The sequence below is a fragment of the Phacochoerus africanus genome, chromosome 10 (assembly GCF_016906955.1).
Source record: "Phacochoerus africanus isolate WHEZ1 chromosome 10, ROS_Pafr_v1, whole genome shotgun sequence".
Lineage (NCBI taxonomy): Eukaryota > Metazoa > Chordata > Mammalia > Artiodactyla > Suidae > Phacochoerus > Phacochoerus africanus.
This window is the reverse complement of record NC_062553.1, coordinates 118,032,012-118,176,190: the sequence shown is the minus strand read 5'-3', so window position 1 is coordinate 118,176,190 and position 144,179 is coordinate 118,032,012. Positions and strand designations below refer to the sequence as shown.

The following is a 144,179-nucleotide window of genomic DNA, read 5'->3' as shown; positions in this document are numbered from 1 at the left end:
GATTAAGTGATAATGTGAATGGGCCTTATCATATATACCCAGTAAGAAAAGTATGATACAGATTCCCCAGCTTACAAAAAGACCCATATAGGAGTTCCCATCAAGGCTCAGCAGAAACAAATCTGACTAGCATCCATGAGGACGTGGGTTCAATCCCTGGCCTCGCTCAGTGGTTTAAGGATCTGGCGTTGAGGTGAGCTGTTGTGTAAGTTATAGATGTGACTTGGATCTGGTTGCTGTGGCTGTGGCGTAGGCTGGCGGCTACAGCTCCAATTCAACCCCTAGTCTGGGAACCTCCATGTGCCAAGGGTGTAGCCCCCCCCCAAAAAAAAGAAAGACCCATACAAAAAAGAATCCTGGGTGCTACAATGCCTACCCCTACCCCTGGCTTGGATAGGGCTCTAATTAGGAACAAAAGGCACTGGAGACTAGATGGAGACATGTGCAGAGAGAAGCGGGAAGGAACATGTGAAAGGTAGACTGTCCTTGGGGTAACTGGAAGTGAAGAGAAAACCTTTTTTTTTTCCTTCCTCTTTACTCGAGGCACTACAAGGTCTTCTACTCTAAAGAACAGAATTCAGGCCACCACTATTATGGTGGTTGAGTTTTATAGAACTTAATTGCCCTTTTTGTACTTGCTAGCTTGAGACCTAGTCACTAACATTGATCATATATAATAGTGCATTTTGCCCTTTGAAAAACTTGTTTACAAACATTTTTTAAAAATACAGACTTATAATATGGGACTGCTTTTGATGTAAGAAGACACCGAGAGAGTGTTAAACAGTGTATCAGTCAACAGTATTTAGGTCTGACTAGGCTAAGCGTGGTCTTCAGGTTTAGGCCGAAGAATGTAACATAATAGAGATCTGTTGATAGAATCACTTCCACCTTCCTAAGTGTTCATTTTCTAAAAATACTGAATGCCTGTTACGTGCTAGGCCTTGAGCTAGATGCTGAAGATACATAAATGAAAGCCAAATGTCACCTTTAGGAAAAATTTGTAACTGGGGAGACCATTAAGTATCAGACCATCACCATACAGTGTGTTCAATGACAGAAATGCATGCACAGAGTAATATTAATGTACCCTAAGCTGGGGGCTGTCAGGGAAAGTTTCTCTGCAGAAGAGAAACAAATGAGGGAAAAAAAGGCAGCATATGAGGAAAAAAGGAGGAATGCTCTTAGGCATAAGGAACAGTGTGCAAAGTCTTTGCGTACTTGACCAGGTAAGTTTTAGAAATTATAAGGTTCCAAACCTTACTTTGGAAAGGAAGTTTCCAAGGTACTTTGGTACTTCAGGAAATACTTTGGCTGCAGTAGTGTGTGTGTGTGTGTGTGTGTGTAGTAGGGGGGATGAATGACAAAAGATGAAAAGAGCCAAATTGTGTGTGTGTGTGTGTGTGTGTGTGTGTAGTAGGGGGAATGAATGAGAAAAGATGAAAAGAGCCAAACATTGAAAGTCAAGGCTGGATATCTAAAAAGCCTTAATATACCATGTTAATGAGTTCAGATTTTATTCTGAAGGGTAAGGGATGTGGGAATTGAATTTTAAGCATGAAAATGTCATCAGATTTTAATCATGAGAGATAGCAATGTGGAAGATGTAACAAAAGTGTATGTTATGGTAAAGATTAGAGGTAAAAAGACCACTTGAGATGCTATTGAAATCTAGAGGAGTTGGGATTATGAGAAAGACCTAAAATAGTTGCAGAAATTGCATGAAGGACCCTAAATTGCATGAAATTGCAAGAAATTGCATGTACAGGAGGTAAATTTAGTGTATTTATTGAGTAGAGCTGACCTTAAGAAAAAATTTTTTGAGGTTCCTCCTCCAGTTATTTCTTATTAGAATTTTATAATAAAATCATACACATATACATATTCCAGTATGACATGACAATAAAGTATAACATTGTAATAAAAGTAACTTAAAACATAATATTTGGTATAAACTCCTTCTGATTTTAACTCTTGAAGAACTATAAAATGCAAGTTTATATATTGGATGTAGAAAAATATAAATAAAATTAATATCGATGTGCTACTTGATTTTTATTTTTTACAAATTAAATTGCCCCTTAAAACATACAGAACAGACTGCTACAGTTTAGGTTCTTCTAACTCTGGCATGTCTACACTAACTGCTATGTTCCACATATAATGACCGGTTTTCTCTACTAGAACTTTGAGGAGACCTTTGTTCATTCTTTCACTGGTATCATTTGGCTTTCACATGGCCAAAAATGAGCAATTATTATCTATTTCTGTTGTCATTTGCCTAAGACAGGGTTCTGTATTACATGGTGCCAACAAGATCATAAACCTAAACACAGCAGAGGCTTTGGAATCACATGGCAGTATATAGAATCAGGACTATACTTATATTGATTATATAGATTAATGAAATAAATCACAACATGAGGAAAAAACCTGGTGAAGGATTAAAAGATTCTAGTTTGAGAAAGACTGATGTAGAGGTTATAAAAATCCTTTTGTCACATACCTGAAGTTGAATTTGTTGAGCCTGACCTTCTGTTTCCTCCATTGATTCCCACTTTATTCAAACAAAAAAATTTTGACCACCTACTCAAAATATCAACTGTTAAATGATATAGAAAGTTCAAATATATTAGGGATTAGAAATTTGTCAACTAAGTTTTATCACTGAGTCATCTGTCACTGAGTGAAGTGGTCTTGGCATGGTTTAAATAGGTTTGGGAGTGAATGGAAAGAGAAAAGACAGAGCTTGGCTATGATAAGAAGCTAGAAGATAGGGTATTATCTTAGAAGACCTTGGGTCAAAGGAGGATTTTTTTTTTTTTTCACAATGGGAGATTTGAGAATGTTTATAATCTAACAGAAGCCATGAGAGAAATGAGATACAGAATAGAGGGCTTAATGGATGGAGCCAGTTTCTTCACAAGATGTGACTGTTGGTCAAAAAAACACTGAATTTTAGGAGTTCCATCGTGGCCTAGCAGGTTAAGGATCTGACGTCACTGCTGTGACTCAGTTCCCTCCTGTGGTGTTGGTTTGATCCCTGGCCTGGGAACCTGTGCATACCATGGGCATGGCCAAAAAAAAAAAAAAAAAAAGAAGAAACCAAAAAAGAAAACAAAACCCCAAAACCCAGTATTTGATTTTCTACAAGAGGTAAGCCTATTGGGGATTAGTGGGAAGAAGATTAGAAAGGGTAAAAATGGAGATAAACTTTAGATGGGAGGAAGCAGGAGACTGACCATTAATTCTTAGAGTTCTCACCTTTCTTAGTAATAGGATGGAAAGCTGTGTGATGACAGTTGGGTATGAGAAATGGAGGTAAGTGTGGAGTCACTGAAGAGGGAAACTGAAGGAAAAAAAGGCCTTGTTAAGGGCCTAAGGTACAGAAGATCATGAATTTGTAGGGGTATTTTTCCATGTAGTTGTATAATTGTTTTCCCTCAGTCTTTAGAACCTTTACATGTGTGTTTAATAGAGACTTGCATTGCTAACCAATGTGTGAATATGTATGTAAAAATCAGTGCTTTTAAAAAATGGTACACTTCAGGAGTTCTCTTGTGGCACAGTGGGTTAAGGATCCAGCATTATCATTGCAGAGGTTCGAATTGCTGCTGTGGTATGGCTTCCATCCCTGGCCCAGGAACTTCCACATGACACAAGTGTGGCAAAAGAAAAGAAAAGGAAAAAGTACACTTTAGTACACTGGTCAATTTTTTTAGTGTAAAATCAATAGCTCTTCTAAAAATTGCATGTTCCCATCTCAAGAAACTCAGATAACAGAATAAAAGTTTTAGTACCAAATGAGAAAGAGAGGGAGTGCAGGAAGAAATGAGAGGCACTTTATATATAATCAGGATTCATTTAGCAGATATTTATTGAGCACCTGCTATGCATCAAGCTCTGAATTTGGCTTGTAGATAAAATTTACATGGTTTTCATACTTTGTTTTTCCCCCAGGAGTCCCTAAGTCTGTAAAACTAAGAAGCTGCTTGGGTTGGAAGCTGAAGCCTTGCCCATTCAGATTCTTTATCACTTTCCTTCCATCTTCAATCCCTACTTCCACTCAGGATACTCAAATGGTTCTGTGGGTATCCCTAATGTTCATTAAACAGTCTGAAAAACCAAAGGTCTACTGAGTATTAAGACTGAATCCTCATTATAAGAATACTAGTGAAATAAATAACATGTAAAATAAATAATATGAAATATATTAAGGATAAATGTAAAGACAGGCACTCAGATGAAGAAAATCTGGCTGAAGAGTAGACATATAATAAAGACAACAGGGTTTCAGTGTCCTGACATCTCAGCCCAAAGAACCTATACAGTTTTACTCTGAAAGATATAACTCAGTTGTCCACAACAAAGCAGATGCCTTTTACTTTTCTCTGCTGGTCATACCACAGTAGATTTTTTTAACAGCTTGACTGAAATATAATTGACACACAAGCTGCACATGAAGTATACAAATAGACTGTCACCAAAATCAAGATTATGAATGTATCCATCACCACAAGTATCCTTGTTCTCCTTTGTAAACTCTTTCTGGTTCCTCCTATCCCTCTCTCCCCGCATTCATAGGAAACTGATCTGTTTTCTACTACTACAGATTAGTTTGTATTGTCTAGAATTTTATTTATACAGGATCATACAGTAAGCCCTATTTTCTTGGCTGGCTTTTTGCAGCATAATTGTTTTGAGATTTATGTATGTCTCTCAATAGTTCATTTTCTTTTATTTGCTGAGTAGTATTCCATTTTATGGATATGCCACAACTTTTTTTATCCATTCCCCTGTCAGTGGACATTTGGATTCTTTCCACTTTTTGTCTTACTACAAATACAGCTGCTGTGAACATTCCTGTACAAGTCCTTATATGGACATATGCCTTCATTTCTCTTGAGTAAATAGCTAGAAGTGGAATTGCTGGATCATAGGCATATGTTTAACTTTTTAAGAAACTGCCAAACTCTTTTCCCATGTAGTTGTACCTTTTTATATTCCTCCCAGCTGTATATGAGAACTCCAGTTCCTCCTGATTTGTTATTAGTCTTTTCAGTCTTACCTATTCTAATGATATGTGGTAGTATCTCATTGTGCTTACTTGCATTTCCCTGATGACTAATGATGTTGAGCATCCTTCCATGTGCTGCTTTGCCATCCATATACCTTCTTTGAAGAAATGTCTATATTTCTTTCCCACATGGCTTGTTGGGTTCCTTTTGTCAGTATTTATTTACAGGCAACACATTAAACATATACAGCAGCCTTAAAAGATTTTAAAAAGTAACAATGTCATAAGAAGGTAACATATACATTGAGAAATATGAAAAAGGCATGAAGGATTTTACTTCATGAGATGGTGGAATTTAAGGGTTGACTATGTAAACCTGAGTATTAAATTTGTTTTTGTTTTTGTTTATCATTAACCACCTCAACTCATATTGGCTAGTCCCTAAGTTACTTCCAAAACCAAAAGAGTAGTCAGTAGTATGCTAGAGCTGGCTTATGCTGCCTTGCAAGTGCCAATTTTAAAATTTTTAGGAATTTTGTAGGCTTATTGTTAAACATGGCCATTACTAGAAATTAATTATATAAACAGGTGTAATAAAATCCAATGTGTGACTGCATATTAAATACTCAAAACTCATTTCCTAGTCATCTTACTACATTTTATTATCTCTCTTTTTATGGTTACGTCTATTGTGTCCACATTGTAGAAATATTATAATTTGATAGTACACAGCTCTTTCCAATTCTGTTCTGTTCCATCCTCTGGTGGAAGCTCAAAGTGAGTCACAATGGGAGTATTGAACCCAGAGATATTTGCAAACATCACAATCAGTTGTTTTTCTTTTTTTTTGCGTGTGTGTGTCTTTTTACAGCTGCACCCATGGCATATAGGTTCCCAGGCCAGGGGTTGAATTGGAGCTGTAGCCACCAGCCTATACCACAGCCACAGCAATGTGGGATCCAAGCCACATCTGTGACCTACACCACTGGTCACAGCAATGCTGGATCCTTAACCCAGTGAGTGAGGTCAGGGATGGAACCCATGTCCTCATGGATACTAGTTGGGTTCGTTACTGCTGAGCCACATGAACTCCACAGCCAGTTTTTTGGGGGGTTCCCCCCCCCTTCTGGAGAGCCTAGTTGTTAGACTTACCAGCACACCAGTAAAGACAAACCTCTTCAGGACTTCCTTGGTGGCTCAGAGGGTTGAGGATCTGGCATCATCACTGCTGTGGCTCAGGTCACAGCTATGGCATGGGTTCAACCCCTGGTCCTGGAATTTATGCATGCTGTGGGCATGGCCAAAAAGAGAATCAAAGAAAAAAGAAAGAGCTTTTCAAACTACACCAACTTATTGTCCATAGTAAATAATTGAAGCTTCAGTTACATGGAGAATTCATCTTTGTGAAACACCTAATTCCTCTAGAACAGATCAATATTTTTTGCTAAAGCTTACAACACATTTTCCTTGCTGCTCAGTTTTTTTTTTTTTTTTCTTGCTTCCAAGTTTCCTAAAGTTGGGACAAACTGGGGGAGACACATTCTTAGTAAAAGAATTTGTATGCTTTGGTTGAGTGTCCATCAAATTTTATTTTTTTTAAGTACTAGAAGAAACTAAGGATTTCAGAAGGAATAGAAACCATCTTAAATTTCAGGATCTAAAGGGAAGGCATATACATTTAAAACAGAAAAGGAACAAACACAGGCCTATAACTTTCAATAAGACTTTTTTTTATATCTCATATGGAACTCAAATAGAGGCTGATGGAAATGTCTGGTATATTTATAAGGTACTAGGACATTAAAGTACTAGTGACAACTTTTTAGGATGGTGCTCATAAAGAGTAACAGTTTGGTATTAAATTGGAGGAACCAAATAAATAATCCTTAATCCAGTCAATGCCCTATAGAATCACTACCAATAAATCGACAAAATAAGTTAAGCTTTATCAAATTAATTAGTAAGTACAGCTTTTTTTTTTTTTTAAGTTAAAAGTGAGGAGGGAATACAAATTCCCAAGGAGATAACTTCTTTCTCTCTCTAGGAACTTAAAATTTTATGAAGGAGATTGAATGATCACATGAAAAATACCTAATAATATATGAAACTAATACAGAGAACCACCTGTTTATTCCAAAATTAAAATTAAATAAATCACTACTTTCTCCCTAACTCTTGTCCTGATTTCCAAAATCAGCTCCTCTTCTGACTGACCTGTCTAGGTGAATATATTTTCTTGTCACCAAGATTCAATACTAGAGTAGATTTTTCCTTTCACCTTTGTCAGTCTCAACTTTAGGCCTTCAAATGCATATTTAGACCTTACATTTTATAAATATACATTTTAAAATATTTTCATCATTATGTTTGTGTAACCACTCTGAGTTAAGCAGCAGTTATTAACATTTCATCATTCTGTTGAAGGCCTACAAGGTGACTGGCATGTAAATAGGAAGCGGAATAAGACAGGTTAAATGACTTGCCCAAGTTGACAGGATGAGTAATTACAAGTCTTGTGATTCTAATGTCAACATTCTTTTCTTTACACTATGATGTCTCTAATCAACTCATATTTGGTCCATTACTGTAGATTCCTAGTGGGTTTCTCTGCCTTTACTCATACTTTTGTCGTGCATGTTGCTATTAGATTAAGCAAGCTTTTATTAAAAGGTTCCTCAAGAATTTTCAGTGGTTTCCTATTATGTAGATAATAAAAATCAGAATTTTACCTCTGCTTTAAAAATAAAATCTCTAATCATACTGGGCTCCTCATGTTCCTTTGAACATACTTTTAACTTTCCTGAGACTGCCTTTGCTAAAGCGTTGTTTCCCTTCTTTGACTTATAGATCGCTGAGTAACAGTTATTGCAGGTGACCTGGACATTTATTATATATTTATATAATACATAAATATATTTACTATATTTATTATTTATAGTTTATTTACAGACTAAACATATGTACAACTACTACCTTATGTGTTTTGATGGAGAAGGGGCAGGGAGCATCCTGTAAAATTTTTGACATTAAAAAAATGTCTTCACAACCTACATGTCCATCAACAGATGAACAGATAAAGAAGGTGTGGTATATATATATACACATTGGAATATTACTCAGCCATAAAAAAATGAAATTTTACCATTTGTAACAATAAGGTTGGACTTAGAGGAAGGACATCATGCTAAGTGAAATAAGCCAGATGGACAAAGACAAATACTGCATGATTTCACTTATATGCAGAATCTAAAAAATAAACTAGTGGTTACCAGTGGAAAGAGGGATGGGAGGAGAGACAAGATAGGAGTAGGGAATTAAGAGGTACCAACTATTATGTATAAAATAAATAAGCTATAAGGACATATTTTTATATGACACTGCAAATGTAGTCAATATTTATAATAACCATAAATTGAATATAACCTTTGGAAATTGTGACTCACTATATTGTATACCTGAAAGTGATGTATTGTACATTAGTTATACCTCAAATTAGAAAACAGAGTCCCCTGCAGTTCTACTTCTGTTAAAAAAATAAAGGAAAAATGGTTTTGACCTTGCTTCTGCTGAGAACAACTAGAAAAGCCGAGCCAACAAAAAGTACATCTGTTTAAAGGTATTGGGAAGCTACCAAAAGTGAGGATTGCAGGGCCAAGATCTAACAGAGGGAGACAGATTGGAGAGATACTTGCAGCATCTCTGCTGAAGACATCTGTCTCTTCCAGAAGTAACTAAGAGGGTGAACAGAGCTTTCTCCAAGCTTACAGGCCTAGGTGGGGATAGAAAGGTAGAAAAACTGAAGTTGAGCTTGCCAAGGAAGAGTTAAACATCTCAGTCTTTCAGTTGAGATTCTAATGTGCTGTATCCTAGAAGTCTAAAGTGAAACTGTACCAGAACTGGCAGGGACTGAATCACCTCAGGCCCTAACTGGATAGTAGTGATCTGAATCTGCTAATGGCCCTAACAGAAGTAAAAGAAATCATCCCTCAAACAAAGTAACGCTATCCAAAGCCTCAAAATACCTCTACAATTATTTTACTTACACAAAACAATAATCAGTTTTTGAGGCATATGACCAGACAGAGAAGCAACCACAGAAACAGGACTGCAGGAATTATGACACAAAGCCTTCAACATACTACGATGAACATGTTCAGGAACTTAAAATATAAGAGTAGGAATGTCTGTAATACAACCAAGTGGAATTCTGTTATTCCAAAAACCCAGTGGATGGATTTAATAGCCAGTTATACAAAGCTAAAGACAAAATTAGGGAATTAGAAGAAAATTCAGAAGAAAATATGCAGACAGATTAACAAAGAGACAAAAGGATGAAAAATGGGAAAACTTTAAAAAGTGGAAGAGATAAAGAGTAAAGACAAAAAGTCTAATATAGGTATAATTAAGACCCAGAAGGAAAGAGTGAGTGGTCATAACAAAAGTGACACTGGAAGAGATGTCTCAAACAAAAAGCATCACGCCTCAGATTCAAGAAGCACTATAAACTTTCAGGAAAAGGCAAAGGAAGTAACACCTAAGCACATCATATAAAAACTGCTGAAAACCAAAGAGAGGAAAATGTTAAGCTTCCATAATTAAAAAATCACTCTATCGAATGATGATAAGATAGTTGTTTTGCAGCCAAATGGTGCTGTCCTCAGAGTACTAAAAAATACTTGTCAAATTAGAATTCACATTCAGATAATGTAACTTTCAAAAATTAAGGCAATATAAAGATTATTTTCAAGCTAACAGAAACAGAATACTCTGCCTTAAAGGGAAGAGTAGCCTTTGAGTGGAGAGAAGTGATTTTAGAAGTTCTCAGATTCTGGAAGGGATGAAGAACAATGAAAAAGAAAAATATATGGGCAAGTCTCAGTAATATTAACTTTACAAAACAAAGCTACTATATCATGGTCTTAAAAACATACAGATTTAAAACATTAACAACCCATTGTGGCTCAGGGGGTTAAGAACCCGACAGTATCCATGAGAATGTGGGTTCTACCCTTGGCTTTGCTCAGTGGGTTAAGGATCTGGTGTTGCCACAAGGTTCGTCATAGGTCACAGATGTGGCTCGGATCTGGTGTTGCTATGGCTGTGGCGTAGGGTGGCAGCTGCAGCTCTTATTCAACCCCTAACCTGGGAACTTCCATATACTGCAGATATGGCCCTAAAGGAAAAAAAAAAAAAAAAAAAACCCAAACATTCACGACACATAAGAGGGTAAAGTGGTCTAAGGTGTCTGCATTGTCTAGGAAGTACTAATATATACTGGACTTTTAGATGTCAAGGATACACATTCTAATTTCTAGAGTAATCAATTGAAGAATAGTAAAAGAACATATAACTAAAAAGCCAATCAAAAGAAAAAGATGGAATTTAAAAACCTTATCTATCCCAAAGAAAGTCGAGGGGAAAAAGTAAAGAACAGGTGAGACAAGAAACAGGATGGCAGCTTTAAAGCCGCCTATATCAGTAATTACATTAAATGTAAATTGATTACTGTAACTGAAAGATCAAGCCTGTCACCTTGGATTTAAAAAATACACCTTTAACCTGTTTTCAGGAGACAAATCTTAAATTTTAGAATGCAGAAAAGTTTAAAGTGAAAGATATACAAAAACTAGCAGAGTGGCTATGTCAATATCCATGTAGATATTAGCCAAGAAACAATATAAGAAAGAAAAAGCGGTGTGTCAAGGGTCCTTACAGGAAACAAATGACACACTCAGGATCATTTAAGGAAGGTTTATTTACAGAACTAATTACAAATGTGTGTATAGGGTATTAGAGAATTACAAGGATAGTTCTGTGACCCAGAACTAACAAGAGGGGAACTGTACCTCCCTTAAGCTCCAAGAGACAGAAGAAGGTAACTGAGATCTTGAGGGCGAGAGAACTCTTCCGAATTCACCTTGAGTGAGGCAATGACTTCTGAGGTAAGGGTATGTACACTGGTTCACTGTCAAGGCACACGTCCAGTTCAAGGCAATCTCTGATGGAGGGGGCCGGGGAACATAAACACTTAGCTCACTCTTTTCCACCATACAGTCTCCTTCCGTCAGCTGTAAAGTCCTTCATGGGGTGGTATCAACTCAGTCATACTCTCATCTGAAATGAAAAACATAATCCACCCCCGAATTCTTCATATATGGCAGGGGAAGAAAAGAAACACATAACAAAACATAATCATAGTTTTATAAGGCCTGTGTTTTAGCCAGTCATGAGGACGAGGTTCACAAGCGTAGCTGCTTTCTTCCACCATCCATTCTGGGTTTCTCTCTCTTTGCTTGCCACCTAAGCTGAATGGAATTCTTTACCAGGTAGGGTGACCCAAGCATTCATTCTTGTACGATGAATCCCAGTGGAGGTCCTTTTTGGGTTACTCTGTTTTGTTTGCTTTTTTTTTTTTTTTTTTTTTTTACTGTACTACTAGCCAAGAGAATAAGAATAAGCATCATGGTGAATGTCATACAATCCATATATATTCCACATTTCACTTATTCCATTGTGTAGCAGCAATTCAATTTCCCTCTGTTAAAAGGGATCTTTTACCCCTGTCAGTAGCAATCCCCTCTCTCTGTTGGTTAGTGACAGAAAAAGCCCAACATTCCAGCAAGCAGTGTCCACTTCCAATTCATTGAAACCATGTTTTCTAGGAAGCATTCATCCCTCGAATACTAAAACCTCCAAAACCACTAAGTCCAAAGTTTCAAGGAAAAAATTCCTCAAGTGGGTCATTAGGCATAATAAGAACCCAACACAAATGCATACGTATGTACACAGCAACTCTCCTCATAATAGCCAAAAAAACCGGAAACATCTCCAATGTCTATCGACAGTAGAATGGATACATAAATGTGGTCTATTCATAAAGTAGAATAGTGTATAGCAATGAGAATGAAATGAACAACTAACTGCTCCAGGTAATAACATGGATGAATTCTGCAATGTTAAAAAAGGAAGCCAGACATGAAAGAATATATTAGGTAATCAATTTATATAAAGCTTAGCCACTGTTGTTTCCTGGTGGTCTAGCAGGTTGAGGATTCGGCATTGTTACTGCTGTGGCGAGGGTATGATCCTTAGCCCAGGATGGAACTTCTGCATGGAGTGGGTGCAGCCAAAAACAGATAGATAGCTAGCTAGGAAGATAGACGATAGATAAATAGGAGTTCCTGTTGTGGTTCAGCAGAAATGAATCCAACCAGTCTCCATGAGGATGTAGGTTCAATCCCTGGCCTTGCTCAGTGGGTCGGGGATCCTATGTTGCTGTTGTGTGGGTCGGCAGCTGTAGCTCCAATTCGACCCCTAGCCTGGGAATTTCCACATTCCGTGGGTGTGCCCCTAAAAAGCAAAAAAAAAAAAAAAAAAAGATAAATGTTAACCACTGTCAAACCTAATTTTTTGCTATTAGAATTCAGGACAGTCAACTTTGGGAAGGAAGAAGAGTAATGACTGAAAAGGGACATAGTTATTGATGTGGATGGAAATTACATAGTTATCTTCACTTATATTTATGTGTTTTTATATATGTATGCTATGCTTCTATTAAAAAGCTTATTTTTGAAACAACTCATATAATTGCCCTCTTGTGTATAATGTATAATTTTTCTGGATGCTTTTAAGTTGTTTTTCTTAGTTTTATCAGTTTAACAATAATGTGCTTAGCTGTGACTTTTTTTTTTTTTTTTAGGGCCGTACCCAAAGCACATGGAAGTTCCCAGGCTAGGGGTCAAATCAGAGCTACAGCTGCTGGCCTACACCACAGGCACAGCAATGCTGGATCCAAGCCCCATCTGCGACCTATACCACAGCTTGCAGCAACGCCAGATCCTTAACCCACTGAGCGAGGTCAGGGATTGAACCTTTGTCCTCCTGGATGTTAGTCGGATTTGTTTCTGCTGAGTCATGATGGGAACTCCCTATGTGTGATTTCATTGTAATTTCCTGCTTGTGATTTATTGAGCTTTAGGGATTTGTAGTTTTATGCTTTTTACCAAATTTGGAAAAATGCCACTAGTATTTTTTCTTACAAAATTAGTCACATAGAAAATTGAGGGAGTACTTTCACCTCTACTTTGCATAACTTTTGGGGAAGATGGCACTGTATATTAAGTACTGATTTTAGGCGTATACTTCATTCTTTACATCAGAATTCCCAATTCGCAGGTTATTGTATCCTGGATGGCCTCATAAATGGAACCAGTGTTCCAATGTGTTCTCTCCAAGTTCTTGTCTAGCCTGTCAACTCATAAGACTCTGACAACGAACCAGTGTATACCCTTGCCTTGGGCCATGTCTCCTAAAGTTCTTCCCCATGGAAGGATTTCCTTTTACTATTACTATCAAGGCCACTAATGAGTGTTGTTGTGTGGTGACCACTCAAATCCAGCTATTGCCAGCTTACTACAGGTCCTTTCATGAAAGAAGAGGACACACACTGTTTTCTCTCCTATTAATTGTTCTGAGGAACTCATCACGAAGCCAGTTTATCTGGGTTGGGGGAGAAGTGATGCAGGAGTAGGAGCAAGGACTATAGGAGTCTGAGTCATCTGCTCATTTAGTTTAGTTGTGGCCGTGCTTCCAGTCTCATGGGGAGTGGACTGCTGCTGTGCTCATTCTGATGTATGGTTTGATGAATCTGATAATACCAGCTCATGACGGGCAGTTTTACTGTTCACATGGCCAACTGATATCCTCCTGTGATCAGTGTTCCATCTCTACCATGTAGCAGCAACAAATCAGGAGCTGCTTTTCAAAGAAACAAAACAAAACGTTGTTGGCTGAGGAAGATGCATCCTTACTCCAACTGAAGGGTCTGTGTTGTAATTCTCCTACTGGAACTAACCCAAGGCTTCATGTAACATCGCTACTGTATGACCTACCAATACCATTGGAAGTATGATTGGGCAACCAATTATAAGGCCCAACCTGCAAGATAGTTTTCTTTGGGTCCCACTCAAAACTATTAGCCTTACAGTTACCCAGAAAACAGGTTTGAGCCGGCCACTCAAATGTATTTTATTTGGTTGTCTCCAGAACTCAAAGAGGACTGCTACATGGTTTCCCTTTTTCTTTGTTGTAGTGGTAGAAAACACAACTAGTCATCACTTACTTGAATGGATATCCTAATATGTCTCAGACCACTGCACCCCTAGAAAGTTGTGACAGGTGCTGGAAGTTTTGTAAGATTTATCTTGCATCTTCTGGCAAGCATATGTCTTGCCAAAGCGTGTATGCTGCTTGCTACTCCCTGCTCATTAGGTTCATTATTAACATAATTTAATTGCCATAATAGACCAGTGTGATAGCACGTGGCACAGTGATATCATCCGGATCCCTTCACACCATAGAGACAACAGGAAAGTTGACACAGCCCTGAGACAAGACAGGGTTTACTATTGTCCCTGACATTTAAATGCAATCTGCTTCTGACTTTCTTTGGAATGGGGTGGGGGCAGGGCGCATTTCCAGCTCAATACCTGTGTATCATGTCAAAGTCTATGTTAATTTCCTCCAATGAAGACATCACACCTGGAACAACTGCAGTTGGTACCCTACATGATTAAGCTTTGCAGTAATCCCCCGTCATTCTTCACTACCCATATGGTTTTATACTGTCATCCATATGACCCATCTGGTGACCACACGGGGAATTAAAAATGGGAATATGGTATGAATCACCATGCTGTCATGGTGGCACTAACTTCTCTACTGCTTTTCTTTTACTGTCTTGAGAAGGTGTGGTAGCAAGTAGTTCTTAACTTCTATGTAGTTCTTTCCAACAATAATAACACTCACTCCATTGGTCAGGAAACCAAAATGAAGACTGCTTCAGTTATTAAAATATACTCTCACTACATATCCAGGACTAGAGAAATAACCATAGCATGGGTCTCTCTGGGCATACTGTTGGCCAGACTCAGGCCAGGTCACTTGACTTTCTTTGGCCCCCTATTCTAACTGATAAATGGCCACTGGAGAAGGATGAGGACAGATTCCCTAATTTGCTCACTGAAATTAGCTGGGGAGCTTAAAAACTCAAATGTCTGGGTCTCACTCCCATAAATTATCTGTTAACTGGCCTGGGGAATATCCTTGGCTTTAGAATTCTAAGGTGCTCTTATGACAGACAAGTTTGGGGACTACTGGATTAGGGGAAGATTCATGGTTATAACACTGTGGCTGCATTGCTGGGTTCTTCCTCAAAGGGACCAAATCTCTCCCTATGATCAAGAAGAACCAAGTCTAAACTGGATGAAATACTTCAAATTTAGCTACAATAACACTAGTTAGTTTACGTCTGAGATTTTTTTTCCCACCTGTATGTCGAGCACATTAATAGGTTAGTTTATTTCATTTCCAGGGATCTCCTTATCATTTAGCCATCCGTTACTACTTTTCCCTGTAGGTCAAAACAGTTTGTTTGCTTATTATAATTCTGCCCACCTTCTCTCCGATGGTTATATGTCATCATGTGGTTTATACCACTTTGGAATTCTATTATTCCCACTCTCAGGAAACTCAATTCTGCCACAGCATTCATCACCAGTGCAGTTCTCAGTGACTTGGTGAAGGCTGAGGATGCCTAGGAGCCTTTGTACCCCTTCCTCGTGGTATGCCAGGGAATTTCTGATATTTTGAAATTGCTATTTCAAATACTTTCTCTAGGCCATTTATTTTTAGGGCCACTTATTACTTGTAGGCAATTACTGAATCAAAGCCTCATCCTAGCTAACTATTGATGGCAGCATATTAAATCTCAGTTCTCAGGTGAGTGCATCTATGCCAATAAATTTGCCTTGATCAAACCTATATCTGTTCCGCCTTGGTGTAACACCCTTAGAACACACTTCCAAATACACTCCCCAGGTTCCTACTGGTCAAAACAGCAAGGTCTTTAACTCCTCTGTAGGTTATCTAGTGCCAGAGCAGGCTGCATGCGTCTCTGATGGGAAGGCTCTGCTGACTTTTAACTGGAGGAACTGGGAGGTGGTGAGGGTAAATTCTGAGGACAATAGGAATCAGCTTATGAGAAAGATACAGCCACTGAGAGCCTCTATGCAGAGGAGGTTGGTTTCCTCAGCAAAGGAAGCTCAGGGGAATGTTGGGGTTCAGAGTTCTCAGCCTCAATCTTGTCTGCCCAAATGTCCCCGGTCTAAGTCTTAGGGCCCCACTCCTTCCACACCAATACTAACCTTAGTTCAAGAAAACTGGAGAAACTGAACATTTAATTGAGCTATGAATCAGCCTTACCTGCCCAGTGTTTATAGAAGATGAGATTCCAAAGCTACAGTGGAGGAGTTCTGATCTCCTGCAACATTCTGAATTGTATATTTGTAGTTTTATGTTTGTAAGAGAAGCCTGGTAGATTCACGATCTTTCTAATTGCTATGGTTACCATGATGACATTGCCCTCCCCCCTTCATTCCATCCCATGGTAACCCTAACAGTACTGCAAGCCATGGATTACTACCTGTGGTGCCTTTCTCTATGGCAACAAGGTTATCCTTGTAATTGATTTTACATGTGTGTATGTGTATATATAATCCAATCCCAGAATCCCATTTTGAGAGTCCATTTCCTGTGACAACTCCTAGTACCAATTATTCTATCAGTAAAAAGAAATAGAAGGCATACTCGAAATAAGAAAGGAAAAAAATTGGTAAAATACATATATTAAAATTAATGATTTTTTCCAAAAGACACCATTAAGAAAATGAAAAGACAAACCATGTTATGGGTGCACCTCTATTTGAACAAGAACTCATATCCAGAGTAAAGTCCTAAAATTCAATAATAAAAAGATTCATAACTCAACAGAAATGAGTAAGTGACCTGAACAAGCACTTCAAAAAAGAGAACCTCCAAATAGCAAATAACTTAAGATGGTGCTCCGCCCCAGCAATCACAGGGAAAATGTAAATGAATGCCAAATGAGACACCACTACACACCCATCAGAATGGCTCAAGTTAAACAGACCACCAAGTGCAGAACAAGACAATTCCATATACTGCTGGTGAGAACATAAATAACGAACCTTGGAAAACTGTCATTCTTTACAAAATTTCAATCTACCTCAATGACAAGGAATTTTAATCCTAAGTATTCTCTCATTTGAAATGTCTACTCATGTACCCTAAGCAACATGTGAAAGAATGCTTGTGGTACTCTTATTGGTTAGTAGCCCCAAAGCAGAACAATTCAAATAGCCACAACAGAATGGATAAATAGAGTTAGTTTATCCATAGGATGTAATATAGCAATGAATATGAACGGACTACTTCTACAAACAACACAGATGAATCTCACAAATAATAATGGTGACATACACAATCTTATTCATGTAAGACTCAAACCCAAGCAAAAATAGTCAATGTTTAGAAGTTAGTATGAGGATCACACTTGAGGAGGAGGGATAGGATAGTTATTGCGAGGTCACATATGGGGTTTCCATATAACTGCTCATATTCTAGTTCCTGGGTGGTGGATATAGTGGTATTTTTACTTTATGACAGATACTTCATTCATTTCTCGTGTGCTGTATTTCAGTTTTTTAAAAAGATGGTCCTAATAAGATTGGGAACTACTGGATGGGCCTCCTTGCGCCTTTCCATCAATGCAAATACTTATTCCTTCAAGGTCCAGCTCAGATTCACAGCCTACTTGAAGCCCAACCACATGAGCTAGAAATGATTTCTCTCTCTGCTTGGTTTTTATGACATTTCTTGTGAGATAGTAAAATAGTAGAAATGATACAGGCTAAGGTGCTTGGGCTTTAATTTGTAAGGCAAAATAAGCAAGTGAGTGACATGGTCATATTTGTATCTGCTCACTGAGAATCTGTTTAGCTAATTTTACTTATTATATTTATTTGAATATGCAAGAAAATATAAAAATTATGTATACACATGTAAATATAGTATGTTAGACTGTTATAATATTTCCTCCCTATGAATCATGCCGCCTTTGTTTATGCCTCTTTGCAATGTGCCTTTGCCACTTTAACTATCAAAAGGCAGTTTATTTCCCAACTCTTAAATCTATACTATCCTTGTGACTTGTTTTGACCACTGAATGCATTAGATGTGACTCTGTGCAACTTCTTTAGATGAAGTTTAAAGAGGCTTTGCAGCTTCCTTTTTCACCCTCTGGAACACTGCCCTGGGCCACTATGCTATGAATAAGTCTGGGATGAAAGGCCATATGAAGGAAGCCATGTGAATAAGTCAACAGAAACACAACAGAAAAACTTTCTGGCCAAAACACAGCATGGTGAGAAATAATACAGCATTATTGTCTTAAGCCATTAGATTCTGTGGTGGATCTGTAGTGCAGGAATAGATCATCTAGTCTGTTGTGGCAGAGACTGCTATTGTCTCTCAATGTCCTTTCTTCGCTTCTTCCTTCCCAGGTTTTGGCCCACTGCTACATGGCAAGGACTATATTTCCTACCATCCCATGGACATGGGGCCATGTGACTACATTTTGGCCCACGGGCTATAAGTGGAAATGATGGCTGCAATTTTGGTGATATGGCCTTAAAAGAAAAAGTATACTGTTTTTCCATTTCCCATTCCCAGATATCATGGCAGGAGCTGGAACAATTATCTTAGGCCATGAAATAGAAGCCGCATATTGGGTATAGCAGACCAACAAGCTAGAAGGGGCCTGGGTCCCTAATACCTGAGGCTGCTGTACCAATCTTGAACTGATTATCCCTGGACTGTTACAGAAGAGAAAAAATAAACTTCATTTTTTTTTGTCTTTTTTGTTGTTGTTATTGTTGTTGTTGTTGTTGTTGTTGCTATTTCTTGGGCCGCTCCCGCTGCATATGGAGGTTCCCAGGCTAGGGGTCCAAGCGGAGCTGTAGCCACTGACCTAGGCCAGAGCCACAGCAACGCGGGATCCGAGCCGCGTCTGCGACCTACACCACAGCTCACAGCAACGCCGGATCGCTAACCCACTGAGCAAGGGCAGGGACCGAACCCGCAACCTCATGGTTCCTAGTCGGATTCGTTAACCACTGCGCCACGACGGGAACTCCTCATTTTTTTTTTTTAAATTTTGGTCTTAAAGCAACCAAACCTATATCCCAAGTAATATGTATTTCCCATTATTTTCCCCTTATAGTTATCTACAAATACATAGGCATACATATACATCTATGAGTATAAATATTTTGAGTGTAAACATGCACACACAAATATGCAAACACTTATGTGTGCTGCTGCTGATGTTTCAAAGACTGGGATCATGCTATACACACTTCTTCATCTTGTTTTTTGTCATTTAGCAATAATATCTTGTAGAATTCATTACTTTTCTTTTGATAGGATGCATAAACTAAATCATTCAACCATTTTCCTATTAATGAGTTTTCACTTTGTTACTTGTTTTTTTGCTACTATGGATGATGCTACAATGAATATTCTTATAGGTAGATCCTTATGTATTTTATTTCTACAGGACAGATTCCCAAGAATGATATAGCTAGGACAAAAGATATTTGTAGTTTAAAAAAATTTAACACACGTTGCCAGACTATTTTGAAATAGGTTGAAAAAGCTCACAACTATACCAGCAATGTGTAAAAAGACCCTTTGACTTGGATCCCTGCTGGCAATAGGTGCTACTGGTCATTACACATTTTGCCCAGTCTGAAAAGATGTCTTCCTTCATAAGAGGAGAAATGCACGATTTAAAAAAACTATATGAAGATCAGACATTTTGACTTACCACTTCCAAATCCAAAAGTTTGATAACATACTTTAATGAGAGTGCTATGGGGACACTCTTACGTGTTTATATAACACTTATAGGGGGAAATTTGGCAAAATCTACCAAAATCACACACATATACATATATACCCTTTGATCCAGCAATCTAATTTCTGTGAAATATGGAACATGTGAGACAAAATTACATACAGCATTATTCACTACCACAGTGTTTTTAAAAGCAAAAGACTGAAATCAATGCAAATGTCTATCATAAGCGCTGGTAAAATAAATTCTGGCATTCTTGGAAATACTAGGCAGCAATAAAGGATAAGGACTCTCACTACGGAGCTACTTAAATAACTTGAGTTGTGAAACATACTGCATTTTATGATAACCTATGTTTTGTTTTGTTTTGTTTGTTTGTCTTTTCTAGGGCCACTTCCCACAGCATATGGAGGTTCTCAGGCTAGGGGTCAAATCAGAGCTATAGCCACCGGGGCCTACACCACAGTTACAGCAACGCCAGATCTGAGCTGCGTCTGCGACCTACACCACAGCTCACGGCAACGCGGGATCCTTAACCCACTGAGCAAGGGCAGGGATCGAACCCACAACCTCATGGTTCCTACTCGGATTCGTTAACCACTGCACCATGACAGGAACTCCAATAACCTTTGTTTTTTTTAAAAAAAACAGCCTTAAAAAAATGAGAATAAAATAAACTTGTATTTGTATTCAAAAGCTCTGGGAAAATACATGAGAACTAATAAAAGTAGTTTTGAGATGTGTGGCACTGCCATGGGAAATGGGCGGACGGGAAATCTGTGGAGGAAACTTCAACTCAAAACATAAATATCTATCTATCTAGATACACACTGCACACATTACCATTTGAATGAATTACTCCTCAAAAAGAGAAGAAAAAGGAAAAACACTTCCAGCAGAGTGAATTCCACAGTTTCCCTTATTTGAGTGAATTTACCTATCTGATCTACTCTTTCCTCAACTATAAAATAGGGATAAGATCTGCTTCCCAATGCTTTGGCAAGCACCAAATTAGAAGTGTGCCCAGCCCAGTGCCTGTTACACAACAGGCACTTAATGTTAGTTGAATAATGATAATAATAAAAGTGGTTTGCCAGTCTGTTAGGCCTAATTGGCATCTCATTATTTTAATTTGTATTTTTCCTGTTTCTTCAGATTTTGAGCATCTTTTCCGATCTGGATTTACTCTTTGCTGAGTTCATACTCTTTGCCCACCCATTTTTCTGTAAAATTGCTTGTTTCTTTGATGTAAATTTCTAAGAGCTCTTTTAATATTATAGATGTTAAACTTCATTGTAAATATTTTTCTAAACTTACTGTACATCTGTTAACTATGTGTATATTTTTGCATACAAGTTATTTTTTATACTGAGAAATGTCTTTTTTGAGAAGAACATGTATTCTACTGTTGTTGGATGAAATATTCTATACATGTCAATTAGGTTCAGTTGATCAATGGTATTGTAGAGTTCAGCTCTGTCCTCACTGACTTTCTGCCTTCAGATGCTGAAAGAAGGGTGATGAAGGGTCCAGCTATAAGAGTGAATTTGTCTATTTCTCCTTGCAGTTCTATCAGTTTTTGCCTTAGCACCTTAATGCTCTGTCGTTAGACATACACACATTAAACGTTCTTAAATCTTTTTGGAGAATTGACCCCTTCATCATTATGCTCCTTTCTATCCCTGGTAATTCTCCTTGTTCTGAAAAAATGTTTTTGTCTGAATATAGCAACTATGGTTTTCTTTTGATCAGTATTAGCATAGCAGATCTTTCTCCATCCTTTTACCATTAACCCAGCTCTGTCTTTATATATAAAGTGGGTTTCTTCTTCTTTTTTTTTTTTTGTCTTTTGTCTTTTTAGGGCTGTACTTCAGGCATATGGAGGTTCCCAGGCTAGGGGTCTAATTGGAGCTGCAGACGCCGGCCTATGCCACAGCCACGCCAGATCTGAGCCTCATCTGTGACCTACACTACCAGCTCACGGCAACACCGGATCCTTAACCCACTGAGCGAGGCCAGGGATCGAACGTGCATCCTCATGATTTCCAGTCGGATTTGTTTCCACTGCACCACGAAGGGAACTCCTAAAGTGGGTTTCTTATGTATGGTTCCTGAGAACATAGAGATCTAGTAAGGGATGTTGGCGTCCTCTCTCCAGATTAACCCTGGGTAAGTATGGAAAGGAAGCAAGGGCTTGAGGAGTAAGATCAGAAACTGTGAGGAAACCCTACTTTAGGGTCAAAAGGAAGTTTTTAAGTACGATTCCTGCCGCTATACTCCACTTATCATGCCAATGTGGGAAGATCAGTGCCAAACAACTGATTACTATAGAAATCACCGGTAACAGATCAGGTTTCCCAGGGTACAATAATACAAAGAGTCTGTTAGAGTGTGGGCTGCACAGATACTTTAGAAGAGGGAACATTCACTCCTCCACTCTCTCCTCAAACCTCCAGGGTTTTGGTGGATTGTTACAGCCTTCTGCTGCTGGATTACGAGTCTCAAGGCAAATCTTTACCAGAGGTGTTGTCCAGGGAAATAGAAACCAACAGAGATAGAGCATTAAAGCACTTCTGTGGTGCCTGGAGTTCTGTGTTCTCTGTTCCTTAAACTTGTGGGAAGGGATAAAGCTAGGGGTCTGTCCTTTTGCTCATCTTCCACATCCATTAATCAGAAAGAACAGTAGAGAACATGAATTTAAAGACCAAAATATGTAGACACAACAAATTAAATGACATATACCAACAGAAGTAGAATTATAGGAAGAGATACTTAATTAAAAAAATTTAAAATAGAATAATTTTAAAAACAATTCAATTATTCATTCAACAAATTTCCATGAGTACCTACCAAGTGTCAGACACTGAGGATTCATCAGTGAACAAGATAGACAAAAAATTTTGTGTATTTTCTAGTGGTGGGAAATGGCCTAAGGGACAGAGACAAAAACATACAAACAACTAAACAACTAACTAACCAATAAACTATTTTGAAAAGTAATACTTGTTTACAAAAATAAGGCAGTGTAAAGCAGACTGAAACTGCTGATAAGGGTCACAATTTTAAAATGAAACTGATCCTAAAATAGGAGCCAAGAAGATGCTGAGTGGGAGGCTACTAAGTATGAAGAAGGAACAAGAAATCATAAGAGAATCATAGGAGACTATTAGGTATAAAACTGCAAGTTTAAAGATCACAGATGGATAAATAGCAGGGTAGAGCAAAGTTTATGTTGCTTTGGAGGTACAGAATTTTAATGTTTTTATGAAGTTAAAATTTCTAGGAGTTCTGTTGTGGAATATTTTCCTTTGAGGTGGGTTCCTAGTGCTTTGATGTTTGAGAAAACCTTCATTCAGAGATCTTTTAGGTTTATAATTAAAATATTTTAAATTATAATATTGTACATGGTAAGAAATTCAAATAAAAGGAAAGTAAAAGACCTCACCAACTCTCCCCCATTCTCCTTTCCACAGAAGTAATCATTTTTTGGTGTGTCTCTTTCCAGAAATTTCCTATGCATAATCAAATGCATGTGCATAGTTTTAAAAATTAATAAGTACAATATTATATATTTTCTGAAAATTGCTTTTTTCACATATATGGACCTACTCTAGAGATTGAGGTTTTAAAGGACAGTAAACCAGGCCAGACTCAAGGTAAATCTGTGACCTACACTGCAGCTGGCTGGCGATCGAACCTGCATCCTCATGGATCCTTAACCCACAACGGGAACTCCAAGTGTCTATTTACTTTTTAACTATAATCTCTTTTTAGTCAGTGACTGCAAAAGTGGCATCTCTAAGCGCACTCATAGAATTATAGGGGTGAAAGGTCTTTTTCAAGTTTACCACGTGCCTACCTATTCTATCACGTATCTTTAGGAATTTTCTATTAGGGTCTATATACTTCTTGTTTTCAACACCAGAAAGTATTATGGAAGGTGATTTTTAAACAGTTTTACCGTTTGTTATTAATTTACAGATACCAGTTTTGTTTCACTTGTTTATTTCCAGTTTGCTGCATTTCCTCTTAATACTGTGGGTAAGGCAGAGTAGTTAAAATGTAGTTCCTCTTAAATAAAGGGGAAGTATGAGAACACCAAACACCAAAATCAAAATCCTTTTTTTAGAGAAAGTTTTGTTTATCCCTTTAAAAATGTTTGAATAGATAAACCAACAGTTAATAAAAATCCTTTCAAAAATTTGTTTAGTTTCCTATGTAATAATCACTAATTTAACACCAAACTTAAATCATTAATTTGAGACCAGGAGAAAAAGTCTCCTCTCAATTTGTTTAAAGATCGTAGATGGTCCATTAATTTCATCTTACAGTTCCAGTCTATCAGTGTGCAATTCCTTATACATCTCTCTTACTTTGGATTTCTTATTTCCTTGATAACATGTCCTACTTCTTGGTCTAATCCTGCTTTAGGTGGTGTATATATCTTCCATTAGCTTCTTGAGAAAGGATGCATGAACTCTATATTTGAGAACTTTTAGGTCTGAAAATAACTTTATTCTAACTTTATACTTGATTGAAAGTTTGGCTTGTACAGAATTCTAAATTAGAAGTAATTTTCCTGGGAGTTTCTGTTGTGGCTCAGTGGTTAACGAACCCGACTAGTATCCATGAGGACGAAGGTTCGATCCCTGGCCTCACTCAGTGGGTTAAGGATCCAGTGTTGTTGTGAGCTTTGGTGTGGGTGGCAGACGGGGCTTGGATCCTGCATTGCTGTGGCTGTGGTGTAGGCCAGCAGCTACAGCTCCAAGTAGTCCCCTAGCCTGGGAACCTCCGCAGGTGTAGCTCTAAAAAGACAAAAGACAAAAAAATAAAGAAGTAATTGTCCTTCAGAATTCTCCCTTATCCTTTTGCTCCCAGAGTTATTATCAAAAAACCCAAAACATTCACCTCTGTATGCCTCATATGAAACCTGTTTTTTTCTCTCTCTAACTTGTACAATCTCCTCTTTGTCTTTCTACTCATTATCTTTTTATACAAAGAATGGGGAGACAGGAGATACAGAAAAAAGAGCTCCAGAAATCAGCATGGGGTCCCCTTAAGCATTTTATACTTACAGCAATTTTAATTAGGTCCCCAAGAACCACCTGTGATTAACGTTGACACATGGCTCTATCATACAGGCTGTGCAGGCCTAGAACAACCATTGTGCAAAACAAAACGAGGTACAGCTATAATAAAAAAAGATGTTGACAGTGATCCAAAAATAATAATTATAACAAAGATAATCGCTGTACATGTTTATCTGCTAGTACTGTTTCAATTACTTCATGTATTAATTGATTGAATTAGTATATACAATACAGCCTTAAGAAGGTAGGTATTATCTACATTCTTATGGGTTATATAATTTACCCTGGCAGAGCCAGATTTCTAGTCCAAACTACCTAGCTCCAGAGTCTTGTGGTCTTAAGATTATGCTATGTACACTACCTTCCAGTAGGAGGCAGTAATCATTTTTTGTTGTTTTGTTGCTTTTAGGCATCTTTTCTTGACAAAATAAAGAGTTGGCAAACCTATGTTGACTTTCTCCATTAAAAAATTTATTGGTTGGTGAAATGTGAAAGCCTGGAAATCATCAGTTTATAGGGCCAGGAGAGAACAAGGAAATGAAAATTTGAGAGAGGATAACTAATGGAGCAAAGGAGGATGCTCTGATATTTGGAGGATGAGTTCTAAAACACGGAGCAGTTAGACTTTGAAGGACAGGGCAGACGCTAAGTACAGGAGGAATTATAGCCACATTTGGAGATGATGGTGACTAAAAATCAAGGTTATGTGAGCCCCAAATAAGCCTGGTAGTATCAGTTAGAAGGCTTAATAAGTAAGTAATACAGAATGGTGAAGATATAGAACCACTTTTGTGAGGAATGGGGAAAATTAAATCTAGGAATAGACTGACAGACCAGAAAACAGAGATGGTGTCAACACTAAGTATCTTGAAGAACTCTCGGAATGCTGGGAGGAAGGCAGTGGTGATATAAACAAATATATGAAGTTGTGGTCAGAAGGTAGGGGTTCTGAATTTAAGATCGCAAAGGCAGAGTAAATATTCATTGATGATGATGAAGATGATACTGATGATAACAACAATTCATTTAGCACACTGAAGAAAATTAGTTATGGCGTCTCTGCTGTGGCACAGTGGGTTAAGAATCCAACTGCAGCATCTCATGTGGGTAAGATCCCCTGCCCAGTGCAGTGGGTTAAAGGATCTGATGTTGCCTCAGCTGTAGTGTAGGTCACAGCTGTGGCTTGGATTCAGTCCCTGACCTGGGAACTTCTATATGCTGAAGGTGCGGCCATAAAAAATTAATTAGATCTAGTTATATCAATCATTACCATCAGCATATTACCGATGAGAAACTGAGGCCCTAAAGAATTTTCAAAAACCTGCTTACGTTTTTCCTAGAACTAGTCAAGATGACTCTGAAAATCACCTGGCGTAGGAAAAGGCCTGGCATTTCTCAAGAAACTTTTGAAGCAAATAGTGGATCTTAACTATTGTTAATATCTTGCTGGGTGTTAACAATTATTATAAAGTTGTAGCGTTATGATAGTGTGGTAATGTCATTGAGGTCGTACAGATTGACCAATGGAAAAGAATAAAATGATCCATGGATATGTAGAAATCTGATTTGAGATTGATGACATTACAAACCATAAGAGTTAAACTGTTCAATAAATGCTGCCAGAACAACTAATTGTTCATATATAAAATAAATAAAATTAGATCTCTGCCTTAGGCACAAAAATAGTAGGTTGATTAAAAAAAAATAAAGAAGGAGTTCCTGCTCTGGCACAGTGGGTTAAAGATCCAGCACTGATGCAGCTGTGGTGTAGGTTGCAGCTGCAGCTTGGATTTGATCCCTGGCCCAGAAATTTCCATATGCCATGGGAATGGCCAAAAAAAAAAAAAAAAAAGAAAAGAAAAAGAAGAATAAAGTATAAAAAAATGTGAAGAATAAAAGCTTAAAACTTTTAGCAAAAAGATAGATGAATATCTTTGTGATTTTGAGGTAGGAAAGTATTTCTTTTCTTTTTTTCAGGAAGGATTTCTTAAGCCAGACTCCAAAAGCACAAAATATAAAGGAAAAGATGAATAAATGTGACTACATTCAAACTAAATTTGAGTATAAGAAAAAACACCAGGAGTTCCCGTCGTGGCGCAGTGGTTAACGAATCTGACTAGGAACCATGAGGTTGCGGGTTCGGTCCCTGCCCTTGCTCCGTGGGTTAACGATCCTGCGTTGCCATGAGCTGTGGTGTAGGTTGCAGATGTGGCTCGGATCCTGCGTTGCTGTGGCTCTGGCGTAGGCCGGTGGCTACAGCTCCGCTTGGACCCCTAGCCTGGGAACCTCCATATGCCGCGGGAGCGGCCCAAAGAAATAGCAAAAAGACCAAAAAAAAAAAAAAAAAAAGAAAAAAAAAGAAAAAACACCAAAAACCAAGTCAAATAAAAGACACAGACTGGAAGATGAGAGGCAACCACTACAGGCAATGGTTTACTACTATGCAGAAAACATCAATCAATGAAAAAGATGAGCAAAGCAATAGAAAAATGGGCAAAGATGTCCAGAGATGTCCTGGAGGCATTTGGGATTAGAAACATCTGGGTTGGAAACAGAGACTTGGGCTATAACAACTTACTGATCATACTTGAATTCATAGGACTAGGTGAGTTGATAGAAGGAAAGAATGTAAAGAAATGAAACATCTGGGCCTGGCTAGGACATAAGGCAAGCAGAGGATTATCAATCCTCACTCAAGCTCTGAACACTACATAATAACTCCTTTAACCTTATTCACATATTGCTTATTTTGTTTGGCCCTTTCTGGTCATAACTTTAGGCCTTTTAAAGATGGAGTCTAAATACAAGAAATAATCACTAATAAAACCAGATACTGTTGGACACTACATCAGAAAGTGGTCAGATAAGCCTGTCACTTCTATTTAGAACAATATTACCTTTAGCCTCTCTGTTTCATGTACGGCCAAAAAGGCAGGGGTTGTAGAAATGAAATGCAAATTAAAAAATATGAATGAAGCAGAATTTAAATTTTTAAATAAAGGGAATCTAAGAAAATATTCCTTATAATGCACAATAAGAATTTAATGGCTAGGGTTAGGAACTATATCCCTTTATATGCATGTAACGCATCAGAAATAACTAATGTATGGTGTTCCTCCGTGGCTCAGCGGGTTAAGGACCTGGCGTTGCCACTGCTGCACCTTGGGTCACTGCTGTTGGTATGGGTTTGATCCCTGGCCCAGGAACATCCACATGCCAAGGGTGTGGCCAAAAAAAAAAAAAAAGGTGGGGGAGAGGGAATATACATTTTAAAATTTTAAGCCCCTCCCAAAAGTGTTTCATCCTCATAGACTTCCACCCCCTACATTTCTTCTACTTGAAAATGGCAAGCCAGCTGTCCACTACTCAAGGGAAGCCAGTCACAGAAAAACTATATAGAGTATAATTCTTTTTATATGATGTTCAAGAACACGCAAAGCAAGACAGAACAGTGGCGGCGGTGATAGTTAGTAGGTACATAAAGAAGTTCTATGGGGTGTTTGATGTATTCTGTATATTTGGATTTGGGTGGTGATCACATCGAATTGTACAGCCTCTTACTATGTTATATCTCTTAACTGAGGTATGCATTTTTTATTCCTTTAAAGAAAAACTTCTTAGAGGACTTAAGAACCTCACTTAACACAGCTTGTTTTGTTCTTGTCAAGACAACAAAGCCTCTAGTTAAGAAACAAACTTTTAGTGACCCCCAAGCTTTTCTTACACCTTATGGCCCCTTGACCAACACATGCCTGACTCAGCCATCTCCCCAACAAAACAGGCTCAAAGACAAGGATGTCTGAGATCATCATTTTCAGAATAAACCCATCAAACCAAAAGTAAGCACCCAAGAGGAAACTGACAATAAATCCTAATGTAAACACCAACCTTTAAATCATTACTTTGTATATCATCTTCTACACTGCTCTAGCTCATGAACATGAACTTGTATCTAAACACCTTCATAGAAATTTTCATTGTCATTTTACTGTGACAGTTTGGATCGAAGTAAAATGATAGAAAATCAGTTTATCTAGGTTTAAACTAACTCTCTTACTGATAATTTTTTTTTAGTGAAGGACGACCACAAATATTAAACAGTCCAAGGAATGAAAAGTTGCTTTAAAAATAATTTCTTCACTTTCACACTTTAGGATGAAAATACTAATGGAAAAATGAAAAATAAAACCTGGCTGTTACATTAAATCATACAAGATGAAATATTGCACATTGCACAGTTTATTGTTATTGTATGTTGTTGGTCAAGTGGGGCTGAGCACTGTAAAGTGGCAGTGTATTGAGATACACAACATGCAATCAGCAAGTGCATTACTTTGGATATTTTACTTCAACAAAAACAAGAAACAAAGGCATGTCAAGGAAGGTGCTTCAAGAGACTGAAGTGTCTCCTTTCACCCTTTAATTATTTTTTTCAGGTGCTAATAAAAATAAATAAAAATTGAACATCTCCACCGACACTTGCGATTGTAGCAGAAGCCTTGCAACATAAAATGAAGGGAACCATCAACCTTTAATACCCTTTTACACTTTCGTAGTTTTAGCCAACCTAAAAAAGAACTGATCTGCAGAAGGAGCTGAAATTATCCAAGGAAAGACTCTCACGGGTCTCGACTGAGAGTGGCAAGGAGCCTCAGAGCAGCGTTGCACTAAACAAACAAGGGGCAGAGCTGGAAGCAGTTCCTAGTTTAGGTAAAGTTATTTTAACTTCTTTCTTAAAGCCCGGCCTGAAGGAATGACAGAGCGAAATAAGGCACCGCGAGTGTAGAGGGGAAAGATGCTCTTAGGTGAATGCAATCCTGGGGTCGCGGCTGAGAAGACGCCGAGATGAGAGGAGTCGAAGTAAAAAAAGATGCCAGGAGAAACTCACTTTTGAAAGGCACCATCCAGTTACAGAGCACTCTCACGTGCTTTATCTCATCCGACACAATATCCTTTCTGCGGGCCTCCAGCGTCCGCAGATGTAAAAGGCCCACTGTGAGGGCCCTCTGCAAAACTGAGACTCCAAGGCCGGCCTCGCTACCCGTCAGTTCCTGCGGCCGCCCGTGCCCCCGCGGCACCCGCCGGGGGCGCACGTCACTCGCCCACTGCCAATCGGCACTCGGCAGGTCACCTCGGCTTGCGGGCCCGGAGCCCCGCCCCAGCAGGGTCCAGGCCGCGAGCGCCGGCGGGCCGCTTCCGCTCTCGGCGCAGGCGCGGCAGGTCGGCCCGAGCGCGGCTGGGGTCGGGAAAAGAGAGGACGCCGCGGGTCAGGATGGTGCTGGAGTGCGTGGCCCGGATCGTGAAGGTGCAGCTCCCCGCGTATCTTAAGCGGCTCCCAATCCCGGAGAGCATTACCGGGTTCGCCCGGCTCACAGGTAATGCCAGCCTTCAGCCAGTCCCCATCCTTGCAAGTTTCCACGGCGGAGGGTGGGGGCGGGAATCTAAAAATCTACGGGCTGAGGGGCGGGGCGGAGCTTGGCGGCAGGCGCGTGACCCAGTGATCCCGCGCTCCGAGGGAGGTGGGCGCGCGCAGACACAGCTCCCTGGGATCTTGTGTGAAGCCACATCTCGGTACCTGGCGACATCGGGTGCTCATCCTCGTGGCAGTCTCCTTTGTCCTTCTGTGGTGAGAGCCGGCTATTTGCAGAGAAGGTGCTGAGTTGGGAACAGTCCCATCTCTTTCATCTCTCTCGCTCCCTGCTTGTTTATTTTAGAACAGGATGAGTCTTCGTTATCCAAGGCGCTGTGTACCAGGCCGTGTACCAGGCCGTCCCAGCTCTCATCTGTGGGTTTTACCCACAGCGTGGGGGGGGTGTGAGTGGGAGGGAGAGAAACGTAGACATACATGTAATAGGTATTTGGAAGTTTTATTTAGTAACCAAGTTAAAAAAGAAACTCCTTTCCCGTAGGGGAGCGTTAACCTACCTTGGGGGCATTTGAAGTCAACTCTACTGCTATGGGCCTGGAGGCAGTTTAGGTAACTGGAGTTGGAGGAAAGATATCTTGGCTAGTATGATGGACCAGAAATAAAGGTTTTGTTGGCTTTTGAGCACTACAGCTTAAGCGGGGTATTTGTAAACCAGTCTCAGGGACTGACTAGGTTGACGAGGGGAAAAAACGTGTTGATAAAGCAAACACTGTCCTGACTATCAGGGAATGTAAGCATGAATTAAGACAATTTTGAGGTAAATAGGGTTGCTTATCGTGGAGCAGTCTGGAGATCTATGATACCTGACTTAAAATATAGTATTTGGGTTTTTTTGTTTGTTTGTTTGGCTTTTCAGGGTTGCAGCGGCAGCATATGGAGGTTCCCAGGCTAGGGGTCCACGCGGGATCCAAGCTGTGTCTGCGACCTCCACCATTAGTGAGGCCAGAGATCGAACCCACCACCTCATGGTTTCTACTTGGATTCGTTTCTGCTGCACCAGGACGGGAACTCCAAAATATAGTATTTGGAACACTGATGGAAGAAAAATAAAATTTATTCTGTGCATTCCAAAAGACAGAACTAGAGTCAAATTATTGATGAAGAGGGATTTCAGATCCAATACAAGGGATCATTAATTTTTTTAAATTAGAGAATACTTTACCCAAACATAGGTACTTTGAGAGCTATGCCCTCTCAGAGGTTTAAAAAAATAAAGGCAGTGTCTGGTGGTGGGTAGGTTTAGGGGTAAACTAGATGACTCTTCCAAATCTAGAGAATCTTTGAATTATGGTTAGAGACATTTACTCTGTTGACAAATGGATTTTGAGATTTTAAAACTTTTACATATTAAGTTTAGTAGAAAGCATGATTTTGAATAAAAAGTGTGGTAACAATAATAAACATTATAAAGAAACATCTAAACATAGGAAGCAACATAAAAGTAACATAAAATGAAAAAACTATTTCAAATCAATTGATTGTAACACCAAAGTCTTCTTTTGATTCTACTAGTTTATTCTGATTGTGGCAATTATGTAAAATTTTTTGCCCTATCATTTCTTTTACTGAAGTACTTTATGTATTTTAATGTATTCCTCATCTTGTTCTAACAACTGCATATATACTCTTATTTTAGATTAACCTCACAGTAGGCCTAGCCATTCTCCTGCAGTTGGAAATTTGGAATGTTTTTGTGTATATATTTTATTAATGTTGTTTAGTGGTAAGTTGCTCCATACCAATTGTTATTTTTTCTCCTTTGAATTACACCTTTGAATGTATTCGCTAAAGGGTAATACTGAGTCAAAAGGATACAGGATAATTTTGTGACATTTGTTCCCAGTTGCCAACTTAATAATTTGCATAAATTTACTCCTGAGTTTTTAACTGTCAAGAAGAAAAAAGTCCCCTTACTCCCACCCCAATCCAGTTTAACCTGAATTATGTATTTTGATTCTGGTTGTGGCTGGTTTTATATTAGTTTCAGTTTTTTGTACAGTGTAGTTGAAGCAGATTAGAAGTATGATTTAGTGACTAGAAGATATTTGGACCTTTTTTTTTTCCTTCAAAGATTCCTTCTGTCAACAAATACTTAATTCCTATTAAAGGCATTAAGGAAACTCAACCTAAACCTTTGTCTCTTGAATCAATAATTTATAGTAGCTTCCTCTTTAAAGTGTTAAATATTTAATGTGAAGATGATTCTCAGAAGTAATGACATTTTGATATCTAAATAGTACATATCTTGGTCCCATTGCAATGTGTATACAATTTAGTTCACATTGTAAATTGCCTTTTTATTTAGGAAACATTAACATTTGTAATAACTACTTTATGGAAAAAAGAAGAGTCTCTTTTGCTCTGGACAATGATGTAAAACAGTGCAGGATCTATTTTGGAGCAGCGCTATGGAGGAAGAACTTCAGTGACCAATTTCCATTCCCAAGTCTCCCTTTCTGATTAGACGGTAATAGCTCATGACATTTGCCTGTCTTGAATGAGCCACTTGTAGAATCCATCTTAGACGTTTATTGAAACAAAAAACTGGAACATAATTTTTCAACATAATTGTTTAAACTGTCTACCAGACAAAAAGTTATTTTAATTTTCTGTGATAATTAGAGCAAAAAACCATTACAGTTTATATTATTGTTGCCTGTTTTTCCTTCCTTACTTAGATCCAGCGGGGTTTTTTTTTTTTTTTTTTTTTAAAGCAATTGACTCTCTCATGATGACTGTGCATTATCCGTCAACACTTGGAGATCCTTAATTACCGTACCTATTAGAAACAACTTATCTATCTTTGTTTAGGTCATATTTTTAAGAGTGAGGCTTTTAAGGTAAATTAATTTAATTTAGTATAAATTAGATTAGTTAATATAGTATATTCAAATACTTTGACCTTTAAAAAAGCTTTCCCTCCCATATAAACTTTTAAAATAGAATAAAAAAAATTTCCCCTTCAAAAGTCGGAAAACAGTTTACTTCTAGATTTAAAAGCTAGCTATGAAACTTTGCATAGTTTTTCCCTGCTTGCACTAGTTAGCTTCTTTGAAACTTTGTTTTACTCATAAAGACAAAGTAGGCAAAGTAATGACTCCTAATGCTATAATGATATTTTCCACAGACTAACACAAACATGTCAGACCTGACACTTTCAAGGGCATTAGCTCCAGAAAGGGCCAATTTTGAACAAAGAATTTAGAAGTGGAACAGAGTTGAAAACATATATCCACAAAAAGACTTACACAGGTACATTCATATAGCCTTATTTTTAATAATCCCAAACAGGAAGCAGCCTAAGTACCTACCAACAGAAGAGTGGATAAACAAATTATGGTATATTCATAGAGTGGAATACCGGTTAGTAATAAAAAGAAAAAAATTGATCTCCTGGATGAATTTTGAAAACTTTATAGTAAGTGAAAAAACCTTTGGTTATAGGAATCAGTGGTGGGGGAATAGACTAAAAAGGAGCAGAATATTTTCTGGGTTGATGAAAATATTTTACATATTTTTACACATTTTTAGTGGAGGCCCCAGGGATGTATTTAATTGTCACAACTCAGAGCTAAAACCCTAACATCTGTTTATTTTATTGTATGTAAATTTACCTCAGTTTTTTTTTTTTTTTGAAGAAATGGAACAAAAGGTGAGTTTTCTAAATAAAAAAGTGTAAGAAATTATTAAGTTCAAACTAGGAGTTACATTTATTAACATGTAAATAATAAATGTTATTTATCATTGAATTATTTTAGAAAACTTTTCAAGAATTTAGGAAAATACTTCGTTACTATAAGTTGTGAAAGTTTTTTCCCCTTTTTCTAGCTAGACCATCATATGTAAAAGTCAGTGTAATTAAAGATTACATTAGCCTTTGTAGAGAACATTTTTTTTTTGTCTTTTCTAGGGTCGAACCCGCAGTATATGGCTAGGGATCTAACTGTAGCCACCGGCCTACTGCCTACGCCAGAGCCACAGCAACGCGGGATCCAAGCCACATCTGCGATCTACACCACAGCTCATGGCAACGCCGGATCCTTAACCCACTGAGCAAGGCCAGGGATGGAACCTGAAACCTCATGGTTCCTAGTCGGATTCATTAACCACTGAGCCACAACGGGAACTCCGTGGAGAACAATTTTGATGTCATTTAGTTTTCTAGAGTTCCCGTTGTGGCACAGCAAAACTAACCTAACTGGTATCTGTGAGGATGGGGGTTCAATCCCTGGCCTCGCTCAGTGGGTCAAGGATCTGCATTGCCTTGAGCTGTGCTGTAGGTCACAGATGAGGCTCAGATTCTGTGTTGCTGTGGCTGTGGCACAGGCCAGCAGCTGCAGCTCTGATTCAACCCCCAGCCTGCGAACTTCCATATGCTGCAGGTGCAGCCCTAAAAAAAAAAAGGCAAAAAAAAGCAAAACCAAAAAATACCATTTTCTTTTGTGTAACTACTTTGAATTCTTCAAGTCATCAAGTATTTATTGAGCACTTACTATGAGCCAGGAAGTGTTCTAGATACTGGAACACTGTTCTATTTTTAGCAGTGAGTAGAAAAAAGATTTTAAAATTGATTATTCATTTCATTTTGTTGGCCTTTTGGCCCTGAATAGTCTCTGTTAGGTTTTAAGTGGTAATACTAAAGCCATCCATTGAAAATATTTTATATTCATCTTTCTGTAGTTCAGAAATGAAGTTATTTATGTGTTCTGCCCATAAATGATACCTAAGAAAACTTAAGTTAGCAGCAGCCAAGTTGCTAGTATTATTTTTACGGTATTATTATATGCAACCTTTTGAAAAGGAAGAAAATACAACAAAGTGAAAACAAAACAAAATGTTACCAACTCCTGACTGGTAGGATTAAAAGTTACTTTATTTTTTATACTTTTCTAAATTTTGTAAAATAAGTGCTATTTCTGATAATCCTAAAACAATTTAAAAATATACTGTAAAAAATTACATTATACCTAACAATTAGTAGGTAGTAGATTTCCCTTCACACTATCTAATATATCTGTAATGGCTCAGCATATATCAAACAGGTTCAAAAGAAATAGCCAGTTTTTAAAGTTTTTTAATTTCTTGATTTTTGTATTTCATATTTCTGAAGAAAATCAGCCTTAATAAATTCTTTAAATTATTTCATTGAGTTTTATAGGCTGTATTGTTTTCCTTTATAAATCTTTTCTGTAAATTGAAGTTTGTCATCTTTAAGACATAGATTTTACTAAATAAAGATGGTTGTATAAACTTTGTTGTAGGAATAATAGTACCTTCTATCACTATATTACTATAGAGTAATGTGTTACCAAGAAATTAAGAAAAAAACTAGATTGAAGTAGATTTTAAAACAGTATTAACACCATTTAGTCCCTGAGATTTGTGGGTCAAGTTGGAAAATGTTAAATTTAAGAATCTAAGTTATGGTTTCACCTTGACATTCTCATTCATTTACTTTCTCAATTTGAATTACGTAACCTATTGCGACCTTTTAATTTTATAGTATACAGAGTAACATACTTAATGTTATTCTACATTCAACAGACATTTATTAAATAGCTACTGGATGTTGAGGCCAATAACCATCTAAGATATTTATTGTCTGATCTAGAAGTGTAAATAATTACAATACAATGTGGTGAGTGAGAAAGGGACTGGTATTTATGCTCTACATTCATTCATTCATTAAGTCACTCATTAAACACTTATGCCATATCTACTTTGTGCTAGGAAGAGTAGTACACAGCTCTTCTTCCTGTAGGCTTATAGAAGAGTCAACTTTATAAACAGATAACCATAGCATGATAAAAGAAACTGAGGAAAGGGGGCTTGGAAACAAAGGAGGGAGTGATTAATTTTCCTTTGTGAAATCAGAAGAGACTTTTAGAGGAGGCAATGTTTGACCCTTGTTTTAAAGGGTCCACATAAATGAGTCAGTCAGAACAGTTACAAAGGCATGGCGGACAAGGAGTTCCTTACGCAAGCAGCACAGGAAGCCTGCCACTAGGTAATAAGTAGCTTTGGCTGTCTTCAAGTTCAGGAGGGATGGGATATTTGTGGGAGTTGAAGCTGTCAGAGTAGCCTTGCCATGTCATAGAGATGATACTTTATAGAAACCATGGTCTGTAGCAGCACCATCCAGAAACCTTTCTGTAATGATGGAAATGTTCTCAGTGCTGTAAGATATGGTAGCCACTAGCCACATGTGGCTCTTGAGCTGCCAAAAGGTGACTAGTGAGTCTAAGGAACTGAATTTTGAATTTTATTTAATTTTAATTTATTTAAATAGCCACATGTGTATTTATTCATCACTTTTTAATTTTCTGTACGTTACAGTGCTTGGACATCTTGGGGGCTTTGCTGGCCAAGGAGAACCTGCCTCCTCCCAGGACAGGCTAATGCCTAGAAATCATAAACTTCTTGTCTTTGAGCACACTTGCATATGCAAATCAAACAATCCAAAGCCTACAACTCTACCACCTCCTTTATCTAGCTTCCCTTTACCAAGCCAGTAGTTCCCCTGCCCTAAGTTATCCAGGATGAGATATAAGACAACTAGGAACCACCTGTATGGTCCAGAGCCCACTAAAATTATTCGAGCCGGCCAATCCTAAACTGTTTACTCTGCCCTACCTTTCCTTTTCCATAGAAACCACGATAAAGGCTTGTGCCCTTTTCTCTCACCTAACCCCCGACCAACCTGTACTTCCCCATGTGGCCCTGGGTGGCATGGCATGCCCCCTCCTCTTGGGAATTGTAAGGAAACTTCTTTTAAGGCAGTTGTCTCCATGTCTCTCATCATACTGAACCTGATTAAAACAAAATCTTAGGTACAAATCAGACTATGTGGACAGTGGCTACTGTATTGGACAGAACGCATCTATAGATAGACTGGGTTCCCCAAGAAACAGTTCCTTGTCATTTCTAGAACTTTAATTCAAAGGGTTTATGTGGAGTGTTTCCACTTTGGTTATGAGAATACAATAGCCAGCCTGACAGGCAAGATCTTATCCTTACAGTTTCATTCTATTGACTAAAAGATTATATGCCCAAAGATTTCTACCATTTAGCATGGTCAGGTTGAGTTGGCAAAATGTATTTTTTTTTTTCAGAGAAGGTACTACCAATCTCCATAATCTCTTAATAAAAGCTACCATTTATTGTCTGTCTTCTCCATGAAGGCACTTTTATAGGTGTTATACATAGGTAAACTGGTTGTTTTGTTTAGAGCTTGTAACAAACCTTTGGCATGGTGTTGTATCAAAAATAGTTTCAGGGAGTTCCCTTCATGGCTCAGTGGTTAACAAACCAGACTAGGATCCATGAGAATGTGGGTTCCATCCCTGGCCTCGATCAGCGGGTTAAGGATCCAGCATTACTGTGGGCTGTGGTATAGGTCGCAGACTTGGCTTGGATCCTTTGTTGCTGTGGCTGTGATGTAGTCTGTCAGCTGCAACTCCAATTAGGCCCCTAGCCTGGGAACCTCCATTTGCCAAGGGTACGGCTCTGAAAAGAAAAAAGAAAAAAAAATTCATTTTGAAAGAGTAAGTATTAAGCCAGTCTTTTTTCAATAGTTAAATACTAAGAACAGTAATCTCTGGAGAGTAGTTTTACTAAGAGAACAGATAAACTTTTAGATCTGCTGAATTTGATTCATGGTCATTGAAAAGAGATTTGGACTTACTGTCCCGAACTAAACCTGCTCAAGCTACAGTTTACCCATAAGAAAAATAGGATTAATATTGGTGCCTACCAACTACGGTTGTTTAAGCTAACACAGTGTTAATGAGGTAATACAGTTGCACTCTTAGCCTAGACAGTTCATTTATCATTAATTAGCATGCCATAGCACATGACCTTCAGTTTTTCTTTTTCTCCACTAAGCTTTTTCTACACAGTGCTTATTAGCAAGATATTAGGTTGACAGGGAAGAATGTCAAGTGATGGCTTCCTGGTGTGTGTGTCTCCACAGGCATAGGGACCATTTTCATTTCATAAGGATATCACTTATATCCTCTGTCCCCCTACCACAGTGCTAAGTACTAAAGAAGGCTTTAATGAACACTTGTGAAATAAGATGTAATACTGAGAACATTCAGTACGTGAAAATTTCACTTAGCTCTTTAAAATAGTAGCCATCACTCAGCCTTACAAAAAATGTAAATTAGGAGTTCCTGTCATGGCTCAGTGGAAATGAATCTGATTAGTATCCATAAGGACACAGTTTCGGTCCCTGGCCTTGCTCAGTGGATTAAGGAAGGATCTGGTGTTGTGAGCTATGGTGTATGGCTCTGATCTGGCATTGCTGTGGCTATGGCGTAGGCCAGCAGCTACAGCTCCTATTTGACCCCTAGCGTGGGAACCTCCGTATGCCACGGGTGTGGCCCTAAAAATAAAAATGTAAACTAAAGCATTGAAGACATGTTCTGTCTGAAATTATAAATTAATGGTGAACTATTTACAGATATTCTATTGTGTGACTTTAGACATGGTAGCAATGATTTCTAAACCCATAAAATAAATCACACAATGAATTTTGTTCATTAATTATGGTGATCATAATTCCTGAAATAAAAACAAACACAAATATATTTAGTGAAGATAATGAGATAGGATATTTGAATGAGGACCTAATATGAAAAACTTGGCTTTCCAGTTTCAAAAGTCTCAAGTCCGGCCACAAATTAAATAAGGTAGCCCTAGGTATAGGTGACTTGATTGTGTTGTTTATTCACAGTATTACAGATAAATAAAATAATTAAGAAATTAAAATGAGAAGTAGAGAATAGATAAAGAATAAGGTGACACATGCACTTAAGTTCCATTACAAGAGCATGCAGATGCTAACAAATCCGTACATGTTTAGTTTCAGAATGGCTTCGGTTATTGCCTTTCCTTGGAGTACTTGCACTACTCGGCTACCTTGCGGTTCGTCCATTCCTCCCGAAGAAAAAGCAACAGAAGGATAGCTTGATTAATCTTAAAATACAAAAGGAAAATCCCAAAGTGGTGAATGAAATAAACATTGAAGATCTGTGTCTTACTAAAGCAGCTTACTGTAGGTGTTGGCGTTCTAAGACGGTAAGACGTCCATTTATATGTACACTAAAATCTTGTGCAGTTAAAATGGTTTTGCTTCTTAAATCCCCAGTTTGGAGGTTCTGTGAGATGAGTGGTTTTTCCATAGTATTCAGTAGTGCAAGTCTATTCCTAAAATAAAGTTCGCCTTTTATGATCAATATATTTCCTACATTAGAGAAGTTAGAGCCACATGGAAGGATAGAAGTCTCTTTTTACCATATTGAGCAGTTAGTTGGAGTAACATGTAATTTAAAGTACACTTATGTTTTGAGAGAACATAAGGGTTAATGGAAGAGAGCTTAAGCTTTGGAGTTAGAATAAACTATTCAAATCTGATGTCTGCCACCTAACAGTATGACTTTAGGCAGGTTGCTTAATCAGTATCACAGACATTTTTGAGGATTTAGTGAGATGATGTATGTGCCTTATATGTAGTATGAGCTAGTAAATGGCAGCTATAGTTATAGATGATTTTTAATGCGGAAATTAAAAAGGAAGTGTTCGGAGTGATAAGTATTATGAGTAGTTAATGAAATCTTTTTTTCTACTATTTTGATCATAGGCTATTTGAGGTTTTAAATACAATAATGTTAATTTACTTTGTAATAACATTTTAGAAACAATCTAGGTATCTTAATAGGGGAATGATTAAAGTATGGTATAATACAAATGGTGGGATATTAGGAAACCATGAAAAAAATCATGTTTTTTAAAGTATTTAATAACATGGGAGTATGATGTAGTTTAAGCAAAAATAACATAGTACGAATCCAATTTTGCTTTAAAAAGTGAATGCACATAGTAAATTCAGAGGAAAAATATAACAAAATGTTAAATTTTGTTACCTATGAGTAACTTTAAAAAAAATCTATCTAAAAATTTTTAAATGTTGCATAATACATGAGTTTTATTTTAAAAAACATTATGAAATGATTTTGAATTTAAATTACATCTTTATTTTTACTTTTTTTTTTCTTGGTTTTTTAGGGCCACACCCACGGTATATGGAAATTCCCAGGCTAGGGGTCGAATTGGAACCATAGCCGCCCACCTGTACCACAGCCATATAGCAACGCAGGACCTGAGCCATGTCTACGACCCATACTACAGCTCACATCCACACTGGATCCCCGACTCAATTGAGCGAGACCATGGATAGAACCTTCATCCTCATGGATACTAGTCAGATTTGTTTCCACTGTGCCGCAACGGGAACTCCTTAAATTACATTTTTAAATTTAAAATAAGTAAAGAGGTGAGCTCAAATTTAAAGCTACATAGAGAATAAAAACTTATTTTGATCCCCCTTTAATTCTTTTAGGGAATCATCCAAAACTTTTTATTTAAAATCTTGCAAATAATAAATTAACTAAACTTGTTAGATTTGCTCTAGTACTGGAATGTAGTTAGATGTAGAATATATCTCAGGAAATATATATATTCAGGAAAGATGTAGAATATACTCAGGTGTAGAATATACTTAGGAAAGCTATCTGATGGGGGTGGGGAGTTTGCCCTAAAGTAGTGCACTTTCTTTCTAAGAGCATTTCACAAATATTTCTACTTATTGAATTATTTTTAAAATAACACTTGTAATTTTTTTTCCTTTCTAGTTTCCTGTGTGTGATGGGTCACATAATAAACACAATGAATTGACAGGTGACAATGTGGGTCCACTAATACTGAAGAAGAAAGAAGTATAATAGTAATAAATTAGGATGAATTCAATTGTATGCTGTAAAATCTTATAACTATTTTTTCATTCTTTGTGTATAAAAGATCTTTCAAATGGTGTTTTAATTATTGCTACTGGTTGAATAATTATTTCTGCCAATTTATTTTCTTGCTACACTACTGTTTATATTTGATACTTTGTATATTCAGTCATTTACACAGAAATTAAATTGTGCAACTTTTTCATTCTGACATCAAGGAATTAGTGTATCTCTACAATAAAATCAACACTTGATTTTAATTAATTGAGAAAAATCTAAGTTTTTGGCAGTGAGTCCAAAGCTATTTCTTTGAATATCAGTATTTTCAACAGAATCTATACTTTAAAATTTTCTCCTTACACTATTTTAAATATATAATTTTTTAGTGTTCCACTGTTTTGATCAATTGAAGTGATTTTTTTCCCCCTTTGACCTTCATATTCCATTCTTTTTAGATCAGTAAGAAAAATAATAATCTTAAGAACTCCTTGAGCTTTCAAAGGAAAACTCTTTTATTTATAAATATTGTTTTCTATAAATACGACTCTCCCAATTTCAGAAAAGATTGGGACTGGGTATAAGAACAATTACTTATATTATAAAAGATTTGTTTACTTTTCAAGGCTTATTTGTGTCTGTTTACATGTGTTGTGTGTATGTATCTTGAGCCGTCGAACTCAGTGACAAAGTGGGGTGAGGTGTCAAGAACTCTTAAAGCTAAACTCATGGGCTGCTGCAATTTGAAGTTCATTAGAAATAAAATATATATAAATTTATATTAAAATGATAGTATTTCAGTGTTTAAAATTGCGTCAATATGAACATTTTTTCCTCCTTATTACAGTGTAAAGCAATAAAACAAAATACAAAAGGTTTGCCAAAAAAACTTGCTGGAGAATCTTTGAAACTGTTGTAATTTTTCGTTCAAGAGTCTCATATTAATAGCAATCCTCAAGCCTGCCTTTTAAAGCTACAATCCAGTCAGTTTACTATGCCTTCTTTATATGTGAGGAAGATTCGAGAGGCATACAATTTGATTCTTCTTCCAATAATCATCAAACGTGATAGTTACTGTGCACTTATATGTAACAGGCACTGCACTAAGCATGGTACCGGGATTTTTAATTTATTACATGTAATGTCAGTAGCTTCTGTTTTACAATCTTGATTTTTTTCGTAAACAACTGCAGGAATTTTAAAGTTAGGGTGAGAAATATAGCTGTGGTTTTGAGAAGTTTTACAAGATGTGTGTCCAAAATTGTTATTGCTCTTTCCTTCTGACCCGTAAGTAGAGAGAAATACATCATTGCCTTCACTTTGGCTCTGGGTATTTTTCTCCTGAGAAAACTAAAGTGAAGTTATCATTGTTAAAACTTAAGTAAGAACATTTAAAAAACTGAAAACTGTTTCATAAAATGTGATTTTAACACCTCCCAAAATAGTTATACTCTTATAAAAAAGGTTTTCTTCATATTTTCAAGTATTAAAATTTGTTAGAGTTGTGCCCGAATATTTTCCTACCTGTGCAATTTTTTTGGAAGCCTAGGGCTTGTAGCAAGCTGTTAATTTAATAACTCCTTTACATATGCATTATTACCTGTTGGAGTCATTTCCTTTTGTAAATTCACGGATTTCTATCTTTGTCTGCCTTAAAAAACTGACATCTAATAGAAATCTAACTGCATCTGAATTGATACAACAGGAAGTAACTTAGCTCTTGCAATACCTAGAGCTAGAACCTTCAAGAAATAGCCCCATTGTTACTGTGTCACATGACTGTTTTGAGGCCTGCTTCTCCTTATCTAGCATTGTCTTACTCAGCAAATGGGCACTGCCATTGCATAAACAGGTATCCAAACTGTTGAGTAGGCTTGAGGTCTTAGTGATTCATTCATATGAGCAATTAAGTGTATTATGAAAAGCACATTACAACTCAGCTTTGAGTTCAATGCCTCATATGATGATTCATTAAATTGCTTTTGTGTTTTGTAATCTAATTTGTTAATAAGTTTATGGGAAGCTAATTAAGCTAGCTGCTGATCTATATAGTTCTGCCTTCCTTACTGAGTCCTATAGTCTTCCATTAGAAGTATGGTACTAGACTCTTCCTCTGCTAAGAGAGTTTCAAAATTTTTAAGAGGGTTCTTAAATATGGTGGATATTTTATTTACTACTTACCAAAAACATCTAGCTACAGTTTATCTGTTTAGAATTCAGTTGTGACAGCATCACCAGCCTGGAGAAGACCAGGAGAGATGTTACTAATACTCATGTACTTCAGAAGTGAGTGTGCTCAGAACCCCATCTTCATCTACCTTATTCTAACAGGTCTGATTATCTGATTTCTGCTCCTAAACAAATCGCAAGTATTCACAGGGTCCTGCTAGAGACAGGTAAACAGTAAAATGTGACAGCCAACAGCAGGGGAGAGAACCGAAAAATAAATACAATGTGAACATTAAAGGCACAGCTGCTTGAGACAGTTTAATGTGGGATCCTGCACACCTTAGTGCCTGAGAGTATCACTGTGATCAAAATATACAAGCAGGATGTTTAATGATGAATTTGAATCAAGATAAGTGGTATATGGTATTTAAGAAGGCAGGACATGTGCTGCATTTGGTGCTACCAATTTCTACTTCACATAGTTAAAAGCTGAGTGCTTGAAGTGGTATATCCAGATGGAAAGTTTATGCAGAAAATCCCTTGATGCATTCTTTGATATTTGGAGGGTTATCATAGGAAGTTTTTCACTCAGTGGAAACATTTTCCAATTTAATGAGTGTGATTCACTACATAATTTAATTTGTTAAAGTATGAGGAAAACTAAATGAACAGTGACTTAAACCACATAAATCAAGTTAGATGACCTCCTCCACATTAAGGAGGATTACAAATCTCGTTTGAAAACCATTCAGCTCGCAGTTCCATGACTGCCTTTCTGCCTTGCGCCAGAGGTGAGATTGTGAAAGACTCTCAGAACTGTTGTTTTGTATTAGCTATGCTGCGTCATCTGAGGTTATGCTTCAGATTGTCATAATAATCTTTTACTGGAAACTCACTTTACCATGTTCAGAGAGTCAACTATTATCTTTTGCAGAAATCCAGTTTAATAACATCATGTTGCAAGCAGCATTTTTAAAAGTAAACAGTTCATATTCATTAGCAATTGTATTGTGCAATTTTATATTAGTTACGGTCTTGAAGAACATTGAAAATCTGTTCAGAGAGATATCTGTGTCATTCAGTCAGAAATCTCATCACGTTCTAACTTTAAATGATTTTTGCTTACACAAAGTCGGTGACACCAATCTCTTAGAAAATTGTTGTCAAATAGGTCAGCTACAATACTTACAAATTACTGATGTCCATTATAAGGTTGTAATTTTCTAAAATAATATAGAAAGGGGAAAAGGGTAGTAAATTGCATAATTATAGAGATGAATCCTGTAATAATGAGAAAATAAAAATGTCAACAAACAATTCACTAAATTTTAAGATCTCCCATAATTTTACATTAGTATCCATCACATATTCCTCTGCATTATCACACTAAATAAATGAGTCACTAACATCCATTCAATAAATTTAAGACAGAAGTAGTCTTCAACTATGTTTAAAGCTGCCAAGAAAAATAAGATGAGGATAGACGTTCATTTTGAAATTCTGCATACAGCTGTGTAGCAACACGCTGGACAACCTAGAGGAAATGGATAATTTCCTAAAAAAACAAATGATCAAAAGTGACCCAAGACAAAATTGTTAATAGGTAAGAAAGGAAAACATTTTTTCTTTTTATAGCCATACCTGCTGCATTTGGAAGTTTCCTGGCCAGGAATGAATCTGAGCTGCAGCTGGGGCCTATGCCACAGCTCACAGCAATGTCCCATCCTTAACCCACTGAGCCGGGCCAGGGATCAAACCCATATCTTCACAGAGACAATGTTGGGTCCTCAACCTGCTGAGCAAAAATGGGAACTCCCTAAGTATTTTTTTAAGAGGAAAAACTCCCACTAATTCCATATAGCTAGTATAACGCTAATATAAAAGCATGATGGGGAGTTCCCTTTGTGGCACAGCAGAAACAAATCCGACTAGTATCCATGAGGATGTAGGTTCAATCCCTGGCCTTGTTTAGTGGGTTAAGGATCCGGCATTGCCACGAGCTGTGATATAGGTCGAAGATGTGGCTCAGATCTGGCATTACTGTGACTATGGCTGTGGTGTAGGCCAGCAGCTACAGCTAGTATTAGACCCCTAGCCTGGAAACTTCCATATGCCGTGGTGCAGCCCTTAAAAAAAAAAGTGATAAATACAAGACACACATACACAAAAACTAACAAAATACCCATAGATCAATCTCAGGTATACATATGACTGAAAGTTCTAAATTAAAAAATATAGCACTGTTTAAAAAAAAAAAGGTTAATCACTTATGGTGGCAAAGAGGACTGTTCTCCAGGAATTCGAGTGTTTTGATTTCAACAAATCTATTAACACAGTCAATTACACAAATTAATTAAAGAAAACATGATCATATCAATTAGATGCTAAAGTGGCTATTGCTGTTTCAGTAGCCATTTCTAATGATTCTTGAGTAAAACAGAAATTGAAGGAAACTAAACACAATGAAGAGTATTTATGGAAAGCCTATCAGTTTTTAAAATCATCAACTGTTTCAGTTAAAATCAGGAAACGACAGGAATGGCCACTGTCCTTTTTTTTTTTTTTTTTTCTAGGCCGCACCCATGGCATATGGAGATTCCCAGGCTAGTGGTCTAATTGGAACTGTAGCTGCCAGCCTACATCATAGCCACAGCAACGCAGGATCGGGAGCTGCATCTGCAACCACAGCTCATGGCAATGGCAGGTCCTTAACCCACTGAGTGACGCCAGGGATCAGGAACCCGAAACCTCTTGTTCCTAGTGGGATTGGCTAACCACTGCGCCAGGATGGGAACTCTGGCTATTGTCATTATTATTAAAGATTATCTTGGAAGATCCAGAGACTGCTGATATGATTATATGCCTAGAGAACCACAGAGACTGGGAAAAACAAGATTAAAGCATTTTAGTAAGGTATTTGGAAACAAGATGAATATACAGGAGTTCCCGTCATGGCGCAGTGGTTAACGAAAAGGACGAGGAACCATGAGGTTGTAGGTTCGATCCCTGGCCTCGCTCAGTGGGTTAAGGATCCAGCGTTGCAGACACAGCTCGATCCCTCATTGCTGTGGCTCTGGTGGAGGCCGGCAGCTACAGCTCCGATTAGACCCCTAGCCTGGGAATCTCCATATTCCACATGGGAGCGGCCCTAGAAAAAGGCGAAGAGACAAAAAAAAAAAAAGTGAATATACAAAATTTAATAGCACCTTGAAATGCTGGTGTGAGAAATATTTCATTCATAATAGTGAAAAAAAGGTAAAATAAATTTATCAAGAAAGATATAAGACCTATTTTTAAAACCTACTGTTACTAAAAGGAATTGAACAAGATTTAAATATATGAAAACACTATTATAAAAAATAAATTTCTTGGAGTTCCCGTCGTGGCTCAGTGGTTAATGAATCCGACTAGGAACCATGAGGTTTCGGGTTCGATCCCTGGCCTTGCTCAGTGGGTTAAGGATTTGGTGTTGCCGTGAGCTGTGGTGCAGGTTGCAGATGCGGCTTGGATCCCACGTTGCTGTGGTTCTGGCGTAGGCTGGCGGCTACCGCTCCAATGAGACCCCTGGCCTGGGAACCTCCATATGCTGCGAGAGTGGCCCAAGAAATGGCAAAAAGACAAAAAAAATAAATAAATAAAAAATAAAAATAAATAAATAAATCTCTTAAAGTTAATAAATTCAATAAAATATATTAGAATAAAATTGGATTATCTTAAGATTTATTTAGAAAAGTCAGAAAATTATACAAAAACAAGCATAAATGAGAACTTTACTCACCAGATATCAGCACATACTATATAGCCATTGGAATTAAGTCAATTAGTGTGATTAAAAAACTGCATTAAATAAGAATAAATAAGATTGGTAGTAAAGAATTGAGATGAAAATTTAATACAGGATGAATGTGATGTTTTAATTCAAAGAGAAAACAATTGAATTTCCAATTTTCACTAAAGGCTTTGATATGACAAAATTATTTTTAAAATTTAAAAAAAAGTATTTTAGAAAGAGTTGGGAGAGGGGGAAAGGAAAAGAAAGTAGACTAAAGACACTGAAAACCTATGATGCAAAAATTAATAATTTTTGTGACAAAAGTGATAAAGTCTCTATGTAATATGTAATAAATGAGGAAATTGCCATGTGGGTTACAGACAAGAGTTAATATCTATAAAACTATGCACTGTGTATCACAAATGGGCAAGAAAAAGGCAAACAAAAACATGGGGAAAATAATACAAAGACATAACCATAGAAGAGTAAATCCAAAATGAATAAAATTATGTTTAAACTCATTAGTAATCAGGCAAATAAAAACAAAGCTCTAGAAGACTGTCACTTTATAACCCATTGTATTGCCACATATTAAGAAGAGCAATACCTATCATTGGTGGGAATTTTGGAGGAGGGAACCAAATAGTCTCATATGTTGGTAGTAATAAATATAGACTATTACAATCTTTTTCTAAAACAATTTGGTAACTTTTGGAGTAAAATATTCTTTATCACAGTAATTCTACAGAAATAAAAATCGATATAATTGTACACAAATATACATATATATATATATATATATATATATATACACACACACACACATTTTTATTGCAACACTGATCTTAATGGAAAATACACATTAGAGTCCTATTGGTTGATTCAGTGTTTTGTTTTTTTTTTTTTCTTTTTAGGGCCACACCTGCAGCATATGGAAGTTCCTGGGCTAAGGGTTGAATTGGAGCTACAGCTGCTGGCCCGGCCACAGCCACAGCAACACCAGATCTGAGCCACATCTGTGACCTACACCATCACATCATTGAGACAAACCTGGGTCCCTAACCCATTAAGCGAGGCCAGGGATGGAACATGCATCCTCATGGACACAGTCTGGTTCTTAATCTGCTGAGCCACAACAGGAACTCCCTGATTCAGCATTTCTATGCAGTAGGGAAAAAAGCAAGATGCAGTATGGCATGTTTAATCCCATTTTATATATATATATATATATATATAATGCATTCTTATTTTGGGTACTGTGTATATATATGTATGTACGTATGTATGTATAAATGTCGACTTCATGAACCTGAGAAAAAATGGGATGATATATCATAATGAGAGTGACATCATTCGTCTGGAGAGGGTAAGTAAAGATGGGAATTTGGGTAGGAGGGAGAAGACAGAGTAAAGAGTAAACAAACAAAAAAATACTACATTCCATGTATGATATTCCATTTCAAATTATATAAATTAAACATGTATATACACAATAAGAAAGTTTAAAACATTAATTGGATTTGATATCATGAAGGTCATTGATGACCTTACCCAGAGCAGTTATAGTTAACTGGAAGCAAATAATAAAGTAACATTCTTATTAGAGCAGTTTGAATTACAAATAAATAGTAAGACAGGTGACTACTATAAACTGAAACTTTATACAATAATACTAATAAAAAAGTAAAATATAATAAACAATGATGAGCAAAAGAGGGGATAAAGAAAGTCATTATATGTTATATACATGAGGCAATGGTGGCCTCTGCATACTGGCTCATGGGTTGCTTATTTCTTCACAGCAGACTGAGAACCATTAGCTCAAAAGCCCACTGGGACCAAACCAAAAGTTTACCCATCCACTTGTTTTAAACATAGTCCAAACAATGGAGGTTCCCTCGTGGCACAGTGGGTTATGGATCCAGCACTGCCACAGCTGCAGCTCGGGTTCAATCCCTGGCCCAAGAACTTCCACATGCTATGGGTGCAGCCAAACAAACAAACAAAAACAAGAAACAATAAGCATAATCCACACAAACAGATTTTTAGCCATTTAGAGCTTGCCTGCTTTACCTACTCTGTGAAACCGTCCAAAATCTGTTTGCCACAGATAAAATAAGCCTTGGGCTATAAAGACTTTAAGCAGCTGTTGTGCTTTGTAATTCTCTAACCCAGAGACTCCTGCCATGCTGCTAAATGACATCATACATAAGCACCCTAGACATAAAACCCCCATCTGATGCCCTCCCCCAGTACCCTTGTCCTCCTCCCTTTTGGGATGGTGGCCCCATGCCTTAAGCTCAAGCTTAAGGTTCATCTCATGCTGCTAGGTCTTTTCCCAACATACAAACCTGTCAAAGGAATACCAAAATAAAGCTTATGTGTGCTACTGCCACCTCATGGCCATATCTTTCTTCAATCAGCCCCAAAATGCTCAAACTCACCCCCCTCCCCTCACAATGCATAATAACAAAAGTAAAAATTCACCAGGAAGATATACCAATTCTAAAACTGCAAATCCATAATATATCCTCAAAATAAATAAAGCCAAATTTGATAGAATTACAAAGGGTAAATGACAAATCCACAAATACAGTGTGAGATTTTAACATCATTTTCAGTAACTGACTCAATGGACATAAAATTTGTAAGGCTATATAGATTACATAGAACTATAATCAACAATTAAAGAATCCCTATTTTTTTCTAGCACATTTGAAATATTTATAAAAATTGACCAAATCTTAGGCCTAAAGGTATCAAACCTTTAAAATGATATATAGACTACAAAGCACTACTATTAGAAATCAAAAACAAAAGGTTATCCAAAAGAGATCTTTAAATTTTAGAAGTTAAAAATATACTTCCAAATAATCAATGGAACCAAGAAGTAAATATAATAAAAATTAAAACATTTAAAAATGGATGAAGATGAAAAGATTACAGATCAATAGATATGTAATAGCTGAAGCAGTACTTGGAAATTTACCAGAAGAAATTTGCATTCATGGGAAGGACAACAGCCTACATTTAGAAAAAAAAAAGATTTTAGGGGGTCCAGTAGTCTGGGATAGGTTTAAAATAAAGAGCAAATTATTGCATGTCCCATTCCCACCATGAAGGAAATACAATGCCTCACAAGCCTCTATGGGTTTTGGAGGCAGCATATTCTATAGTTGGGAATACTGTTCTGACACATACACTGAGTGACACAGAGGCTGCCAGCTCCTACAGGAGCTTGAAACAGGAAAACACTCTGTAGCAGGTTCAGGCTACAGCACAAGCAGCCCTATCATTTGGGCCATACAGTCCAGCAACTCTCCTATATTGGAAATGTCAGCAGTGAGAAAAGTTACCATGTAGAGTTTACGGCAAATCACAATATGAAAATTACCACATAGCCCTATGACATTCTCTAGCAAGGCCATTGCTGTCTGCTGATATAGTCATATGGAATAATTATATACTTTAATATGTTCATGCATGCTACTGGATCCACCTAACAATGGACATTAAGTGACCATGTGGCTAGAACTTCCTATCATGAGCTTGGCTCTCTTAGATCTGCTAAGGCATAAAGATAAGCTGGCCTAGTAGCAATCCATCATAAGATGGAAGTAGCACATCAAGGATTGGGCACGAAAAGGACTACAGGGCACAAGTATAAGCAAGTGGCCCAGGACCCCACATCATCAAGAACTGTTACATATTTTCTATCCATCAACTTGCAATTACGATTGTGTAGGCATTCCCAAGCTGGTTAAGGAGGTCCACTGAAAGGTCATCTCAAGATGTGAATGCAAGCCAAAAATGGTTGGTGGCTTACTTTAGCTCTGGAAAAGACAGCAATAAGAAAAAATTCTCCCAGTAGCCATAACTGTGGACTCCTTACCTTGTCATTCATTTTGCATGGAAAGGTAAGTAGCCCAAGGTAAGAATATATTCAGAATCATGGTCAAATGGCTTGGTTGGTAGGTCAGAGGTTGGAAGGAGAAAGTTTGGAAGACTGGAGACAGAGACATCTGGGAAAGAGGCAGAGGGAAGGACCTATGGGAACAGACAAAAAATACAAAGATTTTATACCACACGTTAACTCTCACAGAAGTTAATTACCAACAACCAAGTAGATGAAGTGATTCAGCCAGCTGATGTGAGCCAACCTCTTCCATTGGTCGCATAATAACAGGGATGGAGGCCATGCAGAGGCCCAAACAGCCGAAATTCCCACTTAACAAAGCTGATCTAGTCATGCTGCTGCTGAATGTTCAACCTGCCAGCAACAAACAACAACACTGATGCCTCAATATGGCACCATCCTTCAAGGAGACCATATAGTCACATACTGGCAAATTGAATACATCAGATTCCTTCCATACAGGAAGGAGAACAATTAATCTTGACCAGAATCAGTGCTCATTCTGAGTATGGGTTTGTCTTTCCTTCTCACATGATCTCAACTGGCAATTGTTTGCTCCACCGATGTGGAATCCTGCACATCACTGCACTGGATTAAGGAAAACTCTTAATAGCACAGCAGTTGGAGCAGTGAACGTGTAACAATGTGATTCACTGATCCCATCATAAATCATAAAATCAAAACAACCAGAAGCTGATAAGAGTGATGAAAAAGCCTTTAGTAGCCCTTCAAGGATACTAGGGTGAGTCACAAGCATACAGTCTAGATCAGTGGTAATACAATCCCCTATCTCCAGCAGAAAAAGAATCAGTGGTGGAAGAATCAGTGCACATTTACCATCAGTTCCAGTGATCTTGGGAATTTTTGCTTATCTCTACACTTCAACTCTGTTACAAAATGGAAGCAACGAGGAATGTGTTTGATATTCAAGTGATTCACTGTGGGATCTCTAGCTAGAATCATGTTCCATTTCAATGGCTCAATTTAAGTATACAAGTGTAGTAGCCATGGCTGAGTATGACATTCTAGATTTGATTGAAGAGAAATGGAGACATGGGCTTAGACCACTCAGGGTTTATGATCTAGGTCACTCCACCAGGTAATGGTTGGGACCAACAGAGGTGCTAGCTAAGGGCGAGAGGAATGCAGAACAGGTAATATATGGATAGCAAAGAAGGGAGATAATCAGTTTAGAGTGCAAGATCAGCAGCAGAGCTAAGGGGCTATATAATTCATCCCACTAACATTTCTTTGTAAGTTTCACCAGCAAAAGAACCAGCCAGAATTCTAGGAGGAACTTTTCCTAGATGGAGTGAAATTACAGAAAGCAATAGATTTAAATGGCATAAGGGGTAGACAGTAATGTCCTCTCTGGTGTGTATCCAATATTTCTCTTTCAGGACTGAGGTACTCAATAAATACCCTGCCTGCTCTGAGTGTTTTCAGTTGAGAGTTAATAACCAAAGCACTCTGTAGGGAATGCCCTCAGACAAAAGAAACTACATACCCAAATTATACTCTCTCCCTGAAGGCAGTATTTATCCAATGACTACTTGATTGGAATTCATATTAATTGTTGCCAACATAGTTTTAAATAATATGCTGTTAATGAAAGAAAAGGAAAACTTGAGATGACCTGGTAGAGAGTGGATGCCATTGCTTAGAGGAAAGGAAATCATGATGATATGGTCAGTGAGGTTCAATGAAGTTCAGAGGGTTATTTGAGCAACAGAGAGAAATGGTTTTGAGGCCCAGACTGGGGCACTGGGCAGTAACAACATATCTGGGGTTCAGTTTTCTCATCTAGAAGAGGAAGGAGGTTAGATTAAATGATCACAAAGTGTCTTCCAGCTCTTTTAGTCTGTTATTCTAAAGTCCTCTGAAGAACATACAAATGGCACTGAGGCACAATACTTTAAATCTGTGACTGCCTTATTTATGGAAGATTATTCTTTAATACAATGATACATATGGTTATACATGACCCAGAGATTCCTACATAGTGAATAATTCTTATGTGTAAATTTGAACTGGCAATAACTCATATGAAGAAGCATAGCAGAAATATTCAGTTTTTATTAAAACAGAAGGTAGCATTAACAACAGTGCTCTTACCAATGTAGTATAATGTATCAATTAATGTTCTGGCAACAGTCTTAGATGCAACAGTCATTCCTTCCCTGAGACAAATGAAGGTCACTTAGTGTATTCATTCTTTTATGAAAAACATTTATGTTCCCTGATCCATAAGTCCTTCCATATGTCTCGCCTTGTCCAAGTTGGATTGAATACTTATTGCACACTGCTATATTGTTCTCAAGATGCAAGCAGAATAATATACCAGAGTTATGTTCTGGATCTAAAGAGTTCATCTTGAAAATAAAAAAATAAATAAATAATTTAATCTTCAGTGATGAAAAAAGAAAGAGTTCATCTCAAAGTTCATAAGAAAATAAACAATCAAGTGGAGTCCTAGGGAAAAATAGCACTGGGGGTAGTAACTATCTCCACCCCATATTAAAATGTACCACACAAACCTAACCCAATAATATATTCAAAGGATCATAAACTATGATCAAGTGGGATTTATTCCAAGAATGCAAGGATGGCTTAATATTCACAAATCAATCAGTGTGATACACCACATTAACAAATTGAAGAATAAAAACCATATGTTATCTCAATGGATGTAGAAAAAAGTTTTGACAAAATTCAATATTCATTTATGATAGAAACTCTCTGGAAAGTGGGTATACAGTGAATATACCTCAACATAATAAAGGCCATATATGATAAATCCACAGTTAACATCATATTTACAGTGAAAAGCTGAAAGCATTTCTTCTAAGATCAGGAACAAGAAAAGGATGCCACTCTTGCCACTTTTAGAAGTCCTAGTCACAGAAATCAGAGAAGAAAAAGAAATAAAGGGTATCCAAATGTAAAGAAGTAAAACTGTCACTGTTTGCAGATGACATGTTACTCTACATAGAAAATCCCAAAAATGCCACCAAAAAACTACTAGAACTTATCAGTAAAATTGGTAAAGTTGCAGGATACAAAATTAATATAAAGAAATCTGTTGCATTTCGATACACTAGCAACAAACCATTGGAAAGAGAAACTAAGGGAACAATCCCATTTACAAACACATCAAAAAAGAATAAAATAATAAAATATTAGGAATAAACCTCCCTAAGGAAGTAAAAGACCTGTACTTGGAAAACTGCAAGACAATGATGAAGAAAAGAAGATGATAAATTGAAGGTGACATAAACAGATGGAAATATATGACATGTTCATGGGTTAAAAGAATCAATATTGTTAAAATGACCATACTACTCAAGGTAATCTACAGATTCAATGCAATCCCTGTCAAAATACCGATGGCAGTTTTTAAAAATTTTAAATAATTTAAAAATGTGTACAGAATTACAAAAGATCCTGAATAATCAAAATGATCTTCAGAAAGAACAGAGCTGGAGGTATCATGCTCCCTGACTCCAGACTACACTACAAAGCTAAAGGCATCAAAATGATACCATATTGGCACAAAAAGAGACACATAGATCAACAGAAGACAATAGAGAGCCTAGAAATAAACCCATGCAATTATGGCCAATTAATCTATGACAAAGAAGGCAAGACCATTTAATGGAGAAAAGACAGTCTCTTCAAGAAGTGGTGCTGGCTATGGAGAACAGTATGGAAGTTCCTTAAAAGAGTAAAAATAGAGTTACCATATGACCCAGCAATAACATTTCTGGGAACATATTCAGAGAAAACTATAATTCAGAAAGATACATGCACCCCAGTATTCACTACAGCACTATTTACAATATCCAAAACATGGAAGCAAACTAAACGTTCATTGACAGGAGAATGGATAAAGAAGATGAGGTAATACATACAATGGAATATTACTCAGCCATTAAGAGGGATGAAATAATGCCATTTGTAGCAACATGGACTGACCTAGAGATTATCATATTAAGTGAAGTAAGTCAAAGAAAGAAAAATATGTGATATCACTTACATGGGAGAATCTAAAAAATGATACAAATGAACCTATTTCCAAAATAGAAAGAGACTCACAAACATAGAAAAAAACCTTAAGGTTACCAAAGGGGAAAGGAGGAAGGAGGAATAAATTAGGAGTTTGTGATTAACACACACATACTACTGTATGTAAAATAGATAAACAACAAAGACGTAATATATAGCACAGGGAACTATACTCAATATTTTGTAATAACCTATAATGGAAAAGAATTTGAAAAAGAATTTATATGCATATATGTGTAACAAATCACTTTGTTGTACCCTTGAAATTAACACACCACTATAAATCAACTATACTTGAATCTAAAAAAGTCGGAGTTCCTGTCGTGGCTCAGTGGTTAACAAATCCGACTAGGAACCATGAGATTGTGGGTTCGATCCCTGGCCTCGCTCAGTTGGTTAAGGATCCGGCGTTGCCATGAACTGTGGTGTAGGTCGCAGGCGTAGCTCGGATCCTGCGCTGCTGTGGATCTGGCATAGGTCGGCAGCTACAGCACTGATGATTAGACCCCTAGCCTGGGAACCTCCATATGCTGTGGGAAGTGGCCCTAGAAAAGACAAAAAAATAAAAAAATAAAGTGATGCTTAGGAAAACTAGACAGTTACATGTAAAATAATAAAATTTTAACATTTTCTCATACCACATACAAAAATGATAGATTAAAAACCCAAGTGTAAGACCAGAAACCTACAACTCCTGGAAGAAAACACAGGCAGAACACTCTATAACATAAATCATAGCAATATATTTTTGGGATCTGTCTCCTAAGCCAAAGGAAACCAAAGCATAAATAAATAAATGGGACTTAAACTTAATAGCTTTTGTAAAGAAAAGGAAACCACTGACAAAATGAAAAAACCTATTGAAAGGAAGAAAGTATTTGCAAATGACATGAATGATAAAGGGTTGATGTTCAAAATATATAAACAGCCCATGAAACTCAATTCCACAAAAACAAACAACCCAATTAAAAATAGGCAGGTGATCTGGATTGATACTTTTCCAAAGAAGATATATACAGATGGCCAACAGACACAGGGAAAGATGCTCAGCATCACTAATCGTAAGAGAAATGTGAATCAAAACCACTATGAGATACTACCTCACAACTGTAAGAATAGCTATCATCAAAAAGATCACAAATAAAGAGTTCCTGCTGTAGTGCAGTGTGTTAATGATCTTGTTGCAATGATCTGTGGTGTAGGTTTGATACCCAGCCCAGGAACTTCCATATACTGCGAGTGCAGCTGAAAAAGAAGAGAAAAAAAGGCCACAAGTAACAAATGTTGACTAAGATGTGGAGAAAAGGGAATACATGTATACCATTTGTGGGAATGTAAATTGGTGCTGCCACTGTGGAAAACGCAATGGAGGTTCCTCAAAAAACTAAAAAGAGAACTACCATACAATCCAGCAATTCCACTCCTAGGTACATATCTGAAGAAAACGAAAACATTAATTTTAAAAGATACACGTCCCCCAGTGTTCATAGCAGTATTATTTACAATTGCCAAGACATGGAAGCCATCTTAAGTGTCCGTCAACAGATGAATGGATAAAGAAGATGTGGTATATATACCATAAGTGTGGTATGTATATATATATATGTATATAAAAATCTAAAAAAACCCCAAACTAGTGAATATAACAAAAAATAACAGACCCACAGACACAGAGCTCAAATCAGTGGCTACTAGTAGAGGAGTATAGGATTAAGAGGTACAAACTAAAAATTTTTTTAAAAACTTAAAAAAGAGGTACAAACTATTAATAAAAAATAAATAAGTTACAAAGATATGTTGTACAGCACAGGGACTATAATAATTATAATTGGAGTATAATCTATAAAATTTTGACTCAATATGTTGCATACCTGAAACTGATGTAACATGGCAAGTCAACAATACCTCGAAAAAAGTAAGAAATTCTGGAAAACCTATTATTTAAAAAAAAAAAACCACAAAATATAATGCCTGCTAAAAACTCAATTTTTGTCTCATTTCTTAAAGACATTAACGCTAACACCCTATGTAAGGGTTGTGTGTAGGAATTTAGGGCAGCTACCCTTGGCAGAATGGTGGGAGAATATCTTAGACAGCTATCAGGATGTCAGGGGTAGGGGAAAAGCAGCTTTTACGGTCAAGGAGGAAAGAATGCTTCATGCAAAGTTAGAATTCACTTGGTGTGCTAGGCAGTCCAGGCTGAGAACTGCGGCGACTATGGCAAGACATTGCTTTAGCATTTGAGAGCTGTTTGACAAGGAACCATTTACCCCACAAGCCTGCATATGAGTAGGAACAGCCATTTCTTTTGCCTTAGAGCCTCACCCAGCAGGTACCCAGCCATTATATTAGTGGGAATCTGCACGGCCAATGCTCTGAGCCTTCACATGTCTGTCTGGCCTCTAGGAAAGACGCTTTCATGTCCCAGGTCCCGTGTGTGCCCTAAAGAGATCACCAAACACCAGGGAGATTAGCAGATAGAATACCCCTGAACTGGAACTTTGAGATTTGAGACTGGACTGGGGCATTCGACAGTACTTTGAACTGGGACAGAGGGAAGCGGACGTCCTTGTTACAAAAAAGCCATATTGTGATATCCAAGGCCCTCATTACTCCAGGGAAATTAGGGTTTAAAAAGTTAGGAAGTGAACTTTCTTTTTTTTTTTTTTTTTTTTCCGGCTGCACCTGCAGCATGTGGAATTTCCCAGGCTAGGAGTCAAATCAGAGCTGCAGCTGCCGGCCTACACCACAGCCACAGCAAGGCAGGATCTGAGCTGCATCTGTGACCGACACCACAGCTTGGAGCAATGCTGGATCCTTAATCCACTGAGCAAGGCGGGGATCAAATCCGTGTCCTCATAGATACTAGTCAGGTTCTTAACCTGCTGGGCCACAACAGCAACTCCAGAAAATGAATCCATTTAAAAAGATGGAAAGAAATGAGTGTCTGTGACTTTATATTTTAAAATAAATGTCAAATTATGAAAGAGTTTGTTTTCATTTACATTTAGAGTAGGCTGTGAATGTAACTTTTTTTAAAACAAAGAATAAATCTAATGTTGACTTGCAGGCATAATTTTTCTGAATAAATTGTTTGACAGTGTAATACTTTTGTCTTTCATAGCACAATCATAAAAAGGACATTTTTTTGCAAAAAAAATACCATAAAGCTACTAAAATTAAAATATTCTGGTATTCACAGATAAACAGATGTATCAGTAGAATAGAATAAAACTCCAAGAAATCGACAAAAAAGAATATGTGAAAATTTAATATATGATAGAAAAACACATCAAAGCACAGGGAGAAAAGGCTATTTTAACAAATGTTGCTTATTATGGTTGAATTGTTTCTTCTAAAAGATATGTTTACTCCTAACCCTCAGTATCTCAGAATGTGGCCTTATTTGGAAATAGGGTTACTGTAGATGTAATTAGTGAAGGAGAGGCCATACTGCAGTAGGCTGAGCCCCTGATCCAATATGACAGGCATCCTGATAAAAAGAGGAAATTTGGACAGAGACACACAGAGGGAGGATGATACAGAGACACACAGGGAGAATGCCATGTGAAGACAGAGGCAGAGACTGGAGTGATGCACCGATAAACCGAGGAACGCCTGGGGCTACAACAAGCTAGAAGAGCCACGGAAGGATCCTCCCCAGGAGACTTTTGACTCCCTCTGTTGACACCTCAATTTTGGACTTGTAGCCTCCAGAATTGTGAAAGAATGAGTTTCTGTTATTGCAAATCACCCATTTTTGGCAGCTCTACCAAGTTAATACAATATCAGATAACTGGATAAATATTTGCAAACATTCAACATTGAATTCATACCTCACTTCATCTATCAGGATAAATTAGAAATGCATCATAGAAATAAAAGCAAAAAATAAAACAGTACAAGTACTAGAGAGCAACATGAGTGAACTTCTTTGAACTTTGAACTACTGAACTATGAATCAATATCTAGACACATGTAGGAAAAATTCATATAGTTAACTACATAAAAAGAAAACTCTTTTGCTTAACAAAAAGAAACACTGCTAGCAAAATAAAAGACAAAAGAAAAACTGGAGAAAATATTTGTAATTTATATCACAGACTACTGGCTATTCTCTCCTATGTAAAGATATTCTTAAAATAGAAAAGAGAAATACTCCACATTAGATGAATAAACATAAGACATGAATAGAAAGTTTACAGAAAAAAGAGAAGCAAACAGCCTTTAAAGCTATGAAAAGATGCCACTTATAACTAGAGAAACTTAAAATTACACTGAAATAGCATCTCTCATTATCAGATTGGCAAAAGTTCCGAAGTTCGGCAATGAATGCTCTTGGTGTGACCCTAGAAAAGCCTGCTCAAGTGTGTGTGGGCACATATGCAAGGGCATGCATGCACCTACATACACAAACACACACGCATGCGCGCACACATCCACACACACCCGCAAGCGCTTGTAGTCATTCATTGTGGGGTTATTTATAATGGCAAGAGACTGGAAGGAACTTTTATCAATAGAGAACTGCTCAAACTAAATATGACAGAGCCACAACAACACACTTTTCAGCGGTAAACAGAAATGAGGACAATTTCTACCTACTGACAGGAGGGAAAAATCTACATAGTATGTTGCCATCTGTGTAATTAGAGGTGGATACATTTTTAAAAAATACCTTTTTGTTTATATTTGTTGAAGGAAATACTAGAAGAAGAAACCAAAAACTAAATAAAAGAGGTGAGGTGGAATTCTTAAGGGACAGAAAAAGAAGCAAGAGTTCTCCAAAGATACCATTTTATACAGTTTTGGCTTTTAAACCATATAAATATTTTACATATTTCAAAATTATACACAAATCTTGTTTAAAAGGAAATTTTAGAATTGAAAGCAAATGGAAATAAACAAATCTAACTGCATAACAAAGCATATAAAATGTATACATACACACAAATATATATTTTTGTTTTAGTAATTACACAAAGAATTACTTGAAATAATTTCATTTACTTATGTTTTATAGAAGTATAGTAAATGTAAAAGGCTGTGATAATGTCTGCTGCTGAATAACAAAGTGACCCAGTCATAGTGAAATGATTTTAGAATTTGGTACTCTTACTGGATATCTTTGATGAGATATAGTCTAAGAACAAAATGAACTGCAAAGATCTTAAACTTAATTCAGTTGTTATTTTGAAAATTTTTAATACTGTAAGATAAAGCTAATCAATATTATGTTCATATCATTAGGAATCAAGATATTCAGTGTAAAAGAAAAAAGATAAAAGAAGTTAGGCAAAAGCCCTATAATTATAGATTCAAATTAGAAATATCAACTTGACCTCATGTCTTTTATGGCTTTATTTTTTTAACTACTAAGGCAACTATTCAACATATCTAGTTATCTTATGGAGTGTAAGTCCAAAAATTGCATTGTTTTTATTTAACATTCACTTTTTCTCCTCATTAATCAGCACTGAAGGCATTTTGACTAAATATAATCAGTGCTGTGAATTATATTCTAAAATTATCAGTAATACCAAAAACAACACTGTTTTCATTTCACAGTTCATATTGAAAGTGTAATGATTTCTAAAATATATATTCCTCAGCAATGTTTACTGAAGAGGTCTAGATTCCAGTGATACTCCAGTAACAGCAAATACCTTTGGACTCCAGATTTTGGTTTCAACATACCCATTCCTCATAGAAAGGTACCAGTGTCTTTTGGAGACTAGCTGATTCCAGCTCTGGAGTAGGGAAAATGCAATATGAATCTGGAGAGCTTGTTATGCCTGAAAGGAAGAAAGCATTCAAACATTATGGCACCATGTCCAAAGAGTACAGAAACAAGTGTAAAGAGACCCAAGGGCAATATTTGGGACAATTTGAAAGCCAAAGATGAATAATGATGGGCTGAATAATATGACATGCTTTTAAAATCATGAGTTAACATGAAAAGAATACAGGGTACTTCTGGCTGTGGTGATGATGATAAGCAGCTAAGTATCAAACAATCACCAGCCACAACCAACCATAAAACCTGAACACACATCCTTCAGTTACTTCATGGCAGCTGACTCAAAACCATATTCTACTAGCTCCAAATTGCTCAACTAAAACCAAGTCTAGACTCTCAGGGTGCCAGAGCCCATCCATTCCAAAATATGCCTGGTTCTAGCTGTCCAGTTGCTCCCAGACAACCATTTGGAATTATGAGTATAGCTTCTTCATAGGTCCCACAAGTCATGTCAACATAGTGCTGCGAACACATCAACACAGACAATGGGCCCACAACTGCAGCAGCTGCTATTGTAGCTATTCTTGCTATCCATACTCTTCCAAAGTATAAATGCACTGTGAGAGTTTGCAATCCTCAACATCGCAACACACAGCCACAAGTTACTATGCAGCAGCCTGCTGTTCAGGCACAAGGTCAACAGCTTTGACTGCTGCCATGTTGGCATTTGCCTCTCCCCAAATACAAAAGCAAATTTAAGTGAACTCGTCTTTCCTCTCTCTCTTTTCCTTTTTTTTTTTTTTTTTTTTTTTTGCCACACTTGCAGCACGTGGGAGTTCCGAGGCCAGGAATTGAACCTGCGCCACAGTTGCAGCAATACAGGATCTTTAACCTGCTGGGCCACAGGGGAACTTCTCACCTTTCCTCTTATTGAAGACATTCTCCCTAGTATTGCTGGTAAAAATCACTGGGATATTGTTGGAGGTTGATAATTCAGAACTGCTTCATATGCTTGAATCTTCAGTCTTTCTCTCTTCTAAGGTTGATGAATCTGTCATTGTACCACAAGCTCGCCAAGTTAAAGAGGCTGTCCAGGAAGCAGTCCAGGACCCACTGGGGTTCCAACTGTTTAAAACTGATCAGGGACCATGAAAAGAAACCTGCGCTTCACCACATAAAAATGTCTAAACGTCAAAAAATTAAATAATACAGAAAATTGCAAAATATAAATTTAAAAAGGGAAGAAAACCTTGAACTTCATGTACTGAGCAAATGCCAGGTCTAGCAAACATAATGCTAATCCTAGATTACTTACTAGTTTAAAAATACACACAGGGAGTTCCTGTTGCAGCTCAGTGGGTTAAGAAACCGACTAGTATCCATGAGGATGCAGGTTTGATCCCTGGCCTCGCTCAGTGGGTAAAAGGATCCAGCATTGCTGTAAGCTGCAGCATAAGTCGCAGATGCAGCTCAGATCTGGTGTTGGCTGTGGCTGTAGTGTAGGCCTACAGATGCAGGTGCAGTTCTGATTCAACCCCTAACCCAGGAACTTCCATATGGCAGGTGCTGCCCTAAAAAAAAAAAAAAAAAAAAAGAAACGAAAAGAAAAGGAAGGGAAAAATATGTACACAAAAAAGCAAAGGGAAGTAGCAAAATATAAACCCTGGGGAAAATTTTCAGCAAAGTACAAAATTTAAGCATTCCTTTAACCATAATTCTTACTGTGAAATAACCCAGAATGTCATTTGTGTTTTAAATAACAGAATTGAAAATAGAGCAAGGAAATGTAATTTGGATTATAAAATTCCTCCTTTAATAAAAATTTCTTAAAAAGCAAAAAAAATTAATGAATAAACAAAGATACACTTGATAAACTTATAAGGAACAATATTCTTGCATTTATTTGTTTAAATACTATGAACACTTGAATAATGTATTCATAGTTAATTGGTTGCAATTTTTGAATATTAATAGAGTTAACTTTTATAAAAAGTTTTTCTAGCTACAAAATTTTAAAATTCAAATTAAGTATGGACACCTGCAAGACAACCTTAAAAAGTAGAATGCTTTGGTCTAATGAATATATAAAACAAATTTAACACATTAAATTTATAGAAAAATCAGGAGTTCCTGTTGTGGTGCAGTGGAAACAAATCTGACTACTATCCAAGAGGATGTGGGTTTGATCAATGGCCTTGCTCAGTGGGTCAGGGATCTGGTATTGCTGTGAGCTGTGGTGTAGGTTGCAGACGTGGCTTGAATACTACATTGCTTTGGCTGTGGCATAGAGTGGCAGCTGTAGCTCTGATTTGACCCCTAGCCTGGGAACTTCCATATGCTGTGGGTGTGGCCCTTAAAAGCAAAAGCCAAAAAAAAAAGTATATAAAAATCTATAAATAACAAAAATGAGTTTTCCCCTTAAAAACATGTGTCCTAACTCTGAAAATGATTTACTGTATCTTTATCTTTTATTAAGATTTACTTTCTATTTAAAAAATTTTTAAGATTAATTTTCCTGTAAATGTAAAATAGTATTTTCTTTTTTTCTTTTCTTTCTTTTTTTTTTTTTTTTGCTTTTTAGGGCACAGATGTGGTATATGGACATTCCCAGGCTAGAGGTCGAATCAGAGCTATAGCTGCCAGCCTAAACCACGGTCACAGCAATGCCAGAACTGAGCTGCATTTGCAAGCAACACCATAGCTCATGGCAACAGTGGATCCTTTAACCCACTGAGTAAGACCAGGGTTTGAACTGGTGTCCTCATGGATACTAGTCAGGTTTGTTACCACTGAGCCACAATAGGAAATCCTGTAAAATACTACCTTATGAATGTAAATATATTTTTGTTTTCTTATTAGTAAAAATAATTAGCTCTTATGATTTTTGGGGGGGGGCCACATCTGCAGTGTGTGGAAGTTCTCTGGCCAGGGATCCAATCCACGCCACAGCAGTGACCTCAGATGCTACAGTGACAAGGTTGGATCCTTAACCCACTGTGCCGCAAGAGAACTCCCTTAAACAAAAGTCAAAACACTGGTGCAGTTTAAACTTTTAAAACTTTAGCACTAGAATTAAAATAGTTGAAAATGAGGCATAGGTGTCATAAATATGCAAAGTTGTAAATGTACAGACAATACTACTACAACAATAGCTAATTTATCTCCTTTCAAAATTATCTGGGTGTGTTTCAACTTATGGCAGTTTTCCTTCTTTCTTTTTTTTCTTTTTATGGCTGCACCTGCATCATATGGAAGTTCCTGAGCTAAGGGTTGAATCAGAGCCCCAGCTGCAGGTCTATGCCACAGCCACAGCAACACTGGATCCAAGCAGCATCTGCAACCTACCCCTCAGCTTGTGGAAATGCTGGCTTCTTAACCCACTGAGTGAGGCCAGGTATCAAGCTTGCATCCTCATGGAGACTATGTCAGGTTCTTAACCCACTGAGCCACAATGGGAACTCCAACTTTTGACAGTTTTAGTGATATATTTTGTGAAAGGTCTCAGTCTTAGTAGGAATAGATACATACTTTTGGTTGTATCTATTCCTACATTTTGGTTGTATCTATTCATTACATTTATGTGTAAATTTCATATCATGGAGTTCCCCTTGTGGCTCAGTGGTTAAGAACCTGACTAGTATCCATTAGGATGCAGGTTTGATCCCTGGCCTTGCTCAGTGGGTTAAGGATCCAGCCATGAGCTGTGGTGTAGGTCACAGTCGTGGCTTAGCTCCCGCATTGCTGTAGGCTGGCAGCTGCAGCTCCAATTGGATCCCTAGCTGGGAACCTCGATACGCCCCGAATGAGGCCCTAAAAAGACAATAAAATAAATTTAAAAATTCATATTCCGTGTTATTTTAATAACTTGCTTATATAGAAAAGGGAGGAGAGAAACCAAAGTAATGTTTAGTCCCTATATTTGGCTTTTGCCAAAGAAATCCTAACATTTTCTAAGAGGCCATTCATTAAGACTATTTGAGAATATTTCATATGACCTTTCTAACTTTATTTTTATTTTATTTTATTATTATTATTTTTTGTCTTTTTGCCTTTTCTAGGGCCGCTCCGTGGCATATGGAGATTCCCAGGTTTAATCCCAGGTTTAATCGGAGCTGTAGCCGCTGGCCTATGCCAGAGCCACAGCAACTCGGGATCTGAGCTCCATCTGGGACCTACACTACAACTCATGGCAACACCAGATCCTTAACCCACTGAGCAAGGCCAGGGATCGAACCCGCCACCTCATGGTTCCTAGTCGGATTCATTAACCACTGAGCCACGACGGGAACTCCCCTTCTAACTTTAAAGAAACTTGAAAATCAACTGAAACTTCATTTTGCTTGTGATGGATTCTATATACACAGACTTCATCAGCCAGAACTGAACGGTGATTCTATGTTACCAAGGAAAAGAAAATCTCATGTGGACAAGAGTCTACCAATCTTTTTTGCAGGCAGACTTGAATTCTTACATTGTTTTATACTAGTTGAAAAAACTCCTGCTGTATAGCACTGGGAACTATGTCTGGGCACTTGTGATGAGGCATGATAATGTGAGAAAAAAGAATGTATACATTTATGTGTGACTGGGTCACCTTGCTGTGCAGCAGAAAACTGACAGAACACTGTCAATCAGCTATGATGGAAAAAATAAAAATCTTTATAAAAAAAGAAAAATCACAGTTTATCTCCATTTGTGATTTAATTTTATATCTGTAAATAAAAATTACAGGTAATGTTTCATTTAAAAACTATTAAACCAGACTGTCATTTTAAGGGTACTGCAGAAGATATATGTCTTAACTGTCGTTCTTTTATTTAACATATTATTAATTCAGATAGCCACTAAACTCAGAATTTAAAACACATTTACTTGACCCATTTAAAGTTGGTATGCTTTATTCTTGTTATTATTTTTAAATTTTTTCTGGTGATTTTTTTTTTTTTTTTTTGCCATACCCCATGGAATGCGGAAGTTCCCAGGTCAGGGATTGAACCAGCACCACGGCAGCAAACCAAGCTGCTGTAGTGACAACACTGGATCCTTAAATTGATGCCCCACAAGGGAACTCTTTCTGGTAATCTTTTTAACTGAATTACTAACCTATTTAGAGACTTATTCTACCTTATCTCCCTGTCATTAGGTTCATTTAATTTTTTATTATGCTTAGTTTGAATTATGACAATAAATCCAAATTGATGGATTTCTTTAAACTTTCCTAGGGTACTTATAAATTTACTTTGTTCTTGACATACACAAATACTAAGAAGGCATTATTTTTATATTATTTTTATTAAATTAACTTTGGGATTAAAAAGCCGTAAGAAAGCTCTGTGGTAAAATCATATATTTATTAAATCCTTGGTTCTAGGTACAGGCTCCACATATTTGTACCTTTTAATTTTTCTCTCATGTAAGATAATTCATTAGGAGAAGCAGGCAAGGTGATGGCAAGTCAACATTTTAATGTAATTCTAATCCTGCCAATTCCACTGTCCTGCTTGAAACATGGCGAGTGAGCATTTTAGGTCCCAGAATGCCAATAATTAGAGCACCATTTGGAGCTGTGATCAAGATGGATAGAAAAGCTACTGTCATCACATCCCTCGAATATGGTTCCAAATGGGGTGCGCTGATTCTTGCTTTTTCTAGAGCCAGAGGACCTAATACAGCCTACATTTAGAGGGGAAAAAAAGATGAAGCATAGAGAAAAATGTTAAAAGGAGTTAACATATAACAAAAGTAAATAGCTCTGTTAAAACAGATAAAACCTAGTACTAGACCATGAGAAAAGAGATAGAACTTAAAAGTGCTGAGGAATTTTCATAAGTTACTCATCAATTCTATGTTCTTTCTAGTATAACTGGAAGGAAAGTGAAATAGTGACAAACCACTATGCAGACACTGGGGGGCAGATTTTGTGTTGTCATCTCAGCTTTCCCCTGTTTGAGTATCTTTTTTTTTTTTTTTTCATTTTTGGCTGCCCCATGGCATATCTTTTTGAATGCTCAAATTACTTTAAGAACCTTATGAGTTCTAAGTGAAGTTACCAGGTTTTGCTTGCTTGTCTTTACCATGTACCACTAGGTTCCTGGCTGCAAAAAGACAACACATACTGAGTGAAGTAAATCAGAAAGAGAAAGACAAATACCATATGATATCACTCATATCTGGTATCTAATATACAGCACAAATGAATCTTTCTACAGAAAATAAAATCATGGACTTGGAGAATAGACTTGCAGTTGCCCGGGGGAGTGGGAGGGAGTGGGATGGATTGGGAGCTTGGGGTTAATGGATGCAAACTATTGCTTTTGGAATGGATTAACAGTGAGATCCTGCTGTGTAGCACTGAGAACTATGTCTAGATACAACAGAGCATGACAATGGGAGAAAAAAATTATGTATACATGTATGTGTAACTGGGTCCCCATGCTATACAGTGGGGAAAAAAAATGTGCTGGGGAAATAACAATTAAAAAAAAAAAAAAAGAAGAAGACTGCTAAGGTTTCTCATGGTTCCCTAGGATTTTTGTTCATATTCTTCTTGTTCTTCCTACCAAAAGGCAGTGTGATACAATAACTGGCAAAAGGTTTGGAATGTACACACTGGGCTCTGAGAGATTACAAATTTAACTTGCAAGTAACATGGTATTCAAAACAGGCAGTCTGGCCCACCTTAGGACCTGCTTTTTTAATCATGACATATAAAGATTTTTTGTTGCATTGAAATCTACAAATTTCTGTTTTAGAAAAACAATGGAGAAAAGAGTCTAAGGAAATCAAGATATTACATTGCTAGGTTAAACAGTCTGATGATAAGTATCAATACCTTATCACTGAATCAGAGAGGAGAATTACAAGGTCTCTTTTTTCTTTCTTCCTTCCTTTTTTCCTTCTTTCCTTCCTCCCTTCCTCCCTTTCATTCATCATTCATTCTTATAGGCACGCAATGCTTATTTACTGTGTACCTCTTGCATGCTAAGCACTGTGTTAAATGCTAGGAGAAAAAAATAACCAAAAAAACAGACACTGCTCCTATCCTTCCTGTATAGTCTAGTTGGGAGAGTAAGTCATTAATCAAGTAGTCATACAAATTAAATACATAATTAAAAATAATATATGTGGGAGTTTCCATTGCAGCTCAGCAGATTAAAAACCTGACATAGTGTCCTTGAGGATGTGGGTTCGATCCCTGGCCTTGCTCAGGGGTTTAAGAATCCTGAGTTGCTGCAAGCTGCACTGTAGGTCACAGATGTGGCTTGGATCTAGTGTTGCCATGGCTGTGGCGTAGGCCTCAGCTGCAGCTCCAGTTTGATCCCTAGTCCAGGAACTTCCATGTGCTGTAGATGTGGCCATAAAAGGAAAAAAAAAATATATATATATATATGTATGTATGCATTCATGTATGGTAGAATGGGTGGCAGGGATAGGAAAGATATATTTTAAAAAGAATCAATGTGTCTCTAAAGTCATAACATTTAGCTCTATGATATTCAACAGAATGTAAAAGTTCCACTTTTCAGATATATTCATTTTATATTCATTTTATATTCATTTTATATTTTGGGAAAACAGAAAATGTTTTCATAAGTTTAAGAAGTATTTGTCATTAAAAGCATACTTTATAATTTCAGAAAAACTTTTAAACTGAATTTTTAAGATTACATTAATTTTAATGAGTAGTTATGATTTATTTTTGGCCACGCCTATGGCATGCGGAAGTTCTTAGGCCAGAGATTGAACCCATACCATGGCAGCGACCTGAGCCACAGCAGTAACAATACCAGATCCTTAACCACTAGGCCACTAGGGAACTCACAATCAAGCATTTTAAAAGTAAGGCTAATAGCCCACATTTTTTAACCAGAGTAACATTTTTCATTGAGAATTAAAAAAAAAAAAAAAAAAAAATCAGGAGTTCCCGTCATGGCTCAGTGGTTAAAGAATCCGAATAGGAACCATGAGGTTGCAGGTTCGAGCCCTGGCCATGCTCAGTGGGTTAAGGATCTGGCGTTGCTGTGAGCTGTGGTATAGGTTGCAGACGCAGCTCAGATCCCACATTGCTGTGGCTCTGGCGTAGGCCAGTGGCTACAGCTCCAATTAGACCCCTAGCCTGGGAACCTCCATATGCTGCGGGAGCAGCCCAAGAAATGGCAAAAAGACCCCCCCCCAAAAAAATCAACACTAAAATTATTAGAATGATTTAATAGGTTCTTACCTGGACTGTAGCTTTGGGCATCCATGAAAAAGCAATAAATATTTTTTCCTTAAAATTAAAACCAGCCAAAGACATCAACACAAATGTAGAAGAAAATCGAATTAATAATGCCAAACTCACATTAGTAACACAAATGCCTACAACAGATAAAAGCAAACATAAATAATAACACAGTATTTGGCAAGAAGTGGTTCTTTATGCCTAGAGATATGATTTGTAAAAGGGATGAAAGCATTTTAAGGCTATTGCCTCTTTATATCTTCATTTTTTAAGTAAAAATAATAATTGTAAAAATTACAAATGATTGAGGCTTCTATATAAAGTATTAGTGATTGGAGTTCCCGTCGTGGCGCAGTGGTTAATGAATCCGACTAGGAACCATGAAGTTGTGGGTTCGGTCCCTGCCCTTGCTCAGTGGGTTAATGATCCGGCGTTGCTGTGAGCTGTAGTGTAGGTTGCAGACGCGGCTCGGATCCCGCGTTGCTGTGGCTCTGGCGTAGGCCAGTGGCTACAGCTCCAATTCAACCCCTAGCCTGGGAACCTCCATACGCCACAAGAGCAGCCCAAAGAAATAGCAAAAAAACAAAAAACAAACAAACAACAAAAAAAGTATTAGTGATAATCCGATGGTGGAGGTATGATGAAAAATTAGATAAAAAGATACATTTATTTAATCTGACTTTGAATGTTTACTACAAATGAAAAGTATTCAAAAGGTGCTGATGGTATCTAACATTTTGCCCTCAGAATAAAATTTTCATCTTTATTCCTCAGATCACTCAGGGAAGATTTTCAGTGTTGCTTTGGTTACAAAGAGTATACATGGTAAAGAAAGAATAAATGTATATCATAACATGAACTTCTGAAGAAGGTCCTTGCAGCATTCAAAGACATAAATAAAATTATTCAGTTTTCTTAAATATTTTCCAATCTTGTATTTTTGTGTCTCTAATCATTCTTACCAATAGCATTTGATTTAAGAGATGCAACAGATACTTCTGCTCCAACCAAACCAAAAAGAAGAGGTTGAAAAATATTCCATGTAGCTGCAATAATTTTTTGAACTTTAATCTATAGAAAAGAGTAATACAGTTTCAGTTACCGTGACACATAAAAGTATCTGCATTTTAAGTTTAAAGGCTCTCTTAATAAACTTAAGATATTTTACTAGTATAAAAAATGTTAAAGTAATAAAAACTGAGTAGGTTAATTCTTTGTTTTACACAAATACTAAGGTAGAATTTGATTAAAAGAAATCTAAGAAGCAATAAAACAAAAATATTATTTGATAATTTTATCATTGAACAGGTTAGGTCTTTGGAGTTCCATACATGTTCTTTTTTTTTGTCTTTTTGCCATTTCTTGGGCCGCTCCTGCGGCATATGGGAGGTTCCCAGGCTAGGGGTCTAATCGGAGCTGCAGCCGCCAGCCTACGCCACAGCCACAGCAACGCGGGATCCGAGCCGCGTCTGCAACCTACACCACAGCTCACAGCAACGCCGGATCGTTAACCCACTGAGTAAGGGCAGGGATCGAACCCGCAACCTCATGGTTCCCAGTCGGATTCGTTAACCACTGCGCCACGATGGGAACTCCCCATACATGTTCTGATGGAGTAGTAAGAGTGTAGATTTTGGGGGTCCTCTGGTGGCTCATTGGGTTAAGGGGCTTTGTCACCGCTATGGCGCAGGTTTGCTCCTTGGCCTGGTAACTTCCAAATGTGGCAGAAAAAAGAGAGTTCTGGCTGTTGTTTATAAAGCAACTCAACAGATATAGGAGGATATCATGCCTGATGAGAACATACTCAAGATCATTTAAATATTTCAGAGTTGGGAAGACCTATACTAACTGTTATCCTGGGACCCAAACCCTGATATGTCTCAAACTACCAGGAAAAAAATTCTGGGAGTTCTTATTGTGGTTCAGCAGGTTAAGAACTCAACATAGTGTCCATGAGGATGCAAGTTTGATCTCTGGCCTTGCTCAGTGAGTTCAGGATCTGGCATTGCCACAAGCTGCAGCATAGGTTGCAAATGCAGATGCAACTCATGTCCTCCAATGTTGCTGTGGTTGTGGTGTAGGCCTACAGCTATGGCTCTGATTTGACCTCTAGCCCAGGAACTTCCATATGCTGCAGGTATGGCTGTAAAAAGAAAGAAAAAAGAATTCTGATAAGCTGTTATACCTGCTTCCAAAGGAACCATATTGAAAACCTCAAAGTTATTTTCTCCTTAAAAATCAAACCAAGCCGTATAATACATTCTCTCTCTCTCTCTCTCTCTTTTTTTTTTTTTTTTTTGCTTTTTAGGGCTGCACCCATGATATGTGGAAGTTCCCAGGTTAGGGGTAGAATCAGAGCTATAGCTGCTGATCTTTGCCACAGCCACAGCAATGTGGGATCAGAGCCACATCTGTGACCTATACCACAGCTCAAGGCAACGCCAGATCCTTAACCCAGGGATCAAACCTGCATCCTCATGGGTCCTAGTAGGATTTGTTAACTGTTGAGCCACGAAAGGAACTCCCATATATAATAGATTTGTATTTGGCTTGCCTGTCTGGCTTCCCTTCCTGGGAATGAATCCCTCCCAGTGCTACTTACAAATTATGTGGTTGATGGAAATACCTCTAATGACATAAGAGTATTCTGGCTCTTTTCCAGGCATTTGGATGAAGAGATTTTAATCTCAGTCTGGGTTTATCTTTTTGCATAGGTGGAGATATATAAAATTTTGATATCCTTTTTTTTTTTCCTTTTTTTTTTAGGGTTGCTCTAGCTGCATATGGAGGTTCCCAGACTAGAGGTTGAATTGGAGCTGCAGCTGCTGGGCTACACCACAGCCACAGCAATGCCTGATGCTTAACCCGCTGAGTGAGGCCAGGGATTGAACATGCGTCCTCATGGATACCAGATTTGTTTCCACTGAGCCAGGAAGGGAACACTGACATCCTTTGTTAATGGCATAAACTATCTTCATAACTATTTCTCTTATGACTGGGTTTTCTGGTTGCTATTTATAAAATACATATTAAAAATAAAAAATATATTTATAAAGTTTAGGAATTCCCATTGTGTCTCAGTGGATTATGAATCCGAGTAGTAATCATGAGGATCTCTGGCCACGTCTGCGACCTACACCACAGCTCACAGCAACAGAGGATCCTTAACCCACTGAGCAAAGCCAGGGATCGAACCCGAATCCTCATGGATGCTAGTTGGGTTCACTAACCGCTGAGCCACGATGGCAACTCCCCAAGAGATATTTAAAAATATGTACAATAAGAGGGAATCTTCTATATTAGATTTTGAGACATAAAACTATAGTGACTTAAAGAGTGATAGTAAAAATAAACAAACAAAGAAAATAGAGTGGTATCAGCATAGGAATAGATAAGTTTAAATAGATTCCAAAAGTAAGTTTATATGTATATATACATATATATACATATATATGACTTAGAACATGTTAAAAGAGGCATTTAAAATCACTTAATAATTAGTAGATCAAAAAATAATTTGGCAAAAACTGACATCCAATTCATATGCATATACAGATATATATATATATACTTTTTTTTTTTTGGTCTTTTTAGAGCAGCATCCACAGCATATGGAGGTTCCCAGGCTAGGGGTCAAACTGGAGCTGTAGCTTCCAGCCTAATGCCACAGCCACAGTAACACCACGTCTGAGCTGCATTTGTGACCTACACCACAGCTCATGGCAATGCCAGATTCTTAACCCACTGAACAAGCCTAGGGATTGAACCTACGTCCTCACGGATGCTAGTCAGATTCGTTTCTGCTGAGCCACAATGCGAACACCCATATGCATGCATATACATATATATCTATGTCTATGAATACACATATATACACACACACGTACAGTCTTACAACATTCACAAAAATAAACTCCAGAGGGATTAAAGAACTAAATGCAAAACAAACTACCAAAGTATTAAATTATAATATGTAAGATGTTGTAATGTTTATAATGCAATCTTGGGTGAAAAAAATCCTTATACTTAAGATACAGAATTTAAAACCAAAAAGGAAAAACTGACAGGTCTGACTTACTGCCATACAAAAGACATCATAAACAAAGTTGAAGATAAGCAAAAATTATATGCAATATGCAGATAACAAAGAGTGAGTAGCCCTAACATATAAAGAAACTCTATACATTAGGAATAAAAAGGCAAATAAACCAATTAAAAAATGAGCAAAGAATATGAATAGGTAGTTATAAAAGAATATATGGAGAAGCTTACTCCACTACCAATCAGAGAAATATAAAGAATAACAATGTTGTATGGTTTCTTACCCATGAGATTGCAAAAAAAAGAACAATTGATAATATCTAAGATTGCTGATGGGTTTAGGTATTATGGACTCTCCTACACTGTTGGTAGTAAGCAGTGTTAAATAAAATATTCTTAAGGAATAACTTGCAGTACACATCAAAATAGAAATACACCAGTTCTAAATTCAGCTATTCCATTTCTGGAAATCTATCCATATAGAAGTACTCATACATTTGCCAAACCACACATGAACAGGACTGTTTATGACAGTGCTGTTTGTAATAACAAAAAATGGAAGTGGCTCAGCGGTTAATGAACCCAACTAGGATCCATGAGGATGCAGGTTTGATCCTGGCCTTACCGGCCTCGTTGAGTGGGTTAAGGATCCAGCATTGCTTTGAGCTGTGGTGTAGGTCACAGATGTGGCTCGGATCCTGTTTTGCTATGGTTGTGGTGCAGGCCGGGAGCTGTAGCTCCCATTCAACCCCTAGCCTGGGAACTTCCATATAAAAAAAAGGAAGTGATCTAAATGTCTCCAAATAAAGGCATGATTACAGGAAATGATCTGGGGAGGGGCTTTGATATTTGGGAATGGTAGGGGAAAGGAGTGTTTTATATTGTATTCCATATGTGGACCTTCTTATTGTTTTATATTTTATGAGCATATTTTCATGTATTAATTGCATAACTAAAATTTTAATAAATAAAATAATTAAATCAATAAAAGTTACATAATCATATTACATAAAACTTCGGAAAAAGAGGCCTGAAGTGACAACTCAACTTCTGATTGCATTTTTGTGTATTTCCAGGTCCTTTCCTGAATTATGTCCTTGATTGATTAATTCCTTTTTCTTGAAGATAGAAACTTCTGGAACATCTCCCAACCAGAATGAAATTTCTTAATTGCAATTATAGATGTAAAAAAGGTGGCTATTTTATCTTTTTTGAAAATGGTGTATAAAAAATATTCACCTTTTCTGTGGCCCAACCTGTCCCTGCAACAAAACTTAATGCTAGCGTGCATAATCCTCCAGCTGCATGTGAACCAATGTGATGGCCGCCTAAAACAGCAGTTATACACATACTCAAAATAAGAAATGCTCTCTTCAGTGGAAGTTTTCCCTAGAATTAGACAGATATTTGAAAGTTAATTTACATTAAATATATGATATTTATATTATCTATCATTTATTACTGACGCTTTGATGTCATGTCTTTATATGTTATATCGAATAATATCAAAAATTGTGACTTTCTTTCCCACCACATATTTTAACAGACTTGGTATCAACTGACAAAATTTGCAATTATTAAGTTTCATTTTCTGCCACATCTCTGATACTCATGTCAATAAAATGGTTAAAATACTTCAACTTAAGAGAAAAGGGAAAGAAAAGACATGCATAGAACCTGTGGTTCCATATAACATATCCATAAGAAATATTATGTCTGAATATTTCTTTAGCTCAGACAATAGCTATAGGGAAATTAAGACGGAAATTATAGAACTCCAAGAGTCATGGCATATCCTTTAGGGCAGGAAAGGGTTTAGTCTGATAGGGTAGTATTAGTCAAAGAGAGTAGGAGTGAAAATAAGTCAAAAAATATGCACAGATAAATGGGAATATATTTTCCCCAAATCGTTCAATGGAAAGTTTGAGGGAAAAAGATTAGGAAAAGCGGTGTCAATAGGCAATTTAGCGAAGAAAGGGGTGGGATAGAATGAAGAGGATACTTAGAGTACATATACATACGTTATGTACATTTCCCTGATATTCCTTATTTGCCAAATCAGGAAGCAGGGACTTCAGTTAGGGCCACAATAACAACTGTGCTCAGTTTTAAACAGAGTAGGCAGTGGAGGCTACTTTTGGAGAAAGAGAACTAAATATTAAATTTATTATTTCATGGATCTTCCACAAGTTCAATTTTTGGAAAGAAATGCTGCATACTGTACTTCCAAAAAGTAGATTATTTTTTATTTACCTGATCTCTACTTGGAAAATACCGAGCAAATATTCCCAAAACAACTCCTGACACCACACCAATAACGACATCCCGAAACGAGGTCAGGATGTTACTAAGTTCACTACCTGTAAGGGCATACAAAAGAAAACCATTTCATAGAGAAGTATTTTCATATCCTAACACATCAGAAAATCGTAAAGAAAGGTATGTATTTTACTGAATAAATATACAAAAACGGACCTTTATTGTTTAAACACGTGGAAACATATGCAGATCTATTTGATAGATTAAATATGTACTCTCAAATGATTTAATACACACATACAATTCAGAAAGGTTTACTGAATAAATAGGCCAGAAAACAAAGAAGAAATAAGCCACAGGGTGCTCCCCTTACACTCCCAACCTAAAAGACCAGGTGATGTAGAAAAATGCCCAGAGACTGGCAAAGGAGCACCCCTGACACCTAACACATGGCTGGCAATGTTCTTCTCTGATACACCATTATGAAAAACAAATGATTTAAACATAAAAAGAACAATTTGTATGTATGTATGAATGTATGTATTTATTTATTTTTATAGTCATACCTGCAGCATATGGAAGTTCCTGCACTAGGGGGTCTAATCGGAGCTGCAGCTGCCGGCCTATGCAGCCACAGCAATGTGGGATATAGGCTGCATCTGTGATCTATGCAGCAGCTTGCTGCAAAGCCAGATCCTTAACCCACTAATAAGTAAAGGCAGGGATTGAAACCACATCCTCACATAGAAAACATGGGGTCCTTAACCTGCTGAGCCACAATGGGAACTCTGAAAGGATAATTTAATAACAACGCCATTAAAAAAAAGAAAAAAGATTTATCCCAGGGTCAATCCTAGGAACATTCAAAGGATCAACTACTTTTCCAATATATTTTATGTCTCATGGATACACGTAGTTTATTGTAATACACTTTAAAAACTAATCCTGCGGAGTTCCCGTCGTGGCGCAGTGGTTAACGAATCCGACTAGGAACCATGAGGTTGCGTGGTTCGGTCCCTGCCCTTGCTCAGTGGGTTAACGATCCCGCGTTGCCGTGAGCTGTGGTGTAGGTTGCAGACGCGGCTCGAATCCCGCGTTGCTGTGGCTCTGGCGTAGGCCGGTGGCTACAGCTCCGATTCGACCCCTAGCCTGGGAATCTCCCTCCATATGCCGCGGGAGAGGCCCAAAGAAATAGCAAAAAGCCAAAAAGCCAAAAAAAAAAAAAAAATCCTGAGTCACACAAAAAAGTTCAGTTATACTCTGTGTATTCAGCTCAATAAACTATGCAAATATACATATTTTAGAAATATTTTCTCATGAAAAATAATAGAAATGGAGGGTGACAAGAGCAAGAGGTAGAATTGGAATCCCAGAATCCTGATTCCTCACAGAGACACCAATTTAACAAGAATATACAGCCCAAAAGGCTTTATGAAATTCCACAAACCAATTAAAAAATTATAGCAAGAGAAAAGCAACTCATGATGTACATGAGTGCTCCCATAAAATTATAAGAGGATTATATAGCAGGTGAGAAGAAAGTAGAATGATTTATTCAAGGTGTCAAAGTGTTGAAAGAAAAGAAACAAAATTGTCCTTCAAAGTGCAGGTGAAATTAAGACTTCCCTGGATAAACAAAGGCTGATGGAGTTCATCACCAATGGACCTGCCTAACAAGAAATGTTACAGGGAATCTTTCAAGTGGAAATAAAAGAACATTAGCCAGCGACACAAAAGCATGTAAACATAAACCTTCGGCAAAGGTAAATAGATTAATTCAGAATCTTACAATACCTTAATGGTGGTGAGTAAATTACTTTTAATTTAATTATGTAATTTAAGATAAAAGCATAAAAATATAATTATAAAATTATGCTACCGGATACACAATATAAAAAGTATAATTTGTGATATTGATAACACAAAGTGAGGCAGGTGAGAGGTAAAGGAGCAGAGGAGCAGAGTTTTGCATGCAACTGAAGTTAAGCTGTTATCATTTCTTTTTTTTTTCATTTTTGGCTGTCCTGTGGCATATGGAATTCCCAGGCCAGGGATCAGATTTGAGTCACATCTGCGACCCACATCATAGGTTGTGGCGATGCCTGATCCTTAACCCACTGTGCCGGGCAGGGATCCAAACTGCATCCCAGTGCCCCAAAGATGCCCCTGATCCCTTTGTGCCACAGCAGGAACTCCAAGTTGTTATCATTTTAAAATAGACTATTGTCACTTTGAGGGTGGGAAAAGATATTTTATGTAAATGGTACCCCAAAGAGAGCATCAGGGGTGATCATACTTAGATAAAATAGACTTTAAGTCAAATACTGTCACAAGAGATAAAGAAGGCCTACATAATGCTAAAAGGGCCAATTGACCTGGAAGGTAAAGTTAGATCTCAATATCTACCATACTCCAAAATATAGATGTTTTGAAGATCTAATGTATAAAATAAAACTTCAAAAGTCCTTAAAATTTTAAGAGGGTTTACATAGTCAGGTGGTAGAAGAAGATTTTTTTAAGGATGTACCCATTTGGTTTTCACTTTTACAGTCCTCCTTAAATAAGGTTTGGTCTCCCATAGCATCTTGTACTAGGTAATACTTACCACATTTGTAATTACTTGTCTAATATAAACTCCTGGAGAACATGGGCCATATGGTCTTCTCCGCCAGCTGTGTTGGAAGGCAGTATAGAATAATACTTAAGAATGTGGATTTGGGGTCAAACTGCCAGATTTGGCTCCCCTATGTACTGGATCTGTAACTTTGAGCAAGCTACTTAACCTCTGTCCTTTAGTTTCCTTATCTGTAAAATGAGTATGGCACTACTGTGACCATTAAATGAGTGGAAACATCTATAAAACTTACAGCAAGTACCAAGCAATTACTCTATAAAAACTAATACTGTTCTTCACTGTTCATCCTCAGTGTTTGACATAGTAGCTGGCACAATGGATGAGGAGCACAAAAAATATTTTTTGAAAGAATGATTGATACCAGTCATGAAGGAAAAGACAGCCAGAAAATTTATGACTTCTGAAGGGTAAAAAAGTGACAAAGTTAAAAGTCAAGTTATAAAAACAATAGAATATAAAGCAAATGCTTATTCTTCATTTTATGCAAAATCTTGACAAATCAAAAGGAACAAAAGATGAACACACTTATAGGACACAGGCAAAATATTTCAAGAAAAGCAATCTATAAAACATTCCAAAAGGCTAATGGCCAATAAACACAAACGTTTGTTTATCAATAGTATTCAAATTTCTTCATTTAAAGTGGCCTCACTCTTTAGCTATCAAATTAGCAAAGGTAAAAGGATTAGTAATACCTAATTTTGAAGAAGGTGAAGAGAAGGTGGCACGCTTGTGCACCCTGGTAGGACACGATATTGTGGCCATACATTAAAAAATCTTATGTTATATACTTTTTAACTCAATAATTCCTCTTTTAAGATTAAGAAAATATTAAGATTAGATACAACTATTTAGTTGTATAAGATGTTCAATCAGGCATTATTTTAGTAGTAAATACTGGTGCCAACTTCAATTTCTAGCATGTTAAGTAATCATGATATATAGCCAATCAAATGCTATCCATCCACTAAAAATGTCTTATAAATATATTTACTGAAAAGAAACATGTTTGCAATACACAGTTAAGTACAAAACTCAGGTTATAAGAAAGCATGGTTAATGTTCAATAATTTTATAAGAATATTGGGAGGGAGAGAGAGAGGGAAAGAGTGCTAGATACTGACAGAGATGGATAGAGAGAGAAGGAGAAATCTGGGTGAATATATACCAAAAGATTCAGAATTTTTATTCCTGGGGGTAAGACTATGACAGATTTTTAAAAATATTTTCCCTTCTTATTTCTTTATATCTTATGATTTTAAGAGAAACTGTATACACAACATTTCAACTTAAAAATGTTTTGGTGCTTTAATAATATAGAAGATTGAACTTTGAACATTGTCAAATAAAGCATTATTAAATGTGGAATGTTTATTTTCACAATTTCTACAGAGTGACATTCAAGACTATATATCATCTTGGGATTTAGAATTGGTGCAGGATCTTATCCCACCACTACCAAAAAGACACAGTTGTCCAAACTCTATATATGTAAGTTGTCTTAACAAAGAACAACTGGTTATTTATAATGATGATAAGAAAGATACCTCTCCAAAATATCTATTAGATATATTAGTAGTACTGATAATACTGTTGCCTACATTTTTTTATGGAAAATTGTGATAAAATTCCAAAGTAACACGAGCAGATAAATGGTAATACTATGGGTTACCAAATTAATTGAAATATTTGGTTATTAAAAGGAAATAATTTGTGTTAAGTAGTGGTATCTTAACCCACTGAAATTCCTTCTTTGGTCTAAAATGAACTTTCTATGAAGGATAAAAAGATACTAAATTGAAAAGTCTTCATTAATAAATGTAGAAGCAAAGCCAGAAACCTTTTCTAAAGAAGAAAAAAATAATGAGTTATATGGTAGCTGTTGTAGATTTTTATTTACCTGAGGAGAAGACTATGCTATAGCATGTGTTGTATCCAGTGATAGCTACAATGTCATCCAAACTGCTGGCAGCTATTAATAAGGTTGGAATGCCTTTCTCAACACCATATCCCTTTTCTTGCAAACGTAACATGGAAGGGACAATAACAGCAGGAGAGACTGCACCTACTACGAAACTGAGAGAAAAATATTTGAAAACCAGTTAAAAACATCCTTTTGACCAAAGAGTGTTTTATGGTAAATTGTACAACAAATGTATCAACCCTTATGACAACTTCGAATGTAAAAATACTGCTTTTGAGCGAATGTCATTTAATGCTGGTAAAAACGACATTTAACGGTGGTAAAAATCAGCACATTCTTTAGTGCCGATTAAAACTTTAAAGAAATTTCATTCAAGATGTTGGATCAAGGAGTTCTCTTGTGGCACAGTGGGTTAAGGATTTATGTTGTCACTGCAGTAATTTGGGTGGTTGTTGTGGCACAGATTTGAACCCTAGCTCAGGAACTTCCACATGCCATGGGCATGGTTTAAAAAAGAAAAAAGTGGTTGGACCACAAATTGCAACCTCTGCCTCCAGCTCTAAATAATGTGAAATGAAGATGTGAAAATAATAGGAAACCCTACTGTATAACACATGGAACTATAACCAATCTCTCATGATAGAATATGATAGAAGATAACATGAGAAAAAGAATGTATATGTGACTAGGTGACATTGCTGTACAGCAGAAATTGGCACAATGTTGTAAATCAACAATAATTTAATTAAAAAAATAAAGTAAAAATAAAAAAAAAGTAAAATTCACAATCTAGCTAGAAAACAAAAGGGGAATCCTCAATGGGCAACAAACTAGGTGCATTCTTGCTAGAAAAGAGGCAGACAGTTCAGGACTAAAAAAGGAAACCATAAGCCAAAATGCATACAAGTAACAATTGCTACAGAAGATATGCTGTACTTGTAAAAATGCCCCAAGCCCCAAAATCGCAGATGCTAGGAGTAGGAGGGACTTCTGAGGAAATTAGTTATTTAGAGTACCACTGTAAGAATGGTCAGTCAGATGTAGTCTCCACACCATTCCCATCTCAGTGAGGAACAGAGTATATCTGCCCAAAAGAAGGAACAATGAGTGTGAGCGTCTAAGTTACAAAGGCACATGAAAAAAATTTCTGGGGTGGTCGATGACACCTATGAGGAATGGGGAAGCTCCTGCTCAGAATACCTTCTTTTGGTATATCCCATCCGGAAACTTGCCTCATCTCTTCCATATTCACCTTTTTTTTTTTTTTCTTTTTTGGTACCCCGTGGTATATGGAATTCCGGGTCCAGGGATAAGATTCAAGCTGGAGATTTGACCTACATCAATGCTAGATCCCCAACCCACTGTGCTGAACCAGGGATCAAACCAAGTCCCAGCATTCCAGAGATGCCACTGTGCTACAGCGGGAACTCCCATATTCACTTTCTAAAAGCTGCACTGTACCATGTGTAGCGGTGCTCTCAGTGCCCCACGAGAACCCATTTGCCAGGACCAGCTGCTGCTTGTTGGCTGTGACACCTGTGACCTGTGGCTTTCTGGGAGCCTTGCCCTGATAACAAAAACTTACCTACAGCAGCTCAGGAGGTTCACCACTTCCCCCTTCCAGACAGCTTGTGCCAATGACTGACTGATGTGAGGGTCTAAGAGGGTCCTCTGTCTCTGGCTGTACAACCTCTGTGGTGCAGTTTATGTTCAAGATTTCCCTGGGAACTCAAGAACCTAGAATCCTCTGAAAACACATATTTGCCTCATTTACTGCACATTGGAACTAATTGATATACTATTTATACGTTGTTGCTTAACAAATCATGCCCAAACTTAAGACGTTTAAAACTACAAACATTTGGGAGTTCCCCTGTACTGCAGCGGGTTAAGAATCTGGCACTGTCACTGTAGCAGCTTAGGTTGCTGCCATGATGCGAGTTTGATCCCTGGCCAGGCAACTTCCATGTGCTATGGGTATGGCCAAACAAAACAAAATATTTATTTTCTCACAACTTCTGTGGGTCAGGAATCTGCGTGTGCCTTAGCTGTAGGCCTCTTCCTATTCAAGTTTTCTCATGAAGTGGGTGGGGAAAGATCTGCTTACAAGTTTACCCACATGGCTGGAAGCAGGTCTTCAGTCTCTTGTCATTGGGGCTTTTCCACAGGACTGCTTGGAACATGGTAGCTGACTTCCCCCAAGACAAGTGATTAAAGAGAGTGCAAGGGAGAACCAGGAAGATAGAAGTCATGTTCTTCTTATGACCTAGTCTTAGAAGTGACAGCCTATCACTTCTGCTGTATTCTGTCTGTTAGAAGAACGTCAGTAAGTCCAGCCCACATTAAAGAGGAAGGTATTACACAAAGTTTTAAATATCAGAAAGCAGCTATTACTGAGAGTGATCTTACCACGTACTTGGGGATTTATAAAAAATACTCATGCCTGGATCATATTCTAAGACATTCTGGTCTGATTTAGGGTGGAGTTTGATCTGGATACTGGGATACTGTAAACATTTTTAAAATTGTTGTAAAAAAATACACAATACAAAATTAACCTTAACTATTTTTAAATGTACAGTTCAGTAGTGCTAACTATATCCACATTGTTGTGTAACACAGAACTTTTTCATCTTGCAAAACTGAAACTCTATACTCTCCATGCCCCTGACAACATTCTACTTTCTGTTAACATTTTTTTTTTGTCTTTTTGTCCTTTAGGGCCACCCCCACAGCATGTGGAGGTTCCCAGGCTAGGGGTCCAATCAGAGCTGTAGCTGCCAGCCTACGCCAGAGCCACAGCAATGCCAGATCTGAGTCTTATCTGTAACCTACACCACAGCTCATGGCAACACCAGATCCTTAACCCACCGAGCGAGGCCAGGGATCGAACCTGGAACCTCATGGTTCCTAGTCAGATTCATCTCTACTGTGCCACGACAAGAACTCCTTAACATGATTTTGACTACTCTAGTTATATCAGTAGAATCATATAGTATTTGTCCTAGCTTATTTTACTCAATATGCCTTCAAGGTTTATTGGTGCTGTAGAATGTAACAGGATTTCCTTCTTCTTCTTTTTGTCTTTTTAGGGCCGCACCTGTGGCATACGGACCTTCCAAGGCTAGGGGTCAAAACAGTTGGAGCTGCAGATGCAGCCTAACCACAGCCACAGCAACACTGGATCCGAGTTGCATCTGTGACCTACAGTGCAGCCTGCAGCAACGCTAGATCCTTAATCCACTAAGTGAAACCCACGTCCTTATGGAGACCATGTCAGGTTCTTAACCCACTGAGCCACAATGGCAACTCCAATTTCCTTTTTTGTTTTAATGGCTGCATAATATTCCACTGTGTGTGTGTGTGTGTGTGTGTGTGTGTGTGTGTGTGTGTGTACACCATATTTCCTTTTATCCATTCATCCGTCCATGGATATCTGGGCTGCCTCTACCTCTTGGCTATTGTGAACAATGTTGCAATGAATTGGGCAGGCAAATATCTCTTTGATATCCAACTTTCAGTTCTTTTGGATATATACCCAGAAATAACATTACTGGATTAAATGGTAATTTTGGTTTTTTGAGGAACCTCTAAACCCTTTTCCATGGCAGCTTCCCATTTTACATTCCCAAAGACAGTTTATTAATATTGCAATTTCTCCATGTCTGTGTCAACACTTATTTTCTAGTTTTTTAAATAGTAACCTTCTTAGTGAGTATGAGGTGTTCTCTCTTTGTGGTTTTGATTTACATTTCTCTAACAATTATAAATGTTGAGCACTTTCATATGCTTGTTGGCCATCTGTGCATCTTCTTTGTAGAAATGTCTCTTTAAGTTCTTTGGCCATTATTTAGTCAGGTTTTTTGTTGTTGTTGTTGAGTTATCAGAGTTCTTTACATATTCTGAATATTGATCTCTTTTCAGATTTATGGTTTGCAACTATTTTCTCCCATTCTGTTTTCATTTTGTTGTTTCCTTTGCAGGGGTTTTTAAGTTTTATGCAGTCTCATCCATTTTTGCTTTTGTTACCTGTGATTTTAGTGTCATAGCTAAGAAATTACTGTCAAATTCAATGTTATGAAGTTTTTACATGTGGTTTGCTAGATAGAGTATTCTCCTATGACTGTTTTCGTTTGTTTATTTTTTTCCTTTCAGCATGTTGGATATATCATCCCATTCCCTTCTGGCATGCAAGGTTTTCACTGAGAAATCCAACTATTATCTTATGGGAGCTCTTGTTTTTAAGATTCTCCCTTTCTACGACTTTTTTTTTTTTCTGTCTTTTTAGGGCCACACCTGCAGCATATAGAGGTTACCAGGCTAGGGGTCTAATTGGAGCTGTAGCCACTGGCCTACGCCAGAGCCACAGCAACGTGGGATCCGAGCTGAGTCTGCGACCTATACCACAGCTCACGGCAACACCAGATCCTTAGCCCACTGAGTGAGGCCAGGGATCGAACCCACAACCTCATGGTTCCTAGTCGGATTCGTTAACCACTGAGCCACGACGGGAACTCCGAGGGTTTTTTTTGTTTTGTTTTGTTTTTTTTTAAGGCTGTACCTGTGGCACATGGAAGTTCCTGGGCTAGGAATCAAATTGGAGCTGCAGCTGCTGGCACACACCATAGCCACAGCAACACCGGACCTGAGCTGCATCTGCAATCTAGAATGCAGTTTGCAGCAATGCTGGATCCTTAACCCACTGAGTGAGGCCAGGGATCAAACCCCCAATGTCATGGACACTATGTCGGGTTCTTAACCTGCCGAACCTCAATGGGAACCCCTAAGGGGAGTTTTTTTGATCATCTTGAATTTATATGTCAGTTTCCTTTCACAGTTTTGGGCCATTATTTTTTCAAATAGGCTTTCTGGCCATTTATTTATCTCTTCTCTTTGTCCAACTCCCATAATGCATAGATTGGTTCATTACATGACATCCCATAAGTCCCTTAGGGTAACTCCATTTTCCTTCATATATCTTTTTGCTCCTCTGATCCTGTACTTTCAAATGATCTATCTTCAAGTTCACTGGTTCTTCCAACCTGTCCACTCTGCTGTGGATCCCCTCTAGTCAATTTATCAATGTACTGTATTTCTACAGCTCCAGAATGTATTTTTGTTTTTTTTTTTTATAATAGTTTATATATCTTTGTTAGAATTCTTACTTTATTCATGCTTCATTTTCTTGGTTCCATTTTCTTGACATCTTTGAGCTCACTGAACATATTTATGGTGGTTATTTTGAATTATTTGTTGAATAATTTATACACTTTTATTTGTATAGGGTTGGTTTCTGTAGTTTTATTTTGTTCCTTTCATTGAGCCCTGATTCCCTGTTTCTTTGTATGCCTTGTTATCTTTTGTTGAATTTTGGATGTATGAAAAAACAGCCACCTCTCCTGGTCTTTTCAAACTTCTTCCTAGGGAAAGACCTTCACCAATCAGCCTAAATAGAGATTCTGGGAGTCTCTCAAACCTCTCTGGAATGTGCCTTCTCTGGACTTTGGTACAGTAGCTCCAGCAGAACTTTAGCCTTTTTCTACTCCAGGGTGCCCCCAAGTGTCTATCAGCAGTCCTGCAATATATCTGGAGTGCAGCAATGCACAGGACTCACCTTTGTTCCTGGTGGACCTCAGGCACCTAAAATGCGTCACTCTCTTTTCCATCAGTGCTCCAAGTTAGATGAGGCAGAAACCAGTCCTTTGAGCAGCCTCTTAAAAATACAGAATATAAGACACATGTTCCAGCTTTTTCTTTTCCTCCTGAAGGAGAAGCCAAAAGTTGGGAGTTTCCTCTTGATTTCCCTTTGCTGTGCAGGAGGATCATGGGGCATGGCGGGTAAGCGCAATGCAATGTTCTAATTATTCCAATGTGCCTCTCTTTGGCCTTGTGCTTGTATGGAATGCTGTAACCTTTCAAGTGGTTTCTGGAGTTACCATAAAGGTAATCTGATCCTTATATTGCTATGTCAGTGCCTCCACAGGGGAAAGTGAGCCTAGAGTTCCTTTTCCACCATCTTGTTGACATCACTCCTCTAATTTCTGGGATTTTTCAAAAGCTCCGGAGTGATTTTAATGGGTGGCAAGGTTTTTGGAACCACTGACTTTTACCACAGTCTTATCTTTCTTCACTAAGAGATATCTACTGAGACTTCCCTTAATAAATCATTTACATAAGAATCTTAATCTCAGCCTGAGCATCTAAGGAAACTTGGTTGGTAGCATGGCTGGCCTATTCCCTGAAAGAAGGCAATAGCAAACAGAAAAAATAATCGCAAGTCAAGATGATGTTTCAAATTAAAAAATGAGTACCTACTAAAGTATCCACAAATATTTAGGGAAAGCCAACACTTTGAATTGAGGTACCATGGTCATTAAATGGAAAAATTTATAGGAGTTCCTGTTGTGGCTCAGTGTTAACGAATCCGATTAGGAACCATGAGGTTGCAGGTTCGATCCCTGGACTTGCTCAGTGAGTTAAGGTTCCAGTGTTGCCATGAGCTGTGGTGTCAGTTGCAGGCGTGGCTCAGATCTGGCATCGCTGTGGCTCTGGCATAGGCCGGCAGCAATAGCTTTGATTAGACCCCAACCTTGGGAACCTCCATATGCTGCCAGTGCAGCCCTACAAAGACAAAAAGACAAAAAAAAAAAAAAAAAGAAAGAAAAAAAAGAAAAAGAAAAATTTATACCTGAGAAAAGAGATATACTAAAAAGAGAACAACAAGAAAATGGCTTCAGAATAACTATAAACAGCCTCAGAATCATGAAAGTACACTGTATCTGTTCAGTATTTAACTACAGTTCTTAGAAAAGAACAATTACCAAAATTGTACCAAAAGAAATAAATAGGTGATACGGACATAACTGCAGAGTGAGTTAATGAGCTAGAAAACTGAGCAGAGAAATTTTCTGATGTGTATTGTAAAGGCAAGCAGATGGAAGGTATAAATAAAAACTTAAGGAGTTCCTGCTGCAGTGCAGTGGCTTAGGGATCTTGCACTGTCTCTGCAGCACTGTCTCTACGGTGATTTGGGTCACTGCTGAGGTGCAGGTACAATACCTGGCCCGGCACAGTGGTTTAAAGGATCCAATGCTGCTGTATCTGCAGTGTAGGTCACAGCTGTGGCTTGGATTCAATCCCTGGTCCGGGAACTTCCATATGCCTCCCCTTCCCACCCCCAAAACCCAAAAACTTAATAGGTATGGAGGAAGGAGTTACAAAAGGACATAATCAAAGAGAACTAAGGAGAGAGAAAAGATATTCTCATGACCTGGGCAAAAAAGATACAAAATCCTTTCATGATTGAAAGATTCCACCAAATATTGAGTAGATCAAAATTTAAAAAGACTCACCTAAGGGTATTAAGAAATTGTTGTTAATTTATTTAGAAAATACTCTTACCTTTTAGAAGTAAGTGCATACTGCAGGATATAGGGGTGAAGTACCATCGCATCTGTAATTTACTTTGAGATTCATTAGGGGCCATTAAGTGTAGGTTAACAGTACGAGGATGTTCAATATATTATCCTCTCTACTCTTCATGTTTGAAAAATTTCATGAAGGAAAAAGACCTAAGACTCTTCTTTTAAACTTTAATATGCGGGAGTTCCATCATGGCACAGTGGAAACAAATCCAACTAGGAACCATGAGATTGTGGGTTTGATCCCTGGCCTCGCTCAGGGGGTTAAGCATCCGGTGTTGCTGTGATCTGTGGTGCAGGCCAGCAGCTGTAGCTCCAATTCAGCCCTTAGCCTAGGAACTTCCATATGCCACGGGTGTGGCCCTAAAATTACAAAAGACAAAAATAAATAAATAAACTTTAATATGCAAACAGATTACATGAGGATTTCATTAAAATGCAGATTCTGTTTCAAAGGATCTGGGGTAGGCCCGAAATTCTGCATTTCTACCAAGATTTTAAGTGATACTAATGTCACTTTCCAAGGAACATATTTAGTGTAGCAATAAGTTTTTTATTGGAAAAATTAAGTAAACCAAGCTTCCAAAAAGGAAAAATAGATTACCTAAAAAAAGAAACTAAAAATAAATTTGATTGTAAATATGCCACATTTTGCCTCTCTTTCCCTTTTCCTTTTGATTTTTAAGATCAAGTGAATGCTTTTGTGTATTGGCCCTTTTATCTGTTGGAAATAATAAAATACCATTTTTAGATTAATAAAGTCACCATAAGCAAAATTAAACATTTGGTTTTTATTTTTTGTAAGAGCTGTACCCTGTGGCACATGGAAGTTCCGGGGCTAGAGGTCCAATCAGAGCTGCAGTTGCCGGCCTACACCACAACCACAGCAACCTACACCACAGCTAATGGCCAGATCCTTAACCGACTGAGCAAGGCCAGGGATCAAACCTACATCCTCATGGATACTGGTCGGGTTTGTAATCCACTGAGTCACAATGGGAACTCTTCAAAATTAAACATTTAGTGATGTATGGTACAAGACATTTGTAATACCTTTAACAGATAAAACACTGATATAATCAATAAGAAAGAGAAAAATAGCTCAATAGAAAAATGGGCAAAGGCTATGAACAGGCTAGTCACAGATAAAGAAATATGATTTATATAAAAATGTACAAAAATATCTACATAGGAAAGAATATTATTTTGTATATTTTTATATAAATCATACCTATGCATAGTTTGTATAAGTATGATAACTGTATTACTATATATGTTATACATCATGTATATCTTTTTTAGAAGATTAGAATATTATTTTTAAAAGTCTAGAATGATAATATAAAACTTAGAGGAATTGTCACTTTTCTTCTTTTTTTCTTTTTTAAATTTTGTGGCCACGCCCATGGCACATGGAAGTTCCCCAGCCAGGGACTGAATCCAAGCCACAGCTATGGCAATGCCAGATCCTTTAATTCTGCTGTATCAGGCCTGGGATTGAATCCGCACCTCTGCAGAAACCCAGACCAGTGCAGTCAGATTTTTAGCCCACTGTGCCACAGCAGGAACTCCAAGAGTTGTTACTTTTGTATAGGGATATAGGCCCTAGAATTTGAAGGCATGGTCAGATGGCTTTTTACCTTCATCTATAAAATTTTAATTTTTCAAAAGAAAAATGCATTTGGGAATTACCTTAATAATAAAAATTAATTTTACGGAGTTCCCTGGTGGCTCACCGTGTTAAAGATCAGGTATTGTCACTATTGTGGCGTAGGTTACTGTTGTGGTATGGGTTCAATCCCTGGCCTGAGAACTTTCACACCTTGCAGGTGTAGCCAAAAAAAAAACTAATTTTTAAAATTCTGTGGATTGGCAATAAGTATGTAATGAATAAACTTTGCTAAAAATTTAATTGGAATAGATAAGTGAGGCAAAAGTTAAATGGATTGAAAAATGAAAAGAAATTAAGGATATAAAGATAATGATTATAGACTATTCTGAGGAATTTGGACATGAAGGGAATGGATGGTGGATAATAATGGAGGGGATGTTGGATCTAGGAAAATAGTGTTTGTTTGTTGTTTGTTATAATATCCACATCTATACAAAATATCTTTCATATTACAATACATATATTTACCTATAATACATATGTTGTACATATAGTGTATAAAGAAGAGACCATTAGATAGATCAAAAATAGAACTAGATTATAATTTAAGAGAGAAAGAATAAATTGAGGTAGTAAATTATCTTGACATTAAGCATTTAAGGACTATGATATTTGTCAAGGAGACGGCAGATTTGTCCTAAATGGCTCTGTTTCTGACAAACTAATTTCCAAGATTTTCTACCATTGTGAAAAGAACTTTAATGATAAGTTTAGACAAACTTATACAAAATTCTGAATATTTAAATAATTTAAACCAAGCATTTCAACTGAATATTTTCATAGAAAAAAAATGAGGAAAAGTTACCCTAATAGAAATGCCCATTGCCAGGGAAATTTCATAAGGTAGTGGGAAATAATAGCAGCTGAACATGCCTCCATGAGGCATGGACCCATAGACAATCTTAAACAAACTCTTTTCAAACGCTTCAAAGCCTGAAATACACAAACATAGTCACATTTAGACAAACTTATACTGGCCAATAAGAAAATTATTTTAAACAAATATTGGAATAGATGGTCTTTTTTGAGTACTAAACTTGTACTAAACTAAATCTCCCAGATGTCCCACTGGGCTTGAAATACAAATATAGATCGTTTTATATGTCATTGTATACTGAACTATAAACTTTTCACATTTTATAAAACACTACCGTATTTTAATTATTAAAAAGATCTATTTATCCATTATTAAATAACTATTTCTACCTTTCTTAATCTTCCTAGTAAATGGTATAATAAAAGTATGCTAGTTTATTTCTATCAGTTAACTTTTAGGGATGAACTGTTTGATTAGCGTAATAATTATAACATGCCAAAAGAGAAAGTCACTTAACAACTGCATATTAGCTCAAAAGGAAAACTTCAAAATTGTCTCACTGGTTTAAATTTTCTACTGGAAAATATAATAAACCATCACTGTTTGTAATCATTTACACTCTTGAGATACTTCCCACCAATCGTACATACTTGCCACATTTGTTATATTCTTAATAGCTGTTATGTCATGACTATCCATCTTTAAAAACTCAAATAGACTTAGGAACCCTAGAGTTGTGCATTTAAAATAAAATTTCTGGAGTTCCCGCTGTGGCTCAGCCATAAAGAATCTGACTAGTATCCATGAAGACATGGATTTGACCCATGGCCTCAATCATTGGGTTAAAGATCCAGTGTTGCCATAAGCTGTGGTATAGCTCGCAGACTCAGCTTGGATCCTTCATTGCTGTGCCTGTGGTGTAGGCCGGCAGCTGCAGCTCTGATTCAATCCCTAGCCTGGGAACTTCCATATGCCATGGGTATAGCCCTAAAAAAAGACAAAAAAAAAAAAGGAAAGAAGAAAGAGAAAAAATACATTAAAAGATTAGCTTTTATGGAGCTCCCTTCGTGGCTCAGCAGTTAACGAACCCAACTAGGATCCATGAGGGTGCAGGTTCAATCCCTGGCCTCGCTCAGTGGGTTAAGGATCTGGCATTGCTGAGAGCCTGTGGTGTAGGCTGCAGACTTGGCTTAGATCTGGCGTTGCTGTGGCTGTGGTGTAGGCCAGCAGCTGTAGCTTCGATTTGACCCCTAGCCTGGGAACTTCTATATGCCATAGGTGTGGCCCTAAATAAAGCAAAAAAAAAAAAAAAAAAGATTAGCTTTTACAATAATGCAGAGATAATCAGAGGCATAGTTGTGGGAAAAATTCATGAAACAATAATATTATTGAAATACTTAATCACCCTGCCAAAAAAAAAACAAAAGGAAAAAGCTTTTATGGGATGACCCTATCATTTGTTAACTGAAAAGTAAATAGTTCGCCACAGAAAAGCCACAACTCCCAAATAATACAAATGTTGCATAAGGGACATTTATCTCTATGTAAATAATCAAAGACTATCTCTAATAGAGATATTACATCACAGTGATTTCTATTTTTAACAGTAATATGACCAGAAGGAGAATTTAAGGCACCAATATTTCTATAAAATCTTTGTTCTTTATCTTAGCTGAGCTCTACCTGGAAAAGCTATAAGAAAAATTCTGCCTCTTTTTCTTTTCCAACAGCCTCTTATATTTAAAATAACCATATTCCAGGTATAATTGGAGATCTACCTGTGGATCAAGTCCAAGCCCAGCTCGCACGAGAACAATGGTAAGGGCAGTACTTCTTAAAGTTGAAGACATGGTGTTACTAATCCAGACACGATCACTGAGGTATGGAACATTCCTAATGGTAAAACCAGCCAGTAACATACCTTAGAATAAAGAAAAATAAGTCATGTTTGATTCAGTTCAGTTTTCCTGGAGAGAAAACTCAAATGTTTAATTTCCCTTCTTCAAATACACTATGTCTCTCACTACTTCAGTGAAGGGCAGGTTATGTACAAGTAAAGGAGATAGAATAAAAAAAGGAATGGAGATGTGAAATAATATATCTCATTGGGGTGCAGCAAGTAAGGCAGTATTGCTGAAACAGAAAGGACTAGGATGGGAGTGGAAGAATGGGCAAGGAGGGGCCAGGTCATGGAAAGCTACCCCTACCTCCTACCCTCCCCTCCTTTGTCAGGGTAAGGCACCATGGGAATGTTTTCGGCAGAAATGAGATAGTAAGTCTTGCATTTTCTATGTGATGGTCTTGGTATATTAGACAGACATAAAACTGAAGGAGAGGCCAGTTAGAAGGTTCAGCCATAGTCCATGGAATAGTTAGTTAGAAACAAACAGCCTGAGCTAGGACATGAGCAGACATTTTGGAAAGGAGGAAAAAAGATTCAATGAATACTTGGAAGATGATGAAAGGGTGTATGAACACAGAAAAGATGTTAAAGATAAGAGGGAGTGATTACCTCTATTGACAGTGTGCTCAACATTTGAATGTATCGAATATTTAGAAGATATAAGACACTGCTAATAGAAGTTCTTTCACTAATTCTCCTCTGTCTACCTGGAGAGTAATACAATCACGGTGATGAAGAAATGGGATATAATGTTGTTTAAGTAGATGATGCACCCATGAAGATAAGATGCCCAAACATGGAGATGCCCCAAAACTATAAAACCTTTTGGTAACTTCATCACTATAGTATTTGAATCTTTTTTTTTTTTTTTTAATGGGCACACCCACAGTATATGGAAGTTCCTGGGGCCAGGGACTGAATCTGAGCTGCAGCTGCATCAATGCCAGATCCCACTGTGTTGGGCTGGGGATTGAACTTGTGCCTCCACAGCAACCTGAGCCGCTGTAGTTGTATTCTTAGCCCACTGTGCCACAATGGGAACTCCAAGTATTTGAATCATATTACTTTATTTGAGTTATGCTATCTACAGAAAAACTCAGGCTTTATCAAATTTGTCCTTTTCTATAATACATTTAAAGTTAAGTTAAAAAGTCCCATTAAATGATAAAGCAACAAGAATCATGTATTCAATATATTTAAATTATTTAAAAATACATTTCAGGCAAAGTCTGCGTGTAGGTACAGAGAATAAATATTTCTATAAAGTACACATATAAAAAAGCTACAAAGATCATATTACATTGAAATAGTTCTAAATTGTATCAACTATGACTAGAATAGAGTCATAATTTACATGTAGTCAATGACAAAGAAGTCAGAGCTAATTATTCACTTACCAAGAAGAGGAGGAAGCTGAGGTACTGAAGGTATTCTAATGATTTCCACAAGCTTCCCCCCAATAATGGAACTATAAAAGATAGTTAACACTCCAAATAAACTTCCACCAGGAAAAACTGAAGAGCCTGAGAATGACCAGGTTACACACCATATCATAAAAAGCATAACTCCTGAAATATAAAAAAAGCACATATATATAAGTACTAGACAAAGATATATACACATAAAAGAGGAATTTGATTTCACCAAAAATATTTGTAGCCATTCCAATATCATGATAAATAATGAAGACTAATATTGCCAGCTAGTATGGATAAAAAAAAATATCTGTTTAATATATATTCCAAAGTCCTTGTCATTTTTTTTGTCTTTTGTCTTTTTTGTTGTTGTTGTTGTTGCTATTTCTTGGGCCGCTCCCGCGGCATATGGAGGTTCCCAGGCTAGGGGTCTAATCAGAGCTGTAGCCACCGGCCCACGCCAGAGCCACAGCAACGCGGGATCCGAGCCACGTCTGCAACCTACACCACAGCTCACGGCAACGCCGGATCGTTAACCCACTGAGCAAGGGCAGGGACCGAACCCGCAACCTCATGGTTCCTAGTCGGATTCGTCAACCACTGCGCCACGACGGGAACTCCCAAAGTCCTTGTCAATTTTTAAAAATTATTTTTATTAAAAAATATTTTTAAACTATATGTGAATTCTTTAAAGTGTTAAACTTTTTTTTTTTTTGTCTTTTTAGGGGCACAGCCAGCCACAGCATATGGAGGTTCCTAGGCTAGGGGTAGAATCAGAGCTGTGGCCGCCAGCCTACGCCACAGCTATGCCAGATCTCAGCTGTGTCTGCAACCTACACCACAGCTCAGCTCATGGCAATGCTGGGGGCCACTGAGCGAGGCCAGGGGTAGAACCTGCGTCCTCATGGATACTTAGTCAGATTCGTTTCCACTGAGCCATGATGGGAACTCCTAAACTTTTCTCATAATATATGACATTTTTAAAATGTTACAGCAATATAATGAGATTTACTTTATTTGCTACTTTATTTATTTATTTATTTATTTATTTATTTTTGTCTTTTTTGTCTTTTTGTTGTTGTTATTGTTGTTGTTGTTGTTGCTATTTCTTGGGCCGCTCCCGCGGCATATGGAGGTTCCCAGGCTAGGGGGGTTGAATCGGAGCTGTAGCCACCGGCCTACGCCAGAGCCACAGCAACGCGTATTTGCTACTTTAAAGTAGCTTTTTCACCAGGAATAAGATGATTGGTTGTGATGAGAATTCTTGAATGTGTTGAAGATCACAGGGGCAGTATGCCACATTTTTTTAATGGCAGCAGACTAAATATTTGTATTGAAAGGATAACTCAGTTGATGTTTGGTACAAACTGTTAAAGGCGACAGAGGCTGAAAAGAAAGAAAACCTGGTCTTTGGGAGAATATAAAGTATCTTAGATTATGTATAGGAAGGAGAGGTGGACAGGATGAGTAATGATAAGGTAGGAGACATCTCGTTTCTAGCAATTAGGTAATAATTCCTACTCACAGGAGGAATTCATAGATTTCTCTAAAGGACAGAAGGTTATATTGAAAATTGCCATCTGCAAATTAAATAGCTACTTTCATTTAGTATAAGTCATAATTTCTAGTGTTTTTTCAGGTCCTTAAAATAGCTTGAGTACATTCCTTAGCTGTGACCCTTTTTGGTGGCATTGAACTGCCCAGGGCAAAAGAGGAGGATCTTGACAAACTCAAAGCAGGAAGTTAGAAATGAGATTCCTGTTCCTTCCTGTCTGACTATTACCACTCCACAAAACTGGAACACTTAAAGGGCTAAACTGTTACTAAAGAATGGACTAGTAGATGCAGACAATTGCATCTGGAGTGACAGGCAATAAGGTCCTGCTGTATAGCACAGGGAACTATATCCAATCACTTATGAGGGAACATGGTGGAAGATATTATGAGAAAAACAATATATATATATATATATATATATATGGGTCACTTTGTTGTATAGCAGAAACTGACAACATTATAAATCAACTATAATGAAAAATGGACTAGAAATATTATTCTACTGACAAAGGGAGAAGAGAGGGCAGATTGTTTGTTTTAGCTGGTCTCTTGGTGGAAGAATCACTATTGAGAATTCATATAGGCCTCAACTAACTTATGCTGTGGGCTTAAATGTACATGATTTACATGGTTTAGGAACCTCCAAATCCAAAACCTGGCATTGTAAAGTATCTTTCCATGGAGCTATCCCTAGGGCACTTGGTAGATGCTAATTCAAAATATCCCTAATAGACACTCCTGATTCCAGACCGCATAAGTTCTCAAAGACAAAGCCACTGAATCTGAATTTATAACAAAAACTCACAAAACAAGAAATAATCACCTATGAGCAAAAATTGATAGATACAACACAGAATGAGATTAGACCCCAAAACTTCAGCTAAAAGAACCACTAGATAGATAATATAAAATATGTACTTTCAAAGAAACTCAAGGTAATTAAAAAATACATAAGACATAAGAAAAAATGTCTGGAAGCACTATAAAATGACCAAATAGAACATTTAGAAAGAAACTAGAAATAAGTGCTTAAGTCTAAAAAAAACACTAAATTCCTTAAATAATAGGCTATATACAACTGAAAAGAGAAATACAGTAAATTGGTAGATATAAGGAAACTACCTCGAGTGTAGTATAAAAAGAAAAATGAGATGGAAAATATGAGATATTTAGATTTTTGAAAGGATATAAAATATATCTAACAGTAGTTTCAGAAACATATCAAAAGAGAGAAAAAGACAATATTTGCGAGGATAACTGGCTAACAAATTTAGAGACTTGATTAAAACCATAATCAGTTCTGTATTGATCTGGACATAGGATGTAAAATAAATTCTCACCAGGATTAAATAAAAATAAATAGATATTTAGATACAATGTTGAGAAACTACAGACTGCCAAAACCAAAAACAGGCCTTAAAAAATCTAGACGGAAAGAGACAGATTAATCATAAAAAAATAAAGTTTAGAGCAGATTCTCAATTCTCAACAGCAACAACAGAAGCTGGAAAATAATGAAATAAGGTCTTCAAAGTGCAGAAATAAAAGTATCCAATATTGAAGTCTGTAGCAAATTAAACTATCATTCAAGAAAAGGACAAACTGAAGATACCATCAAGCAAATACATCTAAGCATATATTCCATTTTTATTGGGGGGAGGACTATTAGAAGATATGCTTTAGGAGTGAGGACATAAGACTGAAAAAGAAGGAATAATGAACAAAATTTTTAAACATCTAGGTTAGCCTAAACAAGTATTTGATGTATAACAAATAACTAATCAAAACTAAGTCAAAGGATACAAAAACAAGTTGCATATGGGATTTCTAACAATAACAGGAGCAGTTGGAAATTTATTTCAATAAAGCCTACATACGGAACTGCAAAATAATAAAAATGATTACAGGACCCTGAAAACTGCCCAAAGGCAGTTATTAAATTGAGAAGCATTTATTCTTGGGAAAAGAAATGCAAGAGTTTTGGGTACAATCAGTGAGAGTGAGACCTTCCTGCCTGGGATTTCTACCATTCCTCTGATCCTTCTCCCCTGCTCCAGCTCAGTTGGGAATTCAGTCAATATTAAACTGAAGTTGCCCGTAAAAAGTTGAAAATGATTACAGTAATCACCAGAGAAATCATTAACACTAAAATCTCTAAAACGCAGATAAAATATCAACAGAGAAATGGAAATAATACACTAAAAAACTTTGTTAACACAATAGAAGCAGTAGAGTAAGAAGAGAAAAACAAAAAGACATGATAAATAACAAATGACGAAATGGTAGACATAAGTCTAATCATATCAGTAATTATGTTAAATGTGAATGAACTAAAATCAAAAGGCAAAGATTGTCATAGTGGATTAAAAAAGCAGGATCCAACTATGGAGTATAAGAAATACACTTCAGATAAAGTAAATAGGCTAAAAATAAAAGGATGTAAAAGATATATCATGCGAATGGTAATCATGAGCCAAAGAAGTGAAGAGAAGGGGATTACAATGTCTTAAAGTTAATAAGAATGGAAACAGAAGCTATCAATATTAAAGGAATGCGATAATATGCGGAGGGAAATTTATAGGTTTGTAGGTTTAAAAACGCATCCCTGCTGTGGCACAGTGGGTTAAGAATCTGACCGCAGGGACTTGGGTTGCTGTAGAGGTGTGGGTTCATTCCCCAGGCTGATGAGTGGGTTAAAGGATCTGGTGTTGCTGCAGCTGTGGCTTGGGTTGCAGCTGCAGCTCAGATTCCGTTCCTGGCCTGGAAACTTTCACGTGGCACAGGTGCAGCCATAAAATGAAATAAATAAACATATTAGGAGCTCCTTGTGGCACAGTGGGTTAAGGATCTGACATTGTCACAGCAGTGGCTCAGGGTTTGATCCCTGGCCCAGGTACTTGCACATGCCACTGGTGCATCCAAAACAAAACAAAACAAACAAACCAAAACAAACAAACAAAAAATGTTAGGAATAAAGAATCTAAAACTTACAATCAAAATTTCTCTCTTAAGAAGTCAGAAAAAGACAAGTAAGCCAAATCAAAAGGAAGTAGGATGTATGAAATAAAAAAGACTGGAGTAGAAAAGAATAAAATAGAAAACAGAACATCATTCAAGAAAATCCATGAAACAAAAAATTGTTTCAAAAGATCAGCAAAATAGATAAATCTTTAGCTAGAGTGACCAAGAAAAAAAGAGGTAAGATACAAACCACCAAAATCAGAAATAAAGGAAGAAACATCACTATAGACCCTACAGACATTAAAAGATTGTTAAGGAAATACTACAGACAACTTCAAGCCAAAAAAATTAGAAAATTTAGATGAAATAGATAAATTCCTAGAAAGACATAAATTACCAAAACTGATTCAAGAAGAAAGGAAGAATAGATCAATAACAAATATTTGCTATTTAAAAAATGAGAGTATATGGAACAAGTTTAGTTACTATGGAATTTGGTTGATTTAAGATCCAAAGATTCTTCGATCTAATGGTTTCCGGATCATATGTGAGGTGATAGAAAAATTGGAGCTCTAAGGTTACTCATAATATTACAGCTCAATTCTTGAAAGAAGAAATAAAGAGGAGGAATGGTAGAGGAATGATGATCTTCTAGGAGAGGGGTCATTTTTTTCCCAGTAAAGAACCATATACTACATTTTTTTTTTTTTGTATTGTGACTCATCTGGCCTCTGTTACAACTACCCAACTTTGCCATTTTAGCACAATAGAACTTTATAAAACAAGTAGGAGACTGGATTTGGTCCATGGGTTGTACTTTCCCAGTTCCCATTTCAACAGCTGAAATAAAAGGTTATACCTGGATGTAAGTGAAGAGGAGACTGCTTCAAGCAGAAAATTACTGTAAGGGCCCATAGTAAGAGGAGTTCCCTGATGGCTCAGTGGGTTAAAGATCTGGCATTGTCACCCTGTGGCTCAGGTCACTGCAGTGGTGTAGGTTTGATTCCTGGCCCAGGAACTTCTGCATGCTACAGGTAGGGCAAGAAATAAAACAAAAAAAAACAAACAAAACCCACACAAAACTCTGACAATGAGGTAACACCTCACACCTGTATAAAAAAGACAAGAAATAACAAGTGTAGATGAGGATGTAGAGAAAAAGGAAAGCTTGTGCACTATTTGTGGAAATGTACATTGATGTAGCCATTATGGAAAACAGAATGGAGGTTCCTCAAAAAATTAAAAATAGAACTACCATATAGTAATTCCCTTTTGAGTATTTTCCTAAAGAAAATAAAAGCTCCAATTCAAAAATATGTAAGCATCTTCATGTTCATAGCAGTAATATTTACAAAGGCCAAGATACGAAAACTACTTAAATACTCAACAGATGGATTTAAAAAATGGTAGATACATATATACAGTAGTATATATATATAGTTTATAAGCGCATATATATTATTCAGCCACAAAAGAAGAAAATATTGCCATTTGCTACCATACGGATGGACATCAAGAGCATTATGCTAAGAGAAATGAGTCAGACAGAGAAAAGACAAATATTGTATAATCTGTCTTTATGTGGAATTAAAAAAAAAAAAATGAAGCTCATAGGTGCAGAGAACAGATTGGTAGTTTCCAGAGGCAGAGAGCAGGAAGATGGGTATTTGGGAGAAGGGAGTTGAAAGGTACATATTTCCAGCTATAAGTCATGGGGATATAATGCACAACATGGTGACTACAGTTAGTAATTCTGGACTGTGTATCTGAAAGTTGCTAAAAGAGTAGATCTTAAAAGTTCTCATCACAAGAAAAACAATTTTAACCATGTATAATGATGGATGCTAACTTACTGTGGTAATCATTTTTCAATATTTACAAATATCAAATCATTATGTTATGCATCTGAAACTAATGTTACATGAATACTGTAGTTAAGTTTTTTAAAAAAGGCCAAATTAGACATTTTCAGACAAAAGCTGAGGAAATTCATTGCTAGAACACCTATGCAAGAAACACTAAAGGAAGCTTTTTAGGTTAAAGTGAAAGAATCCCACATGAAAGAAGCCCAGATTGACAGAAAGAAATGGAGAGAATGAGAATGTTAGTATGTGGACAAATATAAGGGACTTTTTTTTTTTTAATACTTAAAAAAAGACTTTTGGCTTTTTAAAGCAAAAATAAGAATGTAGAATACAATATATGATAAAGCTAGCACAAGAGCAAAAGAAGGATAAATAAGTCATACTGTTGAAAGGTTTCTCTATATTATCTTAATGTGAGTAATGGCTATGGTGTGTACATATTTGTCTGAATTCATTGAGCTGTACACTTTAGATCTGCGCACTTCGTGGTAGGTTGATTATAATTCAACAAAATACTATTAACCAAAAAAGTTTATGAGATGATGTAAAGTTTGGAAAAAATAACAGGAGTATGATACTGACAAATAGGGTAAGGGTTGGCACCCTCCAAAAATTTGGCAGTTATGAACAAGACTGCTATAAACATCAGCATGCAGGGGTTTGTGGGCGTACATTTTCAGCTTGTGTCAATAATACCAAGGAGAGTGATTGTTGGATCATATGGTTAAGAGTATATTTAGTTTTGTTGGGAAACTGTCAAACTGTCCTCTGAATTGGCTGTACTAGTTTGTATTCTTAGCAGCATGAATTAGAGTGTCTGCTGCTCCACATTAGCACCAGCATTTGGTGTCAGTGATTTGGATTTTGGCCATTTTAATGGGTGGCTAGTGGTATTTTATTGTTTTAATTTGCAATTCCCTGATGACATATGATGTTGAGAATATTTTGATATGCTTATATGCCATCTGTATATTTTCTTCAGTGAGGTGCCTCTTAAGGTCTTTTGCTCATTTAAAATAAGGTAGTCTGTTTTCTTACTGCTGAATTTTAAAAGTTCTCTGTATATTTTGGATAGTTCTTTATCAGATGTGCCTTTTGTAAACATATTCTCCCAGTTAGTGGCTTGTGTGCTCATTCCCTTGGCATTGTCTTTTACAGAGTGGAAGTTTTTAATGCTAAAGAAGTTCAGTATGTCAATTATATATTTCATGAATTGTGTCTTTGCTGTTTTATTTAAAAAGTAATCACCATAACCAATGTTATGTAGATTTTCCCCTATGTCACCTTCTGTGAGTTTCACAATTCTGCATTTTACATTTAGGTATATGGCCACAAAATAACTTTGTGTTAATTTTTATGAAGGGCATAAGTTCTAGATTGTTTTGCATGCATACGTCCAGCAGATTTAGTACCATTTGTTGAAAGACTGTCTACTATCTTTCTTCCACTGGGTTGCCTTTCCTCCTTTGTCAAAGATCAGTTGACTATTTCTGAGCTCTCTATTACTGTTCCACTAATATATCTGCCTCCTGTTCACCAAATTACACTGTCTCGATTACTGTAAGCTTACAGTAAGTCTTATAGTTAAGTAGCGTCAGTTCTCCAATTTTTAATTTTTCTCTTTCAATATTCTGTTGCCTGTTCTTGGTCTTTTGCATCTCTATGTAAACTTTCAGATGAATTTTCTGCCATCCATAAAACAGCATGTGAGGATTTTAACTGGAGTTGCATTGAATCTATAGACCAAGTTGAGATGAACTAACATCTTGACAATATTGTCTTCCCTGAATTTGGAAAATCAGTACATTTCTTTAGTTCTTTTTTGATTTCTTTTGAGTTTTACAGTTTTCCTCATGTAGATATTGTACATATTTTGTTAGATTTATATGAAGGCATTTAATTTTGGGGAGTACTAATGTAAATGATATATTTTTTTCATTTCAAATTCCACTTGTTGATTGTTGGTAAACAGGACAAAAAAATTGGCTTCTGTACATTAACCTTGTATCCTGCAACCTTTTTATACTCACTTTTTAGTTGCTGCAGTTTCTTCCTTGATTCTTTGGATTTTCTATATAGACAATCATGTCGTCTGAGAACAAAGGCAGTTTTATTTCTTCCTTCCCAGTCTGTATGTCTTTTATACCCTTTTCTTGTCCTACTGTATTAGCTAGGACTTCCAGTACAATATTGGGAAGAAGTGGTGAGAGAAGGCATCCTTGTCTTGTTCCTGATCTTACTGGGAAAGCTTCTATTTTATCACCATTAAGTATGACTGCAGATTGCAGCTATTGTTTTTTGTTTTGTTTTGCTTTTTAAAAGGGGGCTGCACCTGTGGCATAGGGAAGGTCCCAGGCTAGGGGTCAAATTGGAGCTGCAGCTGCCTGCCATGGCCACAGCGATGCAGGATCTGCACCAGGTCTGCAACCTACACGATACCTCATGTCAACACCAGATCCTTAACCCACTGAGTGAGGCCACAGATCAAACCCGCATCCTCGCAGATACTAGTCAGGCTCAGAACCCATTGTGCCACGATGGAAACTCCCAGATTTTTAACTGATGTTCTTTATCAAGTTGAGAAAGTTCCTCTCTATTTATAATTTACTGAAAGTCTTTATTATGAAATAAGTATTGGATTTTTGTCAAGTGATTTTCCTATGTCTATTGATAGGATCATGTGGTTTTTCTTCATTAATTTGTTGATATGATGGATTACATTAATTCATTTTCAAATGTCAACCAACTTTTCACACCTAAGATAAATCCCATACAGTTTTTAAGTATAAATTCTGTTTATATGTTGTTGAGTTTTATTTACTAATATTCAGAATTACCATAAATTGAGGATTTCCTGCAAACACGTTCATCAGAGACATTGGTCTAAAGTTTTTTTTCCTTGTGATATATTTAGTTTTGGTATGAGGGTAACACTAGCCTCATGAAATGAATTGGCAGGGTTCCCTATGCTTCTGTCTTCTAGAAGAGACTGTAGAAAATTAGGATAATTTCTTCTTGAACCGTTTGGTAGAATTCATCAGTGCAATCGCCTGAGTCTGATACTTTCAGTTTGAGGAGTTTATTAATTGTTGATTCAGTTTCTTTAAGCGATATACTCTTATTCAGATTATTTATTTCTTCTTGTATGCATTTTGGTAGATTGTATTTTTCAAAGAACTAGCTCACTTCTAAATTATCAGATTTGTGGACATAGAGTTGTTTATAGTATCCCTTTATTATCCTTTTAATCACATTAAAAGTGATGAGTTCTCTCTCATTTCTGATATTACTGACCTGTGCCTTTTTTCTTAGCCTAGATAGAGGCAAAGAATTATACTGATCTTTTCAAAGAACAAGCTTTTAGTTTCAATTTTTCTCTATTTCTTATTTTCAATTTTATTGATTATCTGCTCTAATTGTTATTATTTTTTTCTTTTCCTTCCTTTGGATTTACTTTCCTTTTTTTAAACTTTTAAAAAATTACTTAATGAGTTTTATTATGTTTATAGGTGTACAACAATCATCACAACCAAATTTTATAGCATTTCCATCCCAAACCCTCAGAGCATCCCCCCTCCCCCAATCTGTCTCATTTGGAAATCATAAGTTTTTCAAAGTCTGTGAGTCAGTATCTGTTCTGCAAAGAAGTTCATTGAGTTCTTATTTTAGATTCCACATGTCAGTGATAGCATTTGATGTTGGTGTCTCACTGTCTGACTGACTTCAACCAGCATGATAATTTCTAGGTCCATCCATGTTGCTGCAAATGCCGTTATTTCGTTCCTTTTAATGGCTGAATAATATTCCATTGTGTATATGTACCACACCTTCCTTATTCACTCCTCTGTCGATGAACACTTAGGTTGTTTCCATGTCTTGGCTATTGTATATAGTCCTGCCACAAACATTGGAGTACATGTGTCTTTTCAAGTCATGGTTTTCTCTGGATAGATGCCCAGAATTGGGATTGCTGGATCAAATGATAATTCTATTTTCAGTTTTCTGAGGAATATCCATACTGTTTTCCACAATGGTTTCACCAGTTTACATTCCCACCAACAGTGTAATAGGGTTCCTTTTTTCTCCACACCCTCTCCAACACTTATTGTTTGTAGACTTTTTGATGATGGCCATTCTGGCTGGTGTAAGGTGGTACCCCAGAGTGGTTTTGATTTGCATTTCTCTAATAATGAGTGATGTTGAACATCTTTGCATGTTTTTTTTTTTGGCCAACCATATGTTTTCTTTGGGGAACTGTCTGTTTAGATCTTTGGCTCATTTTTTGATGGGGTTGTTTGTTTCTTTGGTATTGAGCTGCAGAAGGTGTTTATAAATTTTGGAGATTAATCCCTTGTTAGTTGATTCATTTGCAGATTTTCTCTCATTCTGTGGGTTGTCTTTTCATTTTGTTTAGGGTTTCCTTTGCTGTGCAGAAACTTTTTAAGTTTAATTAGGTCCCATTTGTTTATTTTTGTTTTTACTGTCATTACTCTAAGAAGTGGATCTGAGAAGATGTTACTGTTGTTTACGTCAGAGAGCACTTGGCCTATGTTTTCCTCTAAGAGTTTTATAGTGTCTGGTCTTATACCTAGGTCTTTAATCCATTTGGAGTTTATTTTTGTGTATGGTGTTAGGAAGCATTCTGATTTCATTCTTTTCCTTGTGTGGCTGTCCAGTTTTCCCAGCATCCCTTATTGAACAGGCTGTCTTTTCTCCACTGTATATTCTTGCCTCCTTTGTCATAGATCAGTTAGCTATAGGTGCGTGGGTTTAATTCTGGGCTTTCCATTCTGTTCCACTGATCTATATTTGTCTTTGTGCCAGTACCACATGGTTTTGATGACTGTTGCTTTGTAGTATAGTCTAAAGTCCGGGAGCCTGATTCCTCCAGCTCCATTTTCCTTGTTTAGGATGTCTCTGGCTATTCTGGGTCTTTTGTGCTTCCAAACAAACTTTAAAATATTTTGTTTGAGTTCTGTGAAAAATGTCCTTGGTAATTTGATAGGGATTGCATTGAATCTGTAGATTGCCCTGGGTAGTAGAGTCATTTTGATAATATTGACTCTTCCAATCCAAGAGCATGGTATGTCTTTCCATCTATTTGTGTCATCTTTCATTTCTTTCATAAGCATCTTATAGTTTTCAGAGTACAGGTCTTTTGTCTCTTTAGGTAGGTTTATTCCTAAGTATTTTATTATTTTTTGATGTGATGGTAAATGGGATAGCTTCCCTAATTTCTTTTTCTGCTCTTTCATTGTTAGTGTATAGAAATGCCATTGACTTCTGTGTATTAATTTTGTATCCTGTGACTTTGCCAAATTCATTGAAGAGCTCTAACAGTTTTTTGGTAGAGTCTCTATGATTCTCTAGGTATAGTATCATGTCATCTGCAAATAGTGATAGTTTTACTTCTTCCTTTCCAATTTGGATTCCTTTTATCTCTTTTACTTCTCTGACTGCTGTGGCTAGGACTTCCAAAACTGTGTTGATCTCAGTGGGAATTCTTTCAGCTTTTCACCACTGAGAATGACGTTAGCTGTGGGTTTGTCATATATGGGCTTTATTATGTTGAGGTAGGTTCCCTCTATGCCCACTTTCTGAAGGGTTGTTTTTTTTTTTTTATCAGAAATGGGTGTTGGATTTTGTCAAAGGCTTTTTCTGCATCTATTGAGAGGATCATATGGTTTTTATTCTTCAGTTTGTTAATGTGGTATATCACACTGATTGATTTGTGGATATTGACAAATCCTTGCATCCCTGGGATAAAACCCACTTGATCATGATGTACAATCCTTTTAATGTATTGAAAGTGAGAGGATGGAAGAAAATATTCCATGCAAATGGGAATCAAAAGAAAGCTGGAGGGGCAATACTCGTAACAGACAAAATAGAGTTTAAAATGAAGAATATTTTAAGAGACAAGGATGGACACTACATAATGATCAAAGGATCATTCCAAGAAGAAGATATAACAATTTTAAGTATCTATGCACCCAACACAGGATCACCACTATATATAAGGCAACTGCTAACAAGCTTAAAAGGAGAAATCAATGATAACACAATCATAGTGGGGGACTTTAACACCCCACTTACAGCAATGGACAGATCATCCAGACAGAAAAATCAATAAGGAAACACAGGGCTTGAATGAAGCATTAGACCAGATGGACTTAATAGACATTTATAGGACATTCCATCCTAAAGAAACAGAATACGCATTCTTCTCAAGTGCACACAGAACATTCTCTAAGATAGATCACATCCTACAAATAAAGCCTCGGTAACTTTAAGAAGACTGAAATCATATCAAGCATCTTTTCTGACCACAACACTATATGACTGGAAATCAACAACAAGAAAAAAATCTGCAAAAAACACAAACACATAGAGACTAAACAATATTCTATTAAACAACCACTGGATAACTAAAGAAATCAAAGAGGAAATTAAAAAATACCTAGAAGCAAAGGAAACAAAGATACAACACTCCAAATCCTATGGGATGCAGCAAAAGCTGTTCTAAGAGGAAAGTTTATAGCAATACAAGACTACCTCAAGAAACAAGAAAAAGCTCAAATAAACAATCTGTTTATGTCTAAAGCACAGCTAGAGAGAGAAGAGACAAGACCTAAAGTTAGTAGAAGGAAAAAAATCATAAAGATCAGAGCAGAAATCAATGAAATAGAAACGAAGAAAACCATAGAAAAGATAAATGAAATGAAAAGCTGGTTCTTTGAAAAGATCAACAAAATTGAAAAACCCTTAGCCAGACTTATCAAGAAAAAAAGAGAGAGGACTCAATTCAATAAAATTAGAAATGAAAAAGGAGAAATAACAATGGACATCACAGAAATACAAAGGATCATAAGAGATTACTACATGCCAGTAAAATGGAAAACCTAGAAGAAATGGACAAATTCTTAGAAAAGTACAATCTTCCAAAACTAAACAAAGATGAAATAGAAAAGATGAATGGACCAATCACAAGTACTGAAATTGAAACTGTGATTTAAAAACTTCCAACAAACAAAAGTCCAGGCCCAGATGGCTTCACAGGTAAATTCTATCAAACATTTAAAGAAGAGCTAACACCTATCCTTCTGAAACTATTCCAAAAAATTGCAGAGGAAGGGACACTCCCAAACTCACTCCATGAGGCCACCATCACCCTGACACCAAAACCAGACAAAGATACCAAAAAAAAAAAAAAAAAAAAATCACAGGCCAATTTCACTGATGAGCATGGATACAAAAACCCTTAACAAAATCCTAGCAAACCACATCCAACAATACATTAAAATGATTGTATATTATGGATTTACTTTTCAAGTTTCCTTCTAGTTATAGTTGCTTTTCTAGTTTCCTAAGGTGGAAGCTTAGATGAGACTGATTTTAGATCTTTCTTCTAACATATGCATTCAAATGCTACAATTTTCCCTCTAGGCACTGCTTTCACAGAATCCCACAAACTTTGTTAAGGTTTTTTGTTTGTTTATTTATTTGTTTTAGGGCTACACCTGTAGCATATGGCAATTCCCATGCAAGGGGTAGAACTGCAGCTGCAGCTGCTGGCCTACAACACAGCCACAGCAACATCAGATCCAAGCCACATCTGTGACCTACACTGCAGCTTACAGATATCCTTAACTCACTGAGGGAACCCTCATCCTCATGGATTCTAATCAGGTTCGTTTTTCCTGCACCATGGTGGGAACTCCAGATTTTTATATTTCGAACACATTAAGGTGTACTCTATGTCCCAGAATGTGGTCTATCTTGGTGCATATTCCATGTCAAGCTTGAAAAGAATATGTACTCTACTATTGTTGGATAAATAGTCTATAATGTCCATTATATCTAGTTTTTTTTTAATGGTAGTTTTTAAAAAATTGAAGCATAGTTGATTTATAATCTTTTTTTTTTTGTCTTTTGTCTTTTTGTTGTTGTTGTTGTTGCTATTTCTTGGGCCGCTCCCGCGGCATATGGAGATTCCCAGGCTAGGGGTTGAATCGGAGCTGTAGCCACCGGCCTACGCCAGAGCCACAGCAACGCGGGATCCGAGCCGCGTCTGCAACCTACACCACAGCTCACGGCAACGCCGGATCGTTAACCCACTGAGCAAGGGCAGGGACCGAACCCGCAACCTCATGGTTCCTAGTCGGATTCGTTAACCACTGTGCCACGACGGGACCTCCTGATTTATAATCTTATATTGGTTTTATGTATACAATGTAATGATTCAATATTTTTATAGGATACACTCCATTTAAAGTTATTACAGTAAGTTCTCATGTGGTGCAGTGGGTTAAGGATATGGTGTTGCTGCAGTTGTGGTGCAAGTTTCAGCTGGAGTGTGGGTTTGATCCCTCACCTGGGAACTTCCACATGCAGCTGTTGTGGCCCCCCAAAATTTTAATTAATAAAGTTATTGCAAAATAATGGCCAAATTTCCTTGTACTATATAATATATCACTGTTGCTTATTTATAGCATACATAGCAGTTTGTGTCTTTTAATCTCCTATCCCTACCTTGGCCTTCATGCCCCTTCCTTCTACTCATTGGTAATTACTCGGGTACTCTCTATATCTGTGAATCTGCTTCTATTTTGTTACATTCATTTGTTTTTTAGATTTCACATATAAGTGATAACAGAGTATCTGTATTTCTCTGTATGACTTATGTCACTAAGCATAATACCATCTAGGTCCATCCACATTGTTGCAAATTGAAGAATTTCATTCTTTTTCACTGCTGAGACTATTCCATTACACACACACACACACACACACACCACTTCTTAATCCAATCGTCTTTTGATGGACACTTGGGTTGCTTCCATGTCTTAGCTCTTGCAAACAATGCTGCTATGAACTTTGGAGGGTATGCATCTTCAAATTAGAGCTTTCATTTTTTTATGGATACTACCCAGGAGTGGAATTTCTGGATCATATGATAGTTCTATTTTTAGTTTTTAAAGGAATCTCCATACTGTTTTCCATAGTGACAGAACCAATTTACACTCCCACCAACACTGTACTAGGGTTCCCTTTTCTCCATATCCTTGCTAACATTTGTCATTTGTAGGCTTTTTTTTTTCTTTTTATGGCACTACTACAGCATATGGAAGTTCCCAGGATAGGGGCTGAATTGGAACTGCAGGCTACAGGCCTACATCACAACCATGGCAACACTGGATCCTTAACCCACTGAATGAGGCCAGAGATCAAACCTGCATCCTCAGAGAGTCTATGTCAGGTCCATAACCCACTGAGCCACAATAGGGACTCCTATTTGTAGACTTTTTGATGATAGCCATTTTGACAGGTGTGAGGAGCTATCTTATTGTGGTTTTGATTTGTATTTCTCTGATGATTGGCAATGAGGGGCACCTTTTCATGTGCCTGTTGGTCATCTGTATTATCTTCTTTGGAAAAATGTCTATTTAGGTTTTCTGCTGATTTTTTGATGGGGTTGTTTGTTTGTGTTTTTTGTTGTTGTTGTTGTTATTGAGCTGTATGAGCTATTTGCATATTTTGGAAATTAAGCCCTTGTCAGCTGCATTGCTTGCAAATATTTTCTCTCATTCAGTAGGTTGTCTTTTTGTTTTGTCAATGGTTTCCTTTGCAATGCAAAAGCTTTTAAGTTTAATTAGGTCCTATTTGTTTATTTTTACATTTATTTCTTTTGTTGTAGGAGACAGGTCCAAAACAGTGTTGCTACAATTTATGTCAGTGTTCTGACATAATATTCTCTTATAGGAGTTTTACGGTTTCAGATATTACATTTAGGTCTTTAACCCATTTTGAATTATATATATATATATATATATATATATATATATGGCAGGAGAAAATGTTCTAATTTCATTTATTTACATGTAGCTGTCCAGTTCTATTATATCTAATTGATTGATGGAGATACTGAGTTCAACTATGTCTTCAATGATTTTCTGCCTGAAGGATCTGTCTATTTTCCGATAAAGGGTTGTTAACTCTCCAGTTATGGGCATGCCTTGTTTTATTTCACTTTGCTTTATTGTACTTTGCAGATACCGTTTTTTTTTAAATTGGAGAGTTTATGGTAACTCTTCACTGAAGAAGCCTATAGGAGCCATTTTTCCAACAGCATTTTCCCACTTTGTGTCACATTTTAGTAATCTCACAATATTTCAAACTTTTTCATTAATATCATATTGATTATGATGATCTGTGATTAGTGATTTTTAATGTTACTACTCTAATTGTCTTGGGGCACCACAAACTATGCCCATAGATGATGGTGAACTTAACTGATAAATGTGTGTGTTCTAACTGCCTCACCAACTGGCCATTCTCTTGTCTCTCTCTCTCTCCTGGGGCCTCCTTATTCCCTGAGACACAACAATATTGAAATTATGCCAATTAATAACCCTAAAATGATCTCTAAATGTTCAAGTTAAAGGAAGGGTCAGAAGTCTCCCACTTTTAATCAAAAGCTAGAAATGATTAAGCTTAGAGAGGTAGGCATGTTGAAAGCCAAGCCACAATGGGCCTCTTTTACCAAACAGCCAAGTTGGTAAAAATGCAAAGGAAAAGCTCTTGAAGGAAATTGAAAGTGCTACTTCAGTGAACATACCAGTGATAAGAAAATGAAACAGCTTTATTGCTGATATGGAAAAAGTTTTAGTGGTCTGGATAAAAGATCAAACCCAGGCACAATATTCCCTTAAGCCAAAGCCTAATCTGGAGCAAGACTCTTTCACTCTTCAGTTTTGTAAGTGAGGCGAGAAAGCTGCAGAAGAAAAGTTTGAAGCTAGCAGAAGTTGCTCATGAGGTTTAAGGCAAGAAGCCATCTCCATAACATCAAAGTACAAGGTAAGGTAGCCAGTGCTTACATAGAAGCTACAGCAAGTTATGCACAGTAACCAGCTAAAATAATTAAATAAAAGTCGCTAAACTAAACAGACTTGCAAATTAGATGAAACAGTCTTCTATTAGAAGAAGATGCCATCTAGGACTTTCATAGCCAGAAAGGAGAAGTCAATGCTTGGCTTCAAAGCTTCAAAGGACAGGCTGACTCTTTTGTTAGGGGCTAATGCAGCTGGTCAGTTTAAGTTGAAGCCAATGCTCACTTACCATTCCAAAACTGCTAGGGACCTTAAAAATAATGGTAAATCTAATCTGCTTGTGCTCTACCAATGGAACAACAAAGCTTGGATGATAGCCTATCTGTTTATAATGTGGCTTATTGAATATTTTTAACTGCACTATTAAACCAGCTCCTCAAAAAAAGAGATTTCAAAATACTAGAGCCACTGATAATGTAAGTGGTCACCCAAGAGCTCTGATGGAGATGTATGATGTTAATGTTTTCATGATTGCTAACACAACATCCATTCTGCAGCTCAAGATTAAAGAAACAATTAACTCTTATAATTTAAGAAACACATTGTACAGATGCCCTTAATAGTGATTTCTGATGGATTTGGGCAAAGTAAATTGAAAACCTTCTAGAAAAGATTCACCATTCTAGATGCCATTAAGAATACTCATGAGAAAAGGTCAAAATATCAACATTTACAGTTTAGAAGAAGTTGATTTCAGCTTTAATGGATTGCTTTGAAGTGTTCAAGACTTCAGTGGGGAAAGGAACTGCAGATGTGATGGAAATAGCAAGAGAACTAACTAACATTAGAAAGAGAGCCTGAAGATATTATGGAATTGCTTCAATCTCATGATAAAACTTGAATGGATGAGGAGTTGCTTCTTACGGATTAGCAAAGAAAGTGGTTTCTTCAGATGGAATCTATTCCTGGTGAAGGTGCTGTGAATGTTACGAAAGTGATAATAAAGGATTTAGATTACTACATTCACTTAGTTGATAAAGCAGTGGCAGGGTTTCAGAGAATTGATTACAATTTTGAAAGTTCTATTGTGGGTAAAATGCTATTGATCAATATTGCATGCTATAAATGGAGCACTGCTGCATCATGAGTCAACTGATACAACAAACTTCACTGTCTTATTTTAAGAAATTGCCAAAGCCAACCTAGCCTTTGCAACCATCGCCCTACCCTAAGTCAGCAGATATTAGCACTGAAGCAAGACTCTCCACCAGCAGAAAGACTGACTTGCTGAAGGCTTAGATAACGGTTAGAAATTTTCAGCAAAAAGTATTTTTAAATTAAGGTATGTGCATTTTTAAAAACATAATGCTATGGCACAACTGATAGACTACAGTGTAGTCTACACATGACTTTTATATGCACTGGAAACTAAAAAATTCGTGTGACTCACTTTATTGCAGAAGTTGCTTTATTGTGGTGGTTTGAAACTGAACCCATAGTATCTCCAAGGTACTCCTGTATAACCATGTATTCAAGTATTTCTTCTTACAGTTCTATCAGTTTTTGCCTCATGTATTTTGACATTCTGTTGTTAGGCACATATATATACATTAAGGATGACCACATGTTCTTGGAGAACTGACCCTTTTATCATTAGGTAATACTCTTGTTTATTCCTTGTGATATTCCTTGAGGTCTGCTCTGTCTGCAACTAATATAGCTACTTCATCTTTCTTCTAATTAGTTTTTATATAGTCTATCTTTCTCTCTCTATTCCTTTACTGTTAATTTATATGTCTTTATATTTAAAGGTGTTTTTTTTTTGTAGACAACATATAGTTGGGTTTTGCTTTTTGGTACACTCTGACAATCTCTTTTAACTAGTTTATTTAGACCACTGACATTTAAAGCTATTATTGGTGTATCTGGAATATCTTCCATGTTTGTTAACTGTTTGATATTCACTGCCCTTGTTCTTTGTTTCTAATTTTGCCTTCCATTCATTTTTGCCTGTTTTGGTTTTAACTAATCATTTTATATGCTTCCCTTTTCTCTTCTTTCTTAGCATATTAATCATACTTCCTTTTTTTTTTGGCCCTATAGTTTGCAAAACATGCTTACAACTAATCTAAGTCCACTTTTAAATAACAATGTACCACTTCATGGACAGTGTAAATACCTTACAATAACAAAATATTCCTAATTCCTTCCTCCTTTATCTTGTATCATTGCTATCATTCATTTTATTTATGCATTAGCTCTAATCAAAGAATATATTTTTGCTATTTTTTTTAAACAAACTGCTATCTGTTCAATTAGTTATGAATATAAAAATATTTTATCTTCACTTATTCCTTTTCTGATGCTCTTCGTTCTTTATGTAGATCTGAGTTTCTATCCTATATCATTTCCTTCTCTCTAAAGAACTTGGAAAATTTTTGCAAGGCAAGTCTACTGGCAACTAATTCTCTCAGTTGTTAACCTGAGAAATTCTTTACTTCTTTACTTCTGAAGGATAGTTTCATAGAATACAGAATTCTAAGGTTTTTTTCTTTCTCAACACTATTTATTTACTTATTTTTGCTTTTTAGGGTCGCATCTGCAGCGCCTCTCAACACTTTTTAACCATTTCACTCCAGTCTCTTTTTGCTTGCATGATTTCTGAGAATAACGTAATTCTTTTAAGTAGAGCATAGTTGATTTACAGGCCTGTGCCACAGCCATGGCAATGTGGTATCCGAGCTGTATCTGGGAACTATGCTACAGCTTGTGGCAACACTGAATCCTTAACCCACCAAGTGAGGACAAGGACCCAACTTTCTTCCTCACAGATTCTAGTCAGGTTCTTAATCTGTTGAGCCACAATGAGAACTCTGAAATAAGTTACTGCTTTTATTCAAAGTAAACTAAAAAGAAACAAAAAAGGAGTAATAGCATAAAACTTAAACCTATTGCCCTAGAATATCCATTTCTTTGCAATTAGGCAAGTCACCTTTCAAATAAGAGATATGAACAATATGATTAAAAGTGATGGAACTAGGGAGTTCCCGTTGTGGCTCAGTGATAAAGAACCTGACTAGTATCCATGAGGACGTGGGTTTGATCCCTGGCCTCACTCAGTGGGTTAAGGATCCGGCATTGCTGTGAGCTGTGGTGTGGGTTTCAGACGAGGATTGGATCTGCATTGTTGTGGCTGTGGTGTAGGCTGGCAGCTGCAACTCCAATTCAGCCCCTAGCCTGGGAACTTCTATATGCCATGGGTGCAGCCCTAAAAAGACAAAAATAAACAAATAAATAAAAATTAAAAAATAAAAATGATGAAACTGATTTCTCTATGTGGTTGAGAGTTTGGGTTTCTTATTTAACTTGTTTACACTGTGGGATTGGTGAATTAAATATGATTTGTAATGAAACTGCATCTCTATTTCTATTATCCAGAGTGGATGCTTTTTTAAGAGTTTGTTTAGTGTGAACACAGGGTGTGTGAGAGAGACAGAAAAAGAGCATGCGAGAATAAAGACCCCAAGATAAAAACATTAAGCCCCTTTTCCTACGAATTTCTCTAAATTTGCAAAATCAAAAATGAAAGAAAACAAAGGATGAAACCAGTTATAGGTATAAGTATTGAAGTTTGTAATTATTAAACTCCTGAATTAATATTCCTGAGCAAACCACAATCCTCAACCTCTTTGGATAATCTTTGGTGACCAATTCATTTCCTCCTCTTCCACAGACCCACACCCTACTCCTGTCAACTGCTGTACAGAAACTGCCCTCCTAAATAGGGTCATGGGAACATGCATGTGAGACTTATGTACAGGGGTTATATTTACAAAGGAGTCCAATCACTTACATTGGCAGATGTTCAAGTTTACTTTAGATTCAGGTCCTTAAAAATACTGATTTTAATTAAAAAGTAACTTTACTAAATCAGTTCATACAGTTTCAAAGTTTAAGGTTAGCAAGTAGCAAAGAAAAAAAATTTAAACTTCAATTACTAATCGTTCTTCATATTTTAATCTAATTTTTGTTCTCTAGAAGATCTATACTTCAAGGTAAAAATCCAATCAATCTCAAGTTTAATCATATAGAAATCTAGAAAAAAATAAAGAAAATATTTTATAAATATTTGGTGAAATGCTTTAAAATTTTAATGGGAAATCAAGTTTTACATAACTTTTTTTTTTTTTGTCTTTTTAGGGCTGCACCCACAGCATATGGAAGTTCTCAGACTAGGGGTTAAATTAGAGCTGTGGCTGCTGGCCACAGCCACAGCCAGAACAATGCCAGATCTGAGCTGCATCTGTGATTTAAACCACATCTCACTGTAATGCGGGATCCTTAACCCACTGAGCGAGGTCAGGGACTGAACCCACGTCCTCATGGATACTATTTGGATTCATTACCATGGAGACAAAATGGGAAAACTCCCTAAGGCAGCATCTCCTTTAAAATTTGGGGCTTAAGTTTATTAAGAGCCTTAATATTGCCAGAAGTATAATGTTCCTTCTAGCTAACTTAAAACTAAATGTAGGTATAGAGGGAACCTATCTTGACACAATAAAAAGAATATATGAAAAGCCCACAGCTAACATCATTCTCAATGGTGAAAAACTGAAAACATTTTCACAAGGATGTCTACTTTCACCACTATTATTCAACATTGGAAGTCCTAGCCACAGCAATCAGAAGAAAAAGAAATAAAAGGAATCCAAATTGGAAAAGAAGTAAAACTATCACCGTTTGCAGATGACACGATACCATACCTAGAAAACCCTAAAGATAACACCAGAAAACTGTTAGAACTCATCAATGAATTTGGCATAGTTGCAGGCTACAAAATTAATCCACAGAAATCAATTGCATTTCTATATACTAAAAATGAAAGATCAGAAAGAGAAATCAGAGAAACCATCCCATTTACCATCAGATCAAAAAGAATAAAATACCTAGGAATAAACCTACCTAAAGAGACAAAAGACCTATACTATGAAAACTATAAGATGCTGATGAAAGAAATCAAAGAGATGCAGATATACCATGCTCTTGGATTGGAAGAACCAATACTGTCAAAACCACTTTACAACCCAAGTCAATCTACGAATTCAATGCAATCCCTATCAAATCACCAAGGACATTCTTCCAAGAACTAGAACAGAATATTTGAAAATTTGTATGGAAGCACAAGAGATCCCAAATAACCAAACGATACTGAAAAAGAAAAAAAAAAAAAAATGGAGGAATCAGCCTCCTGACTTCAGACAATACTACAAAGCTACAGTTATCAAAAGAATATGGTACTGGCACAAAAACAGAAATATAGATCAGTGGACAGGATAGAAAGCCCAGAAATAAACCCAAGCACCAATATCAACTAATCTATGAAAAAAGAGGCAAGAACATACAGTGAAAGAAAGATAGTCTCTTCAATAAGCAGTACTAGGAAAACTGGAAAGCTACATTTAAAAGAATGAAAATACATCACTATCTAAAACTCTACACAAAAATAAAATGGATTAAAGACCTAAATATAAGGCCAGATACTGTAAAACTCCTAGAGAAAAACATAAGCAGAATGCTCTTTGACATAAATCACAGCAACATCTTGTTTGACCCACCTCCTACAATAAGGACAATAAGGACACAAATAAACCAGTGGGACCAGATTAAACTCAAAATCTTTTACACAGCAAAGGAAACTATTAAAAAAATGAAAAGACAAGTCACAGAATGGGAGAAAATCTTTGCAAATGATACAAGAGACAAGGGCCTAATATCCAAAATATACAAACAAATCAACAACAACAAAAAAACAAACAACCCAACTGAAAAATGGGCAGCAGACCTAAATAGGAAATTCTCCAAAGACATATGGATGGCCAATAGGCACATGAAAAAAATGCTCAACACCACTAATTATTAGAGAAATATAAATAAAAACTACAATGAGGTACCACCTCATACCAGTCAGAATGGCCATATTAACAAGTCAACAAATAACAAATACTGGACAGGGTGTGGAGAAAAGGATACCATCATTCACTATTGGTGGGAATGTAAATTGGTACAACTACTATGGAAAACAGTGTGGAAGTACCTCAGAAAACTAAATATGGAACTACCATATGATCCAGCAATCCCACTCCTGGGCATACATCCCGACAAAACTTTCATTGAAAAAGACACATGCACCCCTATATTCATCGCAGTGCTATTTACAATAGCCAAGACATGGAAACAACCTAAATGCCCACTGACAGATGAATGAATTAAGAAGATATGGTACATATATACTTTTGGAATACTACTCAACCATAAAAAGAAAACTAATGCCATTTGCAGCAACATGGGTGGAACTAGAGATTCTCATACTAAGTAAGGTAAGCCAGAAGGAAAATGACAAATAACCATACGATATCACTTATTTGTTGAATCTAAAATATTGCACAGGAGTTCCTGTTGTGGCACAGTGGAAATGAATCCGACCAGGAACCATGAGGTTGCAGATTTGATCCCTGGCCTCGCTCAGAGGGTTAAGGATCCAGCGTTGCCCTGAGCTGTGGTGTAGGTCGCAGACGTGGCTCAGATCCTGTGTTGCTGTGGCTGTGGCTGTGGCTGGCAGCTGTAGCTCCAATTAGACCCCTGGCCTGGGAACCTCTATATGCTGCGAGTGTGGCCCTAAAAAGACAAAAAGACAAAATAAAATAAAATAAAATATGGCAGAGATGATCCTATCTACAAAACAAAACAGATCATGGCCAAGGAGAGCAGAGTTTGGTTCCCAGTGAGGAAGGGAGAGGGGGGAGGGAAAGGGAAGGATGGGCAGTATGGAGTTTTTGGGTCCAAACTGTTATATTTAGAATGGGTGGGCAGTGGGGCCCTACTGTTCAGCATAGGGAACTGTGTGAGATTGGGTCACTTTGCTGTACAACAGAAATTGAAGAAACATTGTCAATCAACTATACTTTAATAAGAAACAGAGATTGTCAAAGTGAATAAAAAAATCAAGAAAATAAAAATTTTAAAAAACATTAATAAGTATAAACAAAAAAACCACTAAATGTCAAAAGTAGATTTAAAACATAAATCTCTATATCAATTGTTTGTAATTTCCAAAATTTAGCATAAAAGTCATGAAAAACATTAAAATATAGATCTGCCAAGCAATTACTACTTTTAGCAGATTCAAGGAACTATTTCCTCTTTGTTCACATATTGCTTATAAACAGGGCTGATAACTGATCTGGAGTATAAAGATTAATCAGTGGCTTTGTTGGCTTATGTTTCAATTTTTGTCAAATAAATTTCTCATTTTCTATCCATTCACATTTCTTATTTCACATACCATTTGTAATTGCTTTATTCAGTGTTCCTTGTGGAGGACAAGAACCCTCCTTTTCCATCTGTGGTTTTGTTTCCTCTGTTTCTGACAAGATAGGTTCCTTATTTTCTTCATGTTCATCAGCATCTCCAGCTTTGAGGATCTGAAGTAAACAAGAAAGTCTTTGAATAAATGTACTTTCATACAATTTTATGAATGTAAGAAACACTAAACATCATAATTAAATTCATATTATTATTAACATGGAAAATTATACAGGAAAATACTCATACTCCATATAAACAGGGGAGGCAATGGCAGTTTATTTCGTAGAGCGCCTTGATTTAGTTTTTTGTAGACTTAAGTTCCTGCCATATTCATTTGTGATTTATGTATACTGAGTAAGTATATCTATAGTATGGGCAGAATAGTTGGAACTGTCCTGCTTCAGTCTAAATCCCAATGAATACTCAGCAAAACTTTTGTAGAATTAAAATACAACTAAATTGGAAAAGAGGTGAAAGATCATTTTACTTGGATTCATTTCATTTGAAAAATTATATATCTGAAAGAAAAATGAAAAAAAGAGATAAAGCTTTCAGAAATCCAGAATGCATTCTGGAAGAATGCTTCTTCCACTACTATTTATAGATAACATATTTAGATGGTTTAAGGGTATACCTCAGTCTTCCAGGATTTAACGGTAGTCAGTCTAATTATCAAACTGCTGATTTAGAGAAAAAAAACATATCATCGGTTTGTGAGAAAAGGCTTCTCCCAAGGTAAAAACCAAACCAAAACAAAAAACAAAAAAGAACAGTTAACCTTGGAATAGAGATCTTCAAATTTCCTTGCTGTTATCTTGGTATGTGTGCGTGTGTGTGGACTCACAGGTCAGTGCTTTGAGTGTACTAATATTTTCAGTATAATGGAGAGAGAACTCCACACTGTCAAAAGAAATGGTAACAAAGGCTAGAGAGCATGTACAGACTAACGAAGGGGAAAGGAAGCCTTTAATGACTAGGGTGACAGAGGCACCACAGCAGCTGATATAAACAAATTATGCAGTGCGTTAAAATCTAAGTTTTTTAAACCTGGTCATTATTAATCTGTTGGAGTTGGGATGCAGAGCCCTTTTTTTTTGGAAGGTCTGTCACTATTCAAAAGGTCCAGGGTAAAAACACAAAAGTGAGTTTTGATTAGGGTAGGTGAAAGATCATATACAATAAAACTATATTATTTTATTATTTCAGAAAGTATAATAAATTTACAAAGAGCAGGGTGAAATCTTTACAGATTTATTAGAATCAATGGTGAGTATTTTAAATATTTTTTAAAAAGGACTTTTTGGTCTTTAAGAACTATAGACTTCGAAAACAAACTTATGGTTACCAAAGGGAACAAATGTAGATGGGGAAGGATAGACTTGGGGTTTGGGATTGACATATGCACACCGTGCTACATGGAATGACTCTCCAACAGGGAACTTCTCTATAGCACAGGAAACTCTATCCAATATTGTGAAGATCTATATGGGAAAAGAATCTGAGAAAGAACGGACGTGTGTACATGTGTAACTGCAACACTCTGTTGTACAGCAGAAAAAATCAAAACATTGGAAATCGACCGTGCCTCAATAAAACTTAAAAAATAAAAAATAAACAATCTGGAGTTTTCCTCTGGTACAATGGGTTAAGGATCCAGCATTGTCACTGCAGCAGCTTGGGCCACTGCTATGGTGCAGGTTTGATCCCTGGCCTGGGAACTTACATATGCTGTGTGTGTGGCCAAAAAATATTGAACAATTTATCATTCTAATTATGAGCAGTTATTACTGAATAAAACTATACCAACAAAGGGTCTAACGATGCACTCTATACACCTGCGAAAATAAAAACCTGGTCTCTTTTAACAAATTTTAATTATTTTAGATTTTTCTTCACCTCTTGTACTCTAAATTACTGAATGAATCCTGGACATGGCAAGAAATAAGCCAAGTTTGCATTATTCCTAAAATGCACCTTTTTAGCTCCAAAATAATTGTCACTTGTTTCCATGTTTTCATGCCTTTTGCCCATTTCTTAGGACTTATTAAAACTAGCTATTTTTAAATGACCACTTCCCACTATTTTTTTTTTTTTGTCTTTTTGCTATTTCTTTGGGCCGCTCCTGCGGCATATGGAGGTTCCCAGGCTAGGGGTCTAATCGGAGCTGTAGCTACCAAGCCAACGCTGGGGCCACAGCAATGCCGGATCTGAGCCGCGTCTGCAACCTATACCACAGCTCACGGCAACGCCGCATCGTCAACCCACTGAGCAAGGGCAGGGACCGAACCCGCAACCTCATGGTTCCTAGTCGGATTCGTTAACCACTGCGCCACGACGGGAATTCCCACTTCTCACTTTTAAAACAAACAGGAAAAAACCCATTAAGTAAACTTTAAAAACAAATTTTAAGTTGTTCCCATTGTGGCTCAGCAGTTAACGAACCCGACGAGGATCCATGAGGATGTGGGTTCCATCCCTGGCCTTGCTCAGTGGGTTAAGGATCCAGAATTGTCATGAGCTGTGGTTACACGTCACAAATGCAGCTCAGATCTGGCATTGCTGTGGCTGTGGTGTAGGCTGGCAGCTATAGGTCCAATTCAACCCCTAGTTTGGGAACTTCCATATGCCCTGGTGTGGCCCTAAAAAGCAAAAAAAAAAAAAAAAAAAAAGCAAAAAAAAAACAAAAAACAAAAATTATTTTAATATCAGACTAGCTTTTATGTCATATGTTACAACATACTTTTAAATTTTTACCTGAGGAGCTGTAGATGACTGGACATTTTCATCCTCTAGATGTTCATTTTCTGGTTCTGTGGTGTACATGTTAATTATTAAAAGTAATTTGAAGGAAGAAAAGGACTATAAATCCACCTGAAAAAAACATGTTAAGTGAGATTAATTTTTATTTTTATTTATTTACTTTTTGTCTCTTTGCCTTTTCTAGTGCCACTCGGGCAGCATATGGAGGTTCCCAGGCTAGGGGTCTAATCAGAGCTGTAGCCACTGGCCTACGTCAGAGCCACAGCAACGCGGGATCCAAGCTGCATCTGTAACCTACACCACAGCTCACGGCAGATCCTTAACCCACTGAGCAAGGCCAGGGATCGAACCTGCAACCTCACGGTTCCTTGTAGGATTCATTAGCCACTGCGCCACGATGGGAACTCCAAGATTAATTTTAAAATAATTTTATCATAAAATTTACCAGTCATCTTTTATAGTCAGAAGAGTCCAAATATTCATTTTAAAGTTATTAACCAAAGTCGTGTGCTTCAGTTTTAAAAACTATTATCACAAAGAAGTTTATTTAATATTTCTCAGTAGTTCGTAATCCTGGGCCATATCTTAAAAGCATGTATCAGAAAACTTAGTTCTTTATTTCATGCACTGAACTAGTATGTTTGGGAAAATTTTCATAGTTGATTTACGCTATCTTCAGTCAACTCCTGCATAAGAGACTCCCCCCAAAGTTTTAAATGAAATACGATCAACTACATTAAAACCTACATCTATAAGATACTGATGCATGCTGTCTTTATACATGCTCCATTAAGAAAGTCTACAGGTCCAACATTCAAGCAAAATAAAACGAGTTTTATTTTGAGTACGAATGAACTAGGAAAACAAAGTGGACTAGAACTACATCAAGAGATGAATTAGTTCTGAAAATTTTATTTTAAAATATCTGTTCTTTCTACCTTCTCTCTGATCTTTGCTGCCTTTGTATGTAGGGAGAGTAGCTTTGTCTTAAAACTATCTTTCAATTCTTGAGTTACTGTTGAGGACACAATTAAAAATTTCAAGTTTTAATTTTTAAGTACTTGATAAGAACATGTTTTACATGTCTATACTTTTTTTTTTTCCTTAAAAGCAAGCAATTTTTGGAGTTCTCTTGTGGCACCAGGGGTTAAGGATCTGACATTGTCATTGCAGCGGCTTAGGTTACTGCTGTGGTGTGGGCTGGATCTCTAGCCCAGGAACTTCCACATGCTGGGGCACAGTCAAAAAAATTAACAAATAAATAAGTGAGCAAGCAATCTTAATAACGAAAAATTTTAATGAAAAGGAATATTACCATTCGAGTACCTATCATATGCTGGGTGTATATACACACACACACACATATAAATAATATATATATATATAGTCTCACTTTAATGAAGTAAAATATTAGTGTATAAAATCCTATAAGGAATCATAACTAAATTTATGACATTAAAACAGAAAATAACATTTATTTTTTAAATTTGATGAAAAAAATTAAATCTTTAAGTCCCTTTAAACTCCATTTCAGTTAAGGGGAATATCAAAATTATTAGAATGACCACCTGTAATTAGCTATTAGACCAAAAGCTAAGTGTTAGTGAGCTCTATGAACAAGGGATGTGGGTGAGTCCCCTAAGCTGTGTCAGGTTCTGAAGGTACAGGCTAAGGGTTAGAACCACTAAAAAAATCTGAGCTACACATGAGTCATTAGGTCAGGGTACAAAGTTTATCCACGTAATAATTTCTGAATGCCTACTCTTCCAGACTCTGAAGATAAAAGCAGCAAACAGAACAAGAATATAGGCTTCTGCTCTCATGGAGCTTATATTCTTGTATGGGGGAAGGGAAAGACAATAAACAATATTTCTAGATTGCAATTAAATACTGAAGAAGATAAACCCGCATGATGTTACAGTGATCAGGGGACATTTCAACAGTGACCTAAATGAGGAGAAACTGTGAGTCTTAACTAGGTAGATGGATTAGAAGCACCCAAACACAACATAGAGACTCATACAAGCAGAGATATAAACAAATCAGGCAGCATATTTTAACACCTGCAACTATGTCATGATTAGGATAGCAGGATTTAGGATCCAGGGGAGCAAACTGTGCATTAAGAGCTTCAAAACCCAGGGAAGGGGTCTGCATAGTAAATGTACGGGTTAGCAGCTATAAGAGAAGCTTGATACTATGTCAAGCAATATTTGTGCCCGGCAATTACTCATCTCTTTACATATTTGCCAAAAGTGGAATTGGTAGATGGTATGCATAGTAACTAAAAGCAAGAACTTTGGAGCTAGGATGGAAATGTATTTCACTATCCTCTTTATCTTTAAATAACTATGTAAGTGACTTATCTCCCTAGGCCTCAATTTCCTTATCTGTAAAATAATGATATAATATTGCCTACTTCATTGGTTACTGTGAGGATTAAATGATATAATAACAGCTGACACAAGTCGTACTATATTAAACACTTAACCTGAATCATCTCATTTGATTCTCACAATTCTGTAAATAATTTACTATTATTATCCTTGTTTTGCAGATGCTGAAACTGAGACCCAGGAAGGTTAAGTGATTTTTCCAAAGTCACACGGTCAGCAACCGGCATAGGTGAAATTTGAAGCAAATACTCTTTAATATTATTTAAGCCTTGTTACCCTTGGTATCATCTGTCTTTTTCCTTTAGTTATTCTGGTGATACTGTGTTATGGATTCAAGTTGCATTTTTCTTGGTGACTAATATATTTCATATATTTATTGGCCATTTAAATACCTTCTTTAACTGTTTAACTCTCTTGCCCATTTAAAAAAATGTGTTAGCTGACTTTTTCTTACTGATTTGTTGGGAGTTGTTTATGTAGTCTAGAATGGATCTTTTCTTGGATATAATAATATAAAATATCATCTCCTACTCTGTGGCTTTCATTTTCACTCTAATGATGTCTTTGAATAAACACAAGTTTTAATTTAGTCCAATTTATTTCCTTCCCTTATGGTTAGAGCTTTTGTTTTAGAAATCTCTGTCAACTCTCAGATCATAAAGGTATTCTCTTACATATTCTTCTGGAAGCATTAGTGTTTTGCCTTTTATTTTTAGGTCTATGAACCATCTGTAACTGATGTTTATGTATAGTGTGAGGAAGAGATAAAAATTTATTTTTTCCCCATGTGATATCTAATTGACTCAGTACCATTCATTTAAAAAGACCATCCTTTATCCATTACATTGCAGGGCCCACTTTGTAAATCAGGTGATCACATATTTATGAATTTATTTTTGGATTCTATTTTGGTTCACAAACCTATTTCTCTATCCTTATGCCAACATTACATTAGTACTTGTATAACAGGTATTGACAGAGTTGAACTGACTCTTAGGATCTGCGTACTTCTATATAAATTTTAGAATCAAGTTGTCAATTTACACAGACAAACAGACACACACACACACAGTGTTGGAATTTTGTCTGAAATTGCACTGAATCTACAGAGCAGTTTGGGGAGGACTAACATCTTAGCAGAATCTAGTCTTCCAATCCTTGAACACTGCATATCCCTCCATTTATTTAGATTTTCTTTATTTTAATAACATTTTGTGGTTTTTAGTTTAGAGATCCTGCACATCTTTCATTAGGCTTATTTCTAGGTATTGACACTTTTTTGCATGTTACCAAAATAATATTTAAAAAATTCATTAAAATTCACTATTTGTTTTTGCTGATATACAAAAATACAAGTAATTTTTGTTAATTTATTTTGCATGCAGGCCTTAACAAATTCACTTTATTGTAATAGTCTGCAGATTCTTTTGAATTTCCTAACTATACAAATATGTGGCAAATATAAGTTTTAATTATGCACTTAATCTTTTTTTCCTTCTTTATAGCATTGGTTATAATTGTCCTAGTTGCTTGATGTCCTTATTGACCTTAGTTTGGTCTATTTTCAGTATTTCTTTTAAAATAGATGTTACCCTATCAAATTACCAAGAACATTCTTCACAGAACTCGAACAAAATATTTTAAAGTTTGTTTGGAAGCACAAAAGACCCAGAATAGCCAAAGCCATCCTGAGAAGGAAAAGTGGAGCTGGAGGAATCAGGCTCCCTGACTTTAGACTATGCTACAAAGCAACAATCATCAAAACCGTGTGGTACTGGCACAAAGACAAATATAGATCAGTGGAACAGGATAGAGAGTCCAGATTTAAAACCACACACCTACAGTCTACAGTCAATGATAAAGGAGGCAAGAATATACAATGGAGAAAAGACAGCCCCTTCAATCAATAAGTGGTGCTGAGAAAACTGGACAGCCACATGTAAAATAATGAAATCAGAACACTCCCTAACACCATACACAAAAATAAACTCAAAATGTATTAAAGACCTAAATTTAAGATTGGATACTATAAATCTCTTAGAGGAAAACATAGGCCAAACAATCTCTGACAAAACTGCAGCAGTATCTTCTCAGATCCACCTCCTAGGGTAATGACAATAAAAACAAAAATAAACAAATGGGACTTAATTAAATGTAGAAGTTTCTGCACAGCAAAGGAAACCATAAACAAAACAAAAAGACAACCCACAGAATGGGAGAAAATCTTCGCAAACGAATTGACTAACAAGGGATTAATCTCCAAAATTTATAAACACCACCTATAGCTCAATACCAAAAAAAAAACAAAAAACCAACCCCATCAAAAAATGGGCAGAAGATCTAAACAGACAATTCTCCAAAGAAGACATAGAGATGCCCAAAAAACACATGAAAAGATGTTCAACATCACTAATTATTAGAGAAATGCAAATGGTGTAAGCCATGGTGTAAGGCCGTCATCAAAAAGTCTGCAAACAATAAGTGTTGGAGAGGGTGTGGAGAAAAAAGGAACCCTATTACACTGTTGGTGGGAATGTAAACTGGTGCAACCACTATGGAAAACAGTATGGATATTCCTCAGAAAACTGAAAATATAATTATCATTTGATCCAGCAATCCCACTCCTGGGCATCTATCCAGAGAAAACCATGACTTGAAAAGACACATGTACTCCAATGTTCGTTGCAGCACTATATACAATAACCAAGACATGGAAACAACCTAAATGTCCATGGACAGAGGAGTGGATCAAGAAGATGTGGTACATATACACAATGGACTATTATTCAGCCATTAAAAGGAAAGAAAGAACAGCATTTGCAACAACATGGATGGACCTAGAAACTATCATGCTAAGTGAAGTCAGCCCTACAATGAGACACCAACGTCAAACGCTTTCACTGACATGTAGAATCTAAAAAAAGGACTCAATAAACTTCTTTGCAGAACAAATACTGACTCGCAGAACAAATACTGACTCACAGACTTTGAAAAACTTACGGTTTCCAAATGAGATTGGGGGATGGGGATGCTCTGAGGGTTTGGGATGGAAATGCTATAAAATTTGGTTGTGAGGATTGTTGTACAACTATAAATCTAATAAAATTCATTGAGTAATTTAAAAAAAATTAAAAAATAAAAATAGACCTGTTGGCAATAAGTCCTTTTATTAATTATTTGTCTGAAATGTATTTATTTCACCTTCACTTTTGAAGGGGATTCTCACTGGAGACAGAATTCTAGCCTAGAAGTTATTTTCTGCAAGCATCAAAAAAATGCTCCACTGTATTCTGGCTCCCATAATTTCTGTTGAGAATTGAACTATCATTCTTACCATGGCTCCTTTGAAGATAATATATTTCCCCTCCATCTGATATTAACCATAGTTACTAAAAAAACTAAAAAAACATGCGATGAAATATACATGACATAAAATTTACCACTTCAAAGTGTTCATTTCAGTGGTATTAAGTACATTAATGTTGTTAAGCAACCATTACTACTCTCTACTTTCAGAACTTTTTTCATCACCCCAGATTGAAACTCGGTATCCATTAGATAGTAACTCCCTATTCTCCCCTCCCCCAAACCCTGGTAACCAACACTCTGCTTTGTCTCTTTGGATTTGACTAGCTAGGTACCTCATGTAAGTGGAATCAGAATATTTGTCCTTTTGTATCCGGCTTATTTCACTTAATATGACTTCAAAATTTATCCATGTATAACATGTATCAGAATCTCCTTCCTTTATAAGCCTGAATAATACTCCATTTTATGTATAAACCACATTGTTTATCCTCTCATTTGTCAATGGGTTGTTTCACCTTTTTGGCTATTGTGAATAATGCACTGTAAACACGGATGTTCACGTCTCCGGTTTCAAGTCTCTTGGGTATGTACACAGGAGAACTGCTGGATCATGTGGCAATGCTGTGTTTAATTTTTGAGGAACTTCCATAGTGACCATACCATTTTATATTCACACCAGAGATGCCCAAGCATTCCAATTTATCTACATACTTGTTAACACGTTTATTTTGGTATTTTTTGATTAATAGCCATAGTAATGACTATGAAATGGTATCTCATTGTGTTTTCTTGATTTTGTTTTGTTAGGTTTGATTTTTGGGGGGTCATGGTGTGCAGCAGCTTGATGAGGAATATCAGTTCCCAGAACAGAGAATGAACCCAGGCGGCAGTAGTGAAAGTGCCATGTCCTAACCACTAGATTACCAGGGAACTTCATCATGGTGGTTTTGATTTGAATTTCCCTAATGATATTTTTGTGTGTTTATGGCCATTTTTATATATCCTTTGGAGAAATTTCTATTCAAGTCCTCTGCCCATTTAAAAATTAAGTTTTTTGTTGTTGTTGAGTTGTAAGGGTTCTTTAAATATTCTGGATATTAACCATGTATCTGATATCTGGGTTGTAAATATTTTATTTCATTCTGTGGGTTGCCTTTCCATTCTGCTGATAGTGTCCTTCAATGTGCAAAAGTTTTAAATTTTAATCATGTCCAATTTACCTATTTTTTCTTTTGGCCTGTACTTTTTTTTTGTCTTTCTTTTTTTTTTTGTCTTTTTGCCTCTTCTAGGGCCTCACCCGAGGCATATGGAGGTTTCCAGGCTAGGGGTCGAATCGGAGCTGTAGCTGCTGGGCTACACCAGAGCCATAGCAACGCGGGATCCGAGCAACGTCTGCAACCTACACCACAGCTCACGGCAACGCCGGATCCTTAACCCACTGAGCAAGGCCAGGGATCGAATCCACAACCTCATGGTTCCTAGTCGGATTCGTTAACCACTGAGCCATGACAGGAACTCCAGGCCTGTACTTTCTAATATTCAAGAAATTACTACGAAATCCATAGTCATGAAGCTTTACCTCTATATTTTCTTCTAAGACTTTTATAGCTTTAGTTCTTATATTTTAACATCTTTGTCTCCTAACTCAAAAATCTGGATCACCTTTGAGTTTATTTCTGGTTTGAGGTCATACAGTACCATTTAATAGCTAGCTAGCATGGCTAATAATTCTTATTGAAAACTTGATGTTGTGTATGAAAAACTATACAGTTTCCAAATGATATCTTCCTCCAGAGAAAAATGTGTGGAGTGGGGAAGTGCTAATAATCACTTTAAGTAAATCAGAGACTGAGCTCAGTTGAGATGGATTTGTAAACACTCAGTTCTACTCAGTTTGTTCTGGTTCCCAGGGAATCATTTACCAGAAACTTTGCCTTAGATGATGCCCCCAACAAATTACAGTAACCTTACTTGTTTTTTCCACTCAGAGATATGTTTCCATTTCCCCTTGGTTCACTCCTATTGTCTATGCTTTCCTGTCCTGGAATAAATGAATTAAATTTTCCAAGTCACACAGTTATAAATAAAGGAGCTACGGCCAAAATCAGGCAGTTTGGCTCCAGAGCCCACACTCTTAAAACTAAAGGGCCTATGTCAGACACTGTACCAGACATAGACTAAAGCTCTCACAGGTTTAGATTCTAACATTTAGAAAAGGCCATTATAACTTAATGTTAAAAAAAGAAAAAAATCTGCCATAAACATCTAACTTTTTGGCTTTTCTGTTTTAGAAAAAGTACTATTAAAAATAAGGGCCTTAGGAGTTCCTGCTGTGGCCCAAGGGGTCTGCAGCATCTTGGGAGTACTGGGATGCAGGTTCGATCACCAGCCAGGCACAAGGGGTTAAGGATTTGGCATTGTCACAGCTGTACCTTAGGTTGCAATTGTGGCTCAGATCTGATCCCTGCCCCAAGAACTATATATGCCATGGGGTGGCCAAAAAAGAAAAAGAAAAAAAAAAAAAAGGAACTTATTTAGGAAAAACTTTAAAATAGAGTGTAAATAATGAATAAATCATAGAAGGCTAAAGTTATTTAGAAATAGTTCATTGGAAATCAGTTATAAAGGTGTTAAGACCCCTGGCCCTCATTTCATTGCCCCTGTGTCATTGTCTCTGAGATCCTGCCCCCTACATTCCCCTTACCTTTAAACCCTTTCACTGAGCATTCTGGAACTTCTGCTAGAACTATCAGACTCTCAACCTTTTATACTCTCAACCTTTTTTCAGAGCATTCTCTCAGATTCTGCATCATATCTGAAACTGAGCCCTCCCCTTAAGGATACTACTTCCCCTAAAGCCCTCTTCTGTAACAGCTGTTTATTTGTTTAGTCCTTCTGACACCTACTATTTCTAAACATTAAAAAAAAATTTTATGGCCACACCTCCGGCATGTGGAAGTTCCTAGGCCAGGAACTGAATCTGAGCCACAGCCATGACCAATACTGTTGTAGCAATGCCAATCCTTTAACCCACTGCACCAGGCCTAGGATTGAACCCAGATAGAACCGCAACGACCCAAACCACTGGTCAGATTCTTAACCCAAGTGCCATGCAGGAACTCCTAATGAATATTTTTAAAAACCTTGCCTCTCTGAAGCTTGTTTAGTTTGACAATACTACTTTCTCCCTCTTCCAGTCAGTCATTTACTGACCTTATCTTGGTCCCTTGGTCACCAAAGATGTGAGCAGCTGACCTCCAAATCTGTAATCATTCTGAGACTTAAATATACACTTGGATAATTCACTTACTATCTTGGTTCCTCAGTTCTTCACTTTCTTTCCAATAAAGGAAAGGCCCTTCCATCATCTGATATGTTGTTACCAATAATCACTAGTTCAAAAATGTACCTCTCTGAACATTACTTCATCTCCTTTCAGTTTGCTTTTTCAATTGCATTCACCACATCTCCTCCACATACTTTTTTTCTGCTTTTTTGGGCCACACTTGTGGGATATGGAAGTTCCCAGGCCATGGGTGGAATCAGAGCTGCAGCTGTCCACCACGGCCACAGCCACAGCAATGCCAGATCCAAGCCGTGTCTGTGACCAACACCACAGCTCATGGCAATGCTGGATCCTTAACCCACTGAGCAAGGCCAGGGATCAAACCCACGTCCTCATGGATACTAGTTGAGTTCATTACCACTGAGCTACAATGGGCACTCCTCCTCTACATATTCTTAAACCTCATCAGGATATTCAGAGTAATGACACCTTGAGCTCAATCCTTAAGCCCTTTCTCTGTTACTTCCTTTCATATCCAATATTTGTGATCCATAACTCCTAAAACATTACCAATATCCCACACTCTCTTAAAATGTTTATTGCTGTATCGTTGCACTTTGCTAGAAAAACCTACACCAACCCTATTATCCCAATTCTCCATTCACTTACCTGAGAAACTGAATATGCTCTAGAAAGCTACATTAGAGTAACTTGGCATCACTATAAATTCATAACTACCAGTCTCAGTGGGTCTTTGAAAGGTACTGATCCTAACATACACATTCTCAATTCACTTTCCCCAACAACCATTCTGAAGCTTGTCTACTGTTCTCAAACCCCTGATGCTCCACATATTCCTTCTCAGTAGATAACCTTACTTCCACTTCCCTTCCACCCATCTCTCTCTCCCTCTTATATTAAAGGAAATGTCCTTCCTCCAAGCTAAGGCACTTGTATTTTATATTATAATCCCTTCTGCATTCTCAAGAATCATATGCTGTCAATAATTCTTCTCTGTTTTTATCAACTATCCTTGGGTCCCACTTCCTTTCAATTAGATCCTTCCCAATGACTTTTAAATGAGCTTATCTTAATAAAAGTTTCCTAGAAACCCACATCCCCACTCAGTTGCTCCTTCCCTTTCCCAACTCTTCCCTTTGCAGAGTTGATAGTTCTCACCACAGCCTTGTTTTCCTCACAAACTATTCATTCATCAATATCTGCCACTTGAAGTTCTATTCCTTTCACTCCACAAAATAATTCTATCTAATCCCCAAGTGACCATAAGACATGATGAAACATTCTTTTTGCTCTTACTAAATCACTTTCTTACCACCCCCTCATTTTTCTTATTACCTTCTGTGTCTTCTTTGCACACTCACCTTCTAATCAACTGCTAAAAGTTGGGTATCCTGAAGGTTTTGTCCCTCAATCCTTACTTCAGTTCTCTGGCTTTAGGATAAAGACAAAAATATTAAAACTGACTGTCTTAGTTCAAACTACTATGATAAAGTACCAGAGAATAGGTGACTTATAAACAACAGAAATTTATTCGTCACAATTCTGGAAACTGGCACAGTTGGTGAAGGCCCTCTTTTGGGTTGCAGACTGGTGACTTCTCGGTGTGTACTCATATGGCAAAAAGAACTACACAGCTCTCTGGGGTCTCTTATAAAGGTACTGATCCCTTTATAAGGACTCTGCCTTCATAACCTAATTACTCCCAAAGGTCCTAACTCCTAATATTATCATACTGGGGATTAAAATATCAACCTAAGAATTTAGGGTGGACACAAACATTCAGTTCATTGCAATGACCTATATAATTCTGTATAATGTCGTCCATGGGTCCCTCTCAAGCCTAATATCATAACCATTCCCCATGCATTTTTTCCACTCCTAGCCACACTGATGTTCTTGCAGTTCCCTGAAATTCCTTGTGCAGAGTCTTAATACTTGCTTTCCCCTCCAAATGAAACACTCTGCCACAAATCTTCCCTCCACTTAATTTCTTTCTATCCCTCAGCTCAAGGACCATATCCTCAGAGAACTATTTATGATACCACCTCTGCCCTTAGGCTAAGTCCAGTCCAGTTTTTATATGTTCCCATCGAACTTTGATCATTTTTTTCAGAGCATTTATCTCAGTTTGTAATTATGTATTCATTTGCGTGTTTGTCTCATTAGGCTGTGAATTCTATAATAGTATCCCACAGGTCCCTGAGGCTCTGTTGACTTTTCAATCTTTTTCTCACTCTTTATATGGAGCAATTTCTAAGTTCACTGATTGTTTCCTCATTCATTTCCATTCTGCTATTGAGTCCACCAAGTGAATGTTTTCAGATAATGTATTTTTTAGTTCAAAAATTTTTACTTACTTTTTTATTGTTTCTATTTTTCTACTATGAATGAACATCCATTTATTAGAACTATGCTTATCTTTACCACATGAAATATAACTGCTTCAACACCTTTGTATGATAATTCTTTTTCTTTCTTTTTTTTTTTTTTTTTTTTTTTACTGGGTCGTACTCGCGGCATATGGAGGTTCCCAAGCTAGAGGTCTAATTGGAGCTGTAGCCGCCAACCTACACCACAGCCACAGCAACGCCGGATCCTTAACCCACTGAGAGAGGCCAGGGATTGAGCCCTCAACCTCATGGCTCCTAGCTGGATTTGTTTCCGCTGTGCCACAATGGGAACTCCCTGATAATTCTAATATCTGTGTTATTTTGGGTTGGCATCTGTTGATTTTCTTTTCCCTTTAAGACAATCATTTCCTGGTTATTTATATTCAGACTCTGGGTCCTACTAAAATCCTCTGAGTAATATTTATTTTTTCTTTATTTCAGTAGGCAATCAACTTGAGTTGGTGTAGATTGTAAGGTCTCTTTTACTTTCTGTGAGTAATGGTTCCAATCCCAGTTGTTTCCAAAGGCTCTGCTATGCTGCCTTTGATTTGTCTTATGAAGCCAGTGACTTGTGCAGTGTTGTTTTGCTTTTGTTTTTAAACCATACTTCAGATTTTAAAGCCACTGCTATGCTTCTCTGGACCTGTCTCATGTATATACAGCTGGAGGTGACTCAAGACTCTTGGTTGGGTTCATACATAGAACTAAGGAACTCCATTCCCCAGTTTTTTCCTGAGTCCACACTTCCCCAAAATCTATTTCTCTTAAGGTCTCTTTTCCTATTTTTTTCTGGCCAGAAGATGGGGTTCTTCTCTCAGTTTTAGCTGTCCATAATTCCATAAATAGTGCCTACCATTGGGGAAAAACTGGAGAAGAAAAACAGCAGCAATAACGATTCTTCACACTCACTCTGGACTACAGGATTCTTTTCCCCAGATCTTCAGATCATAAAAATAGGTTTTCTTTTTTCTTTCTTTCTTTCTTTTTTTTTTGTCTTTTGCCATTTCTTGGGCTGCTACCGTGGCATATGGAGGTTCCCAGGCTAGGGGTTGAATTGGAGCTGTAACCACCGGCCTACGCCACAGCCACAGCAATGCGGGATCTGAGCCACATCTGCGACCTACACCACAGCTCACGGCAATGCCGGATCCTTAACCCACTGAGCAAGGCCAGGGGTCGAACCCACAGCCTCATGGTTCCCAGTCAGATTCGTTAACCACTGAGGCACAACAGGAACTCCATAAAAATAGGTTTTCTATTGCAGTTTGGGCCTCATGTATGGCCCTTACACAGCTGCATGACTGAAGCCTGCCTTTAGGTCAAAGCCACAAGGACAAGAGAAACATAGTTTTGACTCTCCTTCAAAATCCACCTGCTTTTCTTTATTGATCTGAGTCCTTGGGTAGTTGCTCTTTGCATTTTATCTAGAGTTTTGGGTTGTGATCAGTGAAAGAGAGGTTGTAAGGGGCCTGATCCATCCTGGATGGAATTGAAAGTCTGTGTACTTCAGGATGGCAGGGACTATAACTGGTTTTTTTAAATCTTGATCTACATAGTACCTAGCAAATGGCAGGAACTCAATAAATATTTGTAGAATAACATAAGAATAAAAAACACTAGCTACTCAAGATGACAACAAAAACAATCTTCATAGTTCAGAAGAAAGGCATCTTTGATAGAAGAGTAAGAGTGTCTAACATCCAGAGCAGGTGTTTCAAATACATTTAAAAATGGGAAAAAATTATAAAATGAATAAGATCCTTAATGATTATGCTATAAAGACAGATAAGAAATTAAAAGGACAACCTAGAAAAAGGTTCTGCTCCTATAGAACAAAAACTTAGAATGGAGGTTTTGAAGAACTAGGACTCTGGCTAGGATAGATTTTTGCTGGTGTTACATTTATGGGGGAAATTGAAAAAGAAAAACTAGATACATAAGCAATGTAGGGACCAGGAAGAGACACATAGAATACATGGGCCTCAGCTCTCTCCCCACTGCCTCTCCTCCTTCTTTTTAAATATTGTGCCTGTTTGCTTTATTCTTTGCTCTAAATATATCCCTATCTCTATTTTCCTTTGGACTTCTCTTTTTCCCTAGATACCTCTTTCTCTCTTAATCGACCAATTATTAAAATGCCTATTTCCTTAATATAATACAAATTTTATGATTTGAAATGTAGATAAATTAAACTAATAAATTTTATCTTTGTCTTAATAATTGTGTTATTTTGGGAGGAGACAATTTCTTGATAGAAAAACATCTTGTTAACAGCTCTGTGCGGTTATTTGAAATAATTCGTTATAAGCAAAAGCCTACCTGTGTAATTCAGAAGTAACTGTGGTAATCCAAGTGTCTAACAGTGACAGGGAATGTATTCTGTTAGGAGTGAAATGAAGCAGGATGCTACAGTGCCTTCCCAGGGACAGCCCACTCAGTACTAAGTCCCCCACCTCTTCTTTGTAGAAAAGCTGTAGCCTCCTAGGCCTTCCCCAAGTTCCAAAGAACATATTTAATCAGAAAAAAAAAAAGTGAGAAAATGCAGAAGCACAGGGAAACAGTCAAGCAAGACAAAATCATAACTGTTTAGCCATAAAAAAATGTCAAGGACCTGTAGCTCCTCCTCAGGACTATAGGTAATATTCTGAGCCATATCCTGAGTTGTTTTGATACTACCCTTCTACCCTTGGAAGAAGTTAACTACAGGCTGCCCACTAGAACACAGACCCTAGACCAGGTGGAACCGGAAGGAGGATGATGTTGATTTCTAAAATACCTGTTACCTCACCATCAACCAATCACAAGGATGTATATAAGCTGATTATGTACCCATTGACCCCTGCCTTTAAAAACCCTTCCTGAAGCTCCTGCTGTGGCACAACAGGATCAGCAGGGTCTTGGGAACACTGGGACCCAGGTTCGATACCTGGCCTGGCACAATGGGTTAAGGATCTGATTTCAGCTGCAACTGTGGCTCGGACTCGATCCCTGGCCTGGGAACCCCATATGCTGCAGGGTGGCCAAAAAAGAAAAAAATGGAAAACAAACAAAACAAAACAAACCCTTCCTCAAAAGCTACCAAGGAGTTTGGGTCTCCTGAGCATTAGCTGCCTGTTCTCCTTGCTTGATGCCTTGCAATAAACCCTGCATTTTCTTTCACCACAATGCTGTGTCAATAGATTGGCTTTACTGCATGTCAGGTTGAAGAGACCTAAGTTTGGTTTGGTAATAGGAGTCCTCTCATTTTATGTCTGGATAGTTGGCATAATGGGAAGAATGAGGAATTTGAAATCAGAAATATACTAGTTGTATGATCTTGGGTAAACTGCAATCTCCTGTCATCTTTTAGTGGGCATAGTACTATCTACTTTTTAACTTTGTGCTCACAGCTAGAGAAAGCAGAATTAAATGAGAACAGTCATCCAAATTTGACTTTATTAGACAGACATCGTGTCATGCTTTTTGTATACTAAGATTTCATTGTGATTTTTACTCCAGTAACTTACATTTATGATCATCTCAGTATTTGAAAAAATTTTATGCTCTATTTCAATGAGCTTCTTAAAATCCTTTTTGGAATGAGGCACAGTATAAATACATACATACTACATATTTTGCTATCAGGGGATAAAATTTGTACAGTTCACAGCAAAAGGTATAGTATTCAATTGATAATTTTTATTAGAAGTATGCACTACCACCATATTGCTAAGCTTTGCTTTTTTTTTTTTTGTCTTTTTGCCTTTTCTAGGGCCGCTCCCGCAGCATATGGAGGTTCCCAGGCTAGGGGTCTAATCGGAACTACAGCTGCTGACCTACGCCAGAGCCACAGCAACACGGGATCCGAGCCAAGTCTGCAACCCACACCACAGCTCACAGCAACGCCGGATCCTTAACCCACTGAGCGAGGCCAGGGATCGAACCTGCAACCTCATGGTTCCTAGGCAGATTGGTTAACCACTGTGCCACGACAGGAACTCCAGCTTTGCTTTTAAAGTTTTGGAAATTTTGGATTGATTTAGACACTTTATTTTCATCTGTTTTTATTAGGCTGTCTATTCAACTATACCTATTGATAATGGACATAGCTTGGTATTATAAAAGAGTTGGGCAGTCTCAGATCTCTTTTAGTCTGTTACTAACACTGAGAAAATTTACTGACACTTCATCTCCCTGTACCTCAATTCTAAATCTAAAAATGGGGTAGGAAGGGAGGGTATTAGATGATCTAATGCCTTTATCAGTTTTAAGTCTATGCTTCCATTCCCTTATGGACCCACTATAAAAAAAAAAAAAAAAAAAAAAAAACCAGGGTGAGAGAACACGAGAATACTGATATATGTTGTTTGAGAACATCACATCTTGTATAAGTGTGTGTGTGTGTGTGTAAAATACATAATATCACTTAGTAGAAACAGCTTCTGGTCTTTTCCCTGTTGTGTGTTCTTGTAGTGTTGTGTATGCTGTACTTTGGGCTTATCCTTTTGGAACAATATTGAACAACAGTGACATCTAGTGACTACATGCTATATATGATTCAGCAAAAACTTAAATGGCCAATTCTTAGTCTTCTAAATGTGGATGACTCACTTTGTGACTTAGCTAAATACTTGAAATCATTCTTTATCTCTCCCCCATATAGAATTAAGAAATATCAATTAAATTTGACAGTTGCATTAGTAATTTGATACATAACTTAGATTTTCTTCAAAAAATCATACTGCATACAGAGTTAAATATTAACTATTCTACATGAAACTGCAATTTTTTCCCATCCATTGAGAGTGGCAGAACTGGGAGCTGAGTTCAGGTGTGTTTCAATACATAGTCCATGCCCTTAGCCACTATACATCACTGCCTCATAATAGCTATTTAACATATATTTTTTAAGTGAATGTTAGGTAAAGCATATGTGTCAATGTCTGGGTTTGTATATATCGCTTTAGAATCTTTGGAACTACTGCTGCCTTCAGTCTGAAGTCTTTTTGAGTCTACATCAAAGATCATCAAATAGGAAGTTCCTGTGTGGCACAGTGGATTAAGGATCTGGTGTTGCTGCAGCTGTAGCTCAGTTCACAACTGAGGCATGGGTTTGATCCCTGGCTCAGGAACTTCCACATGTCTCGGGTACAGCCAAAAAAAAAAAAAAAATCATCACATAAAAACAACTATGTATGCATCTACAGTCAGCTAAATCTATGACAAAGGAGGCAAGAATATACAATGGAGAAAAGAGAGTCCCTTCAATAAGTGATGCTGGGGAAACTGGACAGCTACATGGAAAAGAATGAAAGAATGGAATTAGAACATTCTCTAATACCATACACAAAAATAAACTCGAAAAGGATTAAAGCCCTAAATATATGATTGGATACTATAAATCTCTTAGAGGAAAACATATTATAAAACCCTTAGGGGGAGTTCCCGTCGTGGCGCAGTGGTTAACGAATCCGACTAGGAACCATGAGGCTGCGGGTTCGGTCCCTGCCCTTGCTCAGTGGGTTAAGGATCCGGCGTTGCCGTGAGCTGTGGTGTAGGTTGCAGACGTGGCTCGGATCCCGCATGGCTGTGGCTGTGGCGTAGGCCGGTGGCTACAGTTCCAATTCAACCCCTAGCCTGGGAACCTCCATATGCCGCGGGAGCGGCCCAAGAAATAGCAACAACAACAACAACAACAAAAAAGACAAAAGGCAAAAAAAAAAAAATTCTGCCATTTACTAGATATGTGTCCTTGGTCAAGACCCTTACCCTCTCTGAGGCTCAGTTTTCTCATTTGAAAAGGTAGTTACAAAATCAAATAAGATAAGAGAAAATAAAAGCATAACACAAAATGTAAAGGCGTATCCAAACACTATCATTATTGTTGTTAGACTACAGATCCGATTTCCCTGTTACTGGTCATCTCAGCTCTATAGGCAACAGAATTTCCAAATCTCACCCTTCATTTTTCCTTTATCATAAAAAGTAGACTTCTGTACTTTAATAAACACACATTGGTGGAAATGTTAAAAAACAAAGCCAAATAATGTATGATTTCCCTTATATGTGTAATCTAAAAAATAAAAATTAGGGAATATAACAAAAAGAAACAGGCTCACAGACATAGGGAATAAACTAGTGGTTACCAATGGTGAAAGGGAATGGGATGAAGGGCAAAATAGGGGTGGGAGATTAAGAGGTACAAGCTACCATGCATAAAATAAGTAAACTACAAAGATATATTGTACAGCACAGGGAATATAGACAATATTTTATAACAGCTATAAATAGAATATAATCTTTAAAATTTTTAAATCACTATGCCATACACCTGGAACTTACGTAGTATTGTATATCAACTACATTTCACTTTATTTTTTTCTTTTTTGGGGGGCCCCCCACACATGAGGCATATGGAAGTTCCCAGGCAAGGGGTCGAATTGAAGCTATAGCTGCCAGCCTACCCCACAGCCACAGAAACACCAGCTCCTTTGTGACCTACACCACAGCTCACAGCAATGCCAGATCCTTAATCTACTGAGCAAGGCTAGGGATCAAACCCACATCCTCACAGATAACCTGCTGAGCCACAACAGGAACTCCTATACCCCACTTAATAGAAAAGTCAGATAACAACAAATGTTGACAAGGATTTGAAGAAATGGGACGCTCATCACTTGGTGATAATGTAAAATGGTACAGCCATTTGGAAAATAGTCTGACAGTTACTCAAATGATTAAACAGTTACCATATGACCCAGTCATTCTACTTTTAGGTATATGCTCAAGAGAGAATATGTCCACACAGAAACTTGTACATGAATATTTATAGAAGCATTATTCACAATAGCCAAAAAGACATAAACAACACAAATATTCATCAATGGATGAATGGATAAGTAAAAGTGGTATATAATTGAGTATTATTCAGCCAGAAAAAGAATAAAGTATGATACACATTATGATGAACCTTGAAAACATAATGCTAAGTGAAAGAAGCCAATCACAAAAAAAATCACATAAAATATGATTCCATTTATATTAAAGTACAGAATAGAGAAACGGAGACAGAAAGATTAGTGTTGCTTAGGGTAGGGGTGGGGTTTTAGCTAAAAGATATGCTAGTCCATCACTCTTCTTGGAGTGATGAAATTGTTTTACAACTGTAGTGATGGTTATACATATCTGTGGATATAAAAAAATTTCAATTGTATACATTAAATAGATGAACTTGTTATGCATAGTATGCTATGTGAATTGTGGCTTAAAAACTGATTTAAACAAAAACAAAATACATACACACACAAACACACACACACATGGATAATCAAGCCAAAAATTTTAACAAGTAAATATTAAAGGGACAAGAGAGAGAGAAACATCAACATCAAAAATTTTAACAAATAAATATTAAAGGGACAAGAGAGAGAGAAAGTCCAGAATTTAGATAAGCGAAGCAAAAAAAAATTCAAGCCACAATTTTTTTAAAAAAATGTTAACTGGAAGGGGAGATGGCGTAAAAAAGGAACAATCTGAACCATTTCTCAGTAAAATGGTAACCCACTGAACTGGAAGAGTTAGGATCTCTGAGTTCAAGGACTAGTTTAGCTACTAACTTAAGCACTAATACCCAGGTTGTCTACCTACCCACTATGTCAGTCTTTCACTTCCTTGATTTCCCTGGTTCCTATGATCTTTTCCCCATCCAATCTCAGCCACCCAGTCACAAATGCCACTCACTTCTGGCTAGCTATGCCACTGTGCTTCTCTAGCATAGCAATACTAGAATGTTTGTATCTCCTCAAAATGTATATGTTCAAATCCTAACCTCAATGTGATGGATTAGGAGACGGGCATTTTGTAGGTGATTAGCCCAGGAAGGCAGAGTACTCATGAATGGGAGTGGTGCCCTTATCAAAGAGACCTGGAGGGCTCCCCTGCCTCTTTCAGCCATCTATGAACCAGGATTTCGACTCACAGATACTGACTCTGCTGACACCTTGATTTTGGACTTCCTAGCCTCAAGAACTGTGAGAAAAAAAAAAAATTCTGTTGTTTACAAAACACCCAAACTATGCTATTTTTTTGTTATAGCAGCCTGAACAAAGACAAATATGACTGCCTATGTTCAAAATGACTACTCTATATCTTCTCTTCACCTCTTAAACCTCTTATCCAAAGATTCTTCTTCTCTTTTATTGATCTTGCCTCATACTATTGTTACACTCATTAAAAAAAAGAGTATGAGGCAGAAACTCATCTTCTGATCACCAAATCTACCCATGTATCTTCATCTCTATACCAATACTGGCCACCTTTCTTCTCATTCCTATACATTTTATGTTCATGTTTCTAAGCCAACATTTCTACATATTTCCTGGACCTTAGCCCCTCATTTTCTCAAAGACAACACTCCTAAAATATACATTTTATCTCAAATACTGTATTTCCTCCCTCTATACTGGATCATTCTCCCATTAGCCTAAAAACATACTTAAGTACCCTCATCTTTAAGAATTGTACTTTGACCTCACATGTTTTTCTATTAAGTCCATTTCTCAGTTGAAGAGAAACATCTTGAGATGTCTGTGCTATATTCACTTCTTCACATCACATTTATTCTTCACTGTGCTTGTCAAGGCACATAATTACCATCTGTTGCTAAAATCTGATGATAAGATTTATTTCACCTCACCTCTCAGTATGTTTCAGTACCTAGTGGCCATGCTTTGTGTCTTGGTTTTTGTTTTTTCTTTTTATGGCTGCATCTGCAGCATATGTAAGTTCCCAGGCTCAGGGTCAAATTGGAGCTGCAGCTGCCAATCTATGCCACAGCCACAGCAACACCAGATCCCAGCCACATCTGCGGCCCACACTGCAGCTTGTGACAACACCAGATCCTTAACTCACTGAGTGAGGCCAGGGATCGAACTCATCTCTTCACAGTGTGAGGCCCTCAACCCAAAGTTGGATCTTTCACTGGCCGAGCCAAAACAGAAACTCCTGCTGTCTTGGCTTTTTAAGTCACCATACTTTTCCTGTTTTCTTCCTACTTCACTAGTTACTCCTCTGTCTCCTCTGCTTGCTTCTTTACCTCTGATCATTGAAATATGCTCTATGAACACACTTTCCCCAGGTAGTTTTTTCTACGTGCTGACGCCTCTCAACTTTGAATCTTTGGTCCTGCATACAGAACTAAAGACTCAGAACTTATTTTAGATTTTATTTTATTTTAATTAATTTATTTATTTGGTCTTTTTAGGGCCACGCCTGCAGCATATGGAGGTTCCCAGGCTTTGGGTCGAATTCCGAGCTGTAGCCACTGGCCTACGCCACAGTCACAGCAACACGGGATCCGAGCAGCGTCTTGAGACCTACACCACAGGTCATGGCAATGCCAGATCCTTAACCCACTGAGCAAGGCCCGGGATCAAACCCGCAACCCCATGGCCCCTAGTCAGATTTGTTAACCACTGAGTCACGATGGGGTACTCCTATTTTAGATTTTAATAAGCATATCAAACTTAAGGTGAACAACAACAAAAAATACTCCCCCCTCTATACATTGTCTTATCTAGTCTTTTCCATTCAGTAAATGGCACAACCATCCACTAAAGCTAAGACAAAAACCTAGGAGCTTCTCTCTTTTTCTCACCCCTATATTTAAAACATCTCCAAGTCGGCAGGGCCTGCCACCAAATATATATCACATCCATCCATGTTTACATCACTGCAGCCAAAATTGTGGTCATTCTTTCCTGGATTCCTCCAAGTGTCTTCTGCTACTAATCTTGCTTTCCACCCCTTTTAACCCATTCACCACATAACACGTGGAATGAACCTTTTTACAATAAATCAAATTATATTCCTCCCTTCCAAAACACTCCAAAACACTTCCTACTGGCTTCTCATCACACTTTAAATAAATTCCAAACTTATCCCATGGGTAGATCCCCACAGTAGATTCAAAGCCCAACATGCTTTGGCCCCTACCCATCTCTCCAAACTCATCTTCTACCACTTTCTCTGCATTTCAGTGATGGTGTTTTTGATGGTCTTTTAAAAAATCAAGTTCTTTCCTCTCTTGGGCTTTTACAACAGAAGTTTCCTTTACCTGCAATGCTTTGATCCCAAATATTTCCATGGTTGGCTTTTTATATCACTGAGGTCTCAGCAGAAATGTCAGCTCTTCAGAGAGGCATTCCCTAATGAATCTAAAGTAACCCCTCCCTCAGTTCCTCTCACTTCATACTGTTTTACGTCTTCACTGCACTCACCACTATCCAAAATCTCCTTGTTCACATATCGTTTACCTGTTTATTTTCTGTCTTTGCTAGAACTTAAGCTCCATGAGAACAGGGATCTTGCCAGTTTATTTTAACCACTGCATTCACAATGCCTGGCAAAACAGCAGATTCCCTAAAAATACTTGATGAGTTCCTGTCCCTGACCGAGCCACTCACCGTCTCCAACTCACAGTTGTGGGCTTACTATTGCTCGACTTAGCTCTGAGTATAGACAATACAAAAGCGAATAAGGCATGGCTCCTTAAATTCTCATCCATTTATTCTTTCAATAAATATTTTCTGAACTTATATTGTACTATCTTCCAGCCACTGCTCAATATCAGTGTTTAGTTCCCTCGTCAGTAAAATGGTGTTCTGTTAACCAACTCGATCTTACAGGGTGTATAAACAAGACGATATGAAAATATACAAAATGGGAAGTCCTATAAAAATGTTACTTTATAAATTGCTATTACTGCTCCTGCCTCTTTCCTTTTGTCTGGTAGTGGGCAGGAGCTTAAGAGAGTCAACTGACAAAAGTCAACAGTATAATAAATTCTAGTACTCAAGGGAGGTAATAAATAGGAATACCCTTTTTGTAGTCACATGGTGACTAAAAAGTCGGGTGCACGAATTCTTTATCTGTGATAATAATAGGTGTTAATTTCCCACACCTCCGTTGCACAAATAACAATACCACTGATCCCTATGTAACGTTAGGGAGTGGGGTGTGACCTCTTTTGGTGCCACCCAAGCCAATCATCCCCCTCCAATACCCCATCTGATTTTTCATCGACTATAGGACACACACCCAGCTGCGTCAGTGACCAGGTTGGGCCTGTACAACTCTTATAAGGACTCCTGAATGATAAGCCTGACACACGGTACCTGTACAACTGTCCTCAACGCTTCAAAAGCACCAATCTAAAGCGCTTGTCCACCGTGATAAAGCTGAAAGAAATAGGCGAGGCGAGAGCCCTGTAAGGAGGCAGGTGAGCCTTCCCAGGATGAATCCTGGAACCCATCTCCAACCACCGGAGCTCACGAAGTTTCATGTGTAGATATTTACCGGTTAATATCTGCACCGGTGAATGTCTGCGGTTAATAAAACTAACTTTTCAGTCAGTCTTTTCTGACCTCTTCCTTCTTCCTTGCGAATGCCTGGAAAATGAGAAAGAAACGGAGGAGGAAGGGAGAGACTAAAGAAGAGAGATGTGGGGTGAGGGAGTGGAGAACCCAGTCAGGGAGAGGGGAGAAACAGATCTGTGGCTGGTTCCCCAGCGCCGGGTAAAGGGGCAGATGGACGCTCCTCTGAACTAACGGAGGAAAGGCGTTCCTGGGGTGGACTGGAAGGGAAAGGCTGCAGGAGACTCGGGACTTGGGCCCAAGGTGAGAGTACAGAAAACTGGGCCATACCTACCACTCCTTCGGCATCCTCCACGACCCCGGGCGCGGCCCTTACGCCCAGCAACCGCCGCGAAAATCTCGAGCAGCTCTGGAGCAAATGCCGCCGGACCTCGGAGCGCGCGGTGGGCAGCTCGGACGCCGGGGTCTGGGCGGGGCCGGGAGAGGGGCGGGGCTGGGCGAGGGGCGGGGCTAATAGCAACGGGGCGGGGCTGGAGGGGCGGGGCTGACGCGTTTAATTGGTCGTGGTCCGCCTCCATCTGGGAAGCTAGAGGGCACTATGGTTCACTGGGTCCACCTGGTGTTGTTTTCAGTCTCTTCAGCCCTTTTCTTTCCGTATCTCTTCTGAATATTGACCAACTGTAGATCAATATTGTTGTAGGAGTCCAGGGATACAGTCGACCCCCGTAACGTCAAAACTCACGTCATGTTGCTCCTTAAATCGTCTTAAATTTAGTGCAGTCTTGGGAATTCCCAGGTGTGGCTCAGCAGGTTACCAACAGGGCTAGTATCCATGGGGATGCTGGTTGGATCCCTGGCCTCCCATAGTGGGTTAAGGATCTGGTGTTGCTGTGAGCTGTGGTGTAGGTCGCAGACATGGCTTTCGGGGTCCATGGTGCTGTGGCATAGGTCTGGTGATTCAAGCCCTAGCCTGGGAACTTCCATATGCCACAGGTGTGGCCCTAATAAGCAA

The 144,179-nt window shown here is 37.3% G+C and overlaps 2 protein-coding genes and 1 long non-coding RNA gene across 3 annotated transcripts; 1 reads left to right on the top strand and 2 right to left on the bottom strand.

Annotated features, from left to right (window-relative positions):
• Positions 1–10,753: 10,753 nt before the first annotated feature.
• Positions 10,754–30,041, bottom strand: LOC125137577 (uncharacterized). The gene is made up of 2 exons (XR_007137441.1): positions 29,772–30,041; positions 10,754–11,131 (listed from the first exon to the last, which is right to left on the bottom strand). It is a non-coding gene; the product is annotated as an uncharacterized LOC125137577 (long non-coding RNA).
• Positions 30,042–30,044: 3 nt separating this feature from the next.
• On the top strand, positions 30,045–41,883 carry CISD2 (CDGSH iron sulfur domain 2). Its single transcript, XM_047798389.1, has 3 exons — positions 30,045–30,258; positions 39,178–39,392; positions 41,006–41,883. The coding sequence occupies exons 1-3, from the start codon at positions 30,156–30,158 to the stop codon at positions 41,093–41,095; spliced, it is 408 nt and encodes a 135-aa protein (XP_047654345.1). The 5' UTR covers positions 30,045–30,155; the 3' UTR covers positions 41,096–41,883.
• A 24,220-nt stretch (positions 41,884–66,103) lies between these two features.
• On the bottom strand, positions 66,104–143,633 carry SLC9B1 (solute carrier family 9 member B1). Its single transcript, XM_047798390.1, has 13 exons — positions 143,498–143,633; positions 143,151–143,242; positions 120,409–120,525; positions 117,632–117,770; positions 93,057–93,227; positions 91,535–91,677; positions 89,745–89,872; positions 79,823–79,998; positions 75,282–75,388; positions 74,268–74,417; positions 69,950–70,058; positions 68,988–69,124; positions 66,104–66,439 (listed from the first exon to the last, which is right to left on the bottom strand). Exons 3-13 carry the CDS (start codon positions 120,475–120,477, stop codon positions 66,230–66,232), a joined length of 1,539 nt encoding a protein of 512 aa, XP_047654346.1. The 5' UTR covers positions 120,478–120,525; positions 143,151–143,242; positions 143,498–143,633; the 3' UTR covers positions 66,104–66,229.
• Positions 143,634–144,179: the final 546 nt, after the last annotated feature.

What these genes read in the sequence shown, in the direction of transcription:
- CISD2 (XM_047798389.1), top strand. Translation starts at nt 30,156, where the DNA reads ATGGTGCTGGAGTGCGTGGCCCGGATCGTGAAGGTGCAGCTCCCCGCG. An exon ending in CGGGTTCGCCCGGCTCACAG is followed by an intron (nt 30,259 to 39,177) that starts GTAATGCCAGCC and finishes GTACATGTTTAG; the next exon opens with TTTCAGAATGGCTTCGGTTA. An exon ending in GGTGTTGGCGTTCTAAGACG is followed by an intron (nt 39,393 to 41,005) that starts GTAAGACGTCCA and finishes TTTCCTTTCTAG; the next exon opens with TTTCCTGTGTGTGATGGGTC.
- SLC9B1 (XM_047798390.1), bottom strand. Translation starts at nt 120,477, where the DNA reads ATGTACACCACAGAACCAGAAAATGAACATCTAGAGGATGAAAATGTC. An exon ending in AGTCATCTACAGCTCCTCAG is followed by an intron (nt 117,771 to 120,408) that starts GTAAAAATTTAA and finishes TGTTTACTTCAG; the next exon opens with ATCCTCAAAGCTGGAGATGC. An exon ending in TCAGCTTCCTCCTCTTCTTG is followed by an intron (nt 91,678 to 93,056) that starts GTAAGTGAATAA and finishes CTTTATTCTAAG; the next exon opens with GTATGTTACTGGCTGGTTTT.